This window comes from Epargyreus clarus, unplaced genomic scaffold (genome assembly GCF_041222505.1).
Source record: "Epargyreus clarus isolate Ecla_fem2 unplaced genomic scaffold, WU_Ecla_fem_2.2 ptg000013l, whole genome shotgun sequence".
NCBI classification, from domain to species: Eukaryota; Metazoa; Arthropoda; class Insecta; order Lepidoptera; family Hesperiidae; genus Epargyreus; species Epargyreus clarus.
Window position 1 is genome coordinate 1,635,596 of NW_027332221.1, and position 144,179 is coordinate 1,779,774.

The 144,179-nt window shown below is 35.1% G+C and overlaps 2 protein-coding genes and 1 non-coding gene across 3 annotated transcripts; 2 read left to right on the forward strand and 1 right to left on the reverse strand.

The window, feature by feature from the left end:
* The first annotated feature begins 6,188 nt into the window (after positions 1–6,188).
* On the forward strand, positions 6,189–6,296 carry LOC140746831 (U6 spliceosomal RNA). Its single transcript, XR_012102824.1, has one exon. It is a non-coding gene; the product is annotated as a U6 spliceosomal RNA (small nuclear RNA).
* Positions 6,297–23,794: 17,498 nt separating this feature from the next.
* Positions 23,795–68,477, forward strand: LOC140746651 (period circadian protein-like). Its single transcript, XM_073078768.1, has 22 exons — positions 23,795–24,440; positions 24,731–24,805; positions 25,237–25,368; positions 26,055–26,130; positions 31,487–31,693; positions 32,542–32,770; positions 34,168–34,279; positions 34,523–34,642; positions 35,168–35,317; positions 40,000–40,118; positions 42,104–42,199; positions 42,546–42,695; positions 46,264–46,435; positions 48,071–48,227; positions 48,781–48,885; positions 49,388–49,498; positions 50,153–50,319; positions 59,962–60,150; positions 61,303–61,437; positions 61,712–61,813; positions 63,379–63,516; positions 67,995–68,477. Exons 1-22 carry the CDS (start codon positions 24,399–24,401, stop codon positions 68,103–68,105), a joined length of 2,895 nt encoding a protein of 964 aa, XP_072934869.1. The 5' UTR covers positions 23,795–24,398; the 3' UTR covers positions 68,106–68,477.
* Positions 68,478–81,940: 13,463 nt separating this feature from the next.
* On the reverse strand, positions 81,941–84,228 carry LOC140746605 (uncharacterized). The gene is made up of 3 exons (XM_073078729.1): positions 83,772–84,228; positions 83,245–83,718; positions 81,941–81,966 (listed from the first exon to the last, which is right to left on the reverse strand). The coding sequence occupies exons 1-3, from the start codon at positions 84,226–84,228 to the stop codon at positions 81,941–81,943; spliced, it is 957 nt and encodes a 318-aa protein (XP_072934830.1).
* Between the last annotated feature and the right edge of the window lie 59,951 nt (positions 84,229–144,179).

The following is a 144,179-nucleotide window of genomic DNA, read 5'->3' on the forward strand; positions in this document are numbered from 1 at the left end:
ATGTGGTCACTTATTAATTAACAATAAATTATTAAATCTACCTTTCGTCAGAAGACCTATGAAGAGCAAAGCTACCTTTGATCCAGAACCAGAACCACTTTAAATGCTTGTGGTGGATAACTTATATTAGATCCATTTTTTGGGATTGTAATTTTTTTGATATTTATCCTTGGTATCTTTTTACTCTTGAATTTAAACTCCGCCATACTTATAAAATTATTGCGTCTGATTTGCAAAAAATATTTTTTAAGTATATATAGGTATAAGCTATTGTGGATGTCTGAAACGCAGTACATTATAAGCTAATCTGGAGTCTGTTACCAATCAACAAGATGGTGAATGACCTTTATTATTCTCTTCATGTCGATTTGGGTCATTTATCAGTGAATGTTGAATTCACCACGACTTCTTTAATTTACTAAAGCTCCGAGGGATACATTCCGTAAAGCTGCGAATGAGCTACTAATTAATTCTATTAAATAACATTTTTATCAATTGTTAAATTAACTATTAAATTTATGAATTAAATTAATGAATTATGTGTGTGGCCTGCTCAATTAGTTTTGTATTTTCTTTTATGTTTCTACCTAACATAACCAATTCTATACAATACAGGAACGAATTTCCGTAAAACACAATGTGATAGTCGCTAAATTGTAAATTTGTCACTGGGCTTTTTGTCACAAACAAAGTATTTTTTGACGATGGAAATGAAATTTGCGGATGGATTCTAAACGGGTAGTATTTAAACGAGTGACTGCAAATAAAAGTTTTGAACGACAAAAATAATGAATTTTGGTTATAGTATTACTAAGGGAGCAACTGGCTGCGAGTGACGAGAAATCAACAGAACAGCAACTTACAAACATTAATTTGAGCGACCTAATATTTTTCTAAGTGTAAACATTACGTCCTGCGTTTTATTCAATTATTAGCAAAATTATTTAGCAAATGTTTTTTTTTAATACTGAGCAGCATTTTATTTTAAATGAAGTGTTTCGAATACAAAAATCACTTTGAAAAATACTATAGTAAGTAGAATATTGTGTGCTCATGTCATTGATCATGAATAAGTGTAAGGTCTGAATTCATACAGATTGGGCCCACCCGCTCGCTGGGCGCTGTCGCGCCCTGCTCGCTTCGTTTTATATTGTCTTATATGTTCCAACCTAACCTAACCAATTCAATTACAAAAACCTAATCTATCTTAATACTAAAGTTGCCTCTCTATATTTCCAGCCGCTCACTTAGTAATGTAGTCGCGCAAGTTATTAAAACAGTATGTCATTATCAGTCGCTAAGTTTTTTTTTTATTTGATCGTTTTATAATTTCCCACTGTAAACAAAAACTTAGATTAATCGGATATGTGGAGTTTTTGAAACTGCACTGCGTCAAAACATTTATAATATCCAACGAATATTATACAGGCGAAAGTTTGTGAGTATGGAAGGATGTTTGTGCCTTATATTAATCGGATTTGAATGAAACTACAGTATTACAGTCTATAAGTACACCAGTATAACCTGGAGAATACAATTCATAAAGATATGGCTATACTATACTTAGTTGTCAGAGCTATATTGATGTACCTACCATACGATGATACGTAAATTTTATATGAATGGATTAATAGTAATTAATTAGATACATTTTCGGTACGCATATTGTAAATAGATTAACTTTTTCTTTGACACTAAATAAATCGGACGGATAGTTTAAATTAAGGTGGTAGAACCCTATGTGGTTCGACTCCGGCGGCACCACCGCCACACCTAGTTCTGCCTCATAACAGCAGCGCTGTGTTCTGGTTCGAAAAGTGTGGTAAGAGAAACATGGTTTTTCGAGGCGTTCCAGCTTAGTCCAGTTTAGTCCAGGGGTAACGGCGCATCTGTGGCCGACCTCAGGTAGGAATATGTAATCCTATCTGGGTTTGATTGCAGATGTCCATGGACGGCTTTAGCCACTTACTGGTGGACTGCATGCTCGTCTGCTACTCATATATTATTAAAAAAAAAAACTTATCTGAGACGTTCCAGTTTAGTCCTCAGGGGAGCGGCGCTTCTGTGGCCGACCTCTGTTAATTACAGATGTCCATGGGTGGCAGTAGCCACTTACCATCATATGGACTGTATGCTCGTCGGCTACTCCTATATTATAAAACAAAGAAAAACTTGAAACAAAACGCTTTTAAAATACACCGGTGAAACCTCGGTGAAACGCTGCCACGTTAGCATTTTCATATTTTTGATTGACATAATTATGTCATAAATGTCTGCATTCATCATGACGTTTTTTTATTCTGCCATTATTTAAACTAAAATAATCCAAGTCATACAGCCATCAATGTTACACTAAATTTAAATTTGATAAAAAAGTGTTTTTTTTTTGTGTACAAAACCTTATTTCAATCGTGTTGGTCCAATCTAGACATGACCTTAAGTAACTATGTTAAGTTTCAAATTTATAAGCCCTGTAGTTTTTTCAAAAAAGGGATGGAAAGCTTGCAAGATTTTCGAATTATAGAGGACTCGCTTCGCTCGCCCCAATAATAGAGTTATATATATTATGTAAGCTCAATGACTTTAAGTAGGTACTCTGCACCAGTAGTTAAGTGGTGCATTATAGTTCTGATTGTACTCCTTGATACAAATCTCCTTAGAGTTATACCTTAATAATACGAGTATTTCCTGAAATCCGCAATATCTTGGAATACACCTAATCTGGATGTTAGGATATTCATATACCTAGCCCACAAGATATCAAATCAAACAGCTTTATACATATAGCTGGTAATTGATTAAATAGTATAAAAATACAATATGAAAATATCATATTAATAAGAATTTTTTCTCTTAATTAGGGATTTTTTTTTTATAATGTAAGAGTAGCAGACGAGCATGCAGTCCACCTGATGGTAAGTGGCTACTGCCGCCCATGGACATCTGTAATAAACCCCAGATAGGATTAGATATTCCTACCTGAGGTTGGCCACAGATGCGCCGCTACCCCTGAGGACTAAGCTGGAATGCCTCGGAAAAGTCTTTCTCCCTTACCACACCCTTCAAACCGGAACACAGCAGCACCTAACACTGCAGTTATTAGGTAGAAATAGGTGTGGCGGTGGTGCCGCCGGAGTCGAACCACAAAGGGTTCTACCACCTTCCTACACCTTACACCTTATTAGGATTGCTAACTGAATATTTACTCTTACTGTATAATATGGATGAAATGTTCTAAAACACATAGTACTAAGTGAGATTCCCTCTGAATTAGATGAAATAATATTCAGTGCAATAATAATGCAATATTTTTCTCTAAATATATTATTACTAAAATTGGCCAACAATAATAATAATAGTAATATTGTAATTTGGCCAGTATTAATGATTATTAAATTCAAGCTTTTGCACCTTGCAAAAAATAAATACATACAAGGTCGAAAATATGTTTTCTACCCTCCATAGTATGTCATAATTATGTGTAGAATGAATTACTTGGTCAATTTTATTGACACAAATAATACTATTTCCTTTGCTATATAGCAATATATGTATAAATATGTTTCATATGTGATGTGCATTATATAATAATGTACTTTTATATAATACTATACTTATATGTACCAGTAGGTACATTGTATGTATTCCAATATTATTAAAATAGGAAGCCATCCCATGTTGAATATTAAGGAATTAATACCATTATTTATTGACAAATTATGATTGGGTATTTGATTTGATCTTGGGATGATATATGCCCCATGTGAGATAAATTTATATTTTATGTTGTAGGTATACCCGGTATAATATTGGGTGTTATACCTACTTTGTTTCTTTATATAAGTGTGCATGTTCAAGAGGGACATGATCATTCTTAGATCAATGAAACATTTTAGTTTTATATGACTTCCTGTTTTTGTAGGTACCTATGTATCGGATTTGCAAAAGTTACTTATACTTTTTGCTGTACCATGCTTATGCATGCCCTCTGTAAAGTTACATATCTATATGGTTGGTTGGAAAGCTTATGATGCGTTTCCTTTTGAAATCCAATCTGACTTTCGATCTAACATCTTTTCCTAAAAATGTAAGGTCGTTAAATAGGGGTTGGAACTTTATTTTATTACCCGTTAATTTGGAAATAATGAAAAATTATCATAAAACTCAATGAAACATCTGGGTCACTGTTTTTTTTAGATCAACCCTTAAGACGGCTATAAAAGGTTGTTTTTATTATGCCTTTCTGTTTACACATCTGTTTCAGCATTTTTAGCAACTCAACAATCAACCCCGTTAGGGTACTATAAGGAAAGAAAGTTTCTTTAAAAACCGTTATTGACGTTACTTCCTTTGGCGTGTCTGGAAAAAGAACAAAGTACAGAGAGGTTTAGTGTAGGGCGAAATTCCACGGGCCGTCGTAACATATATTTTTAACATGGAAATGTATTGCGCGTGCCGAAGTGCAGAATAGCGGTTCTTAGGGTTCCGTACCTAAAGGATAAAAACGGAACCCTATTACTAAGACTTCGCTGTCTGTCCGTCTGTCCGTGTGTCACAGGGCTCTTTCTCTGGAACCGTAATAGATAGAAATTTGAAATTCTTACAGAGGAGGTATAACAGTGGCCGGAATAACAACAAATACTAAAAATAAAAAAGTTGAAAACAAAAAGGAGTCCCCATACAACAAACTGCTATTCGATATTTTTCCAACTAACTTTTGAACCGTTAGAGGTAGACAGTTCAAATTTTCACAATGTGTGTACTTTAATGGCTGCTGCAATATTAAATACTAGAAATTAAAAAAAAAATGAAAATTTCGGTTGTACGGACCCCTCCAGATGCGAGTTTGACTTGCACTTGGCCAATTATTAGTAACGCGCAGACCCGCGGGCCACAAGGTAAAGTCGCGGGTCACACACCACCCGTGGGTGTCGGGTTGCCGACCGCTGGTGTTGAATATTAGCTTTCAGAAATTTGCTGATAAAGTATTTATTGTTGCATGTACATAGGAATGTTTTTGAAATTCTACTAAGGAGGTAAAAGAAGTATTATATGTATGTATACGGGAATCTTTTAGGTTCGAAGTTAGAAACGTGAAATTTCAGATAACGTCGATTCAGACAAATACACGACAACGTGGACGGGTGCAAATTTCATTTATGATAATGTGTAATTTTATTCCAATTGGCCTACATTTTGGTATACTGATTAGGTACATCGCAACTACTTTGGACACACTGCGTGCCAACATTTTGTCCTGCCGTGGGGTATGGTTGTGGTTATGCGTGGATTAGTGATGGTGATATGGTAGACACATAGACCTTGGATTAAGATTTTAGGCTAAAACTGGGTTAAAGTATCCCCTGCCTGTCGTACGAGACTAAAGGGGGACTTCTGGAGTTGCGGGCGGCAAGAATGGGAGCTCTAACCGCCCAGCCAGCGACCACTGTATGTAAGACCCCATAATTATTGTATTCTACATGACTCTATAATTATATTAAATAAAGTTTCATTAAGGTCCACTAATTAGAGTTTTAGTGTATGTTTCTGAAGAAAGCTTGACCAATTTAGGTACACAGTGACGAAAAAAGAAAGCTTTTATTAATGAAATATTAATACTGCTTTATCGTTAAAATTGTTAAAGGTACAAATTTACGATTACAGTATGTTATTTGTATGTCATATCATATTTTTTTACGCGGGCGAAGCCGCGGGTTCTGCTAGTGTTTTATAAGAGCATCTAGGTATACACACTAGGCATAAAAGACCCAAAGAAGATATTATATTAATGGCTGGCCATTCACATGATATAATAATATTGTTATTACTTTTATATCATTAATGTGTCACATATTACCATGGTGGACATTATTTACCCTTAGCCTAAGCTTCATTATGAAATGATAACAATTTTAGTTTTAGTGTAACTAACATAGACATTATGAAGACTTAAGTGCAATAGCAATTCTCATATTATGCTTGTCTTTATTCCAGGATTAATGGACTGCTGTGTTATTTGTTGACCTGATGACTGGTGTATAAATGTATGATGCATGTTCCTATATATATATGCTAAAGGAAATGTTTAAGCAACAATATAAATAATATATTATTACTTGATTGCTTTTTGTAATGTTGAGAGTACCAGGCTTCTGTTGTAGAACATTACATAGGTACTACCAATCTTTGTACTTGCTTCGGCAGTACATATACTAAAAATTGGAACGATACAGAGAAGATTAGCATGGCCCCTGCGCAAGGATGACACGCAAAATCGTGAAGCGTTCCACATTTTTTTTTGTCCCTGTAGTTCCGGGACCAGAATAGGGCTACGGTATCCCCTGCCTGTCGTAAGAGGCAACTAAAAGGGGCTTCCGGGGTTGCGGGCGGCAAGAGTGGGAGCTCAAACCGCCCGGCCAGCAACCCCGGGAAGGACGGCGGTATGTGTGGTCGCATACCGTCGTGTACAACAGACGGTGCGGCGAGCGGCATGCTCACCTGGACGGAGCCCGACGGGGCAACGCGCTAAGAGGACTCCGGTTGCGTTCCTCTGGAGATCCCGGAGTCCTTTACGCAGCGCCGAGGACGGCCACCGGGGGGGTTTTAGTGCGGTAAGAATCCCACATAACTCTGTGTCGCTCCCACGGCACCGGGTACCTTTCGAAGGTTTCCCCCTCGAAAACAAAAAAAAAAAAAAAAAAGGTACTACCAATCTTTAGTCAATTTTTTCATGATGATCAACCTCATATTTTAAGCAGTTATGTACAGTAAAAGTGAAAAATATGTGCAGATATTTAATAATTAACCGTATGTTTGTGGACTGAACTTCCAAACCTTTAATTATTACTGTATTTATTCCTATTGAGTCACTGAAAGATAAGTGTAATGAAATCCAAAATGTTAATTTTATATAAATTCTCACATTTGTACATAAAGTTCACTCTTGACATTCACATATTTGCATTTATGTCACATATGCCACATAAATAAGTAATACTAAACAAGGTTTTTGAATTATTTACAAGATGGACATTTATTATTTAGCACATTTGTATTGTTATAGTATTGCAGGTATTGTTATAGTACCTGGCCTTAGAATAAATCATAAAGGTATTTGTGTCCAAAGACAACTCCAGACTTCTGGATTGATTATCACTGTAAACCAGTGTATTAAAAAGATAATTTAAAAACTTCAATTCAAGTTACATCTATATATAATAGAGTTATATATATTATGTAAGCTCAATGACTTTAAGTAGGTACTCTGTACCAGTAGTTAAGTGGTGCATTATAGTTCTGATTGTACTCCTTGATACAAATCTCCTTAGAGTTATACCTTAATAATACGAGTATTTCCTGAAATCCGCAATATCTTGGAATACACCTAATCTGGATGTTAGGATATTCATATACCTAACCCACAAGATATTAAATCAAACAGCTTTATATAGCTGGTAACTGATTAAATTTTATTATACATAATTTGTATATATGTGAGTAAGAGGTACTACAATATAACCCATGTAATATTGTTTACTTTGAGCCATGTATAGGTACCTGTTATTTGCTTATAAAACAGCTGAAATTGAGTAGGAACTATAGAGTATCCATAACAAATCAATGAACTCTGCTCAATTGTGTTGAGGTATTAACACAGAATGCTACTATCAAAGCTAGGACTTCAGACGCTGGATCCAATATATGAGATACTTATAGTATTCTTTCTTCATGTGACTAAAAATATATTGGACAGATATGTGTCAGTATCAATAAGCCGGAGTCTTGTTTGCTTAATCATTGTCCTCCTGAGGTGGTTCTTTTGAGAGAGCATGCCTTCTGTTCTATTTCAGGTTAACATGAAACAGTTGTCATGTATATACAATATATATTCATAAGTTAGAAAAAAATACATCTCTTACATTAATAATTAACGTTATTTCCATTAAAACTTATGTTTACAGTAATAAAATATAATAAGTAGGTATTTTGTATTTTACACTTAAATGTTTTTATCGAAAAATTTGTAAATAAAACTAAGAATTCAACACTGACATCACTAGTGCTAACATAACTTGCTGAGTCCCAGACTCACAAGCAGTCGAACTACAAAGATACATAATATTTTGAACAGTAGTGGTGACTAAAGTTACTTTATATGTTGATAAGGACAATTTAATGTTTCAAATTGTAAAGATTTTATGTTATTATTGAATGTACTTAGAGTTGAATTTGCAAAGTTGGTGAAAAGTTTTGACAGTGCGCAAAAATCAACGCAGAAGTGGAGTCGATTTCGGTTTTAATTTCATTTCAATCATGTCATAAAAGCTCGAGACACCGTGAGAGTTGCACGAATTTGAAAATCTTGAAAGACATCTCCTGTATTGCGAATATTTTATAATATGCTATTATTTTTTTTGAATGTGAATAACTTCGGATAAAGAAAAATATTGTAAGTTTTTAATTTTCTTTCCTATTTGCAATGTTTTTCGAATCAGTGCTGCAAAGGCGTTTCGATTTTTGGTATGTTTTTTCACTTTTCTTCGTTCACATTTCATTAACTTTCAAAAAGTTTCATTTTCAGTTTGATGAAGTTTTAAATGAAATTTGTGAAGCAACCTCATTACTTACATTGCTCCTAGTTTTATTATTCTTTTATTGTTTATTGTATGTTCATATTATTTTTGATAACATTTTATTTATATTTATTCTGTACAACTTCGCTGAGCTGCAGTTTTTATTGTTAATTTATTGTTTAGTTATAATATTTACTAGTGCTGCTGGCTTATAGTTCTAACAAAACGACAATCTATTCTAAAGATTATTTATTAGTAAAACAACTTTGTCCTTTTGTTTGGCTTAAAAGTAAAATTTTGGTCAGATACGAAATCAAATATAGGTGCCTAATGCTTGTACTTGGGTCTGCTTAGATTTTTTATTTTATATGTTAATACCTGTATAATTTACAAGTTTATGTCCCTATTAAATGGGATGTTTTTAATATTAACATGATTTTTAATATCTAATAGTCAATGATTCAGATCAAGGATTGGTATTATTTTCATAGTTCCAGGCTGAGTTTTAAATAAGTCACGGGGCGCTTATAATAGATAATGAATAAAAATGATTAATTTTAAACATTAATTGAATTTAATCATAATAATACAAGAAAAGAGAGGAAATACGAGTGAAGCTTAAGCTTGAACTTGGCAAACAAGATAATTAATGTTTTTTGGGCCAATCCTAGTAATACACAGGTACAGCGTTTCATAAATCTTCCAAACTAGGGGTAGTTTGGGATTTTGATTTATCAATTTTCATCATAGAAAAGGACTGTTAACATTTAGATGTGTTTCCAAATGCACAAATCAAATATTCTTGCAAATTTCTCCTTACCAAACCTTTGTTTGGTAAGATATAAACTATGGAAGTAACTTAACTATAAATCTACAATTTTGACTGTCTTGCTAATTTTTTTTATATGGAACTCTTAATCCTTGTTGCAAAGTTGTATAATAAGTTTTATAATATGTGTTTCATATTGCATTGTTATTCTAAAGATCAAAGAAAATATGCAAATTGTAATACACATTGTTCCTTAATATTCTTAGCGGTCATGTGCCATTCATATAAAGTTGACTATAGTATATGGTTTAGTTGGTCAAAATTTATGATGGCAATATTAAAACCTATACCATTGTGATTCACGATTTTATATTAGTAACCAAAAATCTTAAAAATTGGTGCTAAAAAAATAACTTAGGATTTTTTACACTATTTAGGGCAAAAATTGTCATAAAAGGGAGAAACCTTTGCTGAATAGATTTGATAGTTCTCTTTTGATTTCTACCATACACAACTACAAGGGTTCCAAAGCGACCAATGTAATTGAATAGCTAAGGGTGTAAGGCTAGAGAATTAATTTACACATTCCAATCAAGGTCTCCTAATTTTTGTCTCAAAATAATTTGGGTTACGCTATAGCGTGTCAAACTTGTCTGACCACAATCTTTTCTGTACCTTCTTGTTGTAAGCAATTCAATTAACATCACCAATATTAAATATTATTGAAACTGTTTTATGTGATAGCATAGGTGTTTATATGCTGATCATGATCTATTTCTTGGGATTCATTTCACAAAAGGTAAAAAACGGTTTCTATTTCTAAGCCTCTGCCTTCTGAGGCTCTATCCTAAACCTATTGAAAAAATAAACAAATAAACCCTATATGAATATACAAGGTGAATTTTTCAGGGAACTTTTTCTGGGAAGCAATATTATATGACAAACTAAAGGTAAAGTCAATCTTTGAAGAAAACACATTGGTATTTTTATACATTTATGACAATGTATGAAAAACATGGTAGAATTAGTTAGTTATGGATTAGTATGAACTAAAATTCTGATGTCATTTACTGAATAGAATTATAAAAGAGGATTTAAAAAAATTACAATCCCCAGACTGAAAAGTATAAATTATGTTAAAAGAGAAATAAAAAATAATAATCCAATGCGGTAGTTTCATATTTGTAGAAAGACTATGAAAAACATGAGCCCCATATTATAAAAGTCACATAATTAGTTGTGTTAGTGTTCACCCAGTGGTCGAAATTCGACCATACCTTAAAAAAAACAATAACAGGTAAATAGATAAAAATTGTGGCAACTGTGTCTGTGAAATTTGACGACAAAAAACAAAAGAGGTTGACGACCAAAACAAAAGTCGGCAACGTAATTTGCACAAATAAAAAAAAAAACTAACTGTATACTGTATTGCAATGGCAAGTATACGGTAAAAAAAATATACAGTAGATCTACAGTAATCACAGTGAATCTAGAAACACAGCCATAAACAAAAGAGTAATAAGTTTGTGTCAAATGCGTGGTAGTGTGTGTAGTGGTTTTTTAATTCATTTAATGTATTTTCTATGTATTATTTAAAAAACAAATTAGCATTCTGCACTTCTTTATATAAACTGTAACTGCAAATTTCACACTCGTCCGTCCGCGTAATTATGGAAAAAATGGGTACAAAGTTTTTTCTTCACGTATTAATCTTATATACAAAATTCTCGTGTCACAATGTTAGTTACCGTACTCCTGTGAAACGGCTTTACTGATTTTCACCAAATTTTATATGCATATTCAGTAGGTCTGAGAATCGGCTACTATCTATTCTTCATACCCCTAAATGATAAGGGTTGTTCAGCCTTAATTTTTTTTTATTTATATGGCAACGCAATGTTTGCGCCGGGTCTGCTACTATATAGATAATATCATTCTTATATGAACTATATTATAATTTTATCTGCCATGCCAATGCACCGACGTCTTTCGCCTTCACGGGATTCGTTCACGTTCACTACGATTTGTTGACCTACAAATCATAGTCTTTTAAGTTATAACTTACAAGCACGATCCATTGCCACCAATTTTGGATTTGGACATATTAAGTGATAGTCCTAGTGCTGCGTTTTTATTACTCATGCAATCCAAAAGGGCACTAATTTCTTCTTCACTTAGGCAATCAAATTGATATCGTCAGAGAAACGAATATTCGATCCGTATCCCACCAAAACTGACACCGTCATTCCAGTCGTCATAAATTTCACCAGTCGTCATAAACTCTGTTGTACGCCTTTTCCTAGGTTCAAAGGTCTTGAAATAACATTATCCAATTTTAATTGTGGCTTGGGTATTGACGAACAACATTTGTAGTAATGTGACAAGGTGTGCATTTGTAGAGCCAAGCTTATGGATACAGCATGAGATTCATAAGTCCATCTATACACGTTATAAAGTGTAAGCCAAGTCACAGTATAAGGGCCAAGTTCTCAAAAATTAAGGGACTGACGATAAGGCACATTTTATTACATTACACAACTCTTTTTCTGTTTCACGACCTTTTTTTAATGTCCTGAGACTGATTACAATCTCATTTCATAATGGTAGCCCAAATATCCAGTAATTGTAATTGAAACAAATGAAAACCGGCATAACTTATATAAAATTCTCGTGTCACAATGTTAGTTACCGACCGTACTCCGCCGAAACGGCTTTACCGATTTTCACCAAATTTTATATGCATATTCAATACGTCTGAGAATCGGGCATAGAAGAAGATCTTACTTACAACTAACTTTACACTGTTTCAATTAACTATTATACTTATATATAAACGTACACACAAGAAAAGGAAAATAAATTTTAATGATACATAATAAAAAAAATCTATAGAAAATATATGTTAAAATCCCACCAAAAATATAGATTGAAAATGAGAGCTAAGTTCAGTATTAAAATTATGGGTAGTTGTCGACTCGCCGACAAAAAAATTGACATCTTTTTATAAATGGGTGCTGTAAGTAAGTTAATATCTAAAAAGAGAACATTTTAAAATACAAAAACATATGAACTTTACGGTCCTAATTATAAAAAATCAAAAATTACTGTACCAGTTATCTTAAATGTTAAAAGTAAATTATTATAATAAATAAACGTTGATTAACTTACGATATAAGTTGTCTAATTAACGTATTTCGTTAATTAAACAACACCTGACTCTTCTAAAAATATGGTAATACTAGCTTATTACCGAATACCATAAAATTATCAGCAAGTCGTCAACCCATTACTGTCCCACTGCTGGGCACAGTTTCCTCTCACAGGAAGAGGTATCTATATACCTCTTCCAGCCTAAGGCTATAGTCCACCGCGCTGGCCTCGTGCGAATTGGTAGACTTTACATATCCTTAAGAACTATTTTCTGAGGTCTCAGGTATTCAGACTCCTTTCGACTTTCCTTACGCTGTTTTGTTTCACTGTTCAAGCAAGTGATAATAATTTAGAATGCGCACAGTTTTTTTTTTGATAAATAAGAGGTTGAACCTCGGACCCTTCGAATGATGGGCAGAGTTTTTAGTCACTATCACTCCTACCACAACGATCGCTGCTTTTTTTAAAAATTACTACTACTTTTTGAAATTACCAGAAATTGAAACTTGAAATGAAAAACATGAAAAAATTTAATTATGTATTAAATTTATTTTATATGTGTATGTGGTATATTTTTGTACATATAATTTCAAGATTATCGGCAATACCGTCCGTTATTAATATTCCAACTCGTCGGAAAAACAATCCACTGTTTTTCAGTTCAGTAGATTGTTTTTCCGACCAAACCTCAAAATTTGTCAGTTGGCATAAAGACAGTATTAAAAATATTTAAGTAAAAACAATATATTGAAAGCATTCTCAAAAATGAACCAGATTTAATATTTTAAACTATGAGATATATCATATTAACAGTAAAATAAAAGTATAAAATACTGTAGTCGACCATATTGCCTGAAACGCTGATCGGGGAAAATGACGTCATTTTTGCGTCCTGTCGTCACCCGTGACACGTTGCTTGAATTTTTCTATGGGATGTCGTAGCGTGACGTCACCAGCGGACGCCATGACAGCCGTGAGCGTTTTCGCGCTTAATTCAAAATTAGTATAAAACATGCTATTATTTTCCTTAATACTGAATTTATTTCCAAAATAATGCGAGTTTTGTAATCAGTACACATGTACCTACATTAAAGAAGGGGATTTCAAACTTTGTAATCATGCCCATTTCTCGTAGACAGGAAATGCTGTCTTCCTTTGGTACACAAAACATTAGATAGATTGATAACGGGCGTTCAAAATCAATATTTTTGATGGCAAGTAGACAATCACTCATAATTTAATATTATACTTCGTTCTCATTTTTACATGTATGTTTTTGATGGGTTTATGTTATATAATATATAACACACATATACACAGCTGTATTGTATATCTGCGGTCGGCAATCTTTTTGGCAACACGGGCCACATAGTAACTGCATGAGTTCGTCAGCAAAAAAAGAACGTATTCTTGTCTTACAGATCATTACTTTGCTTTGGGAAATCGGTAACAAGAAGTCGCTAAGTATGAATATTATGTGATATAATTGACTTTTGACATTTGCGGGTAAAAAAAAAGGTCGTCACAAATTACTTGTTTTCATAATTTGAGTAATTACGAGACTAATTATTTCAAGAAACAAGGACACGAATTCAGGTACAATAGATCGGTGGTAATCATAATCATTTGCAAGGAAGTGTCAAGGCAGGCAAAAGTCGGTCTCCAAATCTTATATATATATAATATAAAAGTATAATGTTAAGCTCCTCGTCCGCCCGTGGTCCAGAACTTGAAGGAAGTTGAAATATTCTATAGTTCGACAAACTTTTCTGTACTTGTGGCAGGGGCGCATTAAGGGATTTTTTTTATAGTAAATCAAATTGGTGATAGAATGTCAAAACTACCTAGTAATCAACATTTAACATAGTATATTGTTACGAGTCACCAAAAATTATTGTTTAAAGTTCTTAATTTTATTGGCAAATAACATAAGTTGTAGTTTTTAAACTTGCTATTTTATTAAATGACGTAAAAAAACAAAGTATATTACCTGGGGAAATTCAAATATCTCTTATTACAACACAACAAATTACTGTTTCCGAAATTCGCCACACGTACTGAGAATTTTATCGGACTATAGTAAGGACCTCCTTTGGCGACACCCTATTAGCCATTTCTAGTTTGATTTATAGTCCATTGAAATTTAATACTTACAGCGTGAAAACGATTTGTACCCCTTTCTTTTAAAAAGGCGGTCGAGCGACAAGAGTGGCGATCCTTCATATTAGGATTAAGGTTTACACTAAGCAACCCTTGATATCCACAAAATTAAAAATGTGTATTCTGACAATTGCAACCCAAATGTAACATTTTAATGGGCTATTATAATTAATTAAATTTAAGGTTAATTTTCAAATCATTATACTGGAATGTAGATAAAATCGTATAATTTCTACAAAATATTAAGAATCATATTACGCGTTGGAAAAGGTAAAACAACTCGTCATAATTAATTAACTTTTTATTGAACAATAGCTTTTAAGAAAACTTTGACATTTTGTTGCTAACCCATTACAAAACGTGAACTTTTCAATTACGCGTGAATAGCTAAACAACGAAATCTTCAAAGGAGTTTCGAGACCAACTTTGTCAAAAGCCAAAACATGTGTTTTTACCTTACTGCGCAGGTCAATGTTTTTTGACCGAGTATATACATCTCATTCATTGGCACCCTCTACAGAGCCAAATGGCTTGACGGATTTTAATAGGTAATTTAGGTGGCGTTGGATTCGTTTAAACTGTGGAAGTGAAATAGGCTATATCTTTAGGTTGTCAGTATTTTTTTGGTTTTTATAATCCTAGTTTTTTGGTTTTTAAAGTCCTAGTCAAACATTTCTCAGACCTTGGTCAAAAGTATTAGATACACAATGACAATATTGGATTCTCAGAATCGAGGTCTTAAGGATTCTACCTACTATAACTCAGTGTCACTAGATTTATTTAATAAATATATAATATTACGATCAATGGGCATGATGACAAATTTTGAAGTCCCCTTCTATAATGTAGGTCTACTGATTCTAAAAATCGTATTATTTAGGCAATAAATTCAGTATTGACGGAAATATTAGCATTTTTAAAACAAATTTTGAATTAAGCGCGAAAGCGCTCACGGGTGTCATGGCATCCACGAGTGACGTCACGCTTCAATATCCCATAAAAAAGTTCAAGCAATACGGTGACACGCCAAAAAATGACGTCATTTCGCCCCAATAGGCGTCTTAGACAAGATGGCCGATTGCATTATTATATACTTTTATTTTATTGAAAATATAATGAATCCTAAAGTTTTTATTAAAACTGGGCTATTTTTGAGAATGCTTTCAACATATTGTATAGTGCAGCGAGGTCGCCGAGGTTTTGGTGATCCTGCGAAAAAATATTATCCTTACAATATTTACAAAACAGGTTTAGGCTTAGGAAAACATACAATTCAATAACTCTACCATATTTTCCTCAAATATTTCATTTATAAGTTCTGTAACTCGCGAACTTTGTTGTGTCTGGAACGTTTTGTTAGATTTCTGTTTGGTCTGGATACTTGAAATAAGTTTTAGAAGTTCTCTTGAATAAAGTAAAGAAAGTTCTATAAAAGTAGGTAAAGTTTTATAAACAATTTATTTTGTATGAATAAAGTCTAGGCTGTACTTTATAAGCTGACTAGACTGGCAGATTTTAGGCTGTCTTTCTTTTCTATACCCCAATTTTAAAGAACTTTAAAGTGTCTGTGTAGTTTGTGTTAGTTTTGTCTTGTGTATGTTAAGGCCCACTCATGTAATATGTGCCAATATTTTTTATGGGTTTTTCATAATATTTTGTAAAACGTATGCAAAAACCATTGTTTCTACTTTAACGTACATATTTATGTGTTTTTGTGTTCCTCTGTTAAAGGTTGGTATAATATGTGTAAAAAGGCGCCACCTTCAGCCTGGCAACTAGGTACCAATTCAATTGCATATTAGACAAATCTCACAATTTCAGCTTTGCTGAATTGACTCAAGTAAATTATGTTTAGTATAATAAGTATCATACATTTTTGTATCACGTTGCGGGTAACCATTGACAACAACCGGAAAATTATACCTAGCAGCAAAATTTTCCAAAAACTTCCAAGCTTTATTGTCCTCCCCCTGAAAACTTTTGTATGGCTTCGTTTGAAAAAAAAATTATTAACTTTATTGTTCTGTAATAAAACTTTACAAACGACATTCATTGTTATCCAATACAATTGTTATTCACATTCTGTTTACATTTTTCGGGTGAATGTTCATCGAGAACAAAAGAGAAATTTAAATAAAAATACGCAAAACTTTGCCCTTTTATGAAGTAAAAACCATTCATTATCAAAGGATATTGTTTTTCATTTTTTTTTGCGTGCGTTGGTGGCGAATATTACAGCGTTACAGGAAAATACCTTAAAAATATTTAGTTACGTATCTTTTGATAACGATATTTGACTAATACTATAGATACGAAAGCTTATTAGGATAGATATCTTACTAGTCCTTACTAGCATCTTACTTAGTGTAGTACTTTAGTACTTTAAATGCCTGCATGGATGCATGTTTGAAACTCTTACTCGTAACAATGACTTATTAGTTATTACATTTAGATGAAATTTAGCACACCGATAGTTTATGACCTGAACTGACACTATAATATTTTTATCATAAATGAGGTTTAAGCCGGTGGAGCCGGGGGCAAAAGCTAGTTATAATTATTTATTTTAGCTTTATCGTTTTATCCATGGCTTTAGCTACATTTAGGCAAGCAGTTTTTGACCGGCTTTTTAGTTGTTATCTATGTGAGGGTCAAATTTTGCAACTGAATTTTAAACAAGTTGATCCCCCAATCGGTAGAGCTGAAATTTTGGATACGTTTGGTTTAGATGAGAATACATGATTAGCTTAGTGATCCCATTCTAGGTACAATACTGCGGACGCCCAAAGCTGGTGGATCAATAAAAAAAATATACGCCTTCATCATTCATGATATATGGGTATGAATGTTCCGATAAGAATAGAAACACCAAAGCGACATTACTAAAAAGCTTTAAGTTTAAAAACTTACCCGATTGAAGGTTTATGTTTTTCGTGCGTATCTTGTATGTTTGTAAATTTCTTCTACTTTTTCCATATGATTGAACCCGCTGAACTTAGAATTCTGAAATTTTGCACGTAGGTTCTTTATAGCTAGCCCAAGTGAATAATTTTTAAAATTTTCACCCTTAAGGGGTAAATAGGGGCTGAAAGATTGTCTGAAGATCTGTTAATTTTGAAGCAAACACTATACAATTTTGTGTTTGTTTTCTGAATAAATATAATGAAACTCCTCTTTCACCGAAAACATTACCTTTTTCAGTGCAGTCGGATTTTTGATTTTTTAAATCATATTACTTCTTAATAAACATTTAATGTTGAGCAAAATTAATTGTAAGTTGTGAGTTAACATAGAACATTTTACATTTTTTTATAATGTAGGAGTAGCAGACGAGCATGCACTCCACCTGATGGTAAGTGGCTACTGCCCCCATGGACATCCGTAATCAACCCCAGATAGGATTAGATATTCCTACCTGAGGTCGGCCACAGATGCGCTGCTACCCCTGAGGACTATGTTGGAACGCCTCGGGAAAGTATGTCTTCCTTACCACACTCTATAAACTAGAACACAGCAGCGCTTAACACTGATGTTATGAGGCAGAAATAAGTGTGGCGGTGGTGTCGCCGGAGTCGAACCACAAAGGATTGTATCACCAAAACTATTTAAACTGGAATGTTATGATGAGATGTTTTACACTTCAGTATTTTTTATTAATTCAAACTAGGTGCGAACGCTACGCGCGCTCGATAGCTTGCCATCGCGAAAAACTGCAAATCGCGATTGTAATAATATTTATAATGTTTTTCTTGTCATAATCGATTGGAAGACCTTTTTTAATTTCAGGGCTTTTGCAATTGATAGCGTTATGTCTATAGTTTAGTTATAAAATGATAGAACGTAGACCCGAGAAGGTAAAATACTCGTAGAAATAAATCTATTCTATTCTATCAGCCTTTAAAAGTCCACTGCTGGACATAGGCCTCCCCTAGTCTGCGCCACTCCGACCGGTCTTGAGTCGTCTGCATCCAGCGGTTACCCGCCGTCCGCTTCAGATCATCAGTCCACCTTGTCGGGGGGCGTCCTGTACTCTTTTTGCCGAGACGTGGTCTCCATTCGAGGACCTTCCTACCCCACCGGTTATCGGTCCTACGAACTATGTGGCCAGGTCCTACGAACAACTATTGCCACTTCAGCTTGCTTATTTTGCGAGCTATGTCGGTAACTTTTGTTCGCCTACGGATTTCCTCATTACGAACGTAGGGAAATACCGAGCATAGCTCTCTCCATAGCTCGCTGAGCGACTTTGAGTCTTCGCATAAGGCTCGCAGTGAATGACCACGTCTCGGCACCGTACGTCATCACTGGTAACACACACTGCTCGAACAACTTCGACTTCAGGCTCTGAGGTATGTTGGATGAGAAGATGTTACGTAATTTCCCGAAAGCTGCCCAACCGAGTTGGATTCTACGAGTGACCTCTTTCTCAAAGTTGGACTTACCCATCTGGATTACCTGTCCCAGGTAAATGTATCTGTCAACCACTTCGAGTGTGGCGCCATTTACAACGACCGGCATGGGTGTGACATGGACGTTAGACATTATCTTCGTCTTGTCCATGTTCATCTTTAGACCCACCCGTTGAGAGGCACCACAGAGGTCATTGAGCATAGTATTGAGATTCTCCAGCGACTCCGCCATGATGACAATATCGTCTGCGAATTAAAGGTAAGTGATATATTCGCCATGGATATTGATGCCGAATCCTTTCCACTCCATCAGTTTGAACACATCTTCCAGTGCAGCGGTGAACAGTTTCGGAGATAAAACATCACCCTGTCTCACACCTCGCTGCACTTGGATGGGGTTCGTACTTCTTTCGTGTAATCGGATCGTCATTGACGCTGCCTTATATATACACTTCAACACTTCGATGTATCGATAGTCGATCTGGCACCGCTGGAGTGACTCCAATACCGCCCATGTCTCGATAGAATCGAAGGCTTTTTTATAGTCCACATAAGCCACGTGGAAATAAATACAAACATGGAATATAATACTATTCTAAAATCTTTAACATTTCCAGCTGCGTTTCATTATGTGATAGTAAGACAAATTCAATCCCGTTTTTAGTTGTATAATAGTGGAACTGATATCAAGAGAAATTACTAATTTCAATTATGTGTTATAAATAGTTAAGAGAATCTTACATAACCGTATACAGTTATTGAACGAACAATTTATACGCGTAGGAGAAACCTTACGTAGTGGTCACGTTTTAACGCAGATGATTAGTTATTAGTGAATGAGAATAATGTATATAGTCCGAGAAACTTTTCTGTGCGTATCGTAGTTTTCTGAAACAGCTATCTATTCCTCTATTGCCTACGGTCATTTGCTAATAAGCTTCATGGGCCATTTTTGGATTTCCCCAGGGAGAGTTTTTGGTTTTTACGTTAAAATAAAATAAAAATAAAATAAAAAAGCCCTTTATTCCTTACATTAATATTATATAAAATACACATGCATTATTTATTTCATTTCATTGTTTTGTTATTAATAGTTTTTACTTTTTATTTACGTTCAGCACACTGATATTTTAACATTTGTTTATTAATTTATTATATATTATTACATTATTTATTACAATTTTTATTATCAACTTATTATTATCTTTATTTATGTATGATATTATATATGTATCTCTTACTTTAATTAATTATTTTAAACATTTGTTAGTCTAATTTTACTATATTTATTTTGTAAGGACCCCTCTACGGGTGAAGGCCTCCTCCAGAGCCTGCCATTTTTCTCTGTCCTGAGCCTTTTTCGTCCATTCCTTCCCAGCAACTTCTTTTACTTCATCTTCCGATCTCTCCTGAGGTCTGCCTCTTCCTCGAATACCCCCTGGTCCTTTCCATTTCGTGACTAACTTCGTCCAACGCTTGTCATTTGTGCGTGCCAAATGCCCCGCCCAACGCCACTTCAGTTTCATGGCATGCTGAAGGACATGCATAGCCCCCGTTCTCCTACGGATTTCTGAACTACGAACTCTATTTTTTAATCGAATGTTTAGGATACTTCGTTCTATCGCCCTTTGACTTTTTTCGATCTTATCTCTGTTTTTTTTATTGAAAATGAGGCAGGGAAAGATGGAAGATTCTAAAACCTTCTTTTTTATATGTATTGGTAAATCCGATGTGAAGATTTCTTTGTGAGCCCAAAATTTCCCCCAGCTTGCTGTTACTCTTCTGTGAAGTTCGTCTACGTGTCTTGTTTTCCTAAACGATATTAATTTACCAAGATACACGTATTTATCTACATATTGTAACGGAGTTTTGTCTATCATTAGCGGAGTTTGAACACTATTTGTCATTGCTTTAGTTTTATCTATATTTAGTTCTAAACCTATATTTTGGCTGGCGATACGAAGTTCGTTTACCATTGACTCTATCTGAACTGCTGACTCTGAGAATAATACAATATCGTCGGCGAATCGTAGATGGTGCAAATACTTTCCATTTATTAAAATACCCTTTTGCGCCCAGTTCAGGCTCCCTATCATATCCTCCAGGACTGCTATAAAGATTTTTGGGGACAGCGGATCTCCTTGTTTTGCGCCTCTGCGGTTTTTACGTTAAGTTAATAAAATGACGGACCTAAAAACTAGAGATTATATTTTTTTGTCAGTACAGTAAATTATTATAAAAAAAATACCTGTTAATTTTTTTCAATTCTTAAGTAACCTTTGACAAAATAAAAATATGATCGCCAGTGGCGCCGGGCCATACACACAGATGAGTTTATCGGACTACAGCAATTATTTCACTTGACGACCACTGTGTCCTATGAGCACTACAAATTTTGGTAATGGGAGCCTGTGCAAAATTTTATAATGCTTTTTGATGATTATTTTTTATTACTTGCGCTGCTGTGTTTACGTTCTACCTTTGTCTCCTATTTTCATTTAATCCTTTCTAAAGAATGCGAATTATATAGAAATTTGGCGATTGTTTTATTGACTTAGGTTGAATTTCAAAAGGGATTACAATTTTATGAAATATAACTAAAACTACTTAAAAGTTTTTTTTATTAAAATCGGCTCCGTAAACCCTTTGAATATTTTCAATTCTTTTTAGTTTCGAATTTGGCCATCCATGCTCTAAGTTCTTAAGTTTTAGTTCCTTCTAGGCTCCGACGTAATATTCGTTTTACCAAAGCCAAAGAAAGCATTTATTTAGTTTACAATGTACACATTTAATGATGTCTTTTCAGATAAGAAGCGAAAAAACATTTATGAAAATGGATAATCTAGACGATTCGGAAAATAATCCTAAGATATCAGATTCAGCTTATTCTACCAGCTGCAGCAACAGCCAATCTAGAAGAAGGTAAACAATATACTGACATTAAGTTATAATATGTATTTGGTTGTGATGTTTTTTTATATATTTATCTTATGTGTATCAATTTATGTTTTAGCCACAGCTTAAAATCAACACACTCTGGAAGTAATTCAAGTGGAAGCAGTGGCTACGGTGGTAAACCTACTTCTGGTTATGGGTTAGTCCTTTTTAATTATACATAATTTGTTTGATACGTAAGCCTTTAGTGGCCCATGACCTTGCGTGTACAATATTTCATTAGAATAACTGATAGAGGTATCTTTGGTAGCTATTAGTGTTATTAGTATGTTCAATGTATAGCGATTGATTTTATGGCAATTACACTACAAGTAAAACGGTAATGGAATTGAATATAAAATACGTCACAGTGGGTATAAACTTCTGCTATTATTAATTATAGCAGCAACAACTTGAACCAACCGCCCGAAAAACGGCTTAAAGAAAAGGAAAAGAAAAAGAAGTCTCCTCAAAATGAATTGAAACCTACTAAGGTGCAAACTGAGGTCGATTGCAGGCCACCGGTGCCCGTAAAGGAGTTCGAAGAACCCAAACAGCAGCAAGACGATGGTGGGTGGAGCTTTTAATTAAAACTTGTGCTTAACAGCATGTAGCTGCGTTGTACCATTCGAGTGCATTTGCTTTAAGAAATGTTTTCTTTTAGTTTACACGCTTTGTGTCGTAATAGTCACTTATTTTGGCATTCCTTTTTCAGTTAAATGTATGTATGTAACGTATCCTATCTATCCAACGTTTTGCTTACCAACAAATTTAGACAAGATATTTGATTTATAAAAATGACAAATTTCATTAGATTGATTACCAATCATGAGAGTAAGTAGTGGTTAATGCGTCTGAGGCATCACAGACATGCAAGTCTGTGGGTAGCATCTAAAAAATTCGTGGCGACTATTTAGTAATTTACGCGTCTAGATAAACGTGTCGACGACTGACCGTAGATAGATCAGTGCGTCGCTAAACAACAATTTAGGTGCCTAAGTGGTAGCGACGCAACTACTCAATAGCTTAAGCGACAAAATGGTGAGGAGATGATAAGCTATAAACAATGTTGGAGCAATGATGATAACTCACAACCGTTAGACAGTCAACCGATCAGTCACATATCCTCTCCTGTAAATATTAACAATTGATTCGATATCAATATCAAATATGATTTATACAGTGTTGAGCTTTTTCAGAAACCTCGTAGTTCATAGGCAGTTATAAAAATGCAATGCTCTATAAACTATAGGAAAACAGTTTTGATAACAAATGTAAAACAGTTTTAATTAATTACGTCGGTATTGTCGACGTCAGTGTATCTGAGATCATGGTAATTGTCTTACTATAATTGAGCAAAGTATGTCACAGGGGATCTATTTCAAAAATCAGTAACTATGAACTTTCAACGTCTCTGTCAAGTACAAGTAAAATACGATTTTCTCTCAAAACTTTTTATAGCGAAAGCGTTACGGGAATCAGCCTAGTTGTTGCAAGAATGACGTAAGGTACCTGTCACAGAATATAACACGTTTCCCCAGTTCTTTTCTTTTGTTGAATGGTTTCAGCCGCTCACGTTTTGGCATTTAAAACCTTGACATTGGCGTTTGACGTCGACACGGGGAGGAAACGTGATTTTACACTTTGACTTTTGCTGTTTTAAACTTTGGCTTTTGCTGATGTACATGCAATGACAATTAACATAACGTCTGACTCTGTCTCTAGCTTGTATTGGCAAACATACCACCCTAGTGAAATCTGGTCCCGTCAATAGATATTAAAAAAAAAAAAAAACTTAATTTTTCAGTCTATTCTCTATAAAACTTTTATATATTACCTTATGTCTACAAGCCATGTTCCCAGAACATTTAATTTAACAGATAAACATTTTGACCTAATAGTTCGTTTGCTATCATTTTGATAAAACAATCATTTTAACCGGAATCTGATTGCTTGAACTAAGTTTATATACTCAATTTAAAGAATTTGCCACTCAAAATAAATGACGAGCTATTGAAAAAAGTCATACACTAAATAAATTATTATTATTACAGAAGTCCAGGGCCTCGAGAATCCCAACTCCATTATGAGAAATTCATTCCTACTCTTAATGTAACTTTTTCATAGATTCTTCGGTTAGAGCGTCTACTGGTTAAGCTAAAAAAGCTAGAGAAGGTAATGTAAATTCAGGTATGTTACGTTTCCAGTCGAAAAATGTGTTGAATTTTTTTATTACTAGTAATGCAATTTTTTTTAAATATTCTGTCAAAAAGACTGTTTCCGTGATGTATATGTAAGAATTTCCATGTAAGTTCCTGTTTATCTTCCGTCTTCTAAATTGTGCCTACAGTTTCTCTCACGCCGGCGCCGTCTGGCTCACATGCGGAAAAAGGCGCAGAGAGCATGGACACTTCCAACTCGGACAAGACCAGCTGCAAAGATGAGGTATGTAATAAGAGGAAGAACTATACACTTTCGTGAACTAGTTGGCCATTATTTGTTAGTTTCTAACGGGGATAGATTATATTACCTCTATTTGCATCCACCGTAACGAAATATAATCGACGGAGATTTAAGTGTGAAAATGCTAAATAATTAAGGGGTACTATCTGGTAAATCAGATACAAACATTCGCATGTAGATTGAGAAGCTTAAACAACTATATCAGACACTTTTGGCTAAATATTACTTAAACTTTTGGTTAATTTATAAAAGAAACCTTATTTTTATGTTAGACTCGTTCCTGCCATACCCCGGTTACATCCCTGAATATAGTCGCAAGTCACCCATCCTCCACCAGCCATTGCCCGGTAAGTTCGATATGATTAGTAAAAATAAACAAGTCTCTCATGCAAATTCTGAAATAATCATTATTTTTGAATTTCCACATGGAAACGCCAGTCGCCATTCTGCTTGGACACGTTATGTCATCGTGTTACATAAAATTGTATTAAATCGTAGCACACATTACCTCAAAAATCGTATGTTTACTATCCAAGTGATGGCAACAAAATGGCGACTAGCTTTTAGTCATACTAAAAGCCTTCGTTCTCGTTTGCTTCTTATAAAATCTATAATACAGCTTTACATTTTTTCTAACATGGTGTTATACCTTGGTATATTAGGTAGACATTTACACAATTACATATATTTAAACGAAAGACCGATTACATAAAAAATCACAATTTACAGTTTTATTTTATTTAACGAAAGTCATTTGACACAATCTGTCTTGTTTAAGGATTCTTTTTCGTGCGTCATATCGATGCATGATGGCGTGGTGATGTATACGACCGCCTCGATCACCACAATTTTGGGTTTTCCCAAAGAAATGTGGATCGGCAGATCCTTCTTGGACTTTGTACACCCAAGGGTAAGTGATATCTTGTTTTTATTTACATAAATGTATGCATGCTTTTCCTCATTTATTATGTTTCCGATTAAGATTGGCGGTCTAGGTTTTCTTCGTATGAGTAAACTTTTATTTCTATTTTTTACATTGTTATTGATTTTTACTTCTTTCTTTTACTGGTTTTTACATCTTAGTTCCTGACACCTGAACTGTACCATTATTCTTCTTTAAAAGGTGTGAAAGACACCTTTTAAAGAAGAATACTTCAAATCTACGATCACGCTTAGCTTAGAAAGACCGAGGTAGTATTGTGAAGACGTAACACAATTTCACCTTAAGGTCAGAGTTACTAGACTTTCTTTACATTTCTAGACCATCATAAATTATTCACAATGTTTGCATTTATAGTTTAAACTTTTTTGGGTCGAATCCCAGAGCACTGACATAGTTTTTCTAAACGTAGTTTGTTTGGGTGATCGACATATTTTATAGAGTTTCCTGTGCGTTCTGGCTTATAGTGGTGAATCCAAGATTAACCTTTTGTAACAATTTTACTAAGAATTATTTTCTGCTATTTTAGGACTAACCCCATATGGGGTTGATTAAATTATAGAAGATCATCGGCGTTAGTTGCCTCTTATCATTACGTAGACTCCAATGTTCGTCACTATAAAACAAAAAAATGTAATGCAATATTCTTTCCACAGGACCGCAACCTTTTTGCATCGCAAATAACGAGCGGCCTGGCCGTGCCAAAAAATCTTAATGGTATGCAAGAAAAAGGTAATTTTATTTTTATTACTAACCATAATCGTCGTGTTAACGCTTTTGATTGCCCGTCGCCTTATCTGCAGCTTGTTTAAATTCAAAAGTAAGATTATTTTTGTATTTTATTTTAATACATTCCTTTGCCATATCATCTATTACATATCTATTACATAGCTCATAGATTCTATCGTTTTTTATTGCAATAATTTTACTTTCTATGAATTAAATATTTTACTTCTTACACAGAAGTTAATTTATTTCCTCCATATATTAATTTATTATTTTCCTCGTCAAATCTTACCTACTTCAACTCTTAACGCATACGAGTAATTTCTGAGCACAATTGTCAATTGTTGTGCACATGGTAACAATTGAAAGTGTTTTTATCGTTTGGTATAGCTCATACGTCCCTAACGTGTCTAGACATTTTCAAATATTTTATATGAGAGTTACCTATCTACTGTTTATATGAATTTAAAGTATTCAAATTAGAAGTTATTCGTTTTTTTTTGCTTCCTGCTAATGGTACAAAGCTTATTAGCGAGTGTTGATTTGTCATTACATTGTTATAATAGCGTTAATTGATTTTATACACACTACACAACACACGTTCTAAAGAAAATTTTATTTTATAAGGAAACTAGTTGTCTGTACTAGTGTTATAGTATTGTTAGGAGTGATGGTAAGAGTAAAAAACTTTAACTATCAAATGCGGGTATTAACTAAAAGTGGGCGTATAAAAGGGCACTGTAGATCGTCTACTGAGTAGTTATTTTCCGATCTTTGTGAATAAAGTTACTCTGCCAGTTTGTTACTCATTTGCGTTTAATCGGGTTTCTGTTCATTTATTTAGAAAAGTTCTCAGATTATAAAAAGTTGTTTTTAAATAATTTCCTGACGATATTCCTAACAGTATTATCAATCAATAATAGTCCGATGAATACGAATAATTTCGATGCCAAAAATATTGCATATCGATTTGAATAGGACTTTGACGAATCAAATGCAAACGTATTTTCATGGAATATTACAGTCCGCGTGGGTTGTGCCTTATGAGAAAATATAAACATCCTTAAGGGTTAGTTTTTCGAAAACGGTGAAATAGGTGTTCTATTATTTTCAATCAGAAAGCAGAATACTAAATTACATAGACTTTGCTCTAAAATCTGCGAACTTCTAAACGAAGTTTCCACCCCTATTTTACCTTCTTAAGGGTAGATTTTCTAGAAACGGTATTAAAGAAGCTCTATTATTTCGAACCAGAAAGCTAAATGCTATTTTTACAATCCTTGTTTCCAAATTAACGGATTTTAAAAGTTCTATTCCCTATTAATCGAAGTTAAGGGTTGATTTTCCAAAAATGGTAAAATAGGTATTCTATTATTTTTAATCAGAAAACTGAATACCAATTTTCATAGACATTGTTTCAAAATCTGCGGACTTCCCAACAAACTTTCAACCCCTATTTAACCCTTTTAAGGGTAGATTTTCCATAAATGGTGTTAAAAAAGTTCTATTATTTCCAACAGGAAAGCCAAATGCAAATTTTTATAGTCCTTGCTTGCGAATTAACGGAGTTTGAAATAAAATTACAACCCCCATTTAACGACCTTAAGGGATGATTTTCCGAAAAACAATGAAATAGGTGAGGAATTATTTTCTATCGAAAACCCAAATACCGATTTTCGTACAGTTTACATTAAATCTGGGGGACTTTCATACAAACTTACAACCCTTATTTAACCCAAATAAGGGTTGATTTTCCAAAAACGGTAGAGTTAAAGTTCTACTATATCTAACCAGTAAGGCAATGGCTAACTTTCATAGTGCTGGCTTTCAAACTGGCTAATTTTAAAATAAGCTGTTAACCCCTATTTTACCAACTTAAGGGTTGATTTTCCAAAAATGTTGAAATAGGTGTTTAATTATTTTCCATCAAAAATCCAAATACCAATTTTCATACAGTTTACATCAAAACTGGAGGACTTTCATACAAACTTACAACCCTTATTTAACCCATATAAGGGTTGATTTTCCAAAAATGATGAAATAGGTGTTTAATTATTTTCTATCGAAAACCCAAATACCGATTTTTATACAGTTTACATCAAAACTGGGGAATTTTCATACAAACTTACAACCCTTATTTAACCCACATAAGGGTTGATTTTCCATAAACAGTAGAATTAAAGTTCCACTATATCTAACCAGTAGAGCAATGGCTAACTTTCATAGTGCTGGTTTTCAAATTGGCAAATTTTAAAATAAGCTTTCTACCCTTATTTTACCAACTTAAGGGTTGATTTCCTAAAAATGGTGAAAGAGGTATTTAATTATTTTTAATCGAAAACCCAAATATCGATTTTCATAGAGTTTACATCAAAACTGGGGGAATTCCATACAAACTTACAACCCTTATTTAACCCACATAAGGGTTGATTTTCCAAAAACGGTAGAACTAAAGTTCTATTATATCTATCCAGTAAAGCAATGGCTAACTTTAATAGTGCTGGCTTTCAAAATGGCAAAATTTTAAATAAGCTGTCAACCCCTATTTAACCACCTTTAGGGTTGATTTTGGAAAAACCCTTAGATTAGATTTTTATTAATTTAAATCAGAAAGCTAAATACCAATTTTCATCCATTTGCTTTAAAACTGACGGACTTTCATAATAACTTTCAACCCCCATTTAACCCCCTTAACGGTGGAATATCAAAAAATCCGTTCTTAGTGCGCATCTACATTATAAAATGAAGCTATATTTCAAATTTCGTGATTGTAGCTTCAGTAGTTTAGTCAAAACCTTGATTAATACGTTTTGAACGTGAGTATCTTTTCGCTTTTATATATATAGATTATCACCAAATTATAAAAATCACTATAAATTTTAACTTATTATGTTATTCTGATATCAAAGCTATATTACTGCAAAGTTTCATGAAAATCCGTTCAGTAGTTTTTGCGTGAAAGAGTAACAAACATACACACATCCTTACAAACTTTCAGCTTTATAATATTAGTAGGAAGTAGGATAGGATAGGATGTAATTTTTGATACATAATACACAAAATATTAGATTCAAATAATTAATATATGAATTATCCAGAACTGTAATTTGCATAATTGAGTATACTCAGGCACAGAATAGACATGATGACAGTATTAAAAAATCAAAGATAAATGATTTAAGTAAAAACAATATATTGGAAGGATTCTTAAAAATGTCTCAGTCAGTCTTGTCGGAAACGTTCATCGGGGTGAATGACGTCATTTCTCTGGCGTGTCACCGTATTGTTCAAACTTTTCTATGGGATGTCGTAGCGTGAAGTCACCAACGGACGCCGTGACACGCGCGAGCGTTCTCTTGCTTAATTCAAAATAGGTATAAAAATGCTATTATTTTCGTTGATACTGAATTTATTACCGAATGAATACGATTTTTGGAATCAGTAGATCATGTACCTACCTACATTATAGAAGTGGATTTGAAGGTTGTCATCATGCTTATTCGATTACTTACTTAAAAGCTCTTTACCGACGTAAATCTACATAATATGTCTGGTCAGACATTTCGTAATGAATTTTGCATTGGTTTTTCAAGGAATAGTAATGATATAATTTTCAAGCTGTTTGTAAAATAGGAAATAAGAGTACCTGTTTACTAGATTTAACATGGAATGATTTATTGAAATGCGCTGTAGATGCGTAATCGTATATTTGTTCTTGTTATTGAACTGCGAGAACTCAGATTACTTTTAACCGATAAATAAGTAGTAGGTTAATACTGCCGCGAACTATTCTCGAGACTTGTTGCATTGCACAATTTACATTGCTGTGTATTCAACTAAATTGCAACACAACTAGATACGAATGTAGTAATATAAAGTAAAAAGCAATTTAAACGCTGAGATCGAGTGAATAATTTCCTCAGTTCCCGTCTGTACATTCTTGAGTCAGGTGGCGTGGACGTTCAACGTGCCACGTGACGAGTAATCGTTTTGGCTACCGAGGAGTATTATGTGATTGCCCCTTTATCCGAACTGAATCGTACTTACGTACTATATTCCTATATGGAACACTTTGAGAACTGAGAGTTAATTGTTACTCCACATAAAAAAGAAATCAATGTAATTCCATCGACTATTAATAGGTATATAATACTGCAGGTGTTTTTTTCCTTTGTCATACGACCTTGTTACGGCTGCGTATGTACACCGAAAATAACTTCGGGTGTCCAATGCAATTTAAAGTATTTTTATTACATATTATTTTTTTAGGCATTACTTATGATTCGTAACTAAATTGTACATGTTGAAATGCCGTCAATTGTCGATAAGCGCAGGAACATTAAATTTATTGAATATTCGCACTTTAAAAATAATATAGTTTTTTTGACCTGCCATAATATTCATGACATTAGACGACAAGACGACGTATCTACCTTTACATTTTTGTTCATAGATATCTATTGAAAACTTGAGGAGCTTGTCGTTATTTCTTGTTGTTATGTTGAAAATTCTGCTCAAATCAGTAAACCAGCAAAATGCAATCTTATATATTATAGATTTGTTACGCATAGTACAAATAAGCGTAGATTGATGTAAGAAAAAGTTTAATAATTTGTAATCTTATACATATTTTGGAGTAAATCAATTGAATATGCTATGTGAGTCAAATTAAAATGATGTGTATATTCATTCATAAAGGCGGAAGACTCCGCGACTCCAATCAGCGCTTATAGCGAATTGTGTCAGAACTTGGAAATTGTATACGTAAACAAATAACACAAACAGTCATATTTGTCAAAACGTAAAAACTCGTGGTAAGGGTATAGGAACGTCAATACGAACGAAAATATCTGTTTATTCATCGTTTGACGTCAGGAAACTGATTATCATGTTCGCCAACGTTTTCAACGTTGAAGAAAAACGAAATGTTTGCATCTTTCTTATTCCCAAAAATAAAATTTGTTTTTTTTTTATGAAATTACCGAAGGCGTAACGATATAAGAAAAAGGTTGAAAAGTTTCAATTAGTATATTTATTTGTTAAAGAAATTCGACAATGAAGCTGATGATTGCTTGTGCATGCGTGCCTGATATTAACCAATAATATAATAATATGATAACAATCAATATATCCAATGTTGTGCCTTCTTTGTACGTTAGAAATTGTCAAACTTGTAGTTTTTGTAGGCCAAAATTGTATAGAATAAGTATTTATAACGATCACTAGTAGGTCCTTAACATACGTATCGTAGGATTGTTTATTGCTTTTCCGCGGTGTTATAATTTTTTGGTTCAAATAACTAATAAATAACTGGTGTTTCTATATTTTTTAACTATTTTACATTTTATTATTCTATAATCAGCGCTCCCACGTCAGCCTACGTCACCTACGACTATGGTGTGCCGCATAAGACGTTATCGAGACCTGAGCTCTGGATTCGGAGTGAAGACCCGAAGTGTTGCTTTTATGCCTTTCCTCCTAAGATTGTCGTTCAAGAAAGTAACGGATGACGATGGAGATTGCACGTATCTCGTCATACAAGCGACGCCCTTTTTTTCTGCATTTAAATGTAAGTAATTCAATACATTTTATTTTCTAATATATTTATTTTTATTTTTATGCAGTCGCATGGTAAATACCAATATGATTTTACAAGTGTATTTATTACAAGCTTTTATTTTATTGGCCTTGTAACTTCATATTACGTGAGGGTCTAATCATGCACCTGAATTTTAATCCAGTTGGTTAACTGGTGGCCCGAAGGAGGTTCTCCTTCGGGCGAATTATTATTTTGTATACATGGCGGACATTCCTTAACGTGGGAACATTTATTTTCGTATGATTCCCTATGCTTTGGGCGGAGAAGAATATGCAAAAAGGAAAAGCAAATAGATGCAAAAAGCTTGATTTAAGATCTTTCAAATATAAATTTATTTCTGTCTCCGTTTAATTTGACATTCATTCAACACTAAATTGAAACCTTTACTTTGGTGCAACTTGCATTGTTAGGTAGCACGTGGATATGTACGTGTGTATCTTATCTATTTGCCTTGATAAAAGTATTTTTATCTTTACCCTTTTGCGTTCCACATGTAGAGCGGGTGTTTATTTATAAATTAAGTGACATTGATAAATAAACTAATCATATTGCACTAGCGGCTTGACTAATTTTTTTTTTTAATTTTTCAAGGGGTTAATTCAATGTAGTCTCAGTTTCGGCCTTATTAGTTGAGCTACTTGTAGCGTTCGGTTCTAGCTAAAACAAAAATGCCGTACTATATAAGTTATCCAAAGTTACGATCGGCACTCGAACGCGTATTACACATCGTGTAGCGTTTGATATCTGCGTCTTGTCTTTTCGCTGCTTTCTAAAAGTAGCTAAGGGAAGATATTTATTTAAATGATTATTCATTACAGTGCCAAATGAAGTGATCACAAAGTCTGTACCATTCGTAATACGTCACGCCGCGAATGGCAACGTCGAGTACATTGACCCGGAGTCCGTACCGTACCTCGGATACATACCGCAGGACCTGGTGAATCAGAACGCCCTGCAATTGTACCATCCACATGATCTGGATTATCTGCAACGTGTGTACGAGGTCATCGTAAGGGAGGGTGGCCTCGCGCGATCCAATTCATTCAGGTACTTCGATAAATAACTTTGTAATTACTTAAGACTTTGATTTTTTTATTAATGGTGTACTTGTAGGTATACCAGGTACCATAAAAACATGTTAGTTGCCCCTTTTTAACCGACTTCAAAAAGGAGGTGGTTATCAATTCGGCCGGTATCTTTTTTTTTTATTTTTTTTTATGTATGTACACGAATTACTCCGCCGTTAGTGGACCGATTTTAATAATTATTTTTTTATTGTATAGAGACGAGCTGGAAGTTGGTCCCATTTAAATTTGGTTAAGATCCATCGATGGGTTCTGGAGAAAATGAGGGGAACTCCTCCACCCATGTTAATATACCAGCCATAACTTCGCCGTTTATGAACCTATTTTAATGCCTTTAATTTCGTGTGTGTACAATTGCTACAAGTTGGTCCCATTTAAATATGATGAGGATCAGAGCAGGTTCTGGAGACAAAATATGTAACTCCTCAACTAATAGGAATAATTGAGTCGTGTTTGAAGATATTTGGTGTAGGTTCTAATGAAATTACAAAGCCAGTTCATCATTGACTATTTAAGGGTCTGATAATGTGGCTCGGAGTCAAAATATGGAACTCTTCAACCGATGGGAATAATTGAGTTGTGTTTGAAGATATTTGGTGTAGGTTCTAATGAAATTACAAAGCCAGTTCATCATTGACTATTTAAGGGTCTGATAATGTGGCTCGGAGACAAAATATGTAACTCCTCGACCGATGGGAATAATTGAGTTGTGTTTGAAGATATTTGGTGTAGGTTCTAATGAAATTGCAAAGCCAGTTCATCATTGACTATTTAGTTAGGTTAGGTTGGAACATATAAGACAATATAAAACTAATCGAGCAGGGCGCGGTAGCGCCCTGCGAGCGGGCGGTTCCAATCAATGTAAATTCAGACCTTACCTTCATTCATGATCACGTTTATACAATTTTATATTGTATTAATATAAATGTATTATGTCATCACTAAAAAGGGTGAAAACAAATTTTTAACAAAAAAATACAACCGACTTCTATGTCACTACAAAGTAAAAAATAATTGAAATAAATGTTGGTTTTGTACATATTTCTGAAGTCGGCGCTCATATTAGACACGCTGTTTACATCGTTATCCAACGAAATATATTGAGCGCCGACTTCAGAAGTATGTACAAAACCAACATTTATTTCAATTATTTTTTACTTTGTAGTGACATAGAAGTCGGTTGTATTTTTTTGTTCAAAATTTTTGAGTGTCATAGATACTAGTAGTTTCGAGATGTAGCGATTAATGGTCATTTTAGTTTTACTATAGAAATTTATTACATTATTGGAAGTTACATAAGTGTGTTCATAATTATGCTTAGCACGAGGAATATGCCTATTAGCATTCGTGTGTTTTTAGGATGATGACTCAGAATGGTGATTTTATAAAGTTGGAAACCGAATGGTCGTCCCTTATTAATCCGTGGTCACGGAAACTGGAATTTGTTATCGGAAAACATCATGTTCTTGAGGTAAAGTGTTATGTGTTAAGTTTTATTTTACTTATTTTATTTATTGCAGCTATTAAAACATAATAATATATTTAAGCTTTTTAAGATACGAGCCTTCGTTTGATTTGTCTAAATTATGCGAGTGACTTGGGCTATATGTTTTAAGCAGTCGGGGTTTTGTATTTCCTACTTTTATGTCGATAAATGATAATTTTGATAATTAATTTTATTAATTATTTTTTATTTTATTCCCAATATTAACAGGGTCCTGCAAACCCAGACGTCTTTCAGACATCGGAATGCGATGCTTATTGTAAATTTAACGACGAAGAAAAGGTTAAAGCTCAATATACGAGGGATACAATTATTCGGATCATGAATGAAGTGAGTATACAATTATCTAACCCATAACATGATTTAAATGTTGTACTAAAGTAAATACTAATACTATTGTAAAGGTAATTAATCCTTACACGTCATTTAATGTGTAAATAATTACCAAAACATTAAAAATTGTTTTGAAAAATAAAATGTTTTGAAGAAAATATAAAGTATTAAAAACTGAACCAGTGTGACTATCTTGAACTTTCTATCTACATAACTATTAGAGGAAGTGGTAGCTTAGTAAGGGAATTGATAGCCTAGCGGTTGAAACTTAGCACTTCAATCGAGCGAGCCCAAGTTCGATAAAAGCTCGCATCTCCGAACTAACAAATTTATGTGTGCATGATAAATTAATTCACTGGCTATATGGCCTTTCACTCTGCCAATTTGAACTCGACCAGCATGGTGGACTATAGCATAAACATACTAGGAGAGGCGACCCATGTTAGATGTGTTTAGCAGTGGAACAATAATATGCTGACGAGTGAAACGGTTTAAAAAATACTTCTCGTGTGTTTCGCACAGGTGTTAACGAAACCAGCGGAAGCTGCCAAACAGCAAATGTCGAAACGTTGTCAAGACGTCGCGGCGTTCATGGAGATTCTCATGGAGGAGGCTCCGAAGAATGACGAGGACTTGAGGCTCGAGATACAGGAAGCTGATCATAGTTATTATGTAAGTGTGCTTTCATGTTTCATTGAGTAAGTATTATTTTATTCCAGTCATCTTGATTCGTAATATCCTGATGAACTTACCTATTTATAAAGTGTAGGTGTTCGTATTGTCCGTAAGTCTGATACGATTGATTTGATTTTATTTGATAAATTAATGCAATTTATTTATTGCCTAGATATGAACAGCTTATTTCAAAATAATGATTTTTTGCAAAATGTATAGTCATGTTGCCATATAGATAATTAGTTGCCATGAATGAGTAGAAAGTAGGCCGGTCTGTATCGCCACGTCCACTTTTTAACTTCTAAGAAATAAAGCGAATCTACTTTTCACAAGAAACTTTTGAAGCCGTTACGTTCATTGCGTAAAAGGTGTAAAAGTAAAACTCACGGATTGTTTTTCTTTCATCTTCACGGCGAAGGCAGAATAATAGTTTTGTTTGAAAACTGACGAGACCGAATTTTTGTGTAAATACGTAATCTTCTCGCTTACGTAGTAATCGTAGGAAAGAAAGAGATCGAAATAGTATTTGTTATTCATCATCGCAGTCATGAAAACGTCAGCTATGTTCCGTGTTACGATTCAGCTTCCACACGCGGAGGCGGAAGGCGAAAAACGCCCTGCGATTTGTTACCATTATAGATTGTACTAGGAAAAGAATCTTAGTCTATAGGTTGTCAGAAATGAAAGGCGATCGCAATTTCGTTGTCTTTACGTAGCAGGAAAGCGATAAAATATTTTGCAGGACAAGGGGTATTATGGCAGACATCTTAATTTAATTAGAAAAAAGTGTGTAAATATAAAAAAATAATTGCTCATAAGTCTCTTTATCGTAAAATTGTAAGTGTAATTTTATATGTACCGTAAGATGTACGATTGAGTATATGCTACAAATCATATAATGTTGATTGAAAGCCTTTTTGTGTCATTACTCAGACGGGTCTCTCGTTAATGTTTGGAAACCTTAGAGCCATCGACAAGTTGTATCAACTGCTGGGCATAACTCTGTTCATGAAATTAACGTGACTTCTGAAACACGTCAGCACCAATAAGATGTACTTCCGGTGCGGCACGTTCGCCAGATATATTTTAAAAATAAAGCATGAATGGTAATGAGGAAAATGTATTTCCGGAGAGAGTCACCCTTTCATCCGGCGCCCTTTAATTATACAAAGGTCAAGTTGTAAACGTGATCTTTTCCTCGTGATAATTCGCGACTCGCAAACGTGATGTTCGCGAACATTCGAAGCAATTCAAACATCTTACGTCACGTACCCTTACCGTTTTTAACTCGAATGTTCATTCATTAGGATTTGCTTTTACAATTAATTTGTGGCACTTATCTCACGCGTTCTAACTTAGTTATCTAGGGTAGTTACGTATCTGTGGATACACGTAGGTAATATTATACGGAATGATAGATATGATAGTGACCATTTACCACCATATTCTCGTTTGCTACTTCTATATTATATATTTTTTTAATAATTTCTCTCAAACAGACCGGTGAACTTTTGATGTAGTCTACCATTTTGCTGGCTGGCTTGGCTCCTCATTTTTTAAGTTTGTGTTTAGCTATACTTTGATTAATTTTAACTACCGTTTAATAATAATAATCGATTTAAACATTTTTTATTTACTTTTCTATCGTCATGTAGGTCTATAATAGCAGATTATGTCAAAATATATAAAAAATAACAATGTTTATATGTATATTGAAAATATATTTTTCTATAACGGTATATAATTTATTGACCTTACTTATTGCGGTATTGAAACTGGCCGACCAATTTGAACTTACCCTTTTTAGAACTAAATAGTGTATATATATTGTTATAATTGAGTTGTTCTCCCATTTTATTTAAACATTATTAAAGCTTTGGAGTTTGTTTTGGAATATTAGGTGTTTTTTTTATGTTACTAAAGCTTTAGGGTGCAAGGGGGTACTAACATCTTTACCCCAAATGTCAACCTCACCTGCACGTGGTGCACCCTGCTAAACAACAGACGGGGCTATGACGACCGACTGATGGCGGAATAACCATCCAAAACTCGCTAGGCAAAGTCACACAGGCAGCGGCGGGCAGCAGCGCCGCTTGTTCACGAAGATGCCTAGCACTGCGATCACCAACCCGCTTGCCCAGCGTGGTGATTAGGGCAAATAAACCCTCATGAGTAGTGCCACAACAGAACGGCCCCCAGTTCCCGGCAGCCCTACTATTCCTGGCCAAGGTAGCGGTCACGGTCACGGTAGGGCGGGGGGTGCGAAGAATCCCCGGGTTACGGTAGGCTACCACCGACGACTGTTTTTGGCGACTTATAATGGAAGAACACTGCGACTGGACGAACATATTACGGAACTCGAAGTAGAGTTGAGCAACATAAACTGGCACATACTGGGGTTATCGGAAGTCCGAAGAGAGGGTGAGGACACGATGACCCTAGAATCCGGGAATCTCCTCTATTTTCGAGAGGGTGACCATCTTTCCCAGGGTGGCGTGGGATTCCTCGTCAACAAAGTCCTCATAAATAACGTAGTGGAGGTCAGCAGTGTGTCGAACAGGGTAGCATACCTCGTACTTAAATTAACCAACAGGTATAGCCTGAAGGTTATACAGGTATATGCGCCGACTTCGACGCACTCCGATGAAGAGGTTGAAGCCTTATACGAAGATATCGTTACGGCTATCAACAAAACATCTAAGACCCACTTCACCGTTATTATGGGAGACTTCAATGCCAAAGTGGGAGTACAAGAATTCGACGAATCGGTTATTGGACCATATGGTTTCGGACGCAGAAATCGAACCGTCTCGCCCAGAAACTTGACGACTTCCAGCCGCCGGAGCAGGCAGGTTTTCGAAAAGGCTACAGCACCGTAGATTCCGTAGACCACCACCGTAGACCGAGCACCACATTCATACCATACGGCAGATTATACAGAAAACTGATGAGTATAATCTGCCTCTATGCCTGGCGTTTGTGGACTACGAGAAAGCCTTCGACTCCATCGAAACCTGGGCTGTTCTGGAGTCACTGCAGAGATGCCGCATAGATTGGCGATACGTAGAGGTGATGAAATGTCTCTATAATGCCGCCACGATGACCGTCCAAATTCGAAACCAGCAGACGAATCCTATCCAACTGCGTCGAGGCGTAAGACAGGGCGATATAATATCGCCGAAACTGTTTACGAACGCATTGGAGGACGTCTTTAAAACGCTAAACTGGGATGGACGCCCCGTCCATCAATATTAATGGTGAATACATTTCTCACCTCCGTTTTGCTGACGATATCGTCATCTTAGCGGAGTCTCTGCAGGACATCGAAGAGATGCTGCACAGCCTGAATGATGCATCCCGACGTGTTGGTCTCGGCATGAACCTTGACAAGACAAAGGTCATGTTTAACGAGCACGTCATGCCGAGACCGGTAATGATCGGAACATCGGCTATTGAAGTTGTTTCTGAGTACATTTATCTGGGCCAAATTCTAAGACTCGGCAGGAACAGCTTCAATCGTGAAGTGGATAGACGCATACAGTCGGGCTGGGCAGCATATAGGAAGTTTCGTCAAGTCTTCTCGTCGCCAATACCACAATGCCTAAAGATTAAGGTCTTTAACCAGTGCGTCTTGCCGGCTATGACCTACGCTGCCGAAACGTGGACTCTGACTTTGGGACTAGTCCACAAGCTAAAGGTGGCTCAGCGAGCTATGGAACGAGCTATGCTCGGAGTTTCTTTGCGGGATAAAATCCGTAATACGGAGATCCGGCAAAGAACGGGAGTAACCGACATAGCTCAAAGAATCAGCAAGCTGAAGTGGCAGTGGGCTGGTCACATATGTCGCAGAACCGATGGCCGATGGGGCAGGCGAGTTCTCGAATGGCGACCACGTATCGGCAGACGGAGCGTAGGACGCCCTCCGGCACGCTGGACCGACGACCTTAAGAGGGCTGGTGGTAGTGGCTGGATGAGGGCAGCGGAGGACCGAGTGTTGTGGCACACCTTAGGGGAGGCCTATGTCCAGCAGTGGAATAACAAGGGCTGAAATGATGAAAGCTTTAGGACCCCTATACACAGGGTTCATCTTCATCGTTACGTGCGACACGCCTATTATCGCCGCAAAGCAGCAGCGCTTACGCTTCTGGTCGCCGGGCTGAGGACTGTGACGAGCGACTAATATGTGCAAAGGCGTTCGAACTTAGTCCTCAGCAATGGGAACGCGCCTGTGTCCAACCTCAGGTAGGGCTGCAATTAGTGTTTGAGGTTGGATGTAGGGGTTTAGAGCGGCAGGGCCTCTTTTAGAGAGGGATTGTATACGCCTTTGATGTTTAGATTGATGTTGTTGCTTTCATGAAATAAAAATATGCCCATAGTAGGGCCCAGCAGACGTGCTGCTTTGGACATCTGCGATCGAGGATATAACTGTTTTTTGGGATGTCGAGGCAGTATCGAACGCTCCATGCCGCATGTTTGAGTATCGGTCGCAGTTAGTTGAACGTTCGATGCGGCAACGGAACGTGACAAACTCTATGCTTTATTAATGTTGTAGCTAAAACTCGTGTTCGATGCTGCCACCGACTGAATTGCCAGTGCCAAAAGTATCTAATCTGAAAGGGCCTTTGATGGACTAAGTGAGAGAATTGATGAAGACATGTAGAGCTTATATATTGTTTCAGGAACGCGACTCCGTAATGCTCGGTGGTATTTCGCCACACCACGATTACAATGACAGCAAGTCCAATACGGAGACCCCGATTAGTTACAACCAGTTGAATTATAATGACACCCTTCAGCGGTAAGCTTTGAAATGACATTTTCATGTTTTACGGGATATTATTGTGGGTTTGGTTGTTTATAGGTTTACTGGTTGATTATAGGTATCGACAATGACTTTACCGATTTCGATTAATTATTTTTACTGTTGAGAAAATTGGTATATTTATTGTTCAATTATTTATATTTGTTACGGATGTTTGAAAGTTCCCAAAATTCTCTACAGTTCTAAGCAGGAAGGGAAAATATGTCACCGCCGGCAAAATCTTGAGTTTTCATTACTTTTCGTTCGTTTGAGTAAAAGGTACAATATCAAAATTTTGATTGCCATTCCATACGTCTGTATGGAGGACATACAAGATGTAAAAAATATGGGATTATGTTTTTGTGTCATATGATAAAGGGTATAAAAATGGCAGTTGTAATAAAATATGCCATCACGGACTTTAATGTTATCTGTTTATGTAGAAATTTTAATGATTTCTTACCAACATTTAATTTAATGATCTATCGCCGAGAAAATTAATGAATGACGAGCTAAATGGGTTTAAATTAAAAAAAACTTTATTTTTTCCTCTTAAAATTTTTGATTTTGATTTTTTAATATTGCGGCATAAAGAAATATTTATTTTACTGATAATAATTATCTAATTGTAGGATTGCCTAACAGTTCAGGTTACTTCTTTATAATATATACCTATTACAATTTACGTAAGCTATTATAAATAGTTAATTATCGAGGACAATATTTTATCACCAATAATTAAATAGGGCATCCAACTTGTTGTTACTACGGAACCAGTTAATAGTATTTATTTAATTTTACTGAATTTCTGATCAAAAATAATTAAATAATTTAACTTTTAATGCATCTGTTGCTAAGCAGATCCCCGCCTCGTAGTCGTCTGGGCTAAATGGCAAAATGCATATTTATATTTAAAATTATTAACAAAAAAAAAATAACCTTAAACAAGTACGCCCTGTCGTAGTCGTTAACTTAGAGCCTACGTTAGATTGATGAAGAAATATATTTTTTAATAACCAGCACATATAATAAATAAATTTTATCGATTCAAGTCTAATTCATAATCTCGTAGAGTCTGTTATTAGACTATTACTAGACTGTTATAGAACATTAGCTGTATGTGTTACTGATCTATGTCTATCTATATCTATCTAAAATAACGCTTGCACAATCTTTACTTCTACCTATACTTGACTACGCTGATGTGTGTTATCCTGACATTACCGAGGAGCAATTAGATAAGCTTGAGCGTCTTCAAAATTTGTGTATACGGTTCATATTTGGATTACGAAAATATGACCATATCTCTGAATACCGCACTAAACTCAAGTGGCTCCCAATTCGCCTTCGCCGGAATGCTCACATTCTATCTCTTTTCTATTGTTTACTATTTAATCCAACTGCGCCTCCTTACCTCAAACAACACTTCCAGTTTCTACACTTGTCCCATGACCGATCTCTCCGTTCTACAGAAAATCTTGCTCTCTATACGCCTTCTCACTCAACTTCCTTTTATAAAAAATCCTTCACTGTTTCAGCTATCCGTCTTTGGAACTCCCTCCCAGTATCTATTCGTAACTCCCAATCCCTATACTCCTTCAAAAATCTGGTCAAATCTCACTACCTTCAACTCTAACTTTATTCCTTCTCTAAATTTGTGCTCTTGCTATTATTCATCGAAAAAAAAAAAAAAAAAAAAAATGTTACGGTGTTTCTAAATTTAATTATTAGCTTCTTTCCCTTTTATTTATTTATTCTTCTCCTACTATAATTTTAATTATTTTGCACCCTACCTTTCATTGTAATTCATACTTTCTTTAACTCCTCACCCAAAGGTTGTCTGGAAGAAATCGCTGTTTTAGCGATAAGACCGCCTTTTGTGTCGTCCTAAATTGTATGTTTTTTATTTTATGTTCTACATCTGGGTACAATAAAGAGTATTATTATTATTATTATTATTATCTATTTATGTAAATCTTCAGATACTTTGATAGTCATCAGTCATATCCGTTTGAGGACAGCAATACTGTGAGTGGCGAGAACGTGTTTGGATTAAAAGACCCGAAGGATATTACTAGGTGCGTATTAATAATAACAGTTAGTAGATGTTTACCGACTATCTTTGCCGACGGCAGAACTCGACAAAATAGAGACAAAATCGATGTGTTAGAAATATGTTGTTGAACTTGTGTACACCAGTGGTAGCGGTGAGATAGGTAGGGCGAAGCCTAGGTAATATAAGTTTTGATGGCGCTTAGGATGTTTGGCTTAAAACTGTAGATTTATATATGTTTAGTCGACTAAACATATATAAATCTACAGTTTTAAGCCAAACATTCTAAGCGCCATCAAAACTTATGTTACCCTAGTTCCAGCGAAGCATATTTTCCTGTTTATTGTACTATAACAGCTTTTCTATTTCAGGAAATGTTCGTCTCCATTGGCCAAATACTCTAGCGATTCTACGGACCTTGGAAGTTCATCCGACTCGAATACAATGGCGGTAGCCAATTTTGGCTCGCAAGTAACTCTTGACTATACGCCAATGAGACTCACTGAGTCTTTGCTCGACAAGTAAGTTTATCAAAATATAAGATTTTTATTCTCCCTTCAAAATTGATCAATTAAAGTAATACCGTATAAATGTTGTTAACGATTTTCCGAACATTCAAAGACTTCCGAAGTAGGTTATGCGTAAATAAGTCCACGTGAATTCTTACTAAGTTTGTGTTTCGATTTTCGGCACAATACTTTTAATTCGGTACATTGGTATTGATAAAAAAATCGGAGGTTGTACAAATGCTTACTGTTTAATAATATCGAGCAGGAATTGTTTATTATATTTTTACTGACTAACCTCTTAATATAAAATAATCTACTTTAGAATAAACACATAATTAAGCTGAATCTAAAATATATTAACGCTCAATTAAAGACATAACTAACATGCATTTGTAATAATAAATGTAATAAATAGGTATAAAGTTTAAGATTGATTATTATTAACGAGCGAAGATGAACAATATATTAGAATTCAGTCTTTCCCAAAGTGGGCGATAACGCCCCCTTGTGGGCGCTGCAGGTCTCAAGGGGGGCGGTAAGAGACCCAGAAAGAAAATGGGGGCGTTGTGTAGAGGCGGGGGGGAGTGATTTGTTATTTTATTTAGCTAGGAGGCCTCTTAAACAACGACTGCAAGAGCTCTCGACTCACAACAACAACTTGTGAACATCAACTAATATGAATTAAAAGATTGCTCAAACTCGGTTCTATATTTCTCTCCGCGTAGTATATGAACTACGCCGTAGTTCATATATCTGTGCTATTTTATTGAATGTAGAAAAAATTAAAATCATGTCAATCGGTCGCTCCGTTTCGTAATGAAAGTAGACACAAACAAACAAATGAAAAGGCAACAGACACACTTTCGCATTTTAATAGTTAAGGTTCGGCCAAACCTACGCGTCAGTAACGCGGGAAGCGGGACGCGAAGCGGGAGCGTCTGCAACGCGAAACTTAACGTGCACAGCTTAAGTGCGAAACTTAACGTGCACAACTTAAGTAAAGTATAGGCAGCGTCCGCCGCGCGGCAGACGCTCCCGCTTCGCAGACGCTTTGGTCGCGCAGGTTTGGCCGTACCTTAATTAGTACTCGTAGATATCTATCATGTTTTAACAAGTTTTTGTTAAATAACCCGAATTGTGCATTCCTGTATCAGTCGGCTGGTTCATTGAATACTTGTTCGGACTTGTTGAGTACCATTGAGCGTCGAATGAGATAAACGAGTTTATGCATGTTTGTTTTATTCCTGTCGGTGCGTGCTGCTTAAGCATTCCTATATAAACAATGTAATATTTATTTTATTTTCATTTGTGGTTTCGCGCGCAATAGATGAGTAGTACTTACGCCTCCTCTACACTACTTGCGAAGTTGAACGTATTTCTCAAAGCAAAACAATGTCGGAAGTAAAAAAGAAGAGACGGCAATACAGTGCGGAATATATCAAATTAGGATTTATTGAAAATCCCACAAACCCATCGTCGCCTTTGTATCTTCTATGTCTAAAAACATTTTCGAATGAAGCAATGAAGCCTTCAAGGCTGCAAGATCATTTGAATAAAATGCATCCAGATAAGAAAGACAAGAATGTAGCATATTTTCAAGACCTAGAGAAGAAGCATAATACTCAGCCAAGTGTAGCAAAACTATTTTCGACGGCTGCTAAGCAAGATGACGACGGACTTCGAGCTTCGTACAATATCTCTTTGTTAATTGCTCAAAAAGGCAAACCACATAACATCGGAGAAGAGTTAATATTGCCAGCAATAAATGAAGTAATAACTACTGTGCTTCATAAACCGGCCGCAGATATTATCCGAAAAAATCCTTTGAGTAATAATTCTGTGCAAAGACGAATTGATGAAATGGCTGAAAACATTGAAGAATCATTGTGCGATCACCTGAGGACAAGTCAATTCTCAATTCAGCTCGATGAGTCCACTTTACCAACTAATGAAGCATTGTTGTTGTCTTACGTGAGGTTTATTAAAGATGAGAAAATATGTGAAGAACTATTATTTGCTAGAAATTTAGAGACCGATACAAAAGGTGAAACCATATTCAATGCATTGGAAAAGTTTTGCGATGAGAAAGGGATTCCTTTGAAAAATATTATTTCAGTTCCTACGGATGGCGCTCCGGCTATGACAGGGTGCCATAAAGGCTTCATAGCGTACTTAAAAAATAAAATTTCAGATGTCCTTGCTGTACATTGCGTTATTCATAGACAACATTTAGTAGCTAGAAACTTAAGTGAAAAACTATTTCAATCACTGCAATATGTCATCAAAGCAGTCAATAAAATCCGCAACAGCTCTTTGAATGATAGATTATTTCATCAGCTTTGTGTTACTAATGACGAGGATTTCAACCGTTTGTTGTTTCATACTGAAGTTCGTTAGCTATCAAGAGGCAATTGTCTGACTCGATTTTACAACCTGTTTGACTCTGTTATAGAGTTCTTGGAAACTAAAGATACAGAATTGAAAGACAAGCTCATAACATCAAAGAATGATACAGCTTACTTGACAGACCTGTATAAATTGTTCAACGACATGAATCTCCAACTGCAAGGCGATAAACTAAATTTAATTAAAACAAAAAACGTCGTTGCTGCTTTCGCAGCCAAACTGCTTCTACACAAAAAGAATCTGGGCAGACGTGAGTTTCACAATTTCCCAAATTTATCAGTATCATGCAGTAACGACGAATTGTTTGCCTACTGCCAACATTTGGAAAACCTCCACATTGATTTCACTGAACGATACCAGGACATTTTGAACTTGGAAATACCAGACTGGGTGTTAGATCCGTTTTCAAATGTCAACACAGCAATGTCACCTCAGCTGGAAGAAGAGCTTATTGAATTGACAACAAACGAGGAAATAAAAATCAAGTTCAAAAATGGTTACCAAGAATTTTGGCTACAAAAACCGATCCCGCAATTGTACCCTGGATTGTGGTCAATCGTTCAACGATTCTTGATAGCATTCCCATCGTCATATTTGTGTGAACGTGGATTTAGTGCTGTGACAACACTGCTTACTAAAAAGAGAAATCGTTTGCTTGTTACCGAACGTGGCGACTTGCGACTGTTCTTGAGTAAATTGGAACCTGATATTAACAAACTTATTAAACAGCATCAGATTCATCCATCACATTAGTTTTTATATAAGGATTGATTATTTTAGTTATATTTTTAATAAAAGATACTCTATTTTAATACCATAAAATTGCGTTTCAATAATCATTCTTACTGGCAGGTGGAGCCCGTGAGAGTTAACTTGAGACCTAAGCGCCGTTGTATGTTACCTACTGCGCTCAGGTTTTAAGTTGCGGGTTATAGTAAAAGTTTCGTTAAGAATTCTCCGTTACTATACATTATATAGTATATAGGTCACAATAATTAATTAAACTAATTTGAAGTTATAGTGGTTTTTAAATAGGTGAAAAAATGGGGGCGCTAAAAAAATATTTATTCTCAAAGTGGGCAGTAGACAAAATAAGTTTGGGAACCACTGTATTAGATTAAAAAGGAAAGTTTATTAAAAAGCCTTCACAAGCCCTTATTAATTCTTCCTTCAGGCACAATGTTGAAATGGAGAAAAAGCTGGTGAAGATGCACCGCGAGAGTCGAATCAGTAGCAAGACCGAGAGGGAGAGGGCCGAGACGCGCCAGAAGAAGAAGGAGCATATCGCGCGGTGCAACGCGGCCTATCAACCTACTAATGCGGGCTTGTGGAATCCTGATTCACAGGTACTATATTTTGTCCTTGAGTTTTGATCACATGAAATCCTCTTCTGTAATGTAATTACGAGTACATGTCAACTGATACTTAAAATAATTATTTTGGCAATAAAGTCGGTAATAACGAAAATAATGCCATTTTTTGTTCAAATAATGTCATGTTGTATGAATGTATAAAATGAATTGAAAATTTAAATTCTAAACATACAATTATGAAATAATTTGCAAAGAAGAATAATTAGTAATATTTATTAATTGTATTTCAGATTTTATTTCAGTTAAAATGTGTCCAGAAAACAATTTATCCTACATCAAAAAGTATCGTAGGGCGTCGTTGCAACATTATGTTAGCCGGGTAATTTGGTATTCCGAAGAAACCATCATTGAATAACTTTCAAATAGTTGAAATTTAGAATTACCAGTAATCATTTATACCCTCATCATTATAACAACCATAAAATAATTCAGACTGTTCCTCAGTAGACGATAAAATGAGAAAAATAAATACATATTACGATAGCACGAGCGATGCTTTATTTAATCTTCTGAGAGTGATTAAATTTTAAAATTACGAAAATTTTTTTTTCATTTTATTAAATATTTAGATGATTTAGAAAAATATTAATTAAATATTCTGTTAACAAAATATTAAATAATCTATACAATACGATATGAGGTTGTAATACTTGTAATAGATTGGTCGTAAAAATCGGTTTCTTTGGATATCGATTTGATTATATGTACATGGGTGGGCGTACCTATCAGATGTACAGAATGCTCGTTTGCTACTCCTATACTTTAAAACACCTTATGTGATCTGTATCGCACAGGATAAATTATTTGAGAAAAAAAATAGCGAGTGTATAGTTTTTTTGCCTTTGCATTCGAATCGAATGCATTTCTCTTCACATTTGCATTTACTTTGTACGTTGATTTTATTGTTTACCACAATTTATTCAGATGATAGCATCAGTCAATACAAGCATGATAACCTTTTATCTTAGGTTATCGGCAATACTTTTACTTATCCCTCTACAATTATTCAAGCGTTCAATCAACTCACAGTTGTGGAAAATTTCTTTAAGTGTTACAATTTATTTCCTCCAGATTGATAAGAATTCATAACTGTGCCCAATTTTGAGTTGTTATGAAAGATTGTATGTGGCAACATTATAATACGAATAGTATAAGTGGATTGGTATTTTTTTTTTATCTTAATTATTTGATATGGTGGAATCCTTTGTGATTGGACATTGACGCTTACACCACACCAATTACAGTGCGATAATAGTATTGTTAAGCGCTGCTGTATTTTGGTTAAGTGATAGAGAGTGTCATAAGGCCATATCCGAGCCGTAACAACATAGTCCTCAGGGATAACAACGTATAGTCCGCGTAAAACTGCTAGTCCGCTCTGAATATAGAAATGAATCGCGTCGCCATAGCAAATTGTATTACTACACCTGCACGCAACAACTTCAGAGCGGACTTGCAGGTTGGCGCTGACTATACCTGTGGTGGACCTGAAGCAGGACTCTAATCTTAGCTGGGGTCGATTATGAGTGTGTGAGTAACCAACCATTAGAACAGTGTTCCAAACAGCGTTTGGTATTATTATTACAATGTATAATTAATTAATTTCAGCCACATGGGCTGAAGCGTAGCTCGAAACAGATTGATTTGGGGCCAGGTCCTCACAAACACCACTGCTCGTCGCAGCGGCAGTCGCGTAGGTGGCAACCGAACCACCCGTCCACCTCGTCTGTACCGCATCCAACATCCAACATTTCCAATACTACTGGTGAGTGATTATTAAATAAATGCAAAAAAAAAATTGTAAGTTCAATAAAAAATTCTGATAAATATATTTCATTATATGATTTATTAAAATTTGATAGTGCCTTTGTCAACGCAGTGTCAACTGCTGCTTTGTTTTAGTTCAAAGGTGTAATAAGAGAGATAAACTCGTATATGAGACATTCCAACATAGTCCTTAGGGGTAGTAACGCATCTGGGTTAATTATAGATGTACGATTGTCCAAGAGCTATTGAAACTTACCATCAGATGAACCGATTGATCCTTAATATAAAAAAAAATTATAAAGTTAAGAAGTTTATTTTATAATGATATAACTTTTAGATGCGCGGCAGCGTGTCAGCCAAGTTGTCAAAAAAGGAACTGCGACATAGCACTGTGTGCTACATATACATAACAAGAACCATTTGGAGCTAGTTTCGAGCCTTAATAACTTAAAACAACTATTTAGGCTAGATACATGCGGTTTTTTACTGAGACCAAATAGAATTTCATATTTCATGTTAACTATTAGTAAAGTATACGTCTTTCTTTACAGCAAATGCATGGCCCACAACACCTGGGAATAGTGTGAATACGTTTTTCCTTGGTGTGGGCATCCCACAGCCTATGTCCATCGTTAGCTCGATGAATGGTGTGCCAGGTAAGCGTTTAAGCGACAACTGTTTATAATTGTTATTATTTTATTATTGTTAATCATTAAATAAAGTTAGAGCATTTTTTTAATTGATACAAGTAAAGCTCGCCCATAACTAACAAGTAACAACAAAAAAGATACACTCACTATAGGGGTTAAATATATATATATCTTTGTCACTTTGCAGCTGTTTAATAAAATAAAAAAATCAAAAAAAATGTTGACAAACCAAAGACGAAAATGTTATGACGAAATTATACAAATATTTTCATTTACACTTAATACTTATTTAATCATCTGGAATTATGACAATTTATTCATGAAGTGCGAGATGAACCTATTTGTCTACTTATATTTCATTATGATACATAAAATACTAAGATTCTACAAATTTAAGATTTTTATTTATTTATTCAATAAGGAACTTGTACTGTTTTATTGTGTCAAGATTTTTTTTTTATGAACCAATAGTAAATTTCTAATTTTTTGTTTGTCTTGTATCTTTTAGGCATGTTCCCGATGTACTATGCGCCTGCAGCCTCTACTAGTATGGGGCCAAACCCGGAAGCACCAAATGGGAACTTTGGCAACAACTCGGCTCGCTTCCATCAACCTGCGAGTTAGTATCGTGATGTTCATTACTATTGTGAATCTACACTAATTTTATAAAGAGGAAAACTTTGTTTGTTTGTTTGGTTGTAATGAATAGGCTCGAAAACTACTGGACCGATTTTAAAAATTCTTTCACCATTTGAAAGCTACATTATCTACGAGTAACATAAGCTATATTTTATTTGATAAATAGATTTTGAGGCGGTACAAAGTTTGCCGGGACAGCTAGTTATTCATATTCTTCTATATAGTTAGTCAAGCCAATTTTAATGAATTTTGTCGGGGATAACATTTATCTAAAAAAACACAAGATATAAACCCAATCATTGGTTATCAAATTAAATCAATAAGAGACCCTATCACTTTACCTTCGCTATTAGTCGATCTCGTTCTCTTGAAACGTAACAGATTGATATTTTTAACTTTTACAACTCATAATATACTTCTTTAGCAAGTATAATAGCAAATGAATATAATTTTTGAGTTCGACTCGCACTCGACTGATTTTTCCAGGAGATGAATGTCCGGAAATAGAATTTTGGGTGCAAATGTTAGAGTCAACGCATGTTATTGCAATTGTCACTTCATAAAATACAATACAATACATATTTGGGTCATTTAATTATAATGATATTAATTAAGGTTTGTGTCTCTTTTACAGTGCCTTGCATGATGTACGGGCAACCGATGTACGGTTCTCCGTTTATGTATTCACCGATCGCTCCTCAAGTTACTTATGCGATGCCGCAAAATTTCATGAACCCCAATATGCAATACAACTCGAACAACGTACACCCTTTGGAGCTCGCACGCAGCAACTACGAGGAGGTAAGCCGCTCATAAAGTGATCTAGGCACGCCTATAGAAATAGAAATAAGGACAAGATTGGTATATATCTGTGTATAAAAATGTCAACGTAAATTATAAATACATGGTGTTGTCTCCAGTTTATTTTTTGAGAACTTTGCTGACATGCTACTGTGTGTCTAGAAACTACCCGTGCTCGATAACTTTACTTGCGTGGAATACAAGATGCAAATGCTCATAAGTTACTTAATAGTTTAATCGATGTAAAAAAATATTTTTTTAAATTTAAATAGATGTGCCCATTGTTAATAAGATAGGTATTATTAAAATATGATAATAGATTTTTTACAAAAAAATACTGTGTCACTATCATGCTCAGGTAGCTTTCGCGCACGGATGTATGAATTCTAATGTAATTTTCTCTTCTATTGTTTGCGTGTAAAATACAGCTAACGATATTATTATTTTTATAACCAATACTGATTGTGTTGATTCGTTATATTGTTGACATTTTTACGCATAGATATACGATTTGCTTTTCAGTCGTAACTAACATAGACATAATTCTAACTGTAAACGATGTACGCACTAAACTACCACATTCTTTGGTTTATGGTAAATAACTTTCATACGACATTTTTTACATTTTGTTTGTGCTAAATAATGTTAATCTATTATTAAGTTACAGAAATTAACTTTTATAAGGGCCTGTTCTACCTTCAGCTGAAAAATTTGTCCACAACTAATTTGTAGTTTTGAATAAACTATAAGACAACTCATAGCCACGTGGTGAAGCAGGCCCTAAATGAACTAGAATTACTTGTGGTTTAATGGCTTTCAAAGTATTCTTAGCGACATCTTGCATATATGTACACATCAGTGTTGCACTGTTATTTATAGAAGGAAATAAGTTGAGGTGTGGTCCTTTTCTCATCATCATGGTCGATTTCATCGAACATTAACAATAACAACATCCTATTACTGTTCCAAAATAATTTTGTTCTTCTTTCAAATTCCTATCAGATTGAAATTGAAAATTAAATGAAATCGAGATTTTAATTATTAATATGTATCGATAATATGCTTCGAAAATATTAATTTGCTTACATCTGAAACATTGATTCCCATAAAGTAAATTAACTGACACTTTTTCACCTTCTAGAAACAAGTCTTTTTATTTTTTACAGACTAATATTAAAATGGTAAATGGTATCTCGCGTTTTCAGCTTAAGCTTTTAAATTAGTAATATAATATTTTCTGTTTTGACTACACAAGCTGTGCATGATGTGTATTTGTAAACTATGCCAGTAAATATAATAGCGTAGTTAATAAGTAGGTCGAAATAATAGAATATAGATTTTTATTTTTGTTTTTAAGGATATTCAATGAAATCATGTAGCACTTGTTTTTTTGTATCAACCACTACTTAAAATAATTAGGTAATATAAAGTATATCTTTAATTAATATAGATTAGTGGATTGGGCAGAACGTAATAACCATGTCTGCTTCGATTATCGATTTTACATTTACATTGTGTCAATTATTAAGAGTATTTTTGGACAATAATATGGACAATAATATCAATTGAAATTTTCTAATTGTTTATGCACCTTTTCCTTACTTAAAGGATTGACTGAAGGATATGCGTGATATAGGATAACTTTTATTTTATTTCAAATAAATGATATCAGCATTATTCATACGTGAAAAAGTCTAACCGTTCGATAAAAATGCTGTAAGCATATTTATTCGATGCGGGTGTTGCTCTTCAGTTTGGCAACGCCTATTGTTGATTGTGAGATTCCTATAACTGAAAGGTACTAACAATCCATTCATTAAAATTTCTCATATACTCATTATATATTTCATACAAGACATAGTATAATTTTACCACAGACATGTCGTCTGTAAATTTTATTATGTAACTATTCATGTTCTCTAAAATTGTCTTCTGAAAATCTTATGTACTAATTAATATTTCAAAATGTATTTTAACCTCGCAGCATATGGGAATTCTTGATATTCATTTACGATAAATGTAAATCATGTATTCGTAGATCTAATATTGTACACATTGTCTTCACACCTAAATAAATTTCTACCTTTCCTTTCTACTACTACTAGTAGTATATATAAAGATTTGTCATGTGTGTGTATGTGCTATTATATAATACATTTTAATAAATGCGATAGTCTTTAGGAACAGTTTAACAACAATCATATTACTAAAATATCGCTGCTTTGCATGAATAGCCGCACAACTCAAAAATATTTTTTCTGTTAAAAGTACAATTTAATCAACAATATTTTGTTTTATGTGTCTAACTGTACTGTATTTACAAATATACCATAACTGTATTTTTTATTATTTTTACATGATTTATTAAAAAGATCTCAAAATAAAAACTTTGTTTAATTTTAAACTGGTTCTCCTGCAAAATTACCTTTTTTGAGTTGTGCGATTAGTATTGCAAAGCATCGATATGGACTTATTATTACATGCACACATTTTAGGAATAGTGTAACAATCATAATCACAATCCTAATATATTATTATATATGCTAATTATATATCGACGGTCCCTACGTATAAAGCGACATGTCAAAAACGCAGGTTTACAGGAGAGCGTAATTAATGTTCAAACCACTCTAGAAATAGTTCTCTATACAATTTTAAGAATATTTTTTTTATACAAAGCGATAAGTAGGAGATATCCGCATTTACGCCACCTATTTCCTGTAAATGTTGTACTTGTTCTCTTATACGAATGGTAAATCTAGTAAAATACATCATATTTAAAGAAAAATCTTATATAGGCATACACGTATGAACAATCCAAAGCCGTATATGCAATAAAAAAAATTGCAATTTTTGACATGTCGCTTTATACGTAGGGACCGTCGATATCTATTCATATAATACGAGTAAAATCTGTTATTATTTTTGTTGCAAATCATTTTTTCCCATTTACATTCAAAATACAATGACTCAATGAAATGCGCGCAATTACTATACACCTTCTGAGACGATAATTAAATAGGTAAATTGTATTGAATAAAAAATTAAATGCTCTTTTCGTTATTCAATGAATTTAGTATATACGGTGAATTTTACAAAGGGGCCTTCAGGGCCCAATCCTAATCTATAAGTATTAGCAAAAAATTGCTAAAGGTGTTATGAGACCAACTTTGATAAAAACGAAAACTGCATTTGTTTTTTTTTAATATATTTTTCCCTACCGCGTTCATTTTGAAAAAATGAACACAACCTTTGTTAATATCCAAGTGTTTTAATAATATAATGGCGGGAACTTAGTTGCCAACGTAATATGAAAAATATGTATTTTTTTCAAAATGAACTCGAATCTAATGATGCAGTTTTAGTTTTTATGAAAATCGGTCTGGTAACTCCTTTCAGAATTTTACGCCAATCCTTTAAGTTTCGGATTTTACCCCAAAGACCCACTTGTAAAGTTCTCCCAATTACCAACGCAAGCATGTAACAGCGAAATTTTCTATCACCTACTCATTATATTCAAGCGTTGACTTACTAAAAATGTACTTCGGGTCTATCACTAAATTCACGGAAAAATCGACGAAAAGATAACCCTTTCCTTTGGGAAGTCTCCTAAATATCGGAATGAAAATCTACACATTTCGTTTGGTTTTTCCAAAATTATCTTATGATATAATGATATATTGCATGTGATTTAGATTTTCTTGTTATTTTTTCCCTCGGTACTTTATGGTCCTGAAATTACATCTAATGATTATATTTTTATTTATTTCGTATTAAATTGATTAAAACTTTAATCATAAATCCTAAATTATGCGAGTGAAATTCAAATTTGCGATACGCATTGCCATGGGTCGAATCTAAACATGACGTCACACAGCGTTTTACGATGTTTATTGGCGTCGATATTCATACTACTTGAGAGAAAAAACGTTGTTATTTTTATTCCTGCAGTGGTTTTCATTATCTAGTGCAATTTTACTATATAGTAATATTAGGAATAATCAAGAACAATGATTGAAACTAGTTTTCTAAAAGCATAATCGGACTATTTACCGAAAATATGCAAAAAAGTATAAACAGGTCCTTATGCATTTTTTTTTTTTTTTTTTTCGCGGAGAAATCCTCATGGATCCTCTCCCGCCCGCGGGAGCAGAAGGGGTATGTCGGACTCCTACCGACTAAAACTCCGCGGCGTTCCTCTAGACGCTCGGTGCCGGGTCACGAGAAGCGTTAAGCATTACATTCGCGGCCCGGCAACGTCGGCCGGCGCTGTTGTTAACGCCAGCCACGTCCCGAGAGGGAGGGGCCCCTCTCAGTTATGTCCCTCAAGAGATGAGCGTGCAGAACGCACACACGACATCTCGAGCCTTTAAGACCGGATTTGGATTCCCCCGAATCCGCATCCGAGGGCTCATGGGACTGGGAAAGGGTGGCTTTCAGCGAAAGCCGCCCTCCGGCGTCCCGTGCGTCTGCGACGAAGTGCCTGGGAAGATGCATCATCCTCCCTGGCTCTCTCCGCCGCCTCCTTCGCGAGCATTACAGCTTCGCAGAAGGATCGCACCGCCTGCCACGACCTGTCACTATCGACCATGGCGCGAACCACGGTCGAAAACGAGAGGTCGGCACCCAATACAGAGCTGAGCACGTTGCGCTCCGCATTCCACGCAGGGCATACCCCCAGCACGTGCTGGGCCGTCTCGTCGAGACAATCGTCGCAATGGTGGCACCTGGCCGTTATGCATAGGTCAACTCAGATATATTTAACTTATCATAACTTAAATGTTGTTAACATTATCATACCTATCTTTATAATATTATAATAGATTTTATTACATTTTGTGTGACTCAAATGTTAGTGTTTAATGTAGAAGTCAATAAGTACCTAATGAAGCATGTGATCAATGGAATCTTTTAAAATCATTTACCTAAAATTATTGTTTATTACAGTAAATGCAAATGTTATTGCGATGTTGGAGACATCTTATCTGTTTCTCATAATCTTACACCACTTTTTCGTATTTTCGCAACTTTTGGAACAAAAAAATACTATCTGATGTGTATATAGTAGTGTTTTTGCACAGTAACTGTAGGAAATATCTATAAAGTGGTTATTTAGTCCCATAATAATCTATGTTTAGTCATTCCCATGATGTAAATAGACATTTAACATTAATATCTTAAATAATAACTTTATATGCATACAGTTATCCACACAATTCACGCTCTGTGACGTCATTCAAAGAGCCCGAAAAATGGCGGCGTTCAAACGCGTCAAATTTTATCGATACTTTAAATAATTAAAAAATAATAATACAGAAACTAATAACAGTGTTTTTAAATGTTTACTGTGTTAAAATGAAGTGATAAGTGATTTACAATAATAAAAAAAAAACTATGCATATTCCCTATTAACATTACCTGGAATTTGGGAACGCACTCGGTGCTTCTTGAACGTGTACTTTTAGATTTTTTGTAACATTGCGCCTAATTGGTTGTAGGAAAATGTATTAGTAGTGTTTGGTTTGTTACTCGGACAAACGACAAAGCGGAGGACCCTTAAATTATTTTTTCCGGTATGCAATATCTTTAGCACGAACATTTTTTAACGCAGACCCGAAGTCCATTGATTGGTAGGTCGAGAACCGTTGACAAGTTTCGTTGTTCGAACAACTTTGACGTACGTGTTAAAAGTATCATCACATGCAACATACACGCTTAAACTAACACAATAAAAAGCCTGTGGATAAAATTAACCGAATGTGAAGTCAGAATTCGCATAAACAATACGTGCATATGCAGGCGTGTAAGCCCAGCGTACAGTTGAAGACGAAGCCGTTTACCGGGAGCAGGCGCGACAAGAAAATGGCCGATTCACATGCAACCCCGCCGAACACCGATCAAGTCAGCGGAAGTAACTGTTCAGTCAACGCATGGAACCGGGTACGACATATAATATAATATATATAATAGTTATGGCTTGATGTTTATAGAAATGTAGAGGCACGATCTATTTTGACATGGTAGTTCACTTTGATCACATTTTTTTCGAGACCTTCAGAATTTATGCAATGCGTGCATCCGTTTTATTCTCTTACGATTATCGTTTTTCTGTTCCTATCATTATTATTTAATTTTTTGGTTGCTATCTTGATAAATGTTTTTTTGTAACTTTTTATAATTTTGGATTTTATGTATGTATGTATTTGTTTATTATGTACAAAAAATATTCGTCAATGCTTGTTTAGCATTAGTTTTTATTTAGCCCCCGTTATTGAATACTTTTATAGGAAATGGAGCCCCTCAATGATAATCAGAGCGTGAAAAGAAAATTGGAGACGTTATCGTCTGACATCAAATCGGCCGACAGTTTCAGTCCTAAGGTTAGAGTTGGGCGCCCATCGTCCACGGTAACAGTTTTGTCAAGACTTACTACGAATTCGCAAATCATTGGAAAGATACTCAATTAATTTGAATACTTATTGGAGTTTATTGGAGTTTACTCCTTAAGAAACGATTTGAGTTATAAGGCCCGGTACGGAAATTTTATGAGGAGTAAAATCAAGTGTAACACGAAAAGTTGAGGCGTAACGGAAACCAAAATATGAATCAAGAGTGCTTTTATTAATTTAAAATACAGTAAGTTCAAATCCCATATGAAAGTAATTATTACAATAAAAATAATTAGCAATATATAAAACATTAAAACGTCATTAACTAATTTGTTTACATTTTTGCATAAATTAAGTTATAGGTTTGATCATTTATAAACACTGTGAAAAATATGAACATTGGCGCCATAATATGATTAACAATCTTTTATGAACGTTTTTAAAGAAGAGTAACATATAAAATCAGTAAGCAATTGAATAAGATATAATATTAGCAAAATAAGTTTTTAACATAAAGAGGCTTTTGTAAGTTACTGATATATTAATTTAACTTATAAAAAAGTGTGTGTGTGTCAGCTACGACGCACGATTGGAGTTTACTCCTTACGAATGATAATTATGATATATATCGAGTAGAAAAAAGGGTAGGTAAATGAACGCATCTGCTAAAATGATAAGAGAAACAAACATATATCTGTAATTATTCGGATTATTTATATTACTTCAATAATGCGTATTACATAAAGTATGTTACAAAATAATATAAAATAGCGCCATCTAGTGGCAAGTTTTATAAATTGTAAGTTTGCAAGTTTATCAATCTATGTATTTTGGTTCCAAATATTATAATGGTAACTTAATATAATTGTTTATATTAATATAATATAATTATTTATATTTAAAACAATGTTAAACGTTTTATAACTTAAAACTTAATAATTATAATTTCTTTGCCATCTATAAAATATTCTTGTTGCAATTTACGGATGAAATTTATATGAGACTCAATAAACATGTTATTATATGTAATTTGGATTGTTTCTGAATGTTTTATAATTCTAGAATTCATTTAAAACGTATTGATAATTTTATATAACTTATTTTGAACATAATTAGCAATAATTCTGTAATAAATATTAAATAATACTGTTTTGATTTTGCCCGTTTATCGTTGATAGATGGTGCTGATCAATAATGCATCCTTTTTTATAAGTTAAATTAATATATCAGTAACTTACAAAAGCCTCTTTAATGTCATTGATTTTATATAGATGCTTTGTTAAGTTTATTTTCTGCATTACATTCAATATACAGGGTGAATTTTTAAAACGGGCCTTCAGGGCCAAATCCGAAACTATAAGGATTAGCGAAAAATGCTGAAAGGAGTTACGAGGCCGATTTTGATAAAAACTAAAACTGCATCATTAGTTTTTTAAAATATATTTTTCCCTAGCCGGGAATCGAACGAGTTCATTTTAAAAAAAAATACACCCTCTATGTTATTCCACTATCTGATAGTGTCGCTTATAAGGATCAAATTCTGGGAAGTAATGTTATGTGACAAATCAAAGGAAAAGGAACATTTTGAAGAAAATACATATTTTTCCATACATTGCTATACTAATCCTTAAGGATTATACATAACAAATGATTTATGTGTAATTCTTTAGAAACATACGTAAGTCATACCATTGAAGAATTTGTTGGTTAATCAACTAATTATTCGATGTTATAACCGTGACATACGGCTTAGTATGCGAAAGTAATAGTTTGGCAAGTAAATTACCGCCGTTTTTAGGATTTATTTTTTAATAAAAATAGATAAGTGATTAAATAGTAAATTGTTAATGTTTGTTGTTTATAACTACGTTTCAACAGTAAGTATAATTTTCTATATCTCTTTTTTTAGTTATCACTCGATTTGACTCGAAAAAGACATTCTCGCAAATTGTCAATTTTACATCTGTATTAAACGAAACTCCGCCCATAGCAAGTTAAATCTATTATAATGGTCCTAAAAGTAACCTTAACTAAGTCGGACATAAAAATATAAATTCTTGAAGAACAAAACGTCCATTTCGAATGATTTGAAACATTGAGCCAAAAAATCGTTAATACCCGAAATGTTTAATTTGATGAATGGGGGAAACTTAACTGCCAAATTAATATAAAAAATATGTATTTTCTTAAAATTGAGGCTTTTCCTTTAGTTTGTCATTTATCATTACTTCCCAGATTTTGATCCTTATAAGCAACACTATCAGATAGTGGAATAATATAGACGGTGTATTTTTTTTTCAAAATGAACTCGTTCGATTCCCGGCTAGGGAAAAGTTATTTTAAAAAAGTAATGATGCAGTTTTAGTTTTTATCAAAATCGGCCTCGTAACTCCTTTCAGCATTTTTCGCTAATCCTTATAGTTTCAGATTTGGCCCTGAAGGCCCGTTTTAAAAATTCACCCTGTATATATAATGCAACAATCTATAATACATTAATTTTTGTTGGACTTTTTGAACTGTTTCTTTAGTGTGTAGCATTATGATATAGAATTACGATACTACACGTATTACGATACCTGTATTGTGTAACTTGTGAAAATTATTTTAAGATCTATTGTATTATGACAGTTCGAAGATATATCAAGGATAATTATTTAAAAAGTGAATTATGCAGACGAACACACTTCAAGCTACTCTGAAGTATTGTTCGTTTAAAAGGAGTATTTTTAATATTACCCGTACAAATTAATTATTGATTAGTGTAAATAATTTAACATGTGATTGAGAAATGACAATGGCGTCCTGTATTGTGTCTGGAACTGATAAACAAGAACATTTGAGGTCATGCTACCGTTCTAACACTTGTGGGTTCTGGGTTCAATCCCCGGCAAGACAGATATTTAAGTGATGAATTTAGATTGCTGTTCTTGTTCTTGTTGTTTGTGTATATATTTTTTTGTGTATTCATGGCACTGACGACGCAGGAAAAACCAAATGTGAGGCTATGAGTGTAGCAAACGCTACTTTATATGTTATTATAAGTATATGAATTTACAAGAAGCAGTAAATGTCACGAAGCGTGTTATAATCTAAAGTTTTGTTATTTTTCATGTGATATTATTTTAAGACATATTTCGTGATTGGCAATTTATCGAATAAGTATGTAACATGTTAGGTTGATCAATATTTTGATAGTTGACATTTTCCATAATTATCGTAACAAACGTTATTTGAAAGATTCTTTTGTCAATAGACCATGGAAAACTTAGATACAACTAAGGAAAGCGAAGCCACCAGGAGGGGCAGTAACACCGACGATGTTGTTGATAAAACGGACGGTGAATCTAGTTACTCGTCTTTTTACTCATCTTTTTTCAAGACGGAATCCGGCAGCGCCGAGGAAAGTGATGCCAAGAGGGGTAGCGGTAGCAAGGATGATAAGGTAAGAATCGCTAACACTCTCCTATAAATTACTTTGTAAAGGCACTAAAACCTCTGGATCGACTCTGGAGGCACCGCCGATACCTATTTCTGCCTAATAACATAAGTGTTACGCGCTTCTGTGTTCCGGTTTGGTGGTAGCAACGCATCTGTGTACGATTTCTAATGTTATCTAGATTTGATCAGATATGTCCATGGGCCGCAGTAGCCATTCACCATCAGAAGGACAGCATGCTGACCTTATATATTTTTATAATATAGAATTGCTATATTATAAAAAATATACATATAAAATATATCAAACGTCGTTGACCCATTAACGACCTATAGACTAGAAAGTGGCTTTGAGACCTTATTCTTGAAAAAAAAACCTAACAGACTTTTTGATGCTCCGTCGTTATAGCAGATGATGATTAGTTTACAATATACATAATTCGATAAATCAAAGGTGCCTAATATTGGAATCTCGAGCCGAATTTAATATAGGAGCTGCAGACGAGCATGCACTCTGATGGATAAGTAGCTACTGTCGCGCATGGATATCTGTAATCAACCTCAGACAATATTCCTGCCTGAGGTCGACCACAGATACGCCGGTACCCCAGAGGACTAAGTTGGAACGCCTCGGAAATAAATGCCCCCTTTACCACAGCCTCCAGCCAGAACACAGCAACACTAACACTACTTTTATTAGGCGAAAACAGGTGTGGCTATCTATAAATGTGTACAGAGACAAATACATATTTTTGCTTAGACATCATTAAGTAGCAAATAGTATTCCATTTTATATAAATATGCTGATGCGAACTATTAGATATTCTTTTTGATTAGTGGCCTCATTGAAAATCGGCGCTTTGGTCTTAATCTCCGACGTAGACTGTGTCGGCTCTTTCACGCTATATTGCAGCACAGATACTCTTCTACAGATTCTTTTGCTATCTATACACTAAGTTTTTTCTCATAAGCTTATTATTGTTATACATACTATACATACATATGTTAATTTCTACAATGCATGGGATTAATTAAGTGGTACTGTTTAAATATATTTTAACAATTATTAATATTTTGCTGCCTAACCATGAATAAACAACTTTTCTTTATTTCTCTCTATTCAGTTATATGATTAATTTCATACTAATTGTTATTATAGTCATATTCCTGGGCCAAAAAATCGCAGGGAGATGATACGCCGTCCATGTTAAGCTCCAATGACATGGGCTACAATCCAACGCAAAAACCTAAAAAGGTGATGAGGAGAAAAATGGAACCGCCATGGATGGAACAGGTCAGTTGTTAAAATCCAACTTTTTAACATGTTACATCTCATTCAATTTTTAAATTTAAAATACCTGTTAGGCAATGTCTCCTTGGGTGCTGGAATATAATTTTTTTTAATGTATATAAACACTTTTACATATCGACAATAAAAAAATACACCCAGTTGTTTGTTATTAAGGCACGGCAATAAAAAAAATACACACATTTGTTTGTTATTAAGGCATAAAATCAAATCAAACCAGTTAGATATTTCAATATAACATATGTTAATCCTATTTTAGGTCTGCGTTACATCGGAACTTATATATAGATACCAAGTTTTGACGAAAAGTATGGAGGAAGTCTTAAATGCAGACAAACAGAGAATGAAAAATGTAGAACAGGTAAGATACTGTTCTGTTATTAAAACACCATTAAATCATATGGGAAGTGGTTAATTTGCTGATTAAATTAGATGAGATGTATATAATAAATATAGATTTATTTCGCAGATGAACTCTGTGTACCTTTAGGGTATTTTTTTCAAACGTACGTGGATGGTCAAATCCGAAACTATGAAGGATAGTGAACATTTCTCAGGAGTTACGAGACCGATTTTGATAAAAAGTAAATCTGCATAATTGAATTTGAAAAAGTTATATTTCTTTAACGTTAAAAAAACATATATGTATAGTACAGTCCGCGAGGTCTAAGGTGAGCTTTACATTCGTGTGAGTGAACACAATAGTCGAGTCCGATAAAAAAAAACCAAAAGTAAATTTTATAATTTTTGTTAGGTACATAAGTTGAAGGTATTCTTGTATATATTTTTTAAAAAATGATAGTAAAAATATTTTCACAATATGCAATGAAATTGACTAAATAAACTTTGTAGTATTTAAACCCACCATTTTGTTACATTGTACAATTTTATAATCAAAACAAATTTTTCGCGAAAGTCTAGATATAATCAAAGCTAAGTCCGTGATTTGAAAATTGTACAATGCAGAAAAATATTAGATTTAACTACTACAAAGTTTATTTTCTTTATTTTTTAATTTTTAGTCTGTCTTCACATTTTTTTATAAAATTCAATTTCATGAATTGTACCAAGTATTAACGTTTCATTTATAGCTAATTAAAAAATATTTGTCTTAATTTAAATTACATTTCAACAAAAAATATTTTTGATATTTTAAAGTATTTACCCCATTCACATTTATTTATATTGGATGCTATTTTGCAAAAAAAAATCTAACACTAAAACAAAATATTAAATATTAAAAAATTCTGCTATACGTACAAGAAGTGAGGAAGTTGCACGATTTCCGAAAAGCAGTATAAATCGGTTTAAATCAATTAAAAGACGCATCGCGCTTAACACGTTCAGTGCCAACGACTCGCCCTGCGAGTTGACATAAATTTCGTTCATGTGCTTGGGACTCGCCGGGCGAGTCTAATGTTTTTCGCCAATGTTTCCTAAAATGCTTTGAATTACAATAGCATTGTCCACTGTCGCAGGTCTTCGACCTTTTAATTAATGATTTATTACATGACAATAAAAACATGAAATAAAATTACTTATTATTAAAGTTGACTATGTACTTTTGTTTCGGAAGAAAAGTATAACGATGGTATTAAATTCCGATTTGAGATATTTTTTAAATTAATATGTAGTGCCACCGACTTGCCTGGCGAGTTCATCGTGAAATATAGACGGCACCTTAAGAAGGAATTAACAAAATCGTATTGGCATTGAACGTGTTAAATCTGACTTCACACCTACACTATCTATGTGCACTCACACAAATGCAAAGCTCAGCTTAGAACTCGCGGACTATACATATGTGTTTTTTATTTATTTTATCATAATATTTTTTTATTATTATAGTGACATCGTGTATTATTAGTTATATTAGTTTATTGTACGCTAATGACACATACAAATCGAATTATCGTTTACTTCCAGCCAACTTTGGTGAACGAGCAACTGGGTCAGTTGTACCTGGATCTTCAGCTGGAGGGCGTGGCAGCGAGGTTGACCCTCGAGGAGGGCCTCACGAGCTCCAGTAGCTCGGAAGAAGAGACTGCAGTCAAACCGCCCAAGGTATTATACATTACCTCATTAATTAATCTAATTTTGCTAACCTAACACATGTAGCATGTAGTTCACCTGATGGTAAGTTGCTATAAAAGTACACACTGACATCTGTGACTACCATTGAAAAGTAAACTCCAATCCAGGTTGGTCTTAGACGCTTTCAGATCTTTTACCATAGTTTGTAATGTGTGAATGATTTTCTTTCATTTGGAGCTGCTTATAGTATTAACACCATCGCCACATCACGTGCCATCGGATGGACTGCACGCTCATTTGTAAATTCCAATAAAATTCATTAAATAGTTCAAATTAATATTATTTAGCTGCAGACTTACTAAAAATAATGCAGGAGTAATAATGCTTGCTTGATATTTAACCCTTAAATGCATGATTTTATTTTTAGACCGAGAAAAAATATATTTTGGAGCCATGAATATGCTGATTTAGGGAAAAATAATAAAAAAAATAGTTTTTTTTATTTTCATAGCTATTTTTATTAAAAACCATTTGTTGCAGAACTACAACACTATGCACTCACTAGACAATAACTACATATGAAAATTTTTAAAACAATTTTTGGTTGTGGTAAGACAAAGAGCTACTCCACACTTCTCACACCTGTTTTGCGTGTATCCCTTGCATCCAGGCATTTTGCATCTGCTGCGAACACAATTACCAGGCCAGTGACCAACATTATCAGTCCTTATGTCCTTAGGAGGAATATGTTGAGCTGGTCCTCTCCTTTTTTTTGCTTGTATTTCCATTTCAACACTGTTGCTGGTACTTGGCCTTCCTCTTTTGTTGCAGAGTTCAAATGAGTTATTTACTTTGGCTAATACCTCAGCTAGTTCCAGTCTATAGTTACATAGGTTTAGAACTGATGAATTGGCTTCAGTTGTTTTTAAATTTTTATACACAAGCCAAGAATTTATTACCGTCATGTCCAATAAGTGGTAAAAGATACGAAGATACCACTTTCGGCTTCTCATTGCAATTCGGTACCTCCCAATAAAGCTGTCCATTAGGTCCACTCCGCCCATATGGGCATTATATTCCTTTATTATATGTGGGCATGAAATTTTAATTCTAGTCTTATTTGCCTTGTCAAATCTTTCTACTTGGCCCACAGGTTCAGCTCCAACATATGAAGATAGAAAAGTTACAACTTTATTGTCCTTCCAAGTAACTGCTGTCAAATCAATACCGTCAAATTCAGTCATTTGCTCTTCATAAGTTCCACGAGGAACAGATTTCTTCATCATTGTTTTTTTGTCTGGCAGTTTGCAGTTCACTAGCCTGTTAGATTGCACAGTACCTAGGCTATAGATTCCTTGTTTGGCAAGATAGGTAACTAAAGGTACAGAGGTGTAAAAATTATCAAAATAAATTATATGATTTATATGCCTTGGGACACCTCTAGCAAGCCGGACTACAACATTTCCCACTGGCCCAAAATCTGGTTCATCTGGAAGCCGTTCATTCTCTTGGCCAGTATATATTTCAAATTTATGAGCATAACCTTTCACGCTGCACATCACATATAATTTAAACCCCCACTTATGGGGCTTATTAGGTAAATACTGCTTCATGAAGTGTGCCACTTTTGTGGCACACATCTGTTCATCAATTGAGAGTTTTTGTTCCATAGGAACTAAAGCAAATTTCTCATTTAGATGGCTAATTATAGGCCTTATCTTATGGAGCCTATCATGTTGTGGGTGTTCCTTGGGTAAATGTTTCTCGTTATTGTTGAAATGTAGAAATCTACGAATAGTCTCAAATCGGTTGACAGTCATTATGTCCTTGATTGGTTGAAAACCTACAGTATTTGACCAGTATAGCCGTACATTGGGATATTTTATAACAGACATGTATATCAGTATCGCCATAAACTTTCTTAGCTCAGTTTCAGATAAATTTAATGGTTTAGTCACATTTTTTTGAACGGAATACAAATTAGACTCTTCCACAATCCTTTGAACTATTTCTGATGTAATAAAATGTGAAAAAATACTATAGGGAGTACCAGTAGTAGCCTCATCCTTCAGTTCAGGTGGGTATGTAGTGTCTCCATGAAAAGCTGTCTGGTCAGAATTCAAAACAATTTTTTTTACCTTCCATACGAGTCCTCTCATAGTTGCTCGGCGACTAGCTTGACTTGTTGAGGGGAATGGAACCTGTGGCACTTGATCATTTGCTGTAGCTTCATTTATCAATGGCGGGTCTCCTGCCATGAATGGATCATTATCGGGGTCATCATTTTCCTCTTCTAATGGACTCTCAAGATCGTGAAGCAAATCGTCTCCATTTTCATAAAAATTCTCATTACCTTCTGTATCTGAGTCCTCAAGATCATCTTCCGAAATCTCTCCATCATTTATTAGAGCTAAATACTCTTCTATTTGCTTTTGATTCAAGTATGGCATCTGAAAACCAATAAAAGTGATAGTTAGTAACTAAACAGGGACATTTTCTAGTAAATGCATATTGTTGCAGATTTACAACAACAAAATAAACAAAATTTCCGAACACACCAAAAGTTTTTTTTATAACTTATAAATTGTACTGAAAAGAAGATGAATTATTACGTAAAATAACTAATTTTGTTTGAACGTACCTTCGAAAACCAAATAATTACACTGCAAAGCAAATACACAATTTTCATCCGCTCCAAAATTACGATCGGCTTTGATTTGTCAAAATCAATTTAAATTTGACAGTCGTGAAGAAAAAAAGTGTGTTGCCACTCGAATTAATATATCACCATGATAGTAATAATCCTGCAACAGCATGCATTGAACTCATACTAATAATTTTATGGTCGTTTGAATGGTATGTTGCAGTTTTACTACTTTATGCATTTAAGGGTTAAGGTCACGCCTAAGCGATGGGGCACATTTCACTGAAGTAAGTGACTTCCTAATGGTTTGTCGTTATTTATACTTTGTGTGTTTGTTTCATTGCACCCAAAGAACGCAGTGAACCTAAAATTATTACAGCGATTGTTGCTACCATCTCTTGCATGGCCATTATTATGTTGCTTACGGCTTTATTTATTATTGAATGCAATTAAAGTATGATGTATAAGGTTTTGTCATCAATTTAAACTCTTAGGCTGTTTGTCCACTGCACCGTCACCGAGCCGATACCGAGAACGAGATTAATTCGGCCGATTTTAATTATGTCGTGACGGCGATAGTTTGTCCATTGCGACCGATATCGGCGGCTTATTTTGTTCCAGCTGTCACTCGTGTGGCGGCTGTGTATGGACAAGTTCCAATGTGTTTACATTGCCGGCACATCGGCTCGTCAAAAACTCGGTGCCGATCTAGCGGTCATGCCGATCTACTCGGAATATCGGCGGCCGGGATGACGGTGCTCGGGTGACGAACGTTCGGTGGACAAGCTGCTATAGTAAATGTATGTACGGTACTTCGGCGCCGTCATTAATTATCGGTATTGGCTCGGTATCGGTAGTTGGTCGACAAACAGCGTTATTCTGGCAGGAATCTGGGCTTCTTAACATTTCTGATAATGTACAACTAGGTGGTAAGGTAAGAACCCGTCGTGGTTCAACTGTAAATATATGCGTCACCGTCCATTCCTGTAGAGGATATAATCGGGAGGATACCACAGCCGCACCTATTTCTAGTGTGAAGCAGTTTTTGCCTTTTTCCTGGAAGAGTGTGAATGCTAATTTACTTACATGTGAGGCGACGTATCTCAGTCCTTAGGGAACGTACACATACTACGTGACGTTCAAATATAGTAAAAAAAGCGCGAGATTTCTCTCGATGAATTCGACTTCGTGACAAAAATCTAAGCCCCTCCCACCTACTGTGATTGAGCGTAATATTTTAAAGACCTCCCTCCCCCTACCCCCTAAGTGGGTCACATAGTATGGCTACGTTCCCTTAAGAGTAGCAACGCATCTGCAATCGACTAGAGATGGAAAACCTGTTCTTCATAGAGTTGGTTACATGTCTATGGGCGGCTGTGACACAGTCAGTTGGTGCGGTTGTTTTGCTACTAAATGCTAAATGGTAAAAAAACACTAAGCGCTGTTGTGTTCTGGTTTAAATGATGTGAAAGGCAGAGACGCTTATTTGAGACATAAGGCATTCCAACTTAGTAATATCAGGACACTTGATCCTACCTCGGATTAGGCTTGATTCCTATCTGGGGTTGATTACAGAAGCCTGGCTGTGTCAAATTTCATGTTTATAAAAGAGTAATTACGATGAAAATTGTCTTATAGTTATATCATTGTTAATTCGCAATTTGTTAGTTATATGTTAGTTATAGTAATGTCAAAGTATTTCTTTCTTCTATCATCCCTTGGAACTGTTACTTTTAGTCTAGCTGTGCGTTAAGGTCTTTGCAAATATGACGTAGATGGCTTGTAGACAATACATGGTTAGTTTAAACTATGTTGATATTCACAGTGTTATACATATAAAACACCCATTAATTAATATTTTCAGAGTAAATACATCACTCGTCGGAGAAAGCGCGAATACAGCAAGTTGGTTATGATTTATGAGGAGGACGCACCTTTACCCCCACCAGACGCGGGCAGTTCATCCACGTCCTAATATTGTAGGCGGTTTTATTTAGAATGGACTCATATCGTTAGTCATATTATACTATTAAGAAAATAGGGTAAGGTTGTCTAGTCTCGGGACTAGAATACGGGCTACGGTATCCCCTGCCTGTCGTATGAGGCGACTAAAAGGGGGCTTCTGGGGTTGCGGGCGGCAAGGGTGGGAGCTCGAACCGTCCAGCAAGTAACCCCGGGAAGGACGACGGTGTGTGTGGCCGCATACCGTTGTAAACACTAGGTGTGTGGGAGGAGCGTAAACTGCTCCCCCAGGGAAGAGCCCGACCGGGGCATCGCGCTCGGAGGACTCCGGTTGTGTTCCATCGGAGATCCCAGAGTTCTCCACCAAGCGCCGAGGATGGCCACCGGGGGGGTTTTAGTGCGGTAAAAATCCCACATAACCCGGCGTCGCTCCCACATCGTCCAGTACCTTTTAAAGTTTTCCCCCTCGAAAACAAAAAAAAAAGGTTTAGGTTGTCTAAAAGTGTTTCAAAATATTGGAATAAAATGGATAATATAGGAACGTACGCTTGGATGTAACGCCTGTGTGTCTCCTAGCCGTTGTATGTGCTCGAATATTAGTAAATTAATATTCTTTTTTACTCAAGTCTATCTTGTCTATGTGTATTAGCGTTAAGAATTCTATGTTGTGTCTCTTCGTAGGTGGTCACATTTATTGCGACTTAAATATTAAATTCATGCTATGCATTCATGCTATTCTTCACTGCTAAACTTGCTGTGGAGACCTTTAATAGTAAAACGTTTCAATTCTAGTTATCATAGTGTTTAAATTATAGACGAACTAATCCAGATTTTTATAGTATATAATATTATAAAGAAATGTATTATTCGATAGCTTGGATTTGGTAACATTTTATTTAAATGCATTATCTATATACCGATAAATACAAAGTATTCTAGTTGGTGTCATAGTTACTGCATGTTGTCATCGCAAACTATAACTGTTCAAAACACATAAGGAGGTAACACAGAGCCCGAGATGTACGAACCCTTTTTCCACTTTATTCTCGTAAATTACAAAAACACTTTATAAACTAAAATTTTAAATGATAGCTTGTGAAAATGATAAGATTATTTGAAACAAAAAATGGGAACAATGTAACTTTTTAGTAGTAAAAGCAAATGGTTATTTTGTTGAGGTTTTGATGTTACAATGATTCGAAAACAATAACAATACAATATTTGAAATAATATAAAAAAGTCAAAATATATGAGCAAATGGTGTTCAAAATGAATCATATTGTCAGAACTCGTTACTTTAATTACATTTATTCAATAATAACATTAATTCAATAACTTTGGTTATATTTGTTGAAAACATTTTAGGAACATACATAGGTATATAATACATATATTTCGTTAGCTTCGATTGTACATACTACTCTTTCTTATCTAATTATTTTTTATATATACATAGTATGTAAATCATTTTATATGATGTATGTAAATAGAAACAGTCCCTCATTCTATAATATATTTTTATAGTTGATTTAGAACCTTTTTTTTGTATAGTTGCAGTGACCCGGTATATAAGATGTGAAAAAGTTTATGCTGATTTTGAAACTTTTTTGTTAATTTTATGAAAGCGTTTAGTTTTAAAGGGAAAGTATCGTTGGTAAATTATTATTCTTAGGTTTATTTCGTAAGGTTTTTATACAGTAAAGTTGCATAGTATTTAATTTTTTTATTGCGGTATACGTTTTAGTATTTCAAGGTTTGGTCCGTTGTTAGTCACATTGCATTGTTAAATGTTGGAATTCAGTTTAATATTGGCAATATACGAAAATGATTAAGTGATTTTAGTGTTTTAGTTTTTTGAATAATTATAGCCAGCTGTTGGTACAACATAAATATTTGAGTAATTTCTATAGAAAAATGTAGATTTTTTTATGATTTACTTCAATAAGCTTAGCATACGAATACTTAATAAATTATTTTTCACATAATTTTATCGTGAATATTATGAAGAAATTACTGTTTGTGTTCACTAATTGTAATAATCGTTATAGGTAGTTTTTTTATTCTTGAATTTAAGTTTTTAACATACAGTTATACTGCACTCTTAATTATTCTCAATTATGTTTTATAAATATTAATGCTACGTTATTTATAAGATTCAAACGTTGTTATTGTGGTCCCAAATGTTTTCAACAGATTAATTTAAGTTATTGGGTTAATTTGAAATATATTACGCAAACTACAGTTTTGTTTGTTGTTATATGTGTGTTATATTTAATTTTATGTACAGGCTAACTAAAACTTGAGGTTTTATTTACAAAGAGGCAGAAATACAGCTGTTGCTAACCTATAGTAGGGCTCTAATAATTTTTGGGGATAGTTATAGATTAAATTACTGGTAGTTGCTACTTACCATCAGATGGACAACACTCCTATTTAATGCTTCTATAAATATCAAAAAAAGGAAAAATGCGGCTACGCATGTAAGAAGTTATCCTTCTTTGGCGTAATTGATAAAAAATGCCCTTAAATACATTACAATTGTTATATTTTATATTATTATATAAATATAATATGCAATACTAAAACAAAGATATTAGTATTCTACATCAAATTTCGATACCGATAAAAGTATTTGTAAATGATGTATGGCTAAGTGTATTGAACTTTTTCAGTAAAATAATTGGTAGGACAAACGTTGGATATAATTTATAAGTGTTATAACGTTAGCATGGTAAGCATGAGTTGCAATGGCCACTTATGATCTATTTCGTCTATTGCGAAAGTCAAAAATGAAGAATACTTCATAAAATAAAGTCTGTACATTCCTTGTACTTTGATTTGTATACTTCGATTATTATTTTTATTTTGATGTAATGCTTTTTTAAGTGGCATGATGTTGTATTTAAACTTAAGTTATATTATAATTACTTTAGTAATATTTAAGATTTTGTAAGCTGTAGTGTTGGAAGAACAAACGTGTTTTATGTGTCTAGAATCTAGGTATGTTGTTGTTGTTTGTTTTTTTTATTACTTTGTAGTAAGACGCACATTATTGAGCGTTTAATGTGATGATCATAGATTAGTAAAGATACTTTGCCGCCTTGAATTTGAATGAAGCCACAAACGGCTTATTAGTAAGTTCTTTTTTTGAATTCTTGACAAATAAAAACATTTTTAGAGAAAATTAGGATATTAGGATAGGAAATTAGGATAAATAACTAATATTCCTAATATTGCGTATTTTACATAATAAATAAATAATTATTTCAAATATTTTAGGGACATTTTAGCACGGAGACGTGGCAAAACTTTTTTACGCAACTATTTCAATTCTCAAAACTGGGTACATTTTCTTGTTAGGAGTGAGTAATCTTTACTAATCTATAATATAATAAATGTTTAAATGTGAATGTGTAGTCATAATTATGTGTGATGTAAATGAAAAATAAAAATCATATAAACTGTACTGTATTTTTTTCTGTAAACTGAATCTATTCCAATTACTTCCCAGGTTTTGAAAAGGTTATTCATAGGTTTTCAATTTGGACAAAATTATACTATTTTTCATCTCTATATGCAGATTTCTAGATACCTATCTAGAGGGCGGTGTTACCATAAAATAGACCACGAGCACAGACCTGACAGTATGTGTACGAGGTAGTTCATAACTTAAGTAATGTACTAAAAAGTACCACGTTTGAAAATACAGATGGCACTGTAGTTGTAAACTACAATTATACAAGGTAGATGTCGACACATGACACTAACTGACACATGTTTGCTTAGTAGCTATTTTATACATTTTTTTACATACCTGAGGGTATTAATTATTGGGGTAGAAGGTTTTTTTTTATTATAGAGTAATATGAATAAAGAATGATATAAATAAAGATAATATATAAATGCTAAGGTTAATAAACTTTATTAAAACTGTTTTGGAATTTGATAAAGTATTAGTGGTTAGCTGCGGCAGCAAAACCGCTGTCTCTATTCCGATGTAACAATGGTGTAATCTGCAATATTTTGATTTGAGGCAGGTAAATACGATTGTAAATTTAAAGCTTTCTATTTCCTCCCTAAGGACAGAACGAATCTATGGTAAAGGGAGATAATTACTATTTATTTAGGTTCAAAATTGATGTTCATGGCTGTAAGTGACATTCGACATTAGATGGACTGCATACTCATTTGTTACATGTACACATGCAAAAGTCCAGATGGGTAGGAACATCAGAGTAGGTATGTCAACTATAATTTTGATACGCGACAGTTAGAGGCTATTTATTGACGATGCCTCGATATTATTTCAGTAGAAAGCTAATTTTCATAGGTTTATTATTGGTTCACAAGATCAAGCTTCAGCGAAGACGGCAATTATAGCCCTACACAATCGCTATAAAACTTTTAGAATTACTATAAAAATGCAAATTGCTCATTGGTTTGGTCCATACAATACAACTGATTATTATTTTTATTCATTCTAAAATATGTATGTCTCATTCATATACCTATTTAATTTAGAATAAAGAAATGATTTTTGTGTTGAGCAGCACTGCGGAAATGTCATGCGACCGGTATCAGAACTTGGAAATTGTATGGGCCAATACGTAAACAAATATCAAAACAGTCATATTTGTCGAAACGTAAAAACTCATGGTAAGGGTACAGTTCGCTTTTTCAACTGCTACAACCTACTCGTTATTAACAATCTTCTTCGAGAAGTGTTTTGTGGTATGTACTCGCCTATAGCATATATGAGAAAAACAAATTCTTTAAACTTAGAACTTTGGACCTTTTTCGTAGACAATTTTCAAATTTGAATTGCTAAGCAACTGTTTTGGACCACCGCCCTTAAAGCTATATTTACCCTCATGAGGCATAGATCTCTTACAGGATGGTAAGCTGTGTGGAACCTATATAAATATCAAAAGGGTATATTTCGTTTTGTAATACTCTAAATAAGGAGTATGAGCAATTTGGTCAAGTTGCAAACTTGAAAGTTGCAATCTTTTAGAACTGACGTGATAGACTTACAAGACTGTTAACGACAGGACCGTTCCAATTTCCATACAAATTTGCCAATTGTTCTTTAAGTCCCTGCGCTTTCTTTTACTATCATTAGTATCTTACCTACCTTAAATTAGTAACTAAATAGGTATAAAATCTTTAATGTATGCAACGCAGAACCACTATTTTTATCCTCAGTATATTAAAAAACACAAGATAGGTACGGGTACAGGTATTATAGTCGTAGTCATTTCGGGGTTCAACCTTCCCCTGAAATCACAGGCAACCAACCGTGATGTCGATGTTTTAACCCCCTCCGAAATCGCGTTAAGTGAAGTGTTGGTCGGTCTATAAGCAGAAATATGACCTGTGCACCCTGAATAATTTTTGAAAAACATGCTCTTCCTAAGTTAAATTTGTAAGCGCACCTAGAGTAAGTAGGTACGTAGTCGACCTGGTAGGAGTGGTAGGTAGGTACCTACTTGAATTTGTAACTACTTAAACTTTTATGAGTTAGTTACTAGCAAAAAGCGCAGCTTTATAAGGGCTCGCGTATCGTGAATGGTATATTCAGTTTAAGATCCTATATCAAAGATGATGTGGTCACTTATTAATTAACAATAAATTATTAAATCTATCTTTCGTCAGAAGACCTATGAAGAGCAAAGCTACCTTTGATCCAGAACCAGAACCACTTTAAATGCTTGTGGTGGATAACTTATATTAGATCCATTTTTTGGGATTGTAATTTTTTTTTTTGCGATTTATCCTTGGTATCTTTTTATTTACTCTTGAATTTAAACTCCGCCATACTTATAAAATTATTGCGTCTGATTTGCAAAAAAATATTTTTTAAGTATATATAGGTATAAGCTATTGTGGATGTCTGAAACGCAGTACATTATAATCTAATCTGGGGTCTGTTACCAATCAACAAGATGGTGGATGACCTTTATGACCTTTTGGTGTCTACGGATTCCTCTCGTTCAGACCATTCCAACGATACCTCATTTGTTTCTTTCCGAATAATAGTTTGTTAAATAATTCAATTCCTAGTTTTCGCATTTTTCACTTTCAGTTTTTCACCTATATCTTCATGTCGATTTGGGTCATTTATCAGTGAATGTTGAATTCACCACGACTTCTTTAATTTACTAAAGCCCCGAGGGATACATTCCGTAAAGCTGTTCTATTAAATAACATTTTTATCAATTGTTAAATTAACTATTAAATTTATGAATTAAATTAATGAATTATGTGTGTGGCCTGCTCAATTAGTTTTGTATTTTCTTTTATATTTCTACCTAACATAACCAATTCTATACAAAACAGGAACGAATTTCCGTAAAACACAATGTGATAGTCGCTAAATTGTAAATTTGTCACTGGGCTTTTTGTCACAAACAAAGTATTTTTTGACAATGGAAATGAAATTTGCGGATGGATTCTAAACGGGTAGTATTTAAGCGAGTGACTGCAAATAAAAGTTTTGAATGACAAAAATAATGAATTTTGGTTATAGTATTACTAAGGGAGCAACTGGCTGCGAGTGAATGAATGAATTTATTTATTTGTAAAAGCATGCGTTTATAAAGTAGTTCATACATAGTAATTGCGTTCGGCATACTCTACCGGTTGATCCGGTGTACAAATCTTTGTTTTATTCTTATAAATAAACATTAATTTACATACTTAGTTGTCCATTACAATTTACATATAAAATTTAAAGTGTTATAAATATTTATTACAATATATTGTCACTATAATTAAATCATGTCATTTATTAAATTATATTTATAAGCAGTTACTTTAATTGTCATCAAAAAAGTCCTTAACACTATAATACTGTTTGTTTAATAATATATTTAATAGTTCATATTTAAATTTTGTCAATTCTAATTTTTTCAGTCTGTCCGGCAAATGATTATATATTTTTATTGCCATACAATATGCATTTGTTTTAAATTGTTTTATTCTTTGTACAGGTAACCATAATTTGTTTTTATGTCTACATCTATTTTGACCAACATCGCGGTTTGTTTTAAATAAATTAATATTTTTAATTACAAATACACATATTTCATATAAATAGATACATGGTAAAGGTAGTATTTTATGTTTCTTAAAGTAATTTTTACAACTATCTGCTGGTCCTAAGCCGCAGATGGATCTTATACATCTTTTTTGAAATCTAAAAGCTTTTAGAGCGCTAACAGCGTTACCCCAGAGTAATATTCCATACCGAAGAACAGACGCAACATATCCATGATAGGCTATCAGAGCAGCTTGCATTGACACTGTTTGACGTAATCTTTTTATTACATATATAAATTTGTCTAGTTTCTTGACCATTTTGTCTACATGCATGTCCCATTTTAGAGAATTATCAATAGTAAGTCCCAAAAAGTTACTCGAAATTACATTAGTGATTGGATTATTTTGATAAGATATGTCAAGTTGTGGTTTATTACTATTTTGGTATTGAAATTGTATTAATTTGGTTTTTTCGATATTAATTTTTAAATTGTTATCTGTAAGCCAATTCATGACATGATTCAAGGACATTTCAATTTTCTTATTATAATTAATTTCGTTATGGCATTTAATCATTAATGTGGTGTCATCCGCAAATAAAATACATTTATCATCTATGCAGTCTGGGAGGTCGTTTATGTATAAAATGAAAAGAAGTGGCCCCAGTATACTTCCTTGTGGAACACCGTTTATTGTGCCCTTATACTCTGATTTATAATTAGTACTATAATTATTTATTATTCTTGTTATTTCAACTGACTGTTTACGATTTGTCAGATAACTATGCAGCCATTCCCATGATTTTCCCCTTATTCCGTATTGATATAATTTACTCAGCAGTTTTTCGTGACTTACTAGGTCAAATGCTTTGCTCATATCTAAAAATAATGCAGAGATAGGTACTCCTTCATTTAAGCTTTCAGTAACATATTTTACTAATGTAAAACAGGCAAGCGTAGTTGAGCTATTTTTTATAAATCCAAATTGTTCTTTCTTTAATATATCCGTATTTATAATAAAGTTATATAATCTTTTATACATAGCTTTTTCAAATATCTTCGACAATACTGGTATTAGTGTAATAGGTCTATAGTTACTTATATCTTCGTGGTTACCTTTTTTATAAATTGGTTTTACAATAGACGTTTTAAGTCTTTCTGGAAAAGCTCCTTGTAAAAACGATAAATTAATAATATGGCTCAAGGGTTGGCTGATGTTTGCGGCTATAAGTTTTAATATTTTCGTATTTATTAAATCGTATCCTATCGAATTGGTATTTTTTAATGACATTATTATATTGTAAATTTCTGTTTCGTCGGTGGGCAATAAGAACATTGTTTTGTTGTTATTTATAATTTTTGTTGTATAATTGCCTGAATGTGCTTTATGTTCACTTTTTCCTATATTAATGAAAAAATCGTTAAATAGTTCACATATTTCCGTCGGATTTTCGTAGCATTTTTCATGTACCATAATTTTTGCAATATCTTTACTAATGTTTTTATTTTGAACATCTTTAATCAGTGTCCACGCTGCCTTACAAATATTGTTAGATCGTTTAATATATCTCGTATTTTCAATTTGTTGCGCTTTGTGAATGCACTTTTTCAGAATTGTTGAGTACTTCATGTAAAGTGTTTTATGTTTCTTTTTATTTGAGCGTGTCAAGTGATATTTCATATAGAGCCTTCTTTTTTCAGTACAGCATTTTTTTTAAAGTTTTAGTTATCCATCTCTTTTTTATAGGTTTAGTTGTTGCTTTTATTAATAACGTAGGAAAACAAAGATTGTAAAAGAGGGTGATATAATCATGGAAAATATTAAATGCGGTATTCATGTCTTTTTCTATAAGTACATCGCTAAATGATAAGTTACTTATTACCTCCTTGAATTTATCTGTATTTTCTTTACAGTAATCAATTTTTGGTAGCCACCAATAGGGTTTTTGTAATTCTTTTGCGTTGCTTTTTATTTCAAGACAAAGACTTTGAGCCGTTTCATGGTCTGAGAGCCCTAAGTAATGTATTTTTGATGTGGCTTCAGAGTTATTACTTATTATGAGATCAAGACAGGACTTTTTTCTTGTGTAGGTAGTAATGTGATTCTTTAAATTATGATTTAAAAGTATCGTTTGTAGGTCTTTTGAATATTTATTTTCTTTTAAGGGGTCAATATTCCAATCTCCACATAATATTATTTGCTTCTTAGAGTATTTATTTTTGGCGAGTTTATGGGTTAGTAATTGTAGTTCATTTAAGAAACATTCCGGTTTTGTCAGAGGACTTCGATAAATACAAATGACGATCATGTTATAATTTAATATTTCTAATCCACAAAACTCGAAATCCATTTCAATTGGGAGAGATAGATTTAAGGTCTTATATGAAAGTCCTTTTCTAATTAAAATACATGAGCCTCCTCTTGAGTCTTTTGAACGGGAAAATATCGCGCCTAAGCTATAGTCTTTCAATTTTAAGTTTTGTTCTCTACCTGATTTTATAAAAGTTTCAGTAAGACATACAATTTCTATTTTACCAATTTCTTTTGATAACTCCTCGAGTGTTATTTCTAATATATCAATTTTTGACAAAACACCTGCAATATTCTGATGAATAAGTATTATATTCTCTTTACGAAATCCCAAGTTATTCTCGAAAAAATGTTTCAGGTCTATGATTTTCATTGTTTTTTTTAATATCTTCGTTCTTTGAAAAGTAATATGGAATTGTCCCTTTTTTATATTTTTTACATGTAATGTTTGTATTTGAGGTCTTTGTTTTGAGATGTCTTTTAATTATATCATATTTTGGCTTGAGATATAGTTCTTTATATGTAATATAGTTAATTTCGGTATTTAATTTAAATGTTATCTGTGACTTTATAGTATTTAAGGTATTATGCATACTGTTACATTGGATAAATTGGCAATTAGGATAATTATTTACAAATAGTTTCATATTATGGTTCAACATGTTTACATTGAGATATCGATTATACAAAATGTTTATTACAAATATATGAAAATCCTTAAATTTACATAGAAAATTGCATAATTCAGAAAAAAAATGATATGGGTTTTTCTCATTTGTTCCTAAACCTAGTACAATAATATCATTTTTATTCAAAGACTTTAATAGTTCATCACTGTTTTTTAATATTTCCGTACAGTTGGCGTTCGGTTTGACGAAAGACTCTACTTTATATTCATCATTCCATTGATTTTGTCGGGATCGCCTTATTCTATATGACAGGCCTTTTACTAATTGATCGCCTAGAATAGTAATTTTTTGCAAGTTGGTGTTGTTGGCTTCATGGTTTTCCATTTCTGATGAATATATGGGATTTTTTGGATGTGCCGAAGCGTTGTCATTTTCGTGTTTAAATGAATTTGTCATCTGCGGTGAGCTAGATATTACTGAAGTTGATGGTGGGTATTGAATTTCTGGCGTTGATATGAAATTTCCGTTGTCTATAACATCTTTTGAGGGTTGAGTGTCTTGTATTATTTGCGTACAGACCGGTTTTGGCTTGGTTTTTCGGTTGGATAGAGGAGTGGTACAAGTTTTTTCATACTGTATTTTCTTATAAGTATCGATAACTTTCTTGCATCTACTCAACTCTGTTTTCAATTGTGTATTTTCGCTATTTAGACTCTCAATTTCATTGTGAGCGCTTTCCAGATCTGACATTAACTTACAGATAATTTCGTTTAATTCTGTTTCAGTTTGATTTTCATTAGGTGATATATTTGGTAAACTTGTTACGGTGTCGTCTAATAGTGATGAAGAAGTAGACAAATTTTGAAGGGAGATTGCGTGTCTTATTTTCCTGAATGTTATATTTTCTGAATCCATTGTTTGATTTATAAACGATTTTTATATAACAAAATTTTATGTATCTTTATGTTTTTATCCTTATGTGATTTATGTTCCAAAACGGTAGAATTTAAAAAAAAAAAAAAAAAAAAAAAAATTTTTTTTTTTCTTTTTCTCAAGATTTGAACGTACGTCCTGTCGTTTACGCCACTTAGTTCGTTAGATTTCTTAACCTCTGCGCCAGCTAATGAGTGTCAATATCGATGAAAGTTACGTACAGTATGGTATTAGTAGATTTTAATGAATGTCATAGGATACTTTTTGTAACCATATTTGGTAATGATTCAATGTCGGCACTATGAGTCACCACGTTATGCACTTATTCACTATTTCGCACCCACAATTTCGAAGTTGTTTTATGTTTATTTATAGATTCTGGTGCAAGTTTATATGTTTAAGTAGTGTCACTGTTTCACTGTTTATTTAAGGTTGAGAATAGTACAACTTATATTGACATTAAATGACTAATTACTATTTAAAAGATTAAAATATGTGGAACTAGCACTGATTTCAACTTTACCGCTGCGAGGGCGCGCGGGGAGTATGAGTGACGAGAAATCAACAGAACAGCAACTTACAAACATTAATTTGAGCGACCTAATATTTTTCTAAGTGTAAACATTACGTCCTGCGTTTTATTCAATATTTAGCAAATGTTTTTTTTAATACTGAGCAGCATTTTATTTTAAATGAAGTGTTTCGAATACAAAAAGCACTTTGAAAAATACTATAATAAGTAGAATATTGTGTGCTCATGTCATTGATCATGAATAAAGGTAAGGTCTGAATTCATACAGATTGGGCCCACCCGCTCGCTGGGCGCTGTCGCGCCCTGCTCGCTTCGTTTTATATTGTCTTATATGTTCCAACCTAACCTAACGAATTCAATTACAAAAACTACTTAATACTAACTTACTACAAAAACTACCTAATCTATCTTAATACTAAAGTTGCCTCTCTATATTTCCAGTCGCTCACTTAGTAATGTAGTCGCACAAGTTATTAAAACAGTATGTCATTATCAGTCGCTAAGTTTTTTTTATTTGATTGTTTTATAATTTCCCACTGTAAACAAAAACTTAGATTAATCGGATATGTGGAGTTTTTGAAACTGCACTGCGTCAAAACATTTATAATATCCAACGAATATTATAAAGGCGAAAGTTTGTGAGTATGGATGGATGTTTGTGCCTTATATTAATCTGATTTGAATGAAACTTTACAGTATTACAGTCTATAAGTACACCAGTATAACCTGGAGAATACAATTCATAAAGATATGGCTATACTATACTTAGTTGTCAGAGCTATATTGATGTACCTACCATACGATGATACGTAAATTTTATATGAATGGATTAATAGTAATTAATTAGATACATTTTCGGTACGCATATTGTAAATACATTAACTTTTTCTTTGACACTAAATAAATCGGACGGATAGTTTAAATTAAGGTGGTAGAACCCTATGTGGTTCGACTCCGGCGGCACCACCGCCACACCTGGTTCTGCCTCATAACAGCAGCGCTGTGTTCTGGTTCGAAAAGTGTGGTAAGGGATACATGGTTTTTCGAGGCGTTCCAGCTTAGTCCAGTTTAGTCCAGGGGTAACGGCGCATCTGTGGCCGACCTCAAGTAGGAATATGTAATCCTCTCTGGGTTTGATTGCAGATGTCCATGGACAGCTGCAGCCACTTACTACAGGTGGACTGCATGCTCGTCTGCTACTCATATATTATTAAAAAAAAACTTATATGAGACGTTCCAGTTTAGTCCTCAGGGGAGCGGCGCTTCTGTGGCCGACCTCTGTTAATTACAGATGTCCATGGGCGGCAGTAGCCACTTACCATCATATGGACTGTATGCTCGTCGGCTACTCCTATATTATAAAACCAAGAAAAACTTGAAACAAAACGCTTTTAAAATACACCGGTGAAACCTCGGTGAAACGCTGCCACGTTAGCATTTTCATATTTTTGATTGACATAATTATGTCATAATTCATATTCAACATGACGTTTTCTTTTTATTCTGCCATTATTTAAACAAAAATAATCCAAGTCATACAGCCATCAATGTTACACTAAATTTAAATTTGATAAAAAAGTGTTTTTTTTTTGTGTACAAAACCTTATTTCAATCGTGTTGGTCCAATCTAGACATGACCTTAAGTAACTATGTTAAGTTTCAAATTTATAAGCCCTGTAGTTTTTTCAAAAAAGGGATGGAAAGCTTGCAAGATTTTCGAATTATAGAGGACTCGCTTCGCTCGCCCTAATTATTTTTTACAACTTAGAAAAACGATATGATTTTATCTCATTATTTTCAACAAATTAAAATGGTTACTATTAGGTAAAAAAAACATAATAATATGTACCATATTATTATGTTTTTTTAGTACATATCACATCTATTTACATCCTATCCTACTCGTATATTTAAAATCTATTGTGCCCTTTGTATATATGCGAGTATGTATGTGTGTATATTTTTTTCGAAAATATAATTAATGCATCGACAATTACCTAACGTAAGATTTGATCAAAATGGTAACGTTATTATATTCATAGCGGTTAACCTCAATACAATTATTTAGAACAATTATTCAGTTATCTACGAGATGGCGCTAATGAAGTATCAGCTTGTTTGCTTGAGTGTTATGGATTTGCATAGTATTTCATTAAATATAAGAAATGATGTATGGTACGAGTATGTAACGTAATTGTAAAAATATCATGCAATCGTGAAAAATGCATTTAAATCAGGCGTGTTGCATTCACATTCCTTTTAATCCAATATTAAAAATGGTTCCATTTATATACGGTAATTCCGCGAGATTTAATGTTGTATCGGATAATTTGGTACTTTTAAAAGTATTTTTGTACCTACATAATTTAGGTTGAATTAGCGCATTTTAATTCATAAGGGAGGTCACGTCGGTAGACCTACAGTAGGTTCTTTAAAACAAAATATGGTTTTTATTAAGTAGTTTTAATGCCATGTACATGCAAGACCTTTTTTGTGAACTATTCATACTATTAACAATGTAGTTCCCTATTTTGTTTTATGCACATTTATTAAAAAATTGAACCAAGACTTGTTGGATTTGATAAACTTAAAGCTACAAAAAGAACAATAAGATAAAAACGTTGTGGGATAACACCTACAGAGAGCCACCTTCAGTAATTTAACAGAACGTTGAAACGTGATGTTTCACAGCGTCACAATGCACACATGCGAAGCGCCATCTTGTTTATACATTGTAACAACAGTCACGCACACAACGGCACGTAACACCAACACTGCTTAACTCTACCTGCGCAAGAGTCGCATTCCGTCATCACCTCCGCGATTGGCCACCAAGCCTACTAAGGCTTCGATATTCAGTTACGAATTTTAATTTAGAAAGTTGATCCAGTGATTGTGAACTCTTCTATACACGGTTCCTTGTTTTGAGTTTTCCTTTGCAATATGACAACTGATTAAGGTAAGTTTTAATTTTTTTAGGGTTCCGTACCCAAAGGGTAAAAACGGAACCCCATTACTAAGACTCCGCTGTCTGTCCGTCTGTCACAGGCCTCTACCGCTTAAACCGTAATAGATAGACACTTGGAATTTTGACAATGTATGTATATAGCTGGCACCTATAACAACAAATACTAAAAATAAAACAAAGTTGATTATAAATGGGGGTCCAAAACACGAAATCAACGCTCCGACCTTACCTGTAACGCCATCTGTGCCTTCTGTGTTCAACTACATCAGGTTGTAAACACACACACTGCACACGTATAGTCTGATTCACTACAAAAATTACCAACAAAGTAAAACTTTAAGAATTACACACATTTTAACAAACGCCCTATAAAAATAGGAAAACACGACAATCACGAAAAACATAATTTATTCCATTGAGACGATATTAATAATAATAATAATAATAATAATAATAAACATTTATTTCAGACAATATAGACAAAGATACAAAAGTATAATTGAATACAGAGGTCCATATCATATATACCTTACAGACTAACATACATACTAATATATACTTATAACTAAATCACGTATTTGCGGCGACGTGAGACGCGGGTCTGGTGTCTTCCGGGGGTGCTCTCCTTCCGCGGTACTTCCGGAACACAACCCCCTTGGCCACAGGTCTTCTTTTAGGAAGGTCGCTATATGCTCGGTTGGGACGCGTACAACAAATGAACTAAAGTTCACTGCGTTACGCGCCTCCAACTTCTCGACCACCAGTCGGTACTTGGTTTTAACAGCCAAGTACTCCGTTATGTCAGACGGCTTCGTGTTGTGATGGAGTCGTGAGACATACACGTGCGTCACGGGAACGGCAGGACGCAGGAGATGGTTCGTTCCTGTCGGTGCTGTGCCGCATTGGTTACGACAAGGAGGTTTTCTCTTATTACGCTCGACTTTAATAAAGCCATCCTTGTCTGCCACATGGTTGGACACTGCACTGCGAGGGGGCTCGATACGGGGTTTCCCGCTTTTCCTCTCTGGCCTCGTTGTCTTCCTCTTCCCGGGTAGCTGGCGGGAGGCAGCTGCAGCGTAGTCACGTTGAGGCGTGGACATGACGACGCACGGCGACACCTCGGCGGGGGGAGGTGCGGGGCGGGGGACGCACGTGTGACCACATGCGGGCGCAGCGGTCGGCGTCGTGTCGAGTTTCGCAGACTCGAAACTTGCTGACGAGGTGTTACATGCCCCACGATGCGTGTTGATGTTATTCACCACTGGCGACTTACTGCCGTATTTCGTAATGCAGCTATTTCAGCCCGTAGGTCGCTGATGGTATCTTGTGAGGCTTCCAACTTCAGCACTACTTCCGCCAGGCTTGTCTTCAGTGTTGTGATGTCCTTCAACAGCCTGGTTACATCCACATGGTCGAACGTGACGGGCGGCAGCTTGTGGATGTTCTTCGCCACAAAAGCTGGCAGGTCATCAGGATCAGTCACCTTCAGGAGATTGATGATGTCCTGGAGTCTTTTTTCTCCCTTTTCGTCCTTCCTGCGGGAAGGCATCCGGTCGCTCATCCCGAGCGACTCAAACAGGAGGATCATGGCACTGACGATCTCCTCACGTGTGAAGTTAGTCTTACAAATCTGGATGATGCTAACTTCATCCATGGTGTCGATGGCGTGCTGTATAAACGCCAACACCTCATTGGCTATGAGTTGTTCAGATCTCATAGCCATTTTCGTGCAGCGGCGATCGCCGCGCAAATCACGAATACAAAATAAATATATTCGGAAGCGCTGCGTTTGCGTCCATCACCGAGCGCATGCGACACCCGAATCGCATATTAGAGGCGGGATTTGAGGTAGGTGGCGCCGAGGCTATGTGGTGCGGATTAAATCATAACTAGTTGTCCAAGTGATAATGTATCGATCCATAAAGCTTTACACTTAGTCGCTAGATGGCGTTAACTACCAAAAAAAGTTCATGGTAAAGTTGGTATAAACTTTTACATGTTATATGACCTACATAAATTGAAACATGTTTAAATAGATATTTTATTAATATTTTTATATTCTGGATCGATTTCAAATTTATTAGTTAATTAAATATAACATATATAATATATTTTTATTACAAACTTTAATTTAAATTTCAAATTTCATAAAGGAGACTGGGCATGCTTCATACAATTTTGGGCTAGAGATGGAACAAATTGGAAGTATCCTAATTTGAAAGCTTATATATCAATTAGTCATTCTTGAGTATTTCGGGAATTTTGGCAATCTGTGAGCAAAATAATTTAAAGTTAAATATGAAGTGAGGTTTATTTATTTTATTTATTCATTCTTAATATACCTAACATATGGTATAAAGGCGGACTTAATGCTATGAGCATTCTCTACCAGTCAACCTTTAGGTCAAACAGAGATCAGCGAGGACGGTATTGATATAATTAAATATAAATAAATTTACTAAATAAAATATTCAACAAAATAAGATATATATTGTACGTATAGATGTATATAAACGGTAATTTAATAAACATATAAATGCAGAAATAGTGAAAAAAGAAAAAAAAAAATAAAAGAAAAAAGTAAAAAATAAAAACAAATACAATTAATTGTAATAAATAGATAAAACTAAATTAATTTAATTCCCAGAATGTTGTCTCAGATAGTATTCTGTGACTTTTGATTTGAATGTCTCCCTGTTCAGAAGTTTTTTGAGATTAATGGGTAGGGCGTTCCAGATACGAGCAGCATGAATGGCAAAGGAATTAGAAAGGAAACCTGAATGGTGTAGAGGAAAAGATAGAGTAAGGGAATCTAAGGATCTTAGCTGACGCTCGTGGGAATCGCATAGATATCGAAATTTTTGTTTTAAATAACTCGGAGAAACAGAATCAAAGAGAATAGAGTGAAGAGTATTCAGTGATCTAATCTGTCTACGATCACGAATGGGAAGCCATTTAAGCTGGCGACGATAGGATGTGATGTGATCAAATTTGCGTAGACAGAAGATAAAACGTATGGTATAATTGATGAGCCTGTCAAGCTTATTCAACAGCTCACCACTAATCTCAGAGCAACACACATCAGCATAATCGATGATCGGAAATATCAGTGACTGCACAAGTATGACCTTCACTTGGACTGGAAGAAAGTTGCGGAGACGATTCAGATTACGCAGTCTCGCGAACACCGACCGGCTGACCTCGCTAATGTGCACTGACCAACTCAACGACGAGTCAATGTACAAACCTAGATCCTTTACGCTACATGTAAATGGTACAACAGAATCATCAAACACGACAGGTGAGACGGTGCTAGTATCTAATTTTACAAGCTGTCGAGAACTACCTAATATGATTGCTTGGCATTTTGACGGATTAACTTTAATACCATACCTATTAGACCAGCGATTTAAATTGTTGAGGTTCTTGTTTAAGACATCAATCGCTTTATCAATTCTACTCACATCAGCTTGTACATAGATCTGTAGATCGTCTGCATACAGATGGTACGAGCAATCCAGTGAGTATGTAAGAAAGGTAATATAAATTGAGAAAAGCAATGGCGAAAGTATACCACCTTGAGGCACTCCAGAATTAAGTTTACACCAATCAGAATGCGTACGATCTACGCGGGTAGCTTGTTGTCGCCCCCGAAGATAGGAAGAGAACCATTCCAGTGCCTTAGACGAGAATCTAAAATGATGAAGAGCGGCAAGAAGAATATCATGGTCCACCATATTGAAGGCGTTGGAAAAATCAATAAGAACGAGAACAGTGACCAATTTATTCTCCATGCCCTCGCGGACATCTTCAAGAACTTTGAGCAAGGCCGTTGTGGTGCTATGTCCAGGTCGAAATCCGGACTGAAAGGGACTGAGGAGATTGTTATTAAAGATGAAAGAGGAAACTTGTTTATGAACAGTGGCTTCAAGAATTTTTGAAAGAAAGGGGAGAATAGATATAGGTCTAAATTGTTTAAGAGTGCAGGGGTTACTAACTTTAGGAAGAGGGATTATTAAAGCTTTACGCCAAACTGCAGGAAAAGCCCCTGTAACTAAAGAGTAATTGATGATGTGAGTAAGAGTAGATAAGAGAAATGGTAATATAGGCATAATCATTGACCTGCTCAAATCATCACAGCCAACTGCTTTGGATTGTATAGTAGATATAGTTTTCAAGATCTCGTCGTTAGTAATTGGAGTAAAGGAGAAAAAGTCAGTGTCCGGAGGAGCCATAGAAGAAATATCAGAGATAGTAAGAGCCTTAACAGAGGGACAGAGAGTAGAGGACGAAGAAAAATGAAGATTAAGCTCATTAAGAGGAAAAGAAGTAAGATCAGGCTTGAGGTGAGGTTTGCCAACACCTAAGGTGTTCAAAAACTTCCATATTTCAGCTGAAGAGCTGTTATTAATTTGATCATAATAATATTTACGCTTAGCTGCTCTCACCATCCGATTACAGCGATTACGTGCGGCCTTGTAATGACACCAATTCTCATCACACCTGTCGCGCTTGAATTTTCTGAAAGCCTTATCACGCCGTGACATGGCCATTCTAACTCCGCGTGTGATCCAGGGAGCTGGTGGACGCTTCAATTTATGAGGCTTCAGCGGCGCATGAACATCGTACAGCTTCAGAATATAATTATTAAAGATAGACATTTTCTCATCAACTGTAGAAGCAGCAACCACTGATGACCAATCAATATTAGCAGCATCCACAGCGAGTGCATCCAGATCAATACCCGCGAAACTGCGCATCCAAACAGTCTCAGGAGTAACTTTTGGAGGACGCAGTTTGTAAGCCAAGTAAACCAAGTCATGCTTTGAAAACCCGGAGGCTGATATTTGTCCATGCTTAAGTGCAAGTGAAGGACATGAAGTAATAACTAAGTCTAGCAAAGTGTCAGAAGTGTCTAAATTATGATGAGTAGGCAAGGAAGGAAGAACATAAAGATTAACAGAAGAAAGGATATTTTTAAGTTTTAAGCTACGATGTGTATTATTCAATAAATCTGTGTTAAAATCACCCATGATTATGTGATGTGAGTAGTCCGAACAAAGCTGCTCCAATACCTCCTCAAGCTTGGAGAAATAGTCAATAGCTGGAGGGCAGTAAACGACCCCGAGTAAGGCCTTGGTCCGGCCCACACTAATTTCCAAGAAAAGATACTCAGCTGTGGCAGAATACAAGGAAGGAGAGGAAGATATAACGTTACAAGGAATGTCATTGCGCAGGTAAATCGCTACACCACCTCCGCCTTTACCTGTTCGATCATTTCTAATTAGCTTAAAACCAGATAGACAGAAAGAAGTAGATTCAATGTTGGGCTTTAACCAGCTTTCAGATATTAAAATAGCGTGAATAAAGGAAGTTGAAGAGAAAGTATCTAGGAAATCAGCATAGTGAGAAGGGACACTTTGAGCATTTAGGTGGCAGACATTAAAAGATGAAAGAGATTTATCAAATGAGTTCTGCAGCACATTACGTAAAGTCACAGGATCACCAAAACTACTGTCGCTCAAGTCCGACATGCAGCTTGAACTGCATGCAGAGTAAAACGATTCGTTATCAGACATCTGAGTAATATATCAAATAAAGATTATGTATACAATGCTTGTATATTAAAATACTAAAATAATGAAAATAAATAAAACGAAATAAAGATATGTATATGTATATATATATATATATTTATATGTTAATATATTTGGTAAAATAGTAAAGATAGTTAATAATTATTATTACAGCAGGTGAAGGCAAATTACCGAAAACCGTAATTGCGATCTCTGCCTGTCCTGCCGGTAGACTGAAAAGAATATAATGAAACTTTATACAACATTAAAACATACACACAACAGACAAAAAAAAAACAATAAAAAAGAAAAATATTCAGTAGAATTAAAAACAAAAGTACATATTGTAACTACAACATGTAAAGCTATAAATATAAGAAGCATGGTTTAACAATCCTAAAAGAAATTTAACATTAAGTAAAATACATTTAAAGACAATCTTCGTGTAATACTTGTAAGAAGTAATTTTACAACACTTATAATTATGAAATAGTGGGAGTAATGAAATCATAAAGGTACAATAAGTTAATAACACAACACATTAATTGAGAAACGGAACGTAACAAAACTGGCAACATAAACAATACTAATAAATCTGACAGTTGACATGACAGTCAGTTGTCATTTGACTTTGATAGTTTCACAGATTTTGTGATTGTGCCTTCATTTAAAATGTAAATAAAGTAATACGAGACTTCGGGTAAACCAAAATTTATACCTATTTATGACACGGTCACAGATTAAGCAATCAAACAAGTATAACATAAAGATAAACAAAGTAATAGTATTTAACAAGAGAAGATAGAATAGATAGAACTGAAACAAAAGGAAAGTTACAGTATCGTAGGACTTATTTTTTACGGACAGTGCGTTTAGTCTTCAACTGTTGGCCAATCTGAGCTGAAGGAACGGAAGATGGAGAATGAGCCCTCTGTTGGCCTTCGGCATCGACATCGATGACGCCTTGAGGGATTTCGTCCAGGTCCTGCTCGGAGAAGATGCGACGCCTGGTGCCGTCAGATAGCTTGGCAAATATATTACCATCCATAGTCCAGCAATTACGCATGCCTAGTTTCCTTCGAGCTTGCAGAAATAGTGATTGCCGTTGGCGTGTGAGGAATTCAGATATAACAAATGGAGTAAATTAAAATCCAGCCTTTTTCCTCCATACTGCCGTACGACACGAAGAGTCAGCAAACCGAATGAGTACTGGGCGACACTTTCCATCCACAATATTTCCAAGCCGATGACATGCTTTAAATTGAATACTTGCTAGATCACCTACACCAAGCTTTTCACAAAAAAGCTTAGCGAGATAATCTGAGAGATTGCCCTCAATTTCCTCAGGAATCCCGTTCACCAAGAGAAACTTTCTCCGATGCCTCATCTCAATAACATCAGTTGCTTTAGAGAGCTCAGTAATTAGTTCCCGGAGGAAGTTTAATAGTGACCAAACATGACTTTTGAAGTCATTGAATTCTTCATGAAGGCGATTCAATGTGATGGTACTTTTCGGCTCATTGGCTTTAAACTTGGATTCAAATTCGGAGAACTTCTTCATGAAAGTGGCTTCAATTGCATGTTGTGCCTCCAAGATAGTGTTTAAAGTGGTCATTATAATTTAAAGTAGTTACCAAAAACGTTGCTAAGCAGAAAGTTGTGTGCAGTGGTGATGATGACTACCAGCAGGACTGTGCAGTGAACTTAAAGGTCTTGGAACATATGTACAGTTGAGATAACACTTGTAAGTAGTTTTTATGTTAAATACTTCCGTATGACACTAAAAGATTCACAAAAAAGTTTGTAAATACTATTTTTAATAAATTTCTCAAGAGGAGCACAGTGTTTACTTTTATCAATCTACCGCCCAAAAAGGTTATGTTTGTCAAGAAAACAAATGAAAAAAAATAATAAACTCGTTAGGTACCTTTTACATAGGTAGGCTTGAGTTTCATTTAGTTTTTGTATTTTGAAACCTAAACACTATTTTAGAGGGTTAGACACTACAAATGTGTTGCTGGATGTTCGTATGGAACAATGTACATAATTGCCCAAGTTGCATCTGCTTTATCGACTTGCAATAGTCAAGAGCAATAACCTGTTTCTCTTTGAGGCCTAATATTAACAGCAAGATTTAGGAAGATGATGGATGGAAGGAATGCATAGTAAAATGAAATAAAACTACAAGTCTTTATAATTGAAAATTAGACGAGCTTACCTGTAAGCGAAGTCTGATTATAATTTTATGAATGGTGATCTGAAATATAATTGAAAATTAGACGAGCTTACCTGTAAGCGAAGTCTGATTATAATTTTATGAATGGTGATCTGAAATATAATTGAGAATTACAATGTAGTATCCTTCTTCCCACTCGTCGGCATCGCGATTGTTTAGCCTTTAAAAACAAAAAAAAGTTTAAAGACCACTGACACTGCGTATGACAGTGACAGCTCCGGATTCCTCACTTAATTTAGAGTCTATCATTTCCAACTTAGTCTCCTTGATAATATGCATGCTGTCTATATCTAGGAGACTCTTGTTCTTATTGTTGCAGTATGGGTTTTGATTTTGGGAGGGTGGGTAATTATATTTCAGATCACCATTCATAAAATTATAATCAGACTTCGCTTACAGGTAAGCTCGTCTAATTTTCAATTTTATTTCATGGTGATCTGAAATATAATTGAGAATTACAATGTAGATGTTTAGAGACAACTGCAACAATGGGACATGTAATTAAATTAAAGATTTATTACCATACATATATATTATTATATGGATTTAATTACATTGCTGAATATTTATTTGTTCTGCATCATATGGATGAGATGTTGTGAAATCCATAGTGCTTAGTGAGATTTATTCTCAATAATAAAATATTTATTATATTTAATATTTATATTATATATTATATTTAATATTTATATTATTTTTATATATACATAAAAATACAATATGAAAATATCATATTAATAAGAGTTTTTTCTCTTAATTAGGTATAATTATAAAATATACATAATTATTAGGATTGCTAACTGAATATTTACTCTTACTGTATAATATGGATGAAATGTTCTGAAACACATAGTACTAAGTGAGATTCCCTCTGAATTAGATGAAATAATATTCAGTGCAATAATAATGCAATATTTTTCTCTAAATATATTATTACTAAAATTGGCCAATAATAATAATAATAATAGTAATATTGTAATTTAGTCAGTGTTAATAATTATTCAATTCAAGCTTTTGCACCTTGCAAAAAATAAATACATACAAGGTCGAAAATATGTTTTCTACCCTCCATAGTATGTCATAATTATGTGTAGAATGAATTACTTGGTCAATTTTATTGACACAAATAATACTATTTCCTTTGCTATATAGCAATATGTGTATAAATATGTTTCATATGTGATGTGCATTATATAATTATGTACTTTTATATAATACTATACTTAAATGTACCAGTAGGTACATTGTATGTATTCCAATATTATTAAAATAGGAAGCCATCCCATGTTGAATATTAAGGAATTAATACCATTATTTATTGACAAATTATGATTGGGTATTTGATTTGATCTTGGGATGATATATGCCCCATGTGAGATAAATTTATATTTTATGTTGTAGGTATACCCGGTATAATATTGGGTGTTATACCTACTTTGTTTCTTTATATTAGTGTGCATGTTCAGGAGGGACATGATCATTCTTAGATCAAAGAAACATTTTAGTTTTATATGACTTCCTGTTTTTGTAGGTATATATCAGATTTGCACAAGTTACTTATACTTTTTGCTGTACCATGCTTATGCATGCCCTCTGTAAAGTTACATATCTATATGGTTGGTTGGAAAGCTTATGATGTGTTTCCTTTTGAAATCCAATCTGACTTTCCATCTAACATCTTTTCCTAAAAATGTGTGTAACTATCAGTTATGTGTATGTAAAAGTTGATATCAGTTTTCATAGCAGTATTTATGTATATGATTATTTCAAACCCCATTCATGACTAGACCAGAAAAGCTTATCTTGACTCAAAAGTATTTATGCTGAGCATTCCCAGGATTAATTCAGTTTTAATAAGTCAAATATTTTATAATTTCCATGGGGTTCTGGCTTACTTAGCCTGTAATGATTACTAACACAACTGGTTCTAGTTACAACTCTGATAGTGATAAATTATAAAGTTATTACCCACATTTTTCTCCATCTTAATTCTTTAAGAAAAGGAAAGTAGATAAATCTTCTATATATAATAATTATAATAATAATTTGTATATATAATATAGTTTTCTTTGTTCCAGGCCAGATGTCTGCCATGTGTGTCCTATATAGTAACGTTCATCACACATACCCCTAAAGAATTCCTATTAATTCTAGGGATGCTAGATTTACATTTGAAAATTGATTGGACATGCAGCTTACTTTCTTTGTTTTATGTTTTATAAGAGCATCTAGGTATACACACTAGGCATAAAAGACCCAAAGAAGATATCATATTAATGGCTGGCCATTCACATGATATAATAATATTGTTATTACTTTTATATCATTAATGTGTCACATATTACCATGGTGGACATTATTTACCCTTAGCCTAAGCTTCATTATGAAATGAGAACAATTTCAGTTTTAGTGTAACTAACATAGACATTATGAAGACTTAAGTGCAATAGCAATTCTCATATTATGCTTGTCTTTATTCCAGGATTAATGGACTGCTGTGTTTTTTTTTTTTTTTCTGACCTGATGACTGGTGTATAAATGTATGATGCATGTTTCTATATAAACCTGGTGTTGCTAAAGGAAATGTTTAAGCAACAATATAAGTAGTATATTAATATTTGATTGCTTTTTGTAATGTTGGGAGTACCAGGCTTCTGTTGTAGAGCATTACATAGGCACCAATAATCTTTAGTCAATTTTTTCATGATGATCAGCCTCATATTTTAAGCAGTTTTACTGTACATGTAAAATTGAAAAAATATGTGCAGATATTTAATAATTACCCATATGTTTGTGGACTGAACTTCCAAACCTTTAATTATTACTGTATTTATTCCTATTGTCTATTACCATTTGAGATCGAGCATTGGATTAACTAGTATACAAAGATAATTTTGTCATCAATGTTGTAAGATTTTTATCTTGACGCCATATATTAAATTTTAATATCATATAACATAATTGATTTGTGTGGAACGACCAATCTCAACCAATTTCAAATTGGCAACGGGGTGCTGCATAAAACATTTATGTCACAAATGTCTATTTTAGACATTGTTTTCTGATAAGATAGTTAGTCTTCTATCATTTGTAATGCAGCTAAGTGAGTTTCAATGTCTTCAGTATGATTCCGTTACATGAGCTCATGAGCATCATTCTGTGCGGTGAATCCTGATAAGATTCTTATATGCACGGGGTTATATTTGTTTTGGGTTAGCGCACCAGCAATGTGATGATTCCTATTTTATATTCTCCACCATGTATTGCACATATTTTTATTGTGTGTATTGTGGTGGAGCATAAATTACCTATTATGACCTTTATAGGTAGCACTAGTTAAAGTGTTATTCTGAGAAGAGCATCAAAATGTACCAGGTTGATTTCCTCAGTTCTCATTGGAATATGTTATTCATCCAGTTGCTTCACACATACCTCCCAATTTTAGAGAGCTCTGATGATATTATTGTATTCACTCGTTGTCCCAGTATGTTGACATAATATTTTACATTTCTGTTAGGACACTGTTTTGTCATAAAGTTACGAATATGTTTTGCTATTTGCAATAACTCCATGAATGATTCCTGAAATTATAGCTGGTTCTGAAAATTATTTTGTCAGAGTTGGTATAACAGGGTCGGCATAACCTTGTGTTGTAGCAGCTCTAGCTTGGTGCTTATAAATCATTCATGCTTTATACTGTGTATTGTTAGTGCAATAGCTAGTGATGGAAGCATTCAAGCCATTTGCCACATATAAGTATTAGCGCAGGTATCTCGTACTCAATGGCGAATGAGTGATATGTTTAGTGTCAACAAAGTAACACTTGGAGTATCTCGTACTCGACGGTTCTTGATGCTTTGTATATTCGACCACTTGCCACATAGAAATGTTAGCGCGAGTATCTCGTACTCAATGGCGAATGAGTGAACCGTTTAGTGTCAACAAAGTAACACTAGAAGTATCTCGTACTCGACGGTTGTGACTCTTTGAATATTTGAACATTTGCCACATATAAATGTTAGGGCCAGCATCTCGTGTTTAATGGTGAACATGGGAAACATTTAGTGTCGACAAAGCGACGCAACAAGTATCTCGTACTCAATGGCTCGGGTGCATTTTATATTTGGACCATTAATTGCTAAATTATATGCATAAAAATGCAAGCATCTTACGGTTAATGGCGAATATGAGCACCGTTTGGTGTCTGTAATGTGCAACAGCGAGATTGGCGTGCATGAATAGTTTTGAAGTTGTAGATACGAGAAAGTTTTTCGAACAATATAGTTTCTTTCTGAGAATATGTTAGTTATTTAGGCATTTTTATAGTCGTGCACACATACTGTAAAAGGTGAATAATGCATTATTCTTACATACCTGGTAAGTAATTTGTACATAACCTCTGAACCGGTGATCCAATCCGAAGAATTGCTTCGTAAATTCCTGCTACTGCGACTACAACTACGCGGACGTGATTCTTCATTCCTAGTTTTCTTGGAAGCGCGAAAAAGAAGTGAGGAATCCGGAGCTGTCACTGTCATACGCAGTGTCAGTGGTCTTTAAACTTTTTTTTGTTTTTAAAGGCTAAACAATCGCGATGCCGACGAGTGGGAAGAAGGATACTACATTGTAATTCTCAATTATATTTCAGATCACCATGAAATAAAATTGAGAATTACAATGTAGTATCCTTCTTCCCACTCGTCGGCATCGCGATTGTTTAGCCTTTTAAAAACAAAAAAGTTTAAAGACCACTGACACTGTGTATGACAGTGACAATATATTGACAGCTCCCCCGATTCCTCACTTAATTTAGAGTCTATCATTACAACTTAGTCTCCTTGATAACATGCATGCTGTCTATATCTAGGAGACTCTTTTGTTCTTATTGTTGCAGTATGGGTTTTGATTTTTGGGAGGGTGGGTAATTATATTTCAGATCACCATTCATAAAATTATAATCAGACTTCGCTTACAGGTAAGCTCGTCTAATTTTCAATTTTATTTCATGGTGATTTGAAATATAATTGAGAATTACAATGTAGATGTTTAGAGACAACTGCAACAATGAGACATGTAATTAAATTAAAGATTTATTACCATACATATATATTATTATATGGATTTAATTACATTGCTGAATATTTATTCGTTCTGCATCATATGGATGAGATGTTGTGAAATCCATAGTGCTTAGTGAGATTTATTCTCAATAATAAAAAAAATATGTATATATAAAATTACAATATGAAAATATCATATGAATAAGAATTTTTTCTCTTAATTAGGTATAATTATAAAATATACATAATTATTAGGATTGCTAACTGAATATTTACTCTTACTGTATAATATGGGTGAAATGTTCTGAAACACATAGTACTAAGTGAGATTCCCTCTGAATTAGATGAAATAATATTCAGTGCAATAATAATGCAATATTTTTCTCTAAATATATTATTACTAAAATTGGCCAACAATAATAATAATAGTAATATTGTAATTTAGTCAGTATTAATGATTATTCAATTCAAGCTTTTGCACCTTGCAAAAAATAAATTTTCTACCCTCCATAGTATGTCATAATTATGTGTAGAATGAATTACTTGGTCAATTTTATTGACACAAATAATACTATTTCCTTTGCTATATAGCAATATATGTATAAATATGTTTCATATGTGATGTGCATTATATAATAATGTACTTTTATATAATACTATACTTATAGGTACCAGTAGGTACATTGTATGTATTCCAATATTATTAAAATAGGAAGCCATCCCATGTTGAATATTAAGGAATTAATACCATTATTTATTGACAAATTATGATTGGGTATTTAATTTGATCTTGGGATGATATATGCCCCATGTGAGATAAATTTATATTTTATGTTGTAGGTATACCCGGTATAATATTGGGTGTTATACCTACTTTGTTTCTTTGTATTAGTGTGCATGTTCAAGAGGGACATGATCATTCTTAGATCAATGAAACATTTTAGTTTTATATGACTTCCTGTTTTTATAGGTATGTATCGGATTTGCAAAAGTTACTTATACTTTTTGCTGTACCAAGCTTATGCATGCCCTCTGTAAAGTTACATATCTATATGGTTGGTTGGAAAGCTTATGATGCGTTTCCTTTTGAAATCTAATCTGACTTTCGATCTAACATCTTTTCCTAAAAATGTGTGTAACTATCAGTTATGTGTATGTATAAGTTGATATCAGTTTTCATAACAGTATTTATGTATATGATTATTTCAAACCCCATTCATGACTAGACCAGAAAAGCTTATCTTTACTCAAAAGTATTTATGCTGAGCATCCCCATGATTAATTCAGTTTTAATAAGTCAAATATTTTATAACTTCCATGGGGTTCTGGCTTACTTAGCCTGTAATGATTACTAACACAACTGGTCCTAGTTACAGCTCTGACAGTGATAAATTATAAAGTTATTAACCACATTCTTCTCCATCTTAATTCTTTAAGAAAAGGAAAGTAGATAAATCTTCTATATATAATAATTATAATAATAATTTATATATAAAATATAGTTTTCTTTGTTCCAGGCAAGATGTCTGCCATGTGTGTCCTATATAGTAATGTTAGAGTCCTATATAGTAACGTTCATCACACATACCCCTAAGGAATTCCTATTAATTCTAGGGATGCTAGATTTACATTTGAAAATTGATTGGACATGCAGCTTACTTTCTTTGTTTTATGTTTTATAAGAGCATCTAGGTATACACACTAGGCATAAAAGATCCAAAGAAGATATCATATTAATGGCTGGCCATTCACATGATATAATAATATTGTTATTACTTTTATATCATGTGTCACATATTACCATGGTGGACATTATTTACCCTTAGCCTAAGCTTCATTCTGAAATGATAACAATTTCAGTTTTAGTGTAACTAACATAGACATTATGAAGACTTAAGTGCAATAGCAATTTTCATATTATGCTTGTCTTTATTCCAGGATTAATGGACTGCTGTGTTATTTGTTGACCTGATGACTGACTGGTGTATAAATGTATGATGCATGTTTCTATATAAACCCGGTGTTGCTAAAGGAAATGTTTAGGCAACCATATAAATAATATATTATTATTTGATTGCTTTTTGTAATGTTGGGAGTACCAGGCTTCTGTTGTAGAACATTACATAGGTACTACCAATCTTTAGTCTATTTTTTCATGATGATCAACCTCATATTTTAAGCAGTTATGTACAGTAAAAGTGAAAAATATGTGCAGATATTTAATAATTAACCGTATGTTTGTGGACTGAACTTCCAAACCTTTAATTATTACTGTATTTATTCCTATTGAGTCACTGAAAGATAAGTGTAACGAAATCCAAAATGTTAATTTTGTATAAATTCTCACATTTGTACATAAAGTTCACTCTTGACATTCACATATTTGCATTTATGTCACATATGCCACATAAATAAGTAATAGTAAACAAGGTTTTTGAATTATTTACAAGTATGGACATTTATTATTTAGCACATTTGTATTGTTATAGTACCTGGCCTTAGAATAAATCATAAAGGTATTTGTGTCCAAATACAACTCCAGACTTCTGGATTGATTATCACTGTAAACCAGTGTATTAAATAGATAATTTAAAAACTTCAATTCAAGTTGCATCTATATATAATAGAGTTATATATATTATGTAAGCTCAATGACTTTAAGTAGGTACTCTGTACCAGTAGTTAAGTGGTGCATTATAGTTCTGATTGTACTCCTTGATACAAATCTCCTTAGAGTTATACCTTAATAATACGAGTATTTCCTGAAATCCGCAATATCTTGAAATACACCTAATCCAGATGTTAGGATATTCATATACCTAGCCCACAAGATATCAAATCAAACAGCTTTATATAGCTGGTAACTGATTAAATTTTATTATACATAATTTGTATATGTGAGTAAGAGGTACTACAATATAACCCATGTAATATTGTTTACTTTGAGCCATGTATAGGTACCTGTTATTTGCTTATAAAACAGCTGAAATTGAGTAGGAACTATAGAGTATCCATAACAAATCAATGAACTCTGCTCAATTGTGTTGAGGTAATTAACACAGAATGCTACTATCAAAGCTAGGACTTCAGACGCTGGATCCAATATCTGAGATACTTATAATATTCTTTCTTCATGTGACTAAAAATATATTGGACAGATATGTGTCAGTATCAATAAGCCGGAGTCTTGTTTGCTTAATCATTGTCCTCTTGAGGTGGTTCTTTTGAGAGAGCATGCCTTCTGTTCTATTTCAGATTAACATGAAACAGTTGTCATGTATATACACCAGTGTGTATGTGATAATGTGAAGAGCACATCTATTACCAGAGATCGAGCATTGGATTAACTAGTATACAAAAATAATTTTGTCATCAATGTTGTAAGATTTTTATCTTGACGCCATATATTAAATTTTAATATCATATAACACAATTGATTTGTGTAGGCGTAATATTGCACCCGCACACCAGAGGGAGCTGTGTGGTAACGGTGGCCAGCCAATCAGTGCTGCTTATCGCGTCATCGGCGACCAATGGGGTGGCCGCGGTGCACGGTGCCTGGAGGGAGGTCGCGTCATCATTTTTCTAATATACGAACTACAAAACTACTCGCCTGCCATGTTTTAAATTCAAATAGCTATAAAATTTGTTATCTTCCACAATAAACTAATAATACCACACAAGAAGTAATTGTCAGCATTATTTTCAAGAAACCAACCCTTACAATCACAACATTCGGAACATTTGGACCTTCGATCTCGGATGCAAGGAAGAACCAGGGACGGCCATCGTGTCTGCACTAAAAGGAAGTTACAAAGTAGACGAGGGTGTCGTGGCCTATATCGCGCTGGTTTGGTGTTTGTAACTGTAAGTACTCCTTTCTTTCTTACCACTCAAAATGACTAAAGGTGAACAAGAGTCCATTAAGAAAGGCGAGGTCGATGACACCGCGGTCAGAAATTTGAAAAAAATAAGAGGATCGATAAAGTGTAGGTTGACAGTGTTCAAAAATTATGTTAACTCATTGCAGTCATTAGAGATAACAAATGCACAACACGCAGAATTAAAATTACGCTTACAAGGTGCTAAAAATTTATACAGTGAATTTAACGATGTTCAAAATAAAATAGAATGCCTTCTCCCAGCGTCTGATTTAGAAACGCAATTAAGTGTACGCGAAACATTTGAAAATGATTACTATAGTGTGCTAGCGAAGACCGAGTGCATGATCACCGATGATGAACCCGGTGATAAGTCTTTTTCAATGACTACTAGTTCTCAATCTATTAAGTTACCTACTATCTCGCTGCCTACCTTCGACGGTAATTATGATCAGTGGTTAGAATTTCGTGACACATATTTGGCTTTAGTTCATAATTCTAACGACATTTCAGATATACAAAAATTCCATTACCTAAAATCTTCATTACGCGGTAGTGCAGAGTTAGTAATAGATTCGGTTGAATTTTCGGCAAATAATTATTCTATTGCTTGGGAATTACTCATTAATCGTTATAATAATAGTAGACTTCTAGTACATAATCACGTTAAATCATTATTTAGTATTCCTAATGCGAATAAAGAGTCGCCGGTCTTAATTCGGAAACTTATTGACACCATATTAAAAAATATTCGCGCATTAAAATTATTAAACGAACCTACAGAACATCGGGATACGTTAGTTATTTATTTAGTCGTTTCTAAGTTAGATCCCGCTACAGAACGCGAGTGGGAACGATATAAAAGTACACTGCTACCTGCTACGGATCCTTTAACAAAGATCAAGTTAGATGATTTAATTAAATTTCTGAGAGACAAGGCTGATATGTTAGAAACATTATCCGTGACACATTCGAAGTCCGGATCATCACATTCATTCGATTATAATAGGCGGCATTCGACTAACATACAAACACATTCAAAATCACATTGCAACGTAGTAGTAAATAAGCCTAAACAGCATTCACACAACACAAAAATACGCATAAAAACTTGCATAATGTGTAACGCGCATCATTCGTTATATTCTTGTTCCCAGTTTTTAAACTTAAATTTACACGATAAATTAAAATTCATACAAGATAAACACTTATGTGAGAATTGTTTACATTCCGGTCATACGGTTAGTGAGTGTCGTTACGGTCCCTGTAAAAAATGTGATAAAAAACATAATTCGTTAATTCATCGCGAGGAAGGCGACGGGAGCCGCGCAGAGGTGCGCACCCTTTCGCTGTTTTCTACAAATGAGACGTCTCATCACACAGAGCCGCTCCCGCATCTAGTAAACGATAACACACATGCAAATAATAATACGTTATACACACAATCATCCTTAAACCAAGTTTTATTGTCCACTGCATTGATTCAGGTAGCCGATGCAATAGGTACTTACCACACGGTTCGCGCTATTTTAGACAGTGGTAGTGAACGGAGTTTTATCACACGAAATTTATGCAATAAATTAAATTTAAAATCAATACAGTCCACTCTACAAATAAACGGGGTTGGTAATGTTGTAACTAGGTTTTAAGTTAGCCTAAACGTGGAATCCAGTGGTTAGTTTATGCAAGTCACAAATAGTGCAAAGTACGGTGCGTAAGGATATTGTCAGTGTTGTGTGTCGTGATATGAAACCTAGAAAAGAAAAACGAACTAGACGTAGGGTAGATAGATTAATCTACCACTAGTACTTGTCAACGGTTTCTCCCCTCCACCTCAGTTTCGCCGTGACCACGATCCATGCAACTGGGTCGAAATATCGGCAATAAAAAAAACGCATATCGTGAGTACCCGTTACATAATAAAATGTCTCAATTCCGCGATAATTTTAGTCTAAAATCATATATTGCAAACCGGTACGGGCCGGAATGTGTAAATAAAATACGAGATCTTGAACGTACTCGGAAAAAACGTGAAGTTACCTGTGCGTCAATAACGTTCTTAACAAAGTGTCGGGACTTAAATGTTATACCAAAATGTGTTAGAATTAGGCCGCGCAATGATATACGAGGATCCGAGTCCATTCTACGTACCGCGAGTGAGAAACTGTTACGGAAACAAATCCGAAATAATCGTTTTATGTTGGACCGTATTCAGTGTGAGTTGTTCCGTATACATCAGGATTGCAGTGTAGTGTTTGACAAGGATGTGTTCGACCTGATTGATCGTATCACTTTTCTACAATCTAAACGTACCGCAGAATTATGTCAACAAAAACATAATCACAAGTTGGAGGTACTTCAAAAACAACAAGATCGTAATACCCTCGGAAAAGTTGATATTTCTAAAAATGTTATTAATTTGTCAAACGCAGAACTATCTACCGCCGCCTTAAATGTACTGAACAAAGGGCTCAATTTTGCACCGACACCGAAGCATATCCCGTATGAAAACATCGAGGAGACTATTAATAGAAATAAAATACCACCAAATGACGCTGAGGCTCTCAGACAAGATGTCTCCATCATACTAAGGCAGTCGAAACCTCCATCATCCAACGTAAAACCCGAAGAACGGTCGGCGATTACAACAACATTATCATTTTAAAGTCAGATAAGGGCAATGCGACGGTTGTTTTAAATAGTGCGGATTACGAGCAGAAAATTGCAAACCTTTTATGCGACACCTCCACTTACCAAGTAGTCAATTACGACCCGACTGCTAGAGTGACACGACATACACGTAAAATTGTTCAGGAATGTCAGTCTATATTAGGGGAGGATACAGTTAAATACTTACTTAAACCCTGTATAGTACAACCACCTAAACTTTATGGCCTACCAAAAGTTCACAAACCCGGCGTTCCTTTAAGACCTATAGTCAGTCAAATTGACTCCCCTACGTACGAACTTGCAAAACATGTAGCGGGAGTGCTGCAGCCGCTGGTAGGTAGGACAACATCTTACATAAAGGATTCCCGGCATTTCGTGAGTATCGTAAAAGACATTAAGTTAGAAAAAAGTGATTGTATGGTTAGTTTTGATGTTGAATCTTTGTTTACAAACGTTCCAATCACTGAATGTCTACGGGTAGTTACTGATGTTCTTCGTAATAATAATATGCACACAGATTACGTCAAATTATTAGAACACTGTCTCCGGTCTGGTTACTTTCTGTATAACGGTAAATATTTTCTTCAAATAAATGGTGTAGCCATGGGTAGTCCAGTCGCTCCAGTAGTCGCAAACATATGGATGGAATATTTCGAGGGGATAGCCATTGCTACTGGGCCCAATTGCGTTAGAGTTTGGAGAAGATATGTAGATGACATCTTTGCCATCATAACAGGAGGACGGGGACAGGTAGGAAGTTATTTAGATTATCTGAACTCTGTACATGCCAGTATGAAATTCACTTGCGAAATGGAGGACAATGGGAAGTTGGCATTCTTGGATGTCGCATTAGAGGCCCGCCCTGATGGTACATTTAGTCACGCAGTTTACCGGAAACCTACTCACACGGATAGATACTTACACGGCACTTCACACCACCACCCCAGACACTTAGCTTCGGTTGCAAAGTCCCTCACGAACCGGGCCTATGAATTATGTGACAATGATCATTTGGCGCAGGAGTTGGAAAAGGTCCTGCGTCTTAATGGCCACGCAACTATAGCCAAACGAACTGAACGGAATCATAACACCACCAGCGTAGTAGAAAGGCATTCCGCATATTTCCCGTATGTGAAAGGTGTCACGGATAAGATAGGGAGGATTTTAGATCGAAAATATAACATAAAAAGTATATTTACGCCTTTTAAAAAGCTCGCGGCCTATCTTCGTTCCCCCAAGGATACTATTCCATACCAGTGCCCAGGGGTCTATAAGGTTGAAGTTGTGGTAGCTCGTATATTGGGCAGACAAAACGAGCCATATCACAACGCATTAAGGAACATATCAGCGCAGTCAAAAATAATGACCCTAAGAAATCTGCGGTAGCCGAACACATCCTCAGTTCAGGTTGTAACCACTGGATTGAATTACACAAACCTCAGGTGATCTCCACTGAGCGTCATTACTTTCCTCGTTTAGTAAGAGAAGCAATAGAGATCAAGAAACATCCTAGGAACTTCAATAGAGAAGATGGTTTTAAGTTAGCCCAAACGTGGAATCCAGTGGTTAGTTTATGCAAGTCACAAATAGTGCAAAGTACGGTGCGTAAGGATATTGTCAGTGTTGTGTGTCGTGATATGAAACCTAGAAAAGAAAAACGAACTAGACGTAGGGTAGATAGATTAATCTACCACTAGTACTTGTCAACGGTTTCTCCCCTCCACCTCAGTTTCGCCGTGACCACGATCCATGCAACTGGGTCGAAATATCGGCAATAAAAAAAAACGCATATCGTGAGTACCCGTTACATAATAAAATGTCCGTTTAAACTTCCACCTGACACGCTAGGTGAGTCCTATTCTCAAGCGGAGCGTCGTTTTTTAGCATTAGAGCGACGATTAGAACGTAATTCTGCATACAAGCAGCTATATAAAGATTTTATACATGAATACGTAAAACTAGGGCATATGACTCGCATAACAACCTATGGAAACCCTCACTGCTTCTTACCACACCACGGAGTATTTCGCGAACATAGTGCTACAACGCGTCTTAGGGTGGTATTCGATGGCAGTGCAGCTACGTCAAGTGGCAAATCACTTAACGATTTACAACTCGTCGGAGAACCGTTACAAGGCGATTTAATTTCTATTTTGTTGAGGTTTCGTGAAACTAAATATGTCGCTTGCGCTGACATTGAAAAAATGTATAGGCAGGTTTTAATCGACCCTAAAGATCGCGACTTACAACTTATTCTGTGGCGAGATACACCGTCGGAGGAAATAGGAGTATATCAATTGAACACAGTGACTTACGGCACTGCCTCCGCGCCATATTTAAGCTGTAGGTGTTTAAAGCAATTAGCTCAAGAATGTGACATTCCAGAAGTCGCAACGGTCATAAATAACGATTTTTACGTCGATGACTTAATTTGCGGGGACGATAATATAAATAAATTAATATTTATTTGTGAAGAAATCACCAAAACCTTAAAAACAGGCTGCTTTCCTCTTTATAAATGGATTTTTAATTTTAATCATGAGAGTTACATAACAAATAATACCGTAAAAGAACTTACACTTGGTGAGCACACACATAGCAAGACATTAGGCATAGGTTGGTATAATAAGTCCGATGATTTACATTTTCATACACGCATTGAACATAATAACAGACCGACTAAACGCATTATTTTATCGGTGACATCACAGATCTTTGATCCTCTCGGTTTATTAAGTCCAGTTATAATATTGGCTAAGGTTTTATTACTAAAACTGTGGCTTCTACAAATAGACTGGGATGAAGTTGTACCAGAGACCAAGGCACGCGCGTGGTTTAAATTTGTTAATAATCTCTCATATTTAAATAAAATAATTATTCCACGTTACATTTTTTGTGATAATTGTATCTGTAAAGAATTACATATATTCACAGATGCTTCACAAGTAGCATACGGCGCGTGCGCCTATGTTCGTAGTGTGGATAGCCGGTCAGCTGTGACAGTTAGGTTGTTAAGTTCAAAGTCCAAAGTCGCGCCGCTCACACCTACAACAATACCTCGGTTGGAGTTGTGCGGAGCGTTATTAGATGCACGCCTTTATTCGAAAATAAAACAATAACTTAGGGGTCATTTTGATAAAGTCATTTTCTGGACAGATTCTACTATCATTCTAGGCTGGTTGCAAATGTCTCCTAATCTGTTAAAAACCTACGTTCAAAATAGGGTGTCGGAAATACACGAATTAACGAAAAACAATTTATGGCGTCATGTCAAAGGACGAGATAATCCGGCTGATCTCGTTTCACGCGGACTACACTTAGACGCACTGTGTGAGTCATCCTTGTGGTGGAATGGCGCATCATTTCTTCACGAACGTTTTTACGACTGCTCTCATGCAGACCCAGGTTCGAATCCCAACGATTTGCCTGAAACTAAGTCGATTGCTATTAAATTATTATTGTGTAATAAAAATAATAACGATACACTATTTAAATTTTCCAGGTTCTCTCAGTTCGGCCGCATGCAGCGGGCCGCTGCTTATGTACTACGTTTCATACATTATACGCGCAATAAACAGTCTCGGCGGTCCGGCGCGCTGTCTGCGGACGAATTGAGGGAGTCTGTATTGTTGCTGGCGCGCCTGTCACAACGCGAGGCCTATCCAGGTGAATTTGAGGCTCTTTTAACAAATGAAACGTTACAGAAACGAAATAACTTAACTAAATTAAATATTTTTCTTGATAAAAATAAATTAATTCGTGTTGGTGGTCGTATATCGAATTCAACTATTTTTGATTTTGACAAAAAACATCCGATTTTATTATGCACAAAACATCATTTTACTTTACTTCTGTTTAGACACCAACATAAACTATTAATGCACGCAGCGCCACAATTATTACTGTATTCACTCAGAGAAATGTGGTGGCCAGTAGGAGGTAGAAATTTGGCTCGAATGGTAGTGCACCAGTGCATTACTTGCGCGCGCATGCGAGCCAAGGTTGTTACGCCACTCATGGGTAATCTACCTACCGAACGTTTACAACCAGGATTCCCATTTATGAAATGCGGAGTAGATTATGCAGGACCCGTATACATACTTAACCGTAAAGGTAGAGAGAGGAGCGAGAACTATAAAATCTTATATTTGCTTATTTATTTGTTTTGTCACACGGGCGATTCATCTCGAGTTGGTCAGCGACTTGTCGTCCGACGCTTATTTACTCGCACTTAAAAGATTTGTTTCGCGTCGCGGAAACCCTGCGGAGATATTTTCAGACAACGAGAGGAATTTTCTAGGATTAATGAACGATTTTTCAAAATTTTTAAATTCTTGTTCAGATAACATTAAAACATACGTAGCCTCTCAAAATATAAAATTTCATTTCATTCCACCTTACGCTAGTCATTTTGGAGGGTTATGGGAGGCGGGAGTCAAAAGTTGCGAACATCATTTACGACGTGTTGTAGGCAATGCACACCTAACGTACGAGGAATTTAATACGGTTTTAATTCAAATTGAGGCCGTATTGAATTCCCGTCCTCTCAGTCCTTTGTCAACAGACCCAGGAGACCTGCAACCACTATGTCCTGCGCACTTCTTGATCGGCCGCTCATTGACAGCTCCAGTTATTAGTGAAGATTTGACTGAAAAACCGGCGCAACTACTCACACGCTGGCAAAGGGTGGAACAAATGCGTCAACATTTTTGGGCCCGATGGTCTAAAGAATTTATTTCTGAACTTCAAACAAGGACTAAATGGAAAGAGAATTCAGGCGACCTGAAGCTAAACACTCTTGTTATAATTAAAGAAGACAACGTGCCACCGCTTCGATGGAGACTTGGACGTATAATCAAGACTTTTCCGGGCAACGACGGCATCTCGAGGGTAGCTGACATCAATACTGCGGATGGAATTATACGACGCGCGTTCTCAAAAATCTGCCCGCTGCCGACGACCACAGATTAACAGCAGATTAACATTGGAAGTCTTCTTCCAAGGCCGGGAGAATGTTAAGGCGTAATATTGCACCCGCACACCAGAGGGAGCTGTGTGGTAACGGTGGCCAGCCAATCAGTGCTGCTTATCGCGTCATCGGCGACCAATGGGGTGGCCGCGGTGCACGGTGCCTGGAGGGAGGTCGCGTCATCATTTTTCTAATATACGAACTACAAAACTACTCGCCTGCCATGTTTTAAATTCAAATAGCTATAAAATTTGTTATCTTCCACAATAAACTAATAATACCACACAAGAAGTAATTGTCAGCATTATTTTCAAGAAACCAACCCTTACAATCACAACATTCGGAACAACGACCAATCTCAACCAATTTCAAATTGGCAACGGGGTGCTGCATAAAACATTTATGTCACAAATGTCTATTTTAGACATTGTTTTCTGATAAGATAGCTAGTCTTCTATCATTTGTAATGCAGCTAAGTGAGTTTCAATGTCTTCAGTATGATTCCATTACATTTACATTGCTCATGAGCATCATGCTGTGCGGTGAATCCTAATAAGATTCTTATATGCACGGGGTTATATTTGTTTTGGGTTAGCGCACCAGAAATGTGATGATTCCTATTTTCTGTTCTCAACCATGTATTGCACATATTTTTTTTATCGTGTGTATTGTGGTGGAGCATAAATTACCTATTATGACCTTTATAGGTAGCACTAGTTAAAGTGTTATTCTGAGAAGAGCATCAAAATGTACCAGGTTGATTTCCTCAGTTCTCATTGGAATATGTCATTCATCCAGTTGCTTCACACATACCTCCCAATTTTAGAGAATGATTCCTGAAATTATAGCTGATTCTGAAAATTATTTTGTCAGAGTTGGTATAACAGGGTTGGCATAACCTTGTGTTGTAGCAGCTCTAGCTTGGTGCTTATAAATCATTCATGCTTTATACTGTGTATTGTTAGTGCAATAGCTAGTGATGGAAGCATTCAAGCCATTTGCCACATATAAATGTTAGCGCGAGTATCTCGTACTCAATGGCGAATGAGTAAACCGTTTAGTGTCAACAAAGTAACACTAGGAGTATCTCGTACTCGACGGTTGTGACTCTTTGAATATTCGAACATTTGCCACATATAAATGTTAGGGCCAGCATCTCGTGCTTAATGGTGAACATGGGAACCATTTAGTGTCGACAAAGCGACGCAACGAGTATCTCGTACTCAATGGCTCGGGTGCATTTTATATTTGGACCATTAATTGCTAAATTATATGCATAAAAATGCAAGCATCTTACGGTTAATGGCGAATATGAGCACCGTTTGGTGTCTGTAACGTGCAACAGCGAAATTGGCGTGCGTGAATAGTTTTGAGGTTGTAGATACGAGAAAGTTTTTCAAACAATATAGTTTCTTTCTGAGCATATGTTAGTTATTTAGGCATTTTTATAGTTGTGCACACATAACTGTAAAAAATTAATGCATTATTTTCTTACATACCTGGTAAGTGATTTGTACATAACCTATGAACCGGTGATCCAATCCGAGGAATTGCTTCGTAAATTCCTGCTACTGCGACCACAACTACGCGGACGTGATTCTTCATTCCTAGTTACCATTTTTTCATTAGTTTTGCTTCACTATACACGTTTAACAAAACTTTGAAAAAATAGTATCACGATGCCTTGGAAGCGCGAAAAAGAAGTGAGGAATCGGGGGAGCTGTCAATATATTGTCACTGTCATACACAGTGTCAGTGGTCTTTAAACTTTTTTGTTTTTAAAAGGCTAAACAATCGCGATGCCGACGAGTGGGAAGAAGGATACTACATTGTAATTCTCAATTATATTTCAGATCACCATGAAATAAAATTATCTGTATTCTTCTTCAATAAATATTAAAATATCATCTAAAAATTGTGCAGGAGGTACTATATTAGTTTGATATCTAGCCCAACTTATTTTTTTTTTTTTTTTATAATATAAGAGTAGCAGACGAGCATGCAGTCCACCTGATGGTAAGTAGCTACTGCCGCCCATGGACATCTGTAATAAACCCCAGATAGGATTAGATATTCCTACCTGACAGTCAGTAGTGGGACGTCATACCCTCCGGGTCTCTCATATGCTAAGGCAATGCTAACATAAGGGCGGTGGGCATGGAATTTCGGGTCTCGAGGATACCCTCTTTGCCCGGGCAGATTCTCAGGTGGTGAATACCCCCCGGATTCATGATATTTATTCATAATAATATAATGTTATTTAAAACATAATAAAATAATGAACAAATATTAAAAATGTCTATCATCCCCCTGTTGAGGGGGTGATTCGGTACTTATTGCGTCGTCATACCGAGCGGACGATCGGCCTCCTGATGGTCGGAGGTCGCCAGTCCAGGGAGTTCCCGCGGGAGCGGGCGCCCCCCAGGTGGTCGATCGTGTAGGGGCGCGAACCCCTTTAAATGGGAGTATGGTCCGGCCTCCGCCCGCTCATACATTGAGCGTGCCAGGCGGACCACAAACTCCTCGATCGTCTCGATCTTAAGGTCGCGCCTCACCACGTCGTTCCTGACGTAGCGTCCCGCCCCCACGATTGCTCGCAAGGCCAGGTTCTGCTGCGCCTGGAGACGCTGTCGGTTCGACCTGGAAACCAACGCGTACCATGCCGGTGCCGCGTAGGTAAGTCGTGAACGAACATAGGTCTTGTAGATCCCTAGTTTCGTCCTTAACGGTAACCTGGATGTAAGCACCGGTCGGAGCATCGCTCGGGCCGCTCGGGCCTGGCGGAGCGCTTGCTCCACCTGCGGGACCATATGCAACGAGCGATCGATGTTACATCCTAGGTATTTAACTAAAGGCTGCCAAGCTATCTCCGTGTCACGGAGCCTCAGCGGAGCCGGCATGATACGCTTGCGGCTGAAAAGTATTGCGACTGTCTTTCCGACATTGACAGCCATGCGCCACTTATCTAGCCACATAGGTAACAGGTCTAGCAGACGTTGCATCTTCCGTGCAGCAATGTCCGCCCGACGGGACGACGCGAAGTACGCACTGTCATCTGCGAACAACGCGAGCATAACGTCTCGCTCCCAGTCTTCCAGGTGACCGTGTAGAGTGGGAGCGTCGTTGGTGTAGAATTCCTACCTGAGGTCGGCCACAGATGCGCCGCTACCCCTGAGGACTAAGCTAGAATGCCTCGGAAAAGTCTTTCTCCCTTACTCCCTTCAAACCGGAACACAGCAGCACCTAACACTGCAGTTATTAGGTAGAAATAGGTGTGGCGGTGGTGCCGCCGGAGTCGAACCACAAAGGGTTCTACCACCTTCAAATACCAAATAATTGTCATTACATGGGCACAGCAGCCTACAGTCCGTTTTCCTACTATACAATTGCAATAATATTGCAGAATAGCTTCCTTGCTTCGGAGAGAGCTGTCAACTAAAAGATATACAAAATATGTTTTTCAAGAAATATGTCTTGACAATATGCTTCCTCTCAAAAGCCATTGATTATTTGTATCTGACATCTCTCTGATTAGGCTGCTGTCCTGTAGTTTGCACCCTGTTTAAAAATAACATATCTTCAATATGTGTTGCTATAAAATTATTACTATAATTATTTCCTAACACACTAATCCAAATCCCATGTATCAGTAACTAAGTGCTGATCACAAAGTCTGTTATTTTCAGGCACATAATATTGTATTTTACTAGTAACATTTTTCTAACAGTAATTGGAACTCTGTGTCTTTCAGTCCTTTGGCATCCCTCTATAAAACATTTGCATTGAGTTTCACTTACCCTAACGTAATGTGGTAACGCAATAATTGGTTCAGAATTTGAGCTTCTTAATTCCCTATCTATATTCACTGGTAATTCTGGATGCGGAGGCTGCATAAATATTGGCTGGCTTTCTTCAGAAGAAGTAGATGGCCCAGACTCCATACGAACTGACGCTCTGTCAGCAGCCATCCTACATGGATGGCATATGCAATTCCCTTCTTGTATCTAAAACAAAAATATTTCATATTTATATGCTATATATTATAATTATAAGAATCATTTGTTATGCCCATTATCTACTTTTCTCTTCATATTTAATAAATACTTACAGTTTGAGGTAATATCCATTCTTTAATAACATTATAGATTCTTGCTTCATGAGCAGAATTATTGTGAAGTGTGTGGGTGGCTCGATGACTGTTAAGTGAACGTCCACACCGCAGACATACATGGAGTAAGTTATCTAGCCTCTTCAACACTATGCCTTTCTTCTATAAGCTGAGCTAAATCCCAACATGCTTTGTAGACATGGTCATCACTGCTCACCTAAAAGATAAATAAAATATGGCTTTGAAATAACATTATTATTACATCCATTTATTATCCTATTGACTCACATTATCCATTACTGTGATTTACTTCCATCAAACTTTTAAAGCATGTATAAACAAGGATTTGAGGACGACAGAAAACAGTTCTGAATTAACTAGTAAAGTATATTTGGAAAATCAAATAAAGTGTGAGTACTTTAAGGTTTGGGTCACACCATTGCCGGATAACTGCAAGTGTAATTTCATCATCTAAGCCTATTCTCCCTGTTGTATTACAGCGATTTGTCGCTATATTACAATTCACACAGCGATCCATACTAACAATACCCAATCGTAATACCGGCGGAAGTCAGTCGTAAAAACATCAATCTTCAGGTCCGGTACGATAGCAGGTTTGGTCAAGTAGGCAAGATCAGTAGTCCTTACAGAAAAACAGTAGTCGTGGGGATCAAAACAAAGAAGAAAACAGCGGAAACACTAACGAAAGTACTCAGACGCACGCAAAGCGAAAAAACGAGTGAAGTGACGTTCCGTTTACGTGACATTAAAATGTTTATTTTTTTACAAGCTGCAAGTGTTGCTGTAATCCGTTACAGATAATAAACCTAGATAAGCCGAATGGTAGTATCGTTTTAAAGGTAACATCGATTCGTATATTTTATGCAGGTGTTTTCATTATTTATTAAAAGTATTTAAGTAAAAGTAATTTTATTGAAAAATTCGATGACTACAATATTTTTTATTCATTGTCATTTAATTCATGTTCAGATGCATATTTTTAAGTAAAAAATAATAAGTCAGTACCGATTTAAATATCGATTAATTTGGAAACGTAAATTCACAAATACTTAATATTGAATTCGTATTTTTGTAGATAGCGGATTAATATGATATTTTGTATTTAAAAACAGAAAATTATGGTCATAATTTTAAACCCTAATTGTACTTGTTTCATCTCTAGCCCAAAAGTCCCAGTCTCCGATTGTTCTGTGTTTAATAATAACATTGCAATGACTGTTATAAGTTATTATTTTATTATAGTGTTAATAGTTAACTATGTAATTGATAACAAAAGTAGTGATAGCCTAGTAGTTTGACGCTCGGCCTCTCGACCGAGAAGTCCGAGGTTCAAATCCCGGGGGGGTTACGGTTCTTACGGCGCCAAGACTTGAATGCGGATCCGTATAGATTTCGATGAGACAAGACGAAAAGTAAGAATAATTTTTTTTGATATCTCGCTTAGTTTTCGAGATATCGATACTCAAAAATTATTCGAAAATTTCGTTTTTTTGCGTTTTAAAAGTGAAATTGCCGAGGAACGGCGGGCGGAAACGGGTGCGACTGGTATCTCCGGATAGGGGAGGACGTGCAGAATACGGTAGAAGAGAAAAATTAAGAGAATTCGTTAAGAAACGGCGGAGGAAAATGAGAAAAACCAAAAATTGATTTTTGAAAAACGGAGAAAATTATATTTAAAAATGTAGAAAACGGAGAGAAACGGAAGTAGTATGTGCGAAAAGGTATCGTTGAGACAAGTACGATGGTATAAAATAATTAGAAATCGGGCAAGGGACAACGAAGTTAGAGGTGATTGAAATTTGAGTTGGTATTGGTTAGGTTAGGTAAGGTTAGGTTAGGTTAGGTTAGGTTTAGGTTAGGTTAGGTTAGGTTAGGTTAGGTTAGGTTAGGTTAGGTTAGGTTAGGTTAGGTTAGGTTTTTTTTTTTTTTACCGCTGAAGGCGGTTTTACAAGATGTATGCTGCTGTGAGAGGTCCTCGCAATTTTATACGGGCGGCCCCAAGCAGGTTTTTAATTAAAGCTATTAATAAGCAGAAAGTTGTTTTAAGACAAGTTTTTTTTTTTTAATGTTGTTTTAAGTTATTTAACAATTGATTCTAATTTTGTGAAAAAGATATATAATGTGTATATATATATATATAATATAATACATGTTGTTCCGTTACCGTAAAGTGTTTGTTTACAATCAAATACAAATCCTAATTCGATGTTCTAATCTCGCCTATGGTCATGACAGTGACGGATGACAGATAATTTCACCTGTCATACACGGCCGTCACAAACGTCACATTCGTGAAATCAAAGTCATCTTGAAGGTCTTGAAGTCATGTAATAATATAGTCACATAAACGGTACAGAGTAACGATATAACAATTATACGTAAGTAAGTTCACACTAGTGATTAGAAGTATTATAACTACACAAGTATCTCCGTTATTCGACTGCTCTTGCTGAAGTCTCCGACCAGAATGTCGCTCTCTGTTAATTCGAGCGCCGCCATGGTGTCGTCCCCACTTCACCTACCCGCATCTGTTTTTAAACTGTAGTATTAAATGAGTCACTTATTACTTTAATGTAACGTTATAAAAATGTGATATCGTTAATATCCAAGCTTCTTATTAACGACGATAACATTCGGCCGTCCTGCTCACACGTTCGTCCTCGATCGTGTATGGTCTGATGCAAGAGCTGCAAAAGAAAACCAGTTGTTTAATGCCTAAGTCCAGAAGAGTTACACATTTTCTTGTAATACCGACTCGCACGTAAGAGGCCCGAACTGTTTATCAAAAACATGGCTTAAACTATACGCATTTTCTTGCAATACCGACTCGCATGTAAAAGGCCCGAACTGTTGATCCGAACCAAGGCTTAAACTAGGTGATGTTCATATAGAATCACACTAGTTGTGTATTACCTAGGTTATAAATCTGCCCCAACAGTGTTCACCACGGATTTCTGTTGCAAGCATAGTTCATAAGGACTCTTTACATAAATGTCATATGCGCGACAGGTATTGAAGCGAATGCATTAGACCATTGTTAAATAATAAAAAACACGGTTATAACTAGGTGATGTTCATATAGGATCACTCTAGTCATGTATCACCGCAGTTTTTGTTTACGTTACGATGTTATTTACCTTGTTTACGATAACATTCGGCCAGTGCTCAACTCAAATTTACTCCAAAAATGCAATATTCACTTAATGTCTTCCAGGTACTCGATGCCTTGGTTCAACCCAACCATATGCATCACCAAGAGACACCCGTGAACATCACATTGCTAGAGGCATCTGCACTAATCCATCTTAACTCCAGATAAATAAAAATCAAACCACAAAGTTTCCTACACCTACAGTAATGACAACATCTAACTGCCCACTTTACTTATGCCTGGATTCTAAGTCCAATAGTCAAATCTCCAACAACTATTGATTCGATAAAGTTACGCATCAGAATAACGACGTTTATCTTATTAGTCCATTTCGGAATGCTCAACAACCTGTTCAATAACTGTTATACTGATAGATAGATAGATCTATAGTTGGCCACTAAATGAATCTGTGCGACTCAAAATACTATTATAACATTATTTTATTACTACTTAGTACTTCATTTAATTATTACAATGTTATTTTATACAAATAGTTGCCTTTCCAACGTACGTCTTTATCAACTGATGGAGCAGTATCAAAATAATAATATATCGTTTATATTTGAAATGAATTATATCAAAGTTAAAGACTAAATAATGGTAAACAAACCATGAATTTCACACAATATAACACGTAATAAGTTGTATGAACCCAAATTTTTATGTTATTTATCACAAATTCAAATTATTTCTTTCAAAGTAGGGCCACATAACCCACTTTTGAAAGTCAGAAAGAAATTTCATTACATTAAATTGAATTTATATTCAGTTATAATAATACATACTATTACATGAATTTCAAAATTTAATTAACAAAGCAAAGGACCCATGCGTTCACGTCAGCGACATACTTGTCAATTGTGTAATAAGCTTAACTACTTAACTTTTTTTTTTTTTTTATTTCACCAAAAGTTTTAAATTAAGATTCCCATAAGGAAGTTATAGTTTGGGCTATTTTACTGTAAAAGTAATGCATTATACTAAGGAAGATTTGCTAGACTTTACGCAAAACGTTTTTAAAAAAAAACAAATAATGTTATGGAAAGAATAAACACATTAAAATGGTCCGTTAATCTAAACGGAGTTTAAACAGACCTTGTCTTACATTGAGTTCCTCGGAAGCGGATTTTTTTTCGTAGTTATCAAACGGATAGTGTTATTAAATACATATTCGTAAACTACCTACCAAGAAAAATGACTTCAGAAACCGGCCATTATTTAACTATACTTATTTATGTCTACAACTGATAAAAGACGACCCGCATGGCGGAGCGGTCACCATGCCGGTCTGACGCGCAGAGGGTCCCAGGTTCGATCCCCGGCCAGACAGATTTCTAAATGATGAATTTAGATTTCTGTTTCTGGGTCTGGGTGTTTGTGTATTTGTCTCTGTGTGTGTCCATAGCACCCACGAAACAGGGAATCCTAGTGTGGGGCTGTGAGTGTAGAAAGTGCGTTTTAAAACACGCTTTTATTTTTGCCACGCTTTTATTAACTTGACCTGTATGTATGTAACGGAATATTTGAATTCGATTTTTACCTACTTTGAACGGTCAGATTTATTTAAAAATTTTGCAATTCTTATGACATGACATGATTTTAATAATCTTGTCCAATTCTAATTTTGTCTCATCAGGATCGTCAGATTTAAAACTATAACTGTTTTACATAACATGTGGCTCCTTATCAATCACAACCTAAAATTTCTATGACCTGAAAAAGGTCTTTTAAAGTTGATCATGATTTTATACCAGCCAGCCAAACAAACAGTTAGTCAAACTATCTTACGATACACCTTATTACCAAACAATTCATATTTATTATATATATTTCAAACGCCTCGGCTTCACCTGACTTTTATATAGTTTGTAATTAAAAATATATTAGTGCGTAATATCTGTATAGATTATGTTAATATAATATGTATCATTTACAACCAACACTCAACTCCAGACGCTCGATGTTTCTATAGAGAAAACCTAGACATGACGCAATTGTGAACCGTATGAAATTTATATGAAAAGTAAATTATTGTATAAGAAAATGCCATCGAAATGTACCTATGTTTTATTTGATTATATTATTAAACAACATTATTATTCATTTGGATCTGATATACATATAATAAGAATGAAATCTTCACGTGTTTACATCGAATATATTTGAAAAAGAAAAAAAAATTGTCTGTCGGTTTGTATGTTTGAAAATGCATTAAAACCAAAACTACGAAGTTGATATCAAAAGTATACATTTTTTTTTAAACATTACATGACCAGGTAATGGGAATTCCCAATTACCAACGTACTCCGTGATCTTGACAGAGGGCATTGTATAATTCAAATTATATTTTGAATCCACATGAACAAAGTCGCAGGCAAGACTCGTTTTAAAAATGCAATTCAAATTATATTCTGAATCCACATGAACAAAGTCGCAGGCAAGACTCATTTTAAATATGGCATACAAAAGACTATCCAGATGTATGTAGGCTTCAGTGACCGTTTCTCACTTAATACGTATAATAACTTAATTGCTGTAACTTGTAAATAGAACTAAGCTCTAGTTATAAAAGCATCAATTTATTATTATTATTATTATTTTACTTAAAATTATTTATTCTGAATCCCATACAAAGTGGATCCCGTTTATCATTTCGTAAGTGGCTCACATAATTGATAATATCGATAGTCTAAGCGTCTCAACGTTTAAGGTACAAACTTCATTTACCAGGATTTGATAGTGCCCAATTTTCAAACCAAAAGGACGTGTAATGTGTCAAATTTAAATTCAAATTTAAAGGTTTAAAATTACGAGATGTAAAGAAATATTAATACAAAACGAAACGTTGCATACTAAATTTAAAACAGACATTTAATATTCTGTATAAGTGAGTCAATCAGAAGTAAAATGTGAGATTTTTTTTTATATATAATATTCCAAAGACCGCTGCGCATAAGTTTCTCTGTTTTCTTATAGATCATTAACTAATGTGCATTTATACTTTATGGGAGTCAAAACACAGTAGTACACAGTACTGCGTGAGTTCGCCTAGAATTGATGGAAAGCTAAATTTGGCAACGTACGTATGCTTCTTTCATAACAATTACGTATCAAGTATATGAAATCAAAAGGAAAATTTCATTGATTTATAAAATGAAAATGTGAACAATGTAGATGTGAATGCAAGTTTATTTTTAAACATAGTCAATTAATATCCGAAAAAAAACAATAAACCTTAAACTCATTTACCATTTGCCTCGTGGGTACTCTCAGCCACTCAATACGGTGGTCGTGATACTTATTTGCAGTCAGTTATTATTATGTCAGTTATCTTATATGTACCACGTAGATATTATACATTTCTGTACAATTATGAATAATCAAAATTTTGCAACTTAATAAACGTGTCACTTATATCTAGTAGGTATACTGTACTCTGTAACTGCGTTTGTTGCTACCGCATAGTCCCTTCCATACAATAATAACAAAAGCATATACGTAAACCCAGTTTGAAACATCAAAAGTTATCAAAAATAAATTCAAATCTAACCTGTATGCAATTTCTGGCGTACATTAGCCTATATTAACAACCATTAGGTTCCCATATCTATAAAGCCTAACATTTAAGATTAAAGATTCTTAAAATATTTTCAAAAGTACGTGTATTTCTATATATTTCAAAGTAGGTGTAACTTTAGAACAATTAGGATTTACTTTTTACACCACAGACTTTAACCAAATGGACAGATTTACCACAAGAACTGCCTTGCAAAATTACTTTTAGACACTTCTTCACAGAAAATGCACTTATTTTGAAGTAAACACCTCAGTTTACAATGTTAACAAGTAATTTGATAAGAGTAAAGTTTGTTCACAAAATTTAAGTATATCATTTTCAGAGGGTATTAACATCTCATTGAATTATTAGTCTCAATCTATCCATGTTCTTAATTCAAATGAGTTTGCCCTTACATCAACGACATTTATCTACCCCCATTTTTACTTATTCTACCAAGATGAATTCACATATGACAAAAAAATATTTTAACTTACGGTTTTTATTCCTGTGTCAAGTATGTTCGTACTTACGAATCGCCGTCCATGATTGTGAGCGGGTTCTTCTGTTCTGTACACTTCTGATGAAATCAAAGTCATCTTGAAGGTCTTGAAGTCATGTAATAATATAGTCACATAAACGGTACAGAGTAACGATATAACAATTATACGTAAGTAAGTTCACACTAGTGATTAGAAGTATTATAACTACACAAGTATCTCCGTTATTCGACTGCTCTTGCTGAAGTCTCCGACCAGAATGTCGCTCTCTGTTAATTCGAGCGCCGCCATGGTGTCGTCCCCACTTCACCTACCCGCATCTGTTTTTAAACTGTAGTATTAAATGAGTCACTTATTACTTTAATGTAACGTTATAAAAATGTGATATCGTTAATATCCAAGCTTCTTATTAACGACGATAACATTCGTATTAACGTCTCCTAACCGAACACCGATCGGACGCGCGCGCGCTGCTAACGAATCCGTTATTCTTCAAAATTTCGAACCCCATCATCCCAGAACCCGACATCATCAACCATCGAGCTTGTGAACTATCGCCGGTGGGAGTCATCGAGGCTGTATGCAGATTTAAGGTACGTGCCGTGTATGTGCCTGATCTGTTTGGCCTACAGCTAGTGCGAACATCGTCTTTAGATTTTCGATCGTTCAGACTCCTGTCTGTCCCAGCTGTGGGATTAAAGCCATCCGCCCGTCTGGTGGATGCGTATCCTACATCTTTATGGTGCCGAAACCCGGGACCCCACCTAATCTAATTGTGTAATTAACATTGAATACGTGGTATTTCTGGTCATATCGCTAGCTTAGAATTTTATAATCGAACTATCGTTTTAAACTGTACTTATCCATCACATTCTAGGCTATTCCATCCCGTCAGAAGTACATATCAAGTGTTTTGTGTAGTAATATCGTACTTAGTTACACTATAATATGTTCACAAACTAATTATCACCATCGATCAGGGTTCTTAAATCGTATTAATCGTAGTTATACACGTAGTATTTATCGTTAATTATTGTGAGATCAAATTAGGCAATCACTTTTCACTTTATCGGTGCTTAATTTAATATCGGCTCGCAATAATATCACTTTTACATACGTTGTTCATCATTATTCTCGTAGTATAACCCTTTTTACAAAGAATATTCTCGAAATTAGAACAATAGAATCGAAGTTTTTTGTAATTTGCACAATCATCTAGTGTTAACATTTTTGTCACAAAGTAGAAGGTATCTCGATATTTTTACGCGTCGACGCTGCGAAGCGCGTTCGGATACTTGAACTTGTATTTGTATAACCGTTTGACTATTTGTACTAATCACTTTGTAAACGATTAATTTAATCGAATATATACGGAATTATCTTTTCGATTTTATTCTTACGTGTTTAAATAATTTCCATAATTAATCTAACGTTATACCAACTGCTTTCGTGAATCATCGTGAATTATTCGTGAATTTAAAGGTGGTAGAAAACCCTTTGTGGTTCAACTCCGGCGGCACCACCGCCACACCTATTTCTACCTAATAACAGCAGTGTTAGGCGCTGCTGTGTTCCGGTTTGAAGGGTGTGGTAAGGGAGACAGACTTTTCCGAGGCGTTCCAGCTTAGTCCTCAGGGGTAGCGGCGCATCTGTGGCCGACCTCAGGTAGGAATATCTAATCCTATCTGGGGTTGATTACAGATGTCCATGGGCGGCAGTAGCCACATCAGGTGGACTGCATGCTTGTCTGCTATTCTTATATTATAAAAAAAAAATATCTTTTATAAAATCGAAATATTTTTTAATATATATTTTTTTATTTTTTTTACGAGATCTTTTTTTTTGTTAATTCTTGAAAATGCCGATTTTAAGAAAACATTCGGCTCGTAAATTAAGTATGTTTAAACGATCTAAATCGAAATCGGTTGATATCGATTATACTCATCAAGATTTGCCTTCATTGCGTAGGAAACGAACTATCGCTTATAAACGGTTAACCAAGGCTTTAGAAATAGGTATCTTGGCCACAGATGACTCATCGCAGCGAGATTTGTTTTTATCGTATCATCAGGAAGTTAAACAAATTGCCGCTAATTTCGAAGATGCTCATTTTACAATTTTAGAAATTTTAAATGATCCTGAAAATGAGGATAATGAAATTCAGGAACGTTTTGATGATATGTATTTTCGAGTTTTATCTATTTATCGTAATTTAACTAAAATCGAATCGTCTCAAACTTGTAATAATACGTCATTAAATATTCGGTTACCTAAAATTGCACTTCCGAATTTTTGTGGTAACATCAAAAAATGGCCTGAATATTTCGATACTTTTAACGCATTAATACACAACTCGAATTCGCTTACCGATACCGAGAAGTTTCATTATCTCATTTCTTCGCTCAGCGGCGAAGCACTATCGACTGTTAAAACATTTCCTATGACTCATGAACACTACCGTGATGCGTACGAAGCGCTTATCGCGCGTTATAAGAATAAACGCGATCTAGCATTTACTTGTTGGCGCGATATTTTAAACATTGAATTTAAATGCAATAACGCTTATGAATTTCGTAAATCACTTGATCTTTTTGAAGAAAACTTATGCATTCTGAAAACAATTAACTTACCGATTAATCAATGGGATTTCGTTCTTGTGTATCATATTCTATCGAAACTTGACACGGGTCTCCGTCGTAACTTCGAAGAAAAATATTCAGAATGTGAATTGCCTTCATATCAACAATTAAAATAATTTTTACAATCTAAGTGTGAAGCTTTATTACGCGATAAACATTTTTCTGAGTCAAATAAAATAAATAAATCTTCGCAAAATTTATTACCTACGCAAACTAAACGCAATCATACGTCGCATGTACTTGTTGCTGCGAATAATCAACCTCAAGGCGCGAGTACAACGATATCAAATACGGTTCCGTACACAACAAGCAAGTGTCCGTTCTGTAACAACTTACACTCAATATTAGCATGCTCTGACTTTATCAATAAATCGATCGATGAACGTATGAAGATCGCCAGTGATAAGCGTTGGTGTTTTAATTGTTTGAAGCCTTCTCATCAATTAAAAGACTGCAAATCGGTATTTTCCTGTCGTACGTGCAAACGTAAGCATCATACCTTACTCCATCGCGATAAAATCGAATGAAATCAATCCTCATCGTCTTTGGTTTTAAGGTCCCCTAATCACACAACCGTTTTGCTTGCAACTGCGATCGTACAAGTCAGGGATGCGTCAGGTGTTATGCAATCGTTCCGTGCTTTGTTCGACACAGGTAGCCAAAGTAACTTTATAACGGAATCAGCTGTTAAACGTTTAAATCTTATACCTAATCGGGCTACTTCCAACGTAAGCGGTCTCGGTGATGTACCGACTTCACTTGTTGGTGACGTCACTTGCTGTGTAGGTACTAACGATAAAATTATTTATACTTTAGATATGCATGTCATTTCAAAAATATGTGGTGACCAACCTATCGCTAAATTAAATACTACCGGTTGGTCACATATCAAATCGTTACCGTTAGCGGACCCCGGCTTCGACGTGCCCGGTTCCATCGACCTATTGTTTGCCGCAGATGTTTTTGCGGAATCGCTCCTTAATCAACGCATAAAGGGAACCTCCAATCAACCCGCTGCCTTTCATTCTGTGTTCGGCTGGCTCCTTTTAGGTAAAACTCGTTTAGATTCTACCACGTTAGTACACACTTCGTTAAATATGGATAATGAATTAAATTCAATAGTTCAGCGATTTTGGCAACTCGATTCTATTCCAAAACCGTTATCCTTAACTCCAGGTGAATTAAAATGCGAACAATCTTTTGTATCTGATCATTCACGTGACTCATCTGGACGTTATATCGTACGCTTACCGTTTCAAAACGATTCCGAACCTATATTCGAGGGCTCTCGTGATGTAGCCTTGCGACGTTTTCGTAATGTCGAACGTAGATTGTCACGTGATCCGAATTTACGCGCTCAGTATGTTGACTTCATGACTGACTATATTGACGCTGGTCACATGTCCTTAGTCCCCACTGATGAGTTAGGTGCGGGAAAATATTATATACCGCATCATTGCGTGTTACGTCCTGACTCGACAACTACTCGTCTTCGCGTCGTGTTTGATGCGTCGGCTAAGGACCTTCACTCCCGTTCCTTAAATGACTCCCAGCTTATCGGTCCAAAATTACAACCAAACATTTTGGAAATCCTCTTGCACTTTAGGGCACATAACATTGTTTTTATGTGTGACGCCCGACAAATGTATCGCCAAATTCTTATCGCACCCGATCACCGCGACTATCAACGTATTTTTTGGAGAGTCTCGCCTAATGATTCACTTCAAGAGTACCGTCTGAATACCGTAACGTATGGTGTATCTTCATCCCCATTTCTCGCATGCCGTACGCTGCTACAGCTTGCAGAAGATGAGGGAGATTCGTACCCTATTGCGAAGAAAATTGTTTTGTCGGATGTCTACATCGATGATGTCGTGACCGGATGTGACACTATTGAAACTGCCCAACAAGCAAAAATTCAACTTAAGGCCCTTTTCACACTGGGCGGTTTTGAACTCAGAAAATGGGTAAGCAATGATTCGCGACTCTTATCGGATCTATCCGATTCAGATTGTCTTAGAGGATCTGTGTCTCTTGACAATTCCGAACTCTCAACCTTAAAGGTTGTCGGACTAAAGTGGGATTCTTCATCAGATGCGTTTCTTTTCGAATTTAAACCTTTAGATCGGCCTTGTACTAAACGTTCAATTCTGAGTGAACTCGCTCGAATCTTCGACCCATTGGGATTTTTAGCGCCTATTACAATACAAATCAAATCGTATATACAAAGGCTTTGGATTCTCGGTATTGGATGGGATCAAACTCCTCCCAATGACATCATTAGTACTTGGAACACATATAAGAATCAGTTACCGGAATTAGTTCAACTTCGGATACCGCGTAAACTTACCTGTGATGATACTAATTCGTGTGAGCTGCACGGATTCTGTGACAGCTCAGAGACAGCATACGGCGCTGTTATCTACTTACGCGTCACTAGTAACGCCGGTGCAGTTAAAGTTTTTCTTGTATGTGCGAAGGCTCGAGTAGCCCCGCTTAAACGTATCTCATTGCCTCGGTTGGAACTGTGCGCGGCCGTGCTTCTCTCCGATTTATATAAATTTGTGCGTGAAACCTACCTTAATCGTATACAAATCGATGCTGTCTATCTGTGGTCGGATTCAACAGTCGTACTGTCCTGGTTACGCTCCCATTCATCACGTTGGGCCACATTCGTTGCAAATCGCGTAAGCCATATCCAAGACCTTACACCTCCTGAATGTTGGCATCATGTATCTTCTGGCGATAACCCAGCCGATATCTGCTCGCGTGGACAGTTTCCTAATCAACTTCTTCATAATTCCTTATGGTGGGCGGGTCCCCGCTGGCTCGCTGAAGATCATAAATATTGGCCTTTAAATACAGACAGCATAACTAATACAACTGATGACGAGGTAATTATTACTTCGGAGGAACGCAAATCAGTGACACTAGTTTCAGGTAACATCAACGAACCCTTAAAAACTGAAGGTAACATTATCGACACATTATTAAATCGTTTTTCTTCGTTGTGCAAAATTGTTAATACTCTAACTTTTCTCAACCGTTTTATTCACAATTCACGACATCCAAAGCAGGCAAACCGTAGTTATTTTCTTAATAATGTTGAACGTCATAAATCATTAATGCAAATCGTTAAACACGTTCAAAATTATTCATTTTCAGTTGAAATATGTAACTTGCAAAATAATAAACCGTTATCTAAACCGTTTCGTAAACTCAATCCGTTTCTCGATGAGCAGGGTGTGCTCAGGGTGGGCGGCAGGATTTCTCGATCAGGATTAGAATATGAACATAAACATCCTGCCTTCCTACCTTCGAATCACGTTCTTACCGACTTAATCATTGATCACATTCATCGAAATTATTTACATCCGGGTATAAACACTACCCATTTCTTACTCCTTCAACAGTTTTGGATCATCGCCGCTAAACGCACTATTCGTCGTCGCCTTTCTAAGTGCATTAAATGTTTCCGAACGAACCCACACCCATTGCAACCTTTCATGAGCGATCTTCCATCATTTCGTCTGAATCAAGTTAAGCCGTTTTCTATAGTAGGAGTGGACTTCGGCGGGCCGTTTCGTATCAAACTCGGTTCTCATCGCGGTGCCAAGTTGGACAAGGCCTATTTATGTTTATTCGTATGCTTAGCAACGAAGGCGGTCCACTTAGAAGTCGTATCCACATTATCAACCGAAGGCTTTATCGCTGCGTTACGGCGTTTTGTGGGACGCCGCGGTCGTTGTAATGTTATTCATGCGGATTGCGGCACTAACTTTGTCGGCGCTAGAAACCAACTATCGTCTTTCATGCATCACGCTTCTAGCGCCGAGAATATTGAGTTTAAATTCAACCCTCCGGGTGCCCCCCATTTCGGTGGCGTGTGGGAAATACAAATAAAGGCGGCAAAATCACATTTATATCGAGTGGTCGGTGATCAGGTTCTAACGTTTGAAGAGCTTACAACTCTTTTCGTTCAAATCGAAGCGGTATTAAACTCGCGGCCTTTATGTCCTATCAGTTCTGATCCTAACGATCTCTCCTGTTTAACGCCAGGTCATTTTCTCACCTTAGAGCCTCTAACTGCTGTCCCTGATGAGGATCTCTCTAACATAAATATAAATCGGCTTCATCGGTGGCAGCTGTTACAAGCTTTTCAACAGAACTTTTGGTCCAGATGGAAAAACGAATACTTAAACTCATTAACGCAACGCGCCAAATGGACCAAGGATTCTCAACCGTTATCGATAGGTTCGATGGTGATAATTAAAGATGACAATCGCGGCCCCTTGCAATGGGCTCTCGCCAGAGTGGTGAAGCTCCACTTCGGTGCGGATGGGATAGCCAGAAGTGCTGTGGTTAAAACCGCAAACAATCATCTCCTTCAAAGACCGTTGGTTAAGCTCTGTCTTCTTCCCATAGAAGACTAGCTTAAATCGTTTTAAATCGTATCGTTTTCTTAGCTTAAATCTTTTCACATCGTATTCTAACTTTAGTAATCACATCGCATTAAATCACATTGTAACTTTAGTTAAGCATATCGTATCACATCATGTCGTAGATTTAGTTAGGTTATTTTTCTAAATTATACCGTAAGCTTAGTTAAGTAAATCGTATCTATTCTTATCGTATCCTAATTTATCATTTATTAGTATCGTTTATCATTATCTATATCGTATGTTATCGATTGACCAGAAAATACCATAGGTATTTTGGTGGGCGGGATGTTCCGTTACCGTAAAGTGTTTGTTTACAATCAAATACAAATCCTAATTCGATGTTCTAATCTCGCCTATGGTCATGACAGTGACGGATGACAGATAATTTCACCTGTCATACACGGCCGTCACAAACGTCACATTCGTATTAACGTCTCCTAACCGAACACCGATCGGACGCGCGCGCGCTGCTAACGAATCCGTTATTCTTCAAAATTTCGAACCCCATCATCCCAGAACCCGACATCATCAACCATCGAGCTTGTGAACTATCGCCGGTGGGAGTCATCGAGGCTGTATGCAGATTTAAGGTACGTGCCGTGTATGTGCCTGATCTGTTTGGCCTACAGCTAGTGCGAACATCGTCTTTAGATTTTCGATCGTTCAAACTCCTGTCTGTCCCAGCTGTGGGATTAAAGCCATCCGCCCGTCTGGTGGATGCGTATCCTACACATGTAATTTGACGTTTATAAATCAGGTTTCGTTAAGTTTTTTCAGACTATTTACTATATTATTTACAAGATTTAAGAATGTTTGCATGCACGAAGTTTTGGAGATGAGTTCAGTCAGACAATAAGGATTAATGTTAATATTGTTGCAGGTATATTCATGTTCATGTCGTGCGTTTGCGAAAACTGGGCATTGCATGAGTAGATGGTCAACGGTTTGGATTGTGGTTCCATCACAGGGACATTTATCTGTGGTAGATATTTTAAATCGATGCAAATAGTGAAGGTGGAATCCGTGGCCGGTTAAAATTTGTATGAGTTGAAAGGTGAGTGTCGTACTTTTGAGAAGGTCTCTAATGATTTCTATATTAGGGCACCAAAGTCGCGTGTGTGCTCCTTTGGTTTCAGCCTGGTATCTACTATTTATGATGCGGTCAGTTTCCAATTTTTGGTGATGTTTTACGTAACTAATAGGAAAATTCCTGAAATTGGGAGACGTTTGCATGCTGGCCGCTGCTTTTGCAGCTTGGTCAGCCGCCTCGTTTCCTGCGAGTCCGACATGTGACTTAATCCACAAGAACCGGATCGAACCTAAAGGTTTAATTTTATGTATTTGTTTATGTATTTGTAGAGTCATTGCGTTGGTTGAGTTCCGATTCTGTAACTCCATCAGGGCGGACATGGAATCGGATAAGATGGTAACGTTGATTATTCCTTTCGCAACGCAATGCTCACAAGCTCTTCGTATTGCGAGCATTTCTGCTTGAAATACGGAGCAGCTTCCGTGAAGTTTGATTTTCTTTGTTTGAGTTTCGCCGTTTGGATAATAGACAACGAAAGCAGCCCCGACTAATCCGTCGTGTTTGCTACCGTCTGTGTAGATTTTTGTCGTGTCCGGTGATGTTTTTGTATTAATTTCATCCTCAGTGCAAACAGTGTCGAAATTGATACTGAGTCTCTTAGAAGGATGTAATAGCTCTGAGGGGTTGGCTGGGCGATCGCATAAGATATCGTTTGGTAAAAAAATTGTGTATCCTAGTCTTTTGGTTCTTTGTATTTCTGATATTTCAGCAATTTTAATGTCTAGAGGGACGAGATCAGCTAAAGCGATGGCAGCGGCAGCAGAGACCGTTTTGAAGCCCCTGATTGCCTTAAGAGCAAATCCTCTTTGAACTGATTTTAAATTGTTGCAAACTATTTTATATTTGGTTGCGGAACTCCAAATTTCCGCAGCATATGTGATGGTGGGCTCTATTACACTATTGTAGATGGTGATTATATTTTCTGATTGTACTCCCCAAGTGGGTCGTACAAACAAACTTAATTTTTGATATATTTTTTGGGCTTTAACTATTGCATTATTTACATGTTTTATGAATTTAAGATTCTTATCAATTGTGACACCAAGATATTTAATTTCATTAGAGAAGGGAACGCAGGAATTATTGACAAATATTTTAGATTTAGAGGCTTTAACTGTGAAGGCTATTGCTTGGGTTTTGTTGGGGGCAAATTCCAATTTGACTGCACGTCCCCACTCGGTAATGGTCTTTAAGGCGTCGTTGGCATCGTTTTCCAACTCGGAGAGACTGTTAGCTGAAGTAATTAGAAGCAAGTCATCAGCAAAGGCTTGAAGATGACAAGTGGGGGGAAAATCTGAGTTTAAAATTTCATCTTTAATTAGATTCCAAAAAAGTGGTCCTAGGACTGACCCCTGCACACAACCGCGAGACAAGGATCTATCTACAGTGGCATCAGCATAATTGAGAGTCACGAACCTGTCATTGAGATATCCCTGAATCATTCTGTAAAGATTTGAAGGGCATTTGACTTCATGTAACCTGTTCAAAAGAGCAGGCCACCAAGCGTGGTCAAATGCTCCTTTGATATCCAGGGATATCGCAATGACAAGCTTCCCACTACTTTTTGCAGTTTTTACCCGGGTTAGGGCTTCAGCCAGAGCATCATTAGTAGATTTCTGTTCTCGGAATCCAAACTGATTTCTATGCAGGTTGTTGGTGATGTTGAGATGGTGTACGAGCCTTTTGGCAATTAATTTCTCCAACACTTTACCGAATACGTCGAGCAGCCCTATGGGACGGTAAGAAGAAATATCCATATAATCGATTTTATTAGGTTTAGGAATTGTCTTGACAAAAGCCTTTTTCCAGGCTGTTGGGAAGTGAGCGAGGTGTAGGCATTGATTCATTAGCTGTGTGGTTATCTCAGGAAAAGTTTTGACGAATGTATTGCAGATATCAGCGGTAAGATGATCGGGACCGGGGGCTTTGTGCGAACTCATGGAAGACATGCAATCCACAACTTCTTCGAGTGAAAAAGGTGCTTCATTTGCTGTGGCTGGTACTGTATTTGCCTTAAGTCTAAGGCGCCTCTGTATTTCTAGTGTGTCCGGAGTGTCGGCTGGATAGAATTTACTGATCAGAGCATTTGCTGACTCTTCGCTCGACTTGGTGAAGGTGCTATTACCGAGATTGAGGGTGGTTGGAGGAGTGGGTTGAGGAGAGCACTTTAGCAACCTGTTGGTAAGAGACCATAAGTCTTCTTTCCCTTGCATGCTGCAGAAGTTTCTAAAGTGCTCGGTGGAGACTTTGGATAAGGTAAGTTTGTATTCTTCTTTAATGGTTTGTTTTTCTAATAATATGTTATCTATTGGTTTGTTTTTCCTTTTCAGGTCCTGGATGCGGTGATGGTAGAATACTACTTTCCTCTTCAGACTCTCAAGCTCCTCGTTCCACCAAGGTATGTTTTTAATTTTATTACTCTTAGATTTTAAGGTTCTATTGCAGGTTTTTTGTATGATTTTTGTGACTGTATTTATGTATTCATCTAATTCCGTGTTATTTAAGTTTTTGATTTCAGGTTCAGCAAGGACGGAGGTGCTCATTTCACCGATCAGCGACTCCTTCACCAGGTTCCAGTCGGCGTTACAGGTGTTATAACGGTAGGTGGTTGCTGTTTTATTATGTTTAATTTTATATTTATTTATGTTTAATATAAATTCGATGGCGTGGTGTTCTGAGGTCGGACAAGCGTCATAGTTTATGTTCCATTTGTCAATCTTGGATGCAATGTTGTCAGAAGCGATAGTGAGATCAATAATGGAGGTTCTCAGCGTGCCCAAAGAAGAGGACTCGAACGTTGGTTTATCTCCAGTATTACAGAGGGCGAGATTGTGCGACGTTATCAGATCTAATACCTCGCGGCCTCTCTTGTTGGAGGTATGCGAACCCCAGATCTGGTGCCATCCATTGAAATCGCCGCATATAACGGCTTGGGAGTTATTTGCTGGAGAAGAAGGTCAAGTTGAGTGAGTGTGTTATTATCATCGGATTTAGGTTCTATGTAGACGGAGACAAGGTAGATTTTATTTAATTTGTAGGTAATTTGGGCAGTGCTGATGTTGGGTGTCGAGTGACTTGCTATGCCAAGAGCGGCGCCTATGCCAGTCTTGACTGCAACCACTGCTTTAACGCGCGTATCTGTGGTAAACTGGAATATGTCGTAACCATGGATGTTTCTCATAGTGTTGCGCTTACCGACGTATGGTTCTGTGACAAACGCAACATCATACTCGTGGTCTGTGAAATATCTGACAAACTCCAGTTCACTGGCGTAGCTCCTGCCCAAATAACATTGGATAATTTTTAGGCTGTTATTTGGATTGGAAGAAGCGATTTCAAGCGTTTTGTGACGACTTTTCTGGACGGCACGCAGTGGTTGCTATAATCCATAGTCAATTTTAGCAACCACTCTGCACTTCATGTCCTCTTTTATTGGGCACGTACTTGAGAAGGCCGAGTGTTTTGTGTTAGATGTTGTGTTCGCTTTCTTATTTCTGATGGAGCAGTTGTGGCAGCTCAATACGTCCGCATTGGATTTAGATGGGCAGTTCTCAAATGTGTGGCCCTCTGCGCCGCAGTGTGAACAGAGAGTCTCGTCCCTGGTGCAGTGCTTTTTCAGATGCCCGAACTGCAGGCATTTGTTACACTGCAGCAGGGGCACGAACTCTTCGGCATGCACCTTTTGTCTACATTAAGGCGTCCAAGTTCCATGATTTTATTCCAGATAGGCGGTGAGGTCAACAGTACAGCGTTGTATAGTTTTTCATGTCTGTTTCGTCTTTGAAACCTGAACTGAAGATCCTCAGCATCCGGTCTGAGCAGCCCTACTTCCGGATTTTGCTGTATGATCAGCTTCGTGAGTTCCTCAGTTGAGGTTTCTTTTGCAATTCCTTTTAGTATTATCATAGGTCTAAGCCTACGAGTGGGTTCTGCATGGATGTCTTTGGATGATTCGAGTCGCTTAAGGGTTTCATCCCGCTGATCAAGGGTATCAAATTCCACTCTGATCTTGTTTTTGCCGACTGGTTGAATGCCGGCCGGAGCATAGGGAACCTCCTTGAAATTGATACCCTTGCGCCACTGCTCCGCCACTTCCTTCCTGTTCGCCTCCTCTGAAGATGAAGAAACTATAATAGAAGGCTTGCTCTTCGGTTTAACTACTTTGGGGGATTGGGGATGTTGGAGGATGCCATTTGCGCATATGTAGGTTGCACTGTCTTGGTTGATGTTGGTGTTGGATTTGGAGATGGGTTTGGTTTGTTCAATTTAGATATTTCGGCTTTTATAGTATTCTCAATAGTGGCCTTGACGCCAACCAACACGTCGCTCTGCTCCACCGACACCATCGTCTCGCGTGAGAGCGTCTCGATCTCTTTTGCTAAGTTCACAAGCTTCTTGTTTTCGGACGAGACGCTCTTGCCGGATGTTATGGCGAATACTATGCGTCGAGAGAGGTGCTGGATTTTGGTGAGCCTATCCGTGTTGCTGCCAAGGCCAGTCTGCGGTGTATCAGAGATCTGTTGCTGGACGAGTGCGTCAAATAATGCGTCCGAGGCGATTTCCGACGTACTCGCCATGGTGGTCGGAAAAATTTATAAAGAAAAATTTAGAAATCGGAGAGAAACGGAAGTGGTATGTGCAGAAAGGTATTGTCGAGATGAATAAGATGGTATAAAATAATTTGAAATCGAGCAACTGACAACGAAGTTGGAGATGATTTAAATTTCAGTTGGTATATCGGTTAGGTTAGGTTAGGTTAGGTTTTTTTTATTATTATTATTATTATCATAATAATAGTGATAATCATAATAAAGGATAAAATATATCTTCAAAAAATTTTTTCGATAAAATTCCAACATTTTTAATAATGTATTTATTAATATCTTGAAAACTAAGCAAGATATCGAAAAAAATTATTCTTTGTTTTCGTTTTCTTTTCCAAAAATCTATCGAAATACATCATTAAAAGAATATTTATTTTTTTATTTTTCGATTTTTAAATATCGATATCTCGAAAACTAAGCGAGATATCAAAAAAAAATATTCTTACTTTTCGTCTTGTCTCGTCGAGATCTATAAGGATCCGCATTCAAATTTTGGCGCCGTAAGAATCGTAATCGTGCCCAAATCCCAGGTACGCATCTATAATTGTTATGTGTGTATTAGAAATTAATTGCTTGCTTGCACTTGCTTTAACGCCGAAGGAAAACCTGCACACCTGGCTAATTATGCTAATTATGGGTTGATGATGATGATGATGTAATTGTTGTATATTTAGAGAGAGCAGGAAAATGGATATAATATTGGCGAAATGTAGTTAATATTCACCACTTTATATTTTAAAAATGCATATACCTACCAATGAAGCTACTTCCTACTGTGATAAAAAATACTAGAAACAAAAATAAATACGTGGTACGGAACACTCCGTGTGCGAGTTCGACTCGCACTTGGCCAATTATTATTGTAAATCTATTATAGTTTAAGTTTCAAGGAGAACTAGTGTTTAAGTACTACCTTATCTCTTGAATCATTCGCGCTTTAGGTGAACTGAGCACGGTACTAATTGTATGTGTATCACTAACTTTGTAATTATTTTTGTAAAATTGTGAGTTCTTTAAGCAGGCTTTCATTGAATTTTTTTTTTTACTGATTGAATTTTTACGCAGCAAAATGTCTATAATTTATATTAGTGTCACGTGAACGTTTTATACGTATTTAAGATTAACTTGTGATCTAACTGTTTTTTCTGCATAATGCGTGGTAAGTATATAAAAATTAAGTATTTTATTACTGCATTGTTTCTGTAGAGTTGTTATGCGCAATAAAAGTAACAACTTCTTTAATATTATGCTGAATAGTTAATTGTATCAGGCGTTACTTTGCGGAAATCCATGCTATTAAGTTAAGATTAAAACTTTGACTTTGACTCGACGACGGTTAATCGCTAAATCGTTATTTAGCGATTAACCGTCGTCGAGTCAACTTACCCTGATGATGCTCCGTTTTGGAGCGAAACACGTGTTGGTGGTGGTATGTATGGTGGTGTATATTTTTAATTTTTGCATCTGCATGTATCCTTTGAGGGAGGGAGGGTGGTACATACTGCATGGTTTAAAATACATATATACCATCATACATATTTGTAGCGGATTGTTGCGAAGTAGTTTTAATCTTAACTTAATATTATGCTGAATGTTTGCACAACAATTTTTGAAATATTTCTTGAACGATTATAACGGGTTTAAGTAAAAGCCTTCAGCGTTGCTAAAGGTGTCTGCACAATAAAAGGGTTTACTTTTCCTGAGATTCTTTATCTGTAAATTCCGTCTACCTTCGTGATGTTTCTTCCTACAATTGAATTTTGTCTAGGTATATAAACCTTTTTTAAAAGTAATTCAAAATTGACCAGTGAAAAATAAAACCAAATAACGATTTAGTTTAATCGATTTGTGAAAAATGTTGTTCATAAAAATATATTATTACCAAAAATAAATCATTATTTCACATCCTTCATTTTATCCTTTTCGCAATGAATCATAAGTATTCGTTCAGCATCGTCACTGTGATTTTTCATATGAGAGGTTTATTCGATCTTAAAAAATAACTCTTGTGTCGTAGTAGAACGTTCCAATGTAACCTGGTATTTTCGCATCACTGCGAGCGGGAGACATCAGAATCATTGTAGCATTTCCATACAGATGTTTTGTTAAAACGAAACGTGTCGATTGTAAGCTACTTGTTCTCACAATTCATACTCTCAAGGTAGGTAGGTACCTGCATCACTTCTTGCGTATCGATTTTCCTTGCTTTCTAACTAATACAATTTAGTCACTACGATAAAATATGTAGGTAATCATTAAACTAATTACTTGTCATTAAATAAGAGTTTTGTCATCCGTACCATATTAAATTATATGGTACGGATGACAAAAGTTTTGAAGGTGGTAGAACCCTTTGTGGTTCGACTCCGGCGGCACCACCGCCACACCTATTTCTACCTAATAACAGCAGTGTTAGGCGCTGCTGTGTTCCGGTTTGAAGGGTGTGGTAAGGGAGACAGACTTTTCCGAGGCGTTCCAGCTTAGTCCTCAGGGGTAGCAGCGCATCTGTGGCTGACCTTAGGTAGGAATATCTAATCTTATCTGGGGTTGATTACAGATGTCCATGGGCGGCAGTAGCCACTTACCATCAGGTGGACTGCAAGCTCGTCTTCTACTCCAATATTATAAAAAAAAAAAAAAAAAGTTTAAATTAATTGCCATTTTTTAATATGAAACTTAAGAGTTCTTATTCACTTCAAAATCATTCAAAACACAAGCGGAAGAATTAATTTATTGCACAATATAATTATAATCCTTTGAATCTGCATTCGAATCAAGCAGATGCCACTGTTTTGCGTTGTTGAGACATCGGGGACTCTTGAAGTTTTCATAAACACTCATAAAAATGTTTACTTGAAATTTTTGAAATGTTTGTTTGTATGTCTATAGCGTTATAGATTAGTAATATTTCTTGAAAAGTTTCTTGTATGTGAAATGATCTAACCAACCCATCTTTTATTTCTGTATAACGTGTGTCTTGATATTATAAATTATAATTTCGGATTCCGGCATTATAATTTATAATGCCGGAATCTGGATAACGCACTCCGTCCTTCATGACAGGTAGAGAAAACATCGGAACAGGTTATATTCTGCTGTTAGATGATACTTTTTCTTATGGTACCTACTATTCTTTTACAATAGGGTTCTGCAATCTGCAACGGTATTGTATGAAAATAAGCTTACTGTTGTTTCCCACGCGGATTTATAATGTGTTTTAGTATTTAGGGATTTTAAAGCGTTTATTTCATTTGTGTTTCGCGTAACAGTTTTAGTGCTAACCTTTTTTAACAATACAACTGCGCAAAAGTATAATGGTTTAATCACTGGTCGTTAATTTTTTTAAATATTATAGATGTCTATGAATCAAACAGTTACCTATCATTTACGGTAATTACACTTTAAAGTGATTAGTTTATTCATAATGAGAACATCATCATTAGCCAAGTGATCATTCACCTCGATGACGAATTGTTTAAAACGAGCACAAGTTTGATAAGACACCTGTGTACCTGTATGCCGTAGCTTGATAATGTAACGTAAGCATTTCCTAATGAGCAGTTTAAGGTTAATTATTGCATTATTCAATGTCCTTTTCGTGTACAATGGGACACAGAGAGATAAACTACTCAGCCCACAACTGAATTGAGAAAGTAGTCAAATACGGTATATATTTTTACCTACATATTAAATGTCTTGGTTCCGAAAGTTTTATTATGATTTCTTTAAAAAATATATTGTCATTTCTTTTACGATTTTGGTATTGGAAACAACAAGAACTCACTTACTACAAGAAACACGTTTATTAATTAAGAGAAAGGAGTATGAGGTCTCAATCATTTTTTCTAATAGCAATTGAGTAAAGGTCTCCGTAAACTTCTTAGGTACCTTTTATTTTAACATGAGATATAATCGTATAGCTATAAGTACGACTTTATCGCCATGAGCAAAAGGTTATTAATATTTATATATTATTAAATATTTCCTTAACATTTATCATTTATTACTTTATGTCGTATGTTAACTAAAGTGTACTTAAAATCCTAAAGTGTATGCCTGTATGCATACACTTTAGGCGCTTGGTGGAGAACCCCGGGATCTCCAATGGAACACAACCGGAGTCCTCCGAGCGCGATGCCCCGGTCGGGCTCTGCCCTGGGGGGAGCACTTTACGCTCCTCCCGCACACCTGGTGTTTATGATGGCATGCGACCACACATGCCGCCGTTCTTCCCGGGGTTGCTCTCCGGACGGTTCGAGCTCCCACTCTTGCCACTGGCAACCCCGGAAGCCCCCTTTTAGTCGCCTCTTACGACAGGCAGGGGATACCGTAGCCCTATTCTAGTCCCGGAACTACAGGGACAATCAATGTGAACCTACATACGCAATCAAATCCTATTTTAAACGTACGTGCAAACACATAAAACACTAGAAACACAATAAATCCGGGTGAAAATTCTTTGAATGGGGAAAAGTCCGTAAAACTGACTATTAAAGGATAGCCGGAAAAAAAACGTCTTCGTATCAGCTGTAGATAAAATTATTATATTTCTAATTAATTCAAGTTTTTAGGGCTATAAGCTTATTATATCATTAATTTTGAACAACCAACTAGTGTATTCTACTAATCGGAGTGCAAGTTTTCAATAACTGTGGAGAAAAAAACTTCATCTAAAATCTGGCCGGTGGATGCTGTCAAATCGAATTTGAACCTCAACTAACGTTCTTCGTTAATAAACCCGGGGAGTATTGTTTTCCTATAACTATTGTAATACATAAACACGATTAACATAATCTTTAGAACACTACACTTATAACAGTACTCTATTCAATATCTCACTTCGTGAGAAACGTCAAATTCATACATTCGGCGCCGCTATTTGCCTCTTTTTGCTTGACTATATAAGTGGAAGCAAAATTTGATGACAAATACTAGCCACAGTCAAATATAACACTTATAACACTGCACCGTTTATTTAGTTGAGTAAATTATTTAGGTTGTTTCATTATCTTAAACAGTTTTCAAGCTGTTACTTAATTCTATTACTGTGTAGCATATAGGTTAGGTTACACTCACTAGAATAAACTTTCTTTCTTATACAATATATTAACCTTCTGATACTGTATTGTAGGTGGTCGGTCGTACAACAATAGCATCATGATCTCAACCAGGAAAATTGCTGTTGAAGTTGTGGAGAAGAAGTTGCTGAAGACCCAAGATGAGCTCAAACAAACTCAAGCCTTAAGTGACCGCTTATTAGAAGAAAGAAATGAATTAGAGCTTGAGATTAAAAAATTAAAAACCAAGAATGCGGCTCTTAACAACAGATTGGCATTGCTGCGTCAATCATGTGATGAGTCTCTTGAGGAAATTGAAAATTATAAGAAAGCAATGCAAGCATGTGAAGACCTGCATGTTAAACTGGAAGTGGCACTCGAGCGCAACAAAATTCTTGACGAGCAACTTCTTGAAGCACATCAACAACTGGCTGAGTTGTACCAAGAGAAAGAAGTATATGAGACCAGCCATTCAGTTTCTTTATGTCAGGAGTTTCAGGCCGTAAATGAATCTGCACGTTGTATAAAGTTTAATTCTAATAAAAAAGTAAAAAAATATCTAAAGTTAAAAGTTTTCATAAGAAAAGCTCACAAGAAAGTTCAGTTATTAAAAAATATTCAAAAAAGTTATTCCAATAAAGTAAAAGAAGTATCATTGAAACAAAATGTTATAGATCTCCAGGATAAACTTACAAAATGTAGTGATAAGTACCTGGAGTCTGAAAAAAGTATAGAAAAATTAATGACAAAATTGAAGGACCTCCAATACAAATACTGCAATTCAGATAATACCGAGCCCACACAATATAAAAGTCCTATGGTTAAACACTCCACACAACCTGAAATTACACCGAGTGTTTCCAAAAAAACAATAATTTTCTCAGATAGAATAGGTGTAGGATTTGGTTCTTTATTACATAATTGTTTGAGGCAAACGGTTATTAACATGTGCTATCCGGAGGCTTCTTTTAACTATATTATGGACAAAATAGCTGCTGGTTGCTATGATGAGCATACTACCATAGTTATTATGTTAGGAAATCATATTAAGGTGAGTTATAAGGACATTAATAGGTGTATAAATATATTGTTAAAATTAAGTAGTAACTACAAGTGCAGATTTATTTTATGTGCCTTCCCATATTGCTCTAACTTAACAAAGGAGCAAAATAATAGAATTTATAAAAATAATATGCATATCTATAATTTGACATGTCGTCATAATGACATTATGTATTTTGACATAAATAAATTTATATACAATTTTATCTTGACTCAGGATACTATGTACCTGTCAAAAAAATTGAAAAAACGACTTGCTACATTAGTAGCATTTAATATACACGATTCAGTTATAGACACTATAACGCAGTCCTCTTTACAGACTGATGTTAGTAGTATTACTAACAATCATTTTTTAAATTAAATATACTGACAACAGAAATACCACATAAAACTATATTAAGTAAATGTACTGAACAAGGTATTTCTGGCAAAAATAAAATAAAAAGTGGAATATTAAAAATCTTACACCAGAATATACAAGGTCTTGCGAGTAAAGAATTAGAACTGGAATTATTTTTAGAGAAATATAAATATGACATAATGTGTATAACTGAACATTGGTTAAGAAATCACGAATTGCTTATACGTGATAAAAATTATATTATAGCCAGTTCATTCAACCGTAAGTCTGCAATTCATGGTGGTACCTTAATATTACTGAGAAATAATATTAAATTTAAAGAACGTTTAGACATTGTGGATCTTTCGGTTGAGCGTTCTATAGAATTGTCTTGTGTTGAGCTGGAGAAACATATTGTGGTTTGCGTATACAGGCCCCCTTGTAATGATAACTATTATTGTTTTGAAACTGTTATGGAGGATGTTTTAAACATAATTTCCAAAAGTAATAAATTAATTATAATATGTGGAGATTTTAATGTAAATATCTTGCACAATAGCTTATTAACAACTAAATTATTGTCTTTATTTAAATCATTTAACTTAAACAATGTTTTTTGTGAACCTACAAGGGTGACAACATCTTCAGCTACATGTATTGACAACATTTTTTGTAATTGTAATATTATAGATAAGTCCATAATAAATTGCATTCAGTCGGATCACAGTGGCCAAAGTGTTCATATTCTCTGTAATAATCACACAGAAAATAAAGTATTTTTGGAATATAGACTAATAACAAAAATGCGTCTAAAAAAGTTTAACCAGCAGCTATTAAATAGTTTAAAATTTTTAAATTATAATAACAATGTCAATAGTGTTTATTCAAATTTCTTTAAAATAATAAATACGGAGTTTAAAAAAATATTTATACTTAAAAAATATCAGAAATCAGTCGGTTTTAAATTCAATGAATGGGCTACTAAGGGTATTCGTATAAGTCGGGAAACTCTTTTTGACTTGTATAATGAAAGGGCCAATAGTCCTAGCCCCAAGCTTAACGAGCATGTTCGAAGGTACTCTAAATTGTTTAAAAGGGTTTGCAAAATTGCTAAGTCTAATTATTATCATAACAAAATAAAATCATCCGATAATAAAATAAAGGCAGTATGGAAAGTAATAAATGCCGAAGCGGGTAAGTCAAATATGTATACTGACGATATAACTCTTAATACTGAAAAAGGCATTGTCACATCACATAAGGATGTGGCACAAGAATTTGAATCCTTCTTTACTAATATTCCCATGAAAACTACACAATTTCTAAAGTCTTCGCCTGCTCTTTCTGTAAATTTCCTTAAAGAAAATGTAAAAAGTTGCAGTGATAGATTTATATTTAGACATGTTAATAGCATAGAAGTAATTAAAGTGTTCAAAGATATAAATATTAAAACTACTGAGGATATAAATCCTCAGTAGTTTACAACAAATTACAATTTACAAATTTACAAATTTTTATAGACATTCCCCATAAGGGGAATGTCTATAAAAATTTGTAGTTTTATTATTGAGACTATAGCTCCTTACTTAGCCAAAATTTTTAATTTATGCGTTGATCATGGTTGCTTTCCTGATCTAATGAAACAAAGTAAGGTCATTCCTCTATTTAAGTCTGGTGACAACAAAGATCCTAGTAATTATAGACCAATATCTGTTTTGCCTGTTTTTAGTAAAATATTTGAAAAACTAATACTTAATCAATTATTAGTACACTTTAATTTTTATAATTTATTCCATAATAAACAGTTCGGCTTCACCAAAGGTAGATCAACCGTTGATGCGGGTGTTGAATTAATGCGAAACATTTTTGACGCTTGGGAAGATGCGCAGGATACTATAGGTGTATTCTGTGATCTTTCTAAGGCATTTGATTGTGTAGAACATAAAACTCTCTTGTTAAAGTTGGAATATTATGGTATACGCGGTACGTCTCTAAAACTGCTTAGGTCTTATCTAGATAATAGAGTACAACGAGTTCAGGTTAAGGGACACAAATCGTTAGGTTCTGGTGTTAAAGTAGGCGTCCCACAAGGCTCTATTTTGGGGCCATTCTTGTTTTTGGTATACATTAATGATCTACCGTATGTAATGCAGGACTTATCAAAGGTTGTGTTGTTTGCTGACGATACTTCCTTAATATTTAAAGTTAAAAGACAATCTAACGACGTGAGCGCTGTCAATAAAGCACTTGACATAATTCACAACTGGTTTAGCGCAAACAATCTTGTATTAAATAATAAAAAGACTAAATGTGTCCGATTTGCTCTGCCTAATGTTAAAAAGCTGACGATGAATGTTACCCTTAACAATGATCACTTAGAATTTGTAGATGAAACAGTTTTCTTAGGGATAAATTTAGATTCTAAACTACAATGGAGCCCTCAGATAGCAAAGTTATGTAGTAGACTTAGTTCGGCAGCCTATGCGGTAAAGAAAATAAGACATCTTACCGATATACCAACCGCTAGGCTTGTTTACTTTAGTTATTTTCATAGCATTATGTCTTACGGTATTCTGCTGTGGGGTAACGCTGCTAGCATAGATGTCATTTTTATACTTCAAAAACGTGCAATTAGAGCCATTTATAGTCTTCGCCCCCGTGAGTCCTTACGAGAACTGTTTAAATCTATAAATATTTTGACAGTGCCTAGTCAATATATTTATGAAAATATCTTATATGCTCGCAAAAATTATTCTTCTTTGGAAAAAAATTATAATAGGCACAGTCATAATACTAGAAATAAAGATAAATTGGCCATACCTCAATTTAGATTAAGCAAGGTGTGTAATTCTTTTATGGGGAACTGTATTCGTTTCTACAATAAAATACCAAAAGACATTATCGATCTATCCGAGAAAAGGTTTAAATCTACTATAAAATTAACTTTATGTAAAAAAGCTTATTATAATGTAAATCAGTACTTAAATGATAAATCCGTATGGTATGACAACACCAGCTCCAACATCAAAAAATAATTATATGTACCACTATGTAAAATTGTATATTATTTACTCTTTAAAAGATGCAAATATGCACACGTATGGAGTTTCTTGCGCCGCTTCTTCTCCATAGCGAAATACCTTCCGAAGCGGTGGTAGTTTGTTGACTTTCAAAAAGTATTCTATATGAATCAATTTTGAATAAATGAGATTTGAATTTGAATTTGAATTTGAATTAAATCAACAAGGTGTTCGAGCTGTAAACAATATGTTGACAATAGACAGCTCGAGTACCCGGGCAGGCAGATAGGATCGGTCCACGCTGTTCTGGGCCGGATATTGCGCCGAGCTGTCGGCAACGCAATTTGCTGTCTCACCTGCACGATAACCGGCCCTCAGAAATTTGAAATAGAACTGGATTTTATGACTGTTTTTGGAATTATCGCTTGCATTTACCACGCTTACATATTTGACTTTATCTCGAAAACAGTCCGTCTTTGCGGGATAAAAGGTACCCTATATTCTTTTCTGGAGCCCTGACAACGTCCCATGACAATCGATTTGCTAGTTGAGGCCTAGGAATCAAACAAACTCACTTTCGTATTTATGATATTAGTTAGGATTAGGTCCTAATCATTGGGATGATAAGTATATAAGTATATCCACGGCTGACTTGCATATGAAGTCAGTCCTCAAGAGTAGCAACGATCCATTATTTTTGTTTCACGCTCTTCTAAAGTGTTGATTGAGTTTTTGATCGAGAAAAAATATGGTCAGTACCATGCATTATTTATTCTGTAGTCGTCATCAACCCGTTCTTGTCCCAGTGTCACTACTAATGCCACTACTACTACCAGGACTACTGTCCAGGTAGTACGGTCTGTACTATTAAAACATAAAAAAGTAAAAATAAGGAAAGGCCTGTGATGCGAGTTATATGCAATATTAAATGTGTAGTTGGTATAATCCTAATGCAGTTCGTCTTTGGACACCACCGCCACACCTGTTTCTGGTAATCGCAGAAATGTTAAGCGCTAATATTTTCGGTTGTAAAGATCTTAAGATATAACATGGGGCGTTTACTCCTCAGGGGTAGCAACGGATCCTCGGCCGACCTCAGGTGGGTTTTTAATTTTAGCTGGAGTTGATTACAAATGTCCATGTGCCGTTGTAGTCGCTTACCGTCTGTGAACGGCCAAACTCGTTTGTTACTTCCATAGTATAAAAAATACTGAAAAAAGCCAATTTTAAGAGATTGAAATGAACCTTTAAGTTCCATTATCGTGAGATCACAGCGCAGTGGGGGTTGCTGAGACAGGGGGTGGTCCGCTATTAACATTGCACGTAGAGACGCCATTAAAGGCTCTGATTATGCACATAAACGGAAAGTTTATTAGGAAAAAGCTGCCATTTAAGTGAATCAAGAGAACAGACTCTGGAATGACAATACCAAACGTCAATTTTCGCTTTAAATATTTAAGAATATGTAGTTAAATATATTAAATTTTATTACTTATAAAATATGCTTTTGTGGTGCGAATGGGAAATAGATCTACTGTTTTTTGCGGGGCACGAAGGCGCGCGGGCCGGTATAATATTATATTAAGTAGATATATAAAAATATAATACGGTATAACCATAAACAAAACGTATAACAAAACAAAATTTTGCTTTTAAAATATTAAGTACGAATGCTTTAATAAATGTGGGTAGAACGAGGAATAAGTATAGATATCTAAATAAGTAACAAAATATTTTTAGATAGATACTTTCAAATTGTAGAATACCTCCATTAGCTTCCAAAATCCAAAGCTTTTTTATTAACTTAGAGTAAATCAAATCAAATCAAATCAATTTATTTGTAAATAAGGTAACATATTATAGCTGTTGGATGTCAAAACAATTTTGGTCGATCGCTTATTCTACCACTGAGTGACTTACAAATATATATATATTATTATGTAGATTAAACAATTCAATTTAAAATTCAAAAAATCATATTTTCTTTATAATTCAAATTCTAAATAATTAAAATAATTATAATACATGTCAATGGGTATGTCGTCAAAGTAAATTAAATAATGCTTAAAAGTAAAACCATGCACTTAGTCACAAATCGGAACGGCCACTGTTGTCACTTAAGAACGTTTTTAAACTGTAATAACATTTGTTTATGTTTTTAATTTACTTTTAAATATATTAATATTCCTGCAACATCGTATAGACTCTGGTATATTATCTATATATATATAAGAGATTTCCACGTATATAGTCACTCATCACGATATCTCTGGAACCATTAGAGCTAAAGACTTGAAATTTGGTAGGAATATTCTTTTCACCGAGTAGAGGTCAGCTAAGAACGGATTTTACGAAATTCCACCCCCAAGAGGGGTTGCGGGGGTGTTAATTAAAAAAAAATCACATTTTAAAACTACAGCTCTTATAGGTATGAAACTTAGTCAGGATATTCTTTTTGGCATGTTTGAATTTACTAAAAACTAATTTTATGATATTCCACCCCCAGAGGGGAGTGCGGGGGCGTTGAAAATTAAAAAAAAATTATCTTCCAATCTATCGCTTTTAAAACTCTGAAACTTGACCAAAAATTTTTTTTAGCATCTATGAGTTTACTAAGAACAAATTTTATGATGTTTCACCCCCAGAGGGCTGTGCGGGGGCGTTAAAAATTAAAAAAAAATGTTTTTTCCAATCTATAGCTTTTGGAACTCTGAAACTTGGCCAGAATATTTGTTTTGGCATGTTTGAATTTACTAAAAATGAATTTTATGATATTCAACCCTAAGAGGGTTGTGCGGGGGCGTTAAAAATATTAAAAATTTGTATCTTCCAATCTATTGCTTTATGAACTTTAAAACTTGGCTAAAATATTTTTATTGTCATGTTTGAGTTTATTAAAAACTAATGTTATGATATTCAATTCCAAGAGGGTTGTGCGAGGGCGTTAAAAGTTAAAAAAAAATGTGTACTACAATCTATAGCTTTTAGAATTTTGAAACTAGGCTGGAATAGAGTTCGGGAATAATGCCCTTAGAAAAAATGCACGGTGTAAAATAAAAATAAAAAAAAAGGAAAAATATTTAATTAACAGCTGGAATAGATCAAATTTTGAAACGATTTTTTGTTTCGTCCTGTTAAACAACCAAGAATAAATACTTCGAAATTTATACGTTTTTTTTTTTTTTTTAAATGAAAATGTAAATTTTGATTTTGACATTAAAATAATATGACTAATTAATTTTTTACAATATTTTTATTTTTCCATTCGGCTTACCCTTAAGAGGATAAAATAGGGGTAGAAACTTCGTTAAGAAGTTCGCAGGTTTTAGAGCAAAGTCTATGTAATTTAGTATTCTGCTTTCTGATTGAAAATAGTAGAACACCTACTTCACCGTTTTTGGAAGGATATAAATTTTTTTACACCATTTATGGAAAATCTACCCCTAAGTGGGTAATACAGGGGTTGAAAGTTTGTTTAGAAGTAAGCTTATTACGAAGCAAAGTCTATGAAAATTGGTATTTTGCTTTCAGGTTGTAAATAATAGGTCACTTATTTTTTCCATTTTTTGAAAATCTACCCGTAAGGTCGTTAAATAGGGGTTGGAACTTTATTTTATTACCCGTTAATTTGGAAATAATGAAAAATTATCATAAAACTCAATGAAACATCTGGGTCACTGTTTTTTTTA

Excerpts from the sequence above, each read along its gene's own strand:
- LOC140746651 (XM_073078768.1), top strand. The coding sequence starts at position 24,399 with ATGGACACTTCCAACTCGGACAAGACCAGCTGCAAAGATGAG. Across the intron at positions 40,119-42,103 it reads TATAATGACACCCTTCAGCG|ATACTTTGATAGTCATCAGT; the intron begins GTAAGCTTTGAA and ends GTAAATCTTCAG. Across the intron at positions 50,320-59,961 it reads CACGCAGCAACTACGAGGAG|ACCATGGAAAACTTAGATAC; the intron begins GTAAGCCGCTCA and ends TTTTGTCAATAG.
- LOC140746605 (XM_073078729.1), bottom strand. The coding sequence starts at position 84,228 with ATGGCTATGAGATCTGAACAACTCATAGCCAATGAGGTGTTGGCGTTT. Across the intron at positions 83,719-83,771 it reads ACGAAATACGGCAGTAAGTC|CAAGTTTCGAGTCTGCGAAA; the intron begins GCCAGTGGTGAA and ends ACACCTCGTCAG. Across the intron at positions 81,967-83,244 it reads GGTCGAGAAGTTGGAGGCGC|AACCTACTGTAGGTCTACCG; the intron begins GTAACGCAGTGA and ends TTTGTTTTAAAG.